The sequence below is a fragment of the Cucumis sativus genome, chromosome 3 (assembly GCF_000004075.3).
Source record: "Cucumis sativus cultivar 9930 chromosome 3, Cucumber_9930_V3, whole genome shotgun sequence".
NCBI classification, from domain to species: Eukaryota; Viridiplantae; Streptophyta; class Magnoliopsida; order Cucurbitales; family Cucurbitaceae; genus Cucumis; species Cucumis sativus.
In genome coordinates, this window is record NC_026657.2 from 1,781,600 (window position 1) to 1,912,087 (window position 130,488).

Here is a 130,488-nt window from a genome sequence, read left to right on the forward strand (position 1 = left end):
AAAAACTACATTATTTAAGATTTTATATGTTACTATTTTAACTCCACTCTCCATTTTGATATGTTTTGTTAAATTAGAAAAAGAAAAACCATTAAATTAAAAAATTCATTAAATATTGAAACTAACTAAATACTAATATATTATATTAATAAAACTAACAAGCAAGAAAAAATATATATACATATTCCTAATATAAGAACAAGTTTGTCTATCAAAAATATACCTTTCACCAAGAATTTAATTCTCTTAATTTTGTTTGAATATTTATTTATCATTACTATTATTATGAAGGGGAAAAAAAAAATCTATTTGAGTATGTCTCATTAATTGCTCAAAATATGATTTGCACTAACGTGGATAATTTAAAGAATTTCAAATTGAGGAAATGATAATTTAAAAAGGAAACAATATTAATTGTTAAATCACTATACTTTGTTAAAATATTATATCCAATAGATTTATTTATTTTTATTTTATATCTAATAAGTTTATAATATATTTGAATTCTTAAAATTTGATTTATCAAAACATAAAATGCATCAAAATATTTATAAAATATTACGGTTTATCTATGATGGATAGTCGTAGACTAAGATATAGATATCATGATAAACATAAAGTAGTCTGCTTGATCTAACTGACGAATGACAATAAGTAGTTGTGGGTTTATGATTGCTCACCTTTATATTTTCAGTATTTTGTTTAAAATTTCCAGAACTCGAGAGTATTCTTATGATGTTTTTTTTTTTTAATTTTAAATAGGGTGTGGACTAGTATTTTATTTATTGTTTTATCTCTAAATATTGTATTTATAATTTATAAATGAATATATGTAGTTTTTCTTTAAAATTTAGTATCTCTTTTATTTTAAATAAAAATGACTTTGTTTGTTTTAGTAATGATGACATCAGTTTAGTATAAAGAGTTTGATCATTACAGTTTGTATATATCAATTTTGTTGGTGAAAGTAATGGTGGAGTTTGGAATATTCTCCGACATTTCACATGTCATTGTGTTGCACATGTGTTTGGTTGGACCCTGGCCATCTTATATTTTTGTTTGTCACAAATTCATAACGATTATCAATGTGTGAGGGCCAAAAACATTATAAGTATGTGGAATTTATTTACTAATTATTGTCACTTCGTAATGATTTATAGCATAATGTCAATTTCATAGGGTATATATTCGTAGAATTGTTTATGTCCTTGACAAACCATTACCGTTAAAGTTATAAATTTACGATCTCTAAACTTTTAATTTTGTGTTTATTCAATCACTCGTTCAACTCTCAATTTTATGTTCTTTGAAATTTTAATTTTTTGTTTTGATAGATCACTTACCTATTCAACATTTTGTAGTGTTCACGTTTACTAGACACTCAATTCAAAGTTTAGAATTCTAATCGATGTAAAATTTTCCTATGTTTAACATATTAGGTAATTTTATAAATTTATGATTAGTCAACAACCCATTGGATAAAAGTTTTTTACATTTAGTAATCTAAAAGATGTTTTAAAGTTTGAATTTAATAACTTATTAGACAAATTTTAAAATTTAGTAACATTTTGAATACAAACTTAATAGTTTAAGAACCAAAATTTCAATTTAATTGTACTAAAGAAAAACTTCTAATTTAACAGATCACGACACATTTTAGGTCATGTTTGATAACAATATTTTTTCCTTGTATGTAAATGTTATGTTTGTTTACTCATGATTTTTGAATTTTCACCATCTTTTACCTACCGTTAGAATTCTAAATCAATTTTAAACAACAATAAAGCACTTTTGTAAAAAGATAATCACGGTTAAACTAATAAATGAGATTTAAAATTTTCAATTACAAATCGACATAAGTTGCAACAAAATTGGCTTTGTTTTAGTGCAATAACGAATGAAAGGTCTCGTATCACAAATTGTTTGATTATTAACTTACGTTAATATTGGTCGATTTATGTTTAATATGACTAAACAAAATTATGAGAAACAAAGTATGAAAAATAACAAAAGCAAACTTAGCTCAACGGCATTAAACCGTTACATCTCCATTGTGATAATTGATGTATGGAAAATTAAAGTTTGAAAGGGAAGAATCAAAATGAAGCATATGTTTGAAAGACATAAATACAAATATCATTTGCCATTAATTTTTGTCACATCAATGGATCAAATTGTCACAATCCAAAATCTTATCCTATTATTAATATTTCAAAAATATATTCATTTATCTAGTTGTCTTAATTTATTATTTCTTTTCTCAAAAAGTCCTCCTTTAAATGTATTATAAAAAAAAAAAATTAAAATATTGACTTTCAACATCCTTTCTTTCAAATAAAAATTAACTCAAATTCAATTTTCTATTGACTTTGAATAAATATATATAATTTAAATGGATGATTAACCTTTATGTTTCCTTTATTTTGATCAAAAACTATTTCACTATTTTCTTTTTGTTGCTTTTAGTTTATTTTATTAAATACTTACTAAAAATTAAATATAGATTTTTTTAAAAAAAACAAACCTATTATAGAATTTGCCATAATTTTTCTATTGTTTGATTAGTTTATTATTATGGTGGATAATTGAGTCGGTTAGATGTTTAATTTTGAATAATAAAATTGTTTGCTATAATTGCCTAAGAGAATTCCTACCCTATTTTAGTTATTAGTAGTTAAGAAAGCTATATATGTATTTTTTAAAGAATTTGTATGACCAAAGACGAAATCAATTAAATAAGTTAATAAACCAAATATAATATACATGTCACGAGAATTTATTGATACTATAAACGTATTAGTTCTTATGTTTCATAATGTTATGTTAAAACATAATTTACATCATACGACTAAATTCATATCAATTTCAAAACTTAAAAACTAAATGATTGTTTACAAATAATTTTGCTTTTAAAAATGGAGTCTATAAATATTATTTTCTTTCTTTTTACGGTATTTGGTAAACAATTTAACTATTGTACTTGAGGAGGATTCAAATGGAAATATGGATGTGTAGGTTTAATTTTAAATAAATGGTTATATAAAACATACCAAACTTTTGAATTAAAATATATTTTTAGAAATTATTTTTAAATGCATATTTATCTATTTTCTCTCTTAAAAAAACCAACAAATGAAGTGGATAAAACACTAATTAGTCATTGATGTTCCCATCTCCCAACTACATTTAAAAAGAATAAAACTTCAACATTGTTTATTTGAAATTAAAATCAATAATAAAAATAAAAAAAATGGAAAGCTTCCATATTAATAATATATAAGGAAGAAGAAATTAAAGAATTAAAAATGGCCATTCCATTTTCAAGGGGACAAGATTGATGAACACCACGAACAAAATGCCAACGTGTCACCATATCTCTATTATTGCTTTATATATATATATTTAAAAAAATCAAAAGTTGACCAATATTTATCCAAACATTAATTATTAATTACGACAATTCATCCATTGCTAAAGGCAATACCACCGAAAGCCATTCCTCATAACGTTTAATCAAAGTTTAACGTAATCAATCAAGATTTAACAATTTGTTTTTCCTTTCTATAGGTTACGAATTCAAATGGAAAAGATATGTGTTGTAGTAAGTGTATCGTTCGTGTACTTATTAAACGTACATTTATCAAAAATTATTTTTTTGATTTTTTTGGATAAACTTCTCTTACGTGTATAGGTTTTGAAAATAACACCGTTTCAAAAAATTTATCATTTTTTATAATATGGATATTATTGTTATATAGGAAGAGTTGAAAAGGTGTGGTCAAACTTTTGTGTAATATATATATAATATTCAATTAAGAAATTTATTTGAAGAAAATATAAAAGTCGAGATAAATATATACTAAGATGACTTACTTAAACAACAACAAAAGTTTAACTAAATCGATATTAATGTATATCGAGAATCAAGAGGTTCTAACTAGGTTCGATCTCCCACTTTTTTTTTTTTTTTTCTTGTTTCCTAACTAAAAGAAAGAAAAATGCTATTCCAAGTTCACTTACGTTTATTTTTGTGAAATTGGGAAGTTTGATAAGTTATTTTGGAATGTAGACTCTAAATTAGGATTATGATTTATGTATAGGTAGCCCATTTTTTAGGGTTGGCTCAAAAGAAGAGAATTTAATAATTGGGCCCTAGTTTTTATGAAAACAACAAGCCCAAAGGCCCATTTTATTTGTAAAAATTAGGAACTTTTTGTACCTAAACTTATAATCTAAATAATTAAAATAAACATTACTTTAAATCTTAGTTTAATCTATAACTTTTGGAATTTGTATTTTTATTGCTATGCTTTCTAAAGCTCCTTATTGCCTTTCAATTTTCTATTAGTTTGTTTAATTATGATGTTTCAAGCTTTTAAAATGTATATAATTAGTTTAAAGTAACGATCATCTTTGTCTTGAAAAAATTGTATTCGTATTCGTATTCGTGTTCATTTCTTATTAACATATCTAATACGTGCTCGATATCATATCATTATTACCTACTAAAATTCACATTTAGTTCGTAGACTTTTTAAAAAGTAACACTTTAGTCATTGAATTTTAATTGACAACAATTTCATCCTTTCGCTTTAATAAATAACGATTTAGCTCGTAACTTTGTACCGTTTACAATTTATAAGAATTCAGTCTCTATCATGAAAATTAAATTAAGTTTTATAGTTTATATAATAGACCCTGACATTTTGGTATGATTTGAGTAGTTTACCATGTGAAGCAGATTATCTTTTAAAAAATAATCGAGAAATGACCAAATCACTTTATTAATATGCATGTATAAATCATTTCATTAAATTGTAGTAATTATATTTCGCAATAAATTTAAAAGGATAACAACTAAATTTTATAGACAAAGTTATCACTTTCACCAGACCAAAAAAATACAAGTACTTTTTTAGTCTTATTTATTTTAAGCTCATTTTTGTCGTAGTTTTAAAAGCGAATTTCATATGATTGGTGTTGTTTACTTGTTTTCTATATTTATAAAAAAAAACTATGAATTTTAAAAATTTATAATCCAAAATCATAATCGATTGTGATTGCAATCTATTATAATTGATCTATAATAAAATTACATTTTCAAGTATTTAAGGTATAATTGGTTATGGTATAAAAAAAATATATATTATTTCGGCCGACAGCTATGCAAGTGGATCCCAATCAAACGGTGCGTTTTAAGACCCCATAAGTCACGCGTTTCTATTTGGTCATATCTCGCTATCCTCCAATGCAATGGACCTTCACCTTGTTTGCACGACGGTAGGATGACAGTCACCACGTGGCCAAATGTGATTGGACAGTCGCCTACTGTCATGGTCAATGATTTTGCTGTTAACGACTTCTTTTAGCTTACGTGTTCTTTAATTTTTGTTTCTTTAGATTTATAATGTAATAATATAATGTATTTGGTCCATTCTTTATCATTATTATTATTATCATTATCATTATTTCTTTTCATTTTTTCATTTTTTGTTATTATCCATATTTTCTTTCTTTAATTCAATTATTTAAGTTTATCATTTTCAAACCCATCCAAATCATTTCAACTCACAATAATTATTTCTTCCATATATATTTTTCTAAAAAAAGCTTAAATATGAATCTTTCAATAAACCAACTTTAATTTAAATTGATGTTATTATGCTAACATTTTAACTGTTAACTTGGAATTTATACCGATCTTTGACAAATAAAATGGTTGTATACATATTAAAAAATAAATGACGTTTCAAAAGTTTTCACTATAGTGAACTTACTTTGATGATATTTAACATCATTTTCGTTTTCCATAGATCAAATGTTCAATCTCTTACCTCATAGTTATTGTAATTTCTTGCATTTTCTTTAGTTTTGCTTCATTTGCACGAACATCCCTTCAAATTGTGAAAATATAATTACAAAGTATCTAAATATGTTTTTTTTTTTTGCCTAAGAATTATTATTACTCTGTGACTAATTTCAATAAAAAGATCCAGTTTACAATTTATTAAGAGTATGAGGACTAAAATATCACAATTATAAGTACACGAACTAAAATATAATATAATTCAAATAAGATCATGACATTAAGATCAAATTAAATTATCAATTTATTTGTATGATTATAAATATATCAATTGTGTATATTTACGTTGGTTGGTATATATCAAAACCCTCTTGAATTGTTAATTGGATTATAGTGGAAAAAAAACTAGGTTGTTTGGTATTAATTCACATTTGGTTTCATACAAATTTTCTAAATTGTTTCTAAAAACAACACTTTATAATGTAAAAATAATTGTTTCTTTTGTTTTGATGCATTAGTTTTACTTATAATCATTGCAAATCTAGAAGCACATATTCATTGACATACAAAGGAATGACTAATTATACCTTATTTTATTGAAGTTGAAGTAAAAAATTATCATAAAAACTTATAGTAAATTTTATGGGATAAACCTAAACAAAAAGCGACATTTAAACCAAAGTTTTAATAGGCTCGTGGGTTGTCAAAATCCATTCCGTTTTAGAAATTCAAACTATAATTATAACATACAAAATTATCAATGGTACTTGAAATTCTTATTTATTATAACATCTACTATTGTAAAAAGTAATAATTACTAATGATTTTTAAGTTATAAATCAAATGGAGTATTGTATTTTAAATTTATGTAATAAAGTGTTGTACGTATATTCTAAGTTACAATTTTAGTTCATAAACTTTTGGTTAACAAATCTCCAAACAATTTAAAATGTAAACTAAATACATAATTTTTAAAATTTTACCTCCACGTCCATTTATTTTCAATTTCACGTCTAATAATTTCTTGAACTATTAATTAATTTTTCAAAGAAAAAAAAAGTCTAACTTAATAGTTGAATAATTAAAAAAAAAAGGTACGTGATAACAAGATACAAAATTTAAATTTAAATAACTTATTCGAGTTTTTAAAGTTTAAAAATCTATTAATACATAAAATATAAAATTAAAAGAGTGTTTAGTAACCATTTAATTTTGATATTTGATTGAAAGGAAGGGATATGTTTTGTTTTCAAACAATTTCCTACACATAGTTTTCAACTATTTGAGCTAAACAATTGAATTCTTAATTGATTACTAGAAACAAAAATAAAAGTTCTTAAAACCTATTTTTTGAGTTTTAAAATTTTGGGTTTGATTTTGTAAACTTGTAAAAACTAATATTTATAAACTTAGTTTTGAAGAACATAAAACAAAACGCTCTATAATTGAAGTATAAATCCCTCGTTAATTGTTACTAATTGAAAGATTATGGGCTAAACTTGTATTTAGGCATGTATTGACCTTTTTCGTATTTATAAACATGGAACCAAAAAATTGGAACTTTACCCTTTGTGGAAAATCATTCATTCATCCACTAATTACAACACAGTTGTCTTTCTCCGTGTAAAAAGAATTTTTGGGTCGTTGAAAATTATTCCCATTTCGAGCAAGTTCATCATCAAAAGGAAAAGGCTGTGTTGCTTTGCGGCTGCCTATACCCGAGCAATTTATCTTTCATTCCACTGCTCCGCTATCTAAGCCATTAAAACCCTGCTTCACGTTTAACAATACCCATTTCTTATTCCTTCTTTTATCTTGACCAAACTCATCTCCTTTTATCCCAAGTTTCTCTGTGTTTTCATTTGGTTTTTCGTTTTTGTTGAAACTTTGCTGTGGGGGGTTTTTGTTTTTGTTTTTGTTTTCGTTTTTGTTTTGAATTGAGTTCTAATGGAGGATCGGTATGAGCCATTGAAGGACCTTGGCTCTGGAAATTTTGGAGTTGCTAGGCTTGTTAAAGACAAGAAGACAAACGAGCTTGTTGCAGTCAAGTACATTGAGAGAGGGAAGAAGGTAAATAACTTATTGATTGGATTTAATGCTGTTAAATTACTTAAACAATGGTGGGATTTTGAGTTTTGTGTCTGATTTCATTGTTAGGTGGTGGGATTTCTCCTGTTAATTGTTTCTGATTAGCTTTTGGCTTGATACTTTAGTGGCTTCTCTTTGGACTTGATGCTTAAGTTGCTTAAACAATGATTTGATTTGGAGATTTGGGTTTGATTATTCTTTTGCTAATGGGATTTCATTTGTGATTATTTCTGATTAGTTTCTGGCTTGGTGCTTTAATGGCTTCCCACTGTTTGTAACCTTTTTCTCTGTTGACTTGTGGAGAAAGTTATGGAAGTTTTTTTTTTTTTTCTTTTATTTTCAATGGATGGTGGTGTTGCTGCATTCTTTATGTAAAATCTCTGTGGGAGTTTGTTCGTTAGCTTCTTCAATTGCATTTTAAAATTTTCTCTGGATGATGGCTCACCCTGTTAGTGTGTTCAATGTGTTATAGAACAAAGCCGGATAATGATTCATATGCATATGTCTAAGCAAATTCAACAATGGTTGTGGCTCATTATAGATATTTAATGATTTTGTTAAGTTCTTTTCCATTTAGACTTGATGGTGGATTCTTCATTGACGTGTTTGTTAATGGTTGATTTGAAGGCAGAGATCATTCTCAAGTCTTTTAAAGTTCTTTCTCTGAATATTTTTTTATGGTTGAACATTTAAGATGATAGAATATATGCATTGTTTTCTTCAGATTGATGAGAAAGTTCAGAGGGAAATCATTAATCATCGATCATTGCGGCATCCAAACATTATCAGATTCAAGGAGGTAATGATAATTTATAATAAATGAGAAATGGGTTGGGATTTAAATGTATTTGAAATGTAATGGGAATAATAATCTTCTTATGAGGGGTTTTCTGACATCAAATTTGACTTCATTCTCAAAAAAATAATAATGAAGTCAACTCTCAGCCCCTAGGCTGCTTTTTTTTTCGTTGCCTCTTTTCTGTTCTTTATAATATCGTATCTCAGTTTCTTATTCAAAGAAAAAGACTTCATTAGCTTACTTATACCTTTGATACTTTTTCTTTTTTGGTAAAAATGCGCAATGCAAGATTGGTTTTTACCTAGGAGGCTGTATCACAATTCTTAATTTTCAGGAGAGTAACTAATCCCCTCAGCCAAGTAGATTACTTGCTTATGATTCATGTTTAACAATTTTATTTCTCGATATTCTTGTCTTGAGAACTTGTTTTTGGTTGTTGGCTATGGGCTAAAAGTTCAAATTGTTACTTTAAAAAGTAAATAGAAAACAAACTCGACTTTAAGAAACAGAACCGTTATCAAACAAAATCTCACTTTTCTACCTTGATCCATTGATCTCATTCTCTCAGTATAATACACTAATAAACAAACCAAAATCCACAAAGAGCAAATTGTATAGCAATTCATTAGTCAGTTTGTAATGTTCTTATCTTGGACTTTGTAAAGATTCCACATGGGTGGAACACCTCAATGAGTGATGTTTGCCTGCAGGTCTTCTTAACCCCAACTCATTTAGCCATTGTCATGGAATATGCAGCTGGTGGGGAACTTTTTGGAAGAATATGCAGTGCTGGTCGATTTAGTGAAGATGAGGTTGAAGTGTTACCCTTTTTTACTTTTGTATATTTGTTCATCTTTTCTATTTCATTTTCCTTCACAATCCATTTCTCAACTGACCTTTTGTCCGGTTTCTTGGAATCTCTTTGCACATCAGGCAAGATTTTTCTTCCAACAGCTAATATCTGGTGTCAGCTACTGCCATTCCATGGTATAACATTCAATTTTCTTTTTCATTGTCTAAAGCATATGTTACTCTCCTGTTGTTTGTCTTCATTGCATGGTTGCCTGGGTCTAATCATTTTCTATCCATCGTAGCAAATTTGTCATAGGGATCTGAAATTGGAAAACACACTCTTGGATGGAAGTCCTACTCCACAACTTAAGATATGTGACTTTGGTTACTCAAAGGTTGATAATCTACTATCTAATACAATCATAATCTATTATCTGTCTTACTCTGTCAACTATTATACTTCTGGATCATTATCTTCAGCTTTTTTTGTTTTTTTGATTCATTACAGTCCGCTTTATTACACTCACAACCAAAATCGACTGTTGGGACACCAGCATATATTGCACCGGAGGTTCTATCACGAAAGGAGTACGATGGCAAGGTATTTAAGTTCAAATTTTCTTTGTAAATATTCTTTTGGTATAGAAAACATTCCATTGTATGTGGCATGTTTCTGTCTAGTGGCATTGGTGGTGTACTCTTCTGCAGGATGCTGTTGTTAACAACATTCATAAGAATGATGATTTGGTGTTACTGATTGTAGATTGCAGATGTTTGGTCATGTGGTGTGACATTGTATGTGATGTTGGTTGGAGCATACCCGTTTGAGGATCCTGAAGATCCAAGAAATTTTCGAAAGACGATAGCAGTAAGTATCTCTCAAAAAATACATTATAGTTTGTTTCTTCGTAATAAACTTCAGGAATGTTCATTTGAGAAAGGGAAAACTCAATGTCTGTCTCCCTAATCATACAGAGAATATTGAGTGTTCAATACTCAATACCAGATTATGTACGCGTGTCCGTGGAATGTCGCAACCTTCTTTCTCGCATATTTGTCGCCAACCCTGCAAAGGTAACACACAGTTCTTTCCAGATTTTTGTATTGCAATTTGCATCTCAAATCTCATTTACTCATCATTCTCTGAACTTAAGAGTTTTGTTGCAATCAATACATATTGTTCAAGGCCCATGGAAGAGGATACCAATCATTTTAAAAACTAGTAGAGCAAAAAACTCGGAATACCATGTTGATTTAGGACTGTCTGAACTTGAAATGGGATCATATTAATCTAATTTATTGAACTTTTTTCGAATTCTGTTTAGTCTACTTATATATATGGTCATCAATCTTGTTCATTTCTTTGCTTGAAGAGGATCACCATCCAAGAGATAAAACAGCTGCCATGGTTTTTCAAGAACTTGCCAAAGGAGTTAATTGAGATTGAGAAAACCAACTTCAAACAACAAGAACACAACCAACTGTCACAGAGCGTTGAGGAAATCATGCAGATTGTTCAGGAAGCAATGACGCCAGGAGAAGCGTCTAAAGTCGGGGACCAAGCATTGGCCGGAGGATCGGGGCTCGACGATCTGGAAGGCGATATAGATTCCGAAGTTGATGTTAGTGGTGACTATGTAACTGCTGTTTGAGAATGGTTCGGTTTTTGGTTTAATTACACACAAGAGTTGTATGGACACAAAGCACATATGGTGTCAAAATCACATTGTACAGAGAAAATAGAAGCCATGGAACATTGTGGGGCACATGCATCGACTCCCCAAACAACCATGTTCATTGTATCAATAATAAGATGGTCCATTTTTTTGTTGATGAAAAGAAATACCATCTGATTTAAAATGCATAAACTTTTCTATCATTGGAAAATCAGAGTTTTTCTTTGCTGAGTTGGATGGAGATGATTGGTTGAGTTGAACTCAATTATTTGAGTTTCAAAACTTGCCCAACTTGAAGATCTCTAACTCCTTTGGCAATTGATTTGATCCAACCCTACCAAGAATTATGATGAGTTAATTTAAGTAGATTTAAAAATTTGACACTTCTAGCCATATTTTCTTGATAAAGACTGGTTAAAGCTAAAGTTTTATTAAATAACGTTTCCACGGTGTAGAACTTTATTAGATTATATACAAGGCTTTTACTAAGCTAATCTTGATGTTTCTATCACTATCAATAACATGTCAATTAACAAGAACTCTAACGAACTTGGAATTTGGTGACGGACTTAAAAAGTGATCTATAGATGCATTACACTTAATTAGATTTATAAGTAAATATTTTGTCTTGAAAATGGTGGATTGTATTTTGTGTATTTGGTGACTTTTTTTTTCTTTTCTTCTTTGTTGTTACTTTTTCTTTAAGTAGATTATCATGAAAATGTGGAAATCATTGAAATTAATAGAAAATATTATACATATAATTTACATTAAATTAAAACCTCAATATTTAATGTGGTATGAACGTGTTTGATTAGTAGTAATAACTAAAAGAAGATAAAATGTAGGTAGCAGCTACACTATGAAAAGAAGGCCTAAAAACCACCGTTTTTGAATCGCAATGAGAAATTTATTTGCTCTTGGAAACAAATATTAAACCTTATGAGCTTGAATAATCTACCAATAACATAATGCTAAAAAGTATCATCTATATTGTAACCACTCTTGCTGTTTTCACTAGGTTTAGGAGAACTTAACATTTTTCTAAAACATTTGATTTAAGCAGTGTTCACAACACAAAAGTAAAATTTATAAAATAAACTTGTAGTTAGTACATGCAATGGAGTGACAAGTAGAGTTCATACAGGTAATAAATTTCAACGTTTACATGGTAATTCAAATCTAAGAGAGAAGAAAACTCTTATGTAATTAATACAATAATTCCCAAACACTGTGTATTTAACTTTGAAATTTCATAAAGTCTATTTTGAATCCTTATTGATCAAAAGAAGAAGAATGGGTATATAAATTAACATGTCGACACATAAATAACGTCGGAGGCACCTTCAAGAGAGACTTTTCTACTTGGATCCAAATCAAAATTAGGTGGTTAAATATCTGAGTTTTTCTACTTGTTGAACTAAATAATAATATTGTTGTCGTAATTAGCTTTTAATTCTTTAGCAAATGAGTATACAAATTTGTTTTTGTGTGAACAAAAAATTGGGTTGAAGATCATTGAATTATTCCAAGTCTCTTGTTTTGAAAATTTCATGTCATTTTCCTTTTGCGTGAGAAAATAGAATTTGAAAAGTTTATCAATATCACTTTAAAATGAAAGAGATTCTTTATTAATTATAAGATAATGTAACAAAATTGGTTGTCATATTTGTAAACTTATCACCTAGATATGATAATGTTTAAATATTTAGATCCATTACTAATATACAATTGATAATAGTTTATTGGTATAGAGAGATACTAATTTGATAATCTATCACACTTAATAGACCTCTAAAACAATAACATTTTTTTTCTATCATTGATCTATATTTTCAAAATAAAGGTAGTCGGATGGAAGAGAAATTCTCCATTTCAATCTTTAACATTTTCATGACGAAGGTTGAACAAACTAAACTCCTAAATTAAAATACCATTGCTTGATTATTCCAACCATTGTGTATGAAAATAGATAATTAAATATCGTAAATTAAATAAAAGCATACATTCTTAACAAAAGCAATTCTGTCTATACATGCCAACTTTGCTTGAACATATGAGATACAACAATTCTAATATAGAATAGGAAAACAAACTCATAAGGTATAAAATTAAAGCAAACAAGATGAAGAATATAATTACTTTAGAATAACCAATAAAATTATCCTTTAGAAATTTCTAATGAAACTCAGCATATAAGGGTGACCAACATGTATATCTTCTTATCATCCCCCTCCCCCTCCCCCTCCACAGCCGCCACCTCCTCCACCACCACAACCTCCACCACCTCCTCCATCACCTCCTCCACCATCACCCCCGCAGCCTCCACCACCATCACCACCACCGTTGCCACGTCTTCTCTTTTTCGTATCATGAGAGTCGCTGCAAGCAAATATGATCATGGAAATGAGAGAGATTGAAAGAATGATGGTTGAAAGCAAAAATAAGCCACTAGAAGTGAACAAGGTGACATCTCCAAAGACACCACCATTGGACGTGACATGTATTGGCCTTCCCATTTTTCGTATCTTCTTTTGTAAAACTTTGATGAACATTTGCACCCTATTAACTTATATATATATAGGAAAATATAACAATTCTTTTTCTTAAATCTTTATACTTTTCTTCTTTGTATTGAATAGTAAAAGGAAAAAAATGTTTGAAGAAAGAGACGTTTTTATTTTTTTAATTAAAAAATAAATACTTGTAAAATTTTTAGTGGTGCTAATAAATATAAAGAGATTTTAGATTGAATTTTTAAATGTTTAAATATCTAAACTAGGAGATATAAAAGGTTCGAGTTTCTTTTGTTCACATTGTTGAACTAAAAAGATGGCATAACTTTTTTTACTATTTATTATAATTAAAAAAAAATGTCACAACTTTGAACTTCGTATCTATTTAAACTTTAAATTAATAGTTAAATCAATTTAAACTCTAAACTTTGGAAAGTAGTATCCATTTAAATTCTAAATTTTTTTGCTAGTGTATCAATCTAAATCCTAAATTTATATAAATATTTTTATTTAAATCATATATATTATGTTTTATTTGAACACACCTATGAAAGTTAAAAGTTTAAATTGATATAACTCCAAATATTCAAGATTTAAATTAATAACAATTGAAGTTTAAGACTAAATTGATATTTGTCCAATTATTACATTATATTCTGACTAAGTAGTTTTGAAATTTCAAAAAGTGATTCATGTTGCTTGAGAAAATAGAACATGAAAAAGTCTAAATGTACAAATTAAATCTTCCATTTACACTACATAATTTCTAATTCAAATAAAGAATAATAATTTTCAACATTTACTATATATATATATCCATACTTTGAATGTAATTGAGATTGAAAGGTCAACGTTGAATATTCAAAGAGCAAAGGGTATAAAATTCCACATGACATTGTAAAAATGGTAAAAAATTGAACCCGACGTGAATCGAACACGCAACCTTCTGATCTGGAGTCAGACGCGCTACCATTGCGCCACGGATCCCTTTGTTTATTTACATCATCAGATTTATTATATTTACTTTTTAAGAATTGTTCTTTTAAATAATACGGTTGATAAGTTTTAAATAATTGATTTTCTTTTAATATCAAATTCAGCCTAACTAATATATATATATATATATATATATATATATGAAATAGTTATACATTTGGAAAAAAAACTAGAGTAATTTTATTTCAACTTTTTTGGTATCATATCTTCAAATAGGTCTCTTTTTTATTTTGTTTTATTGTTATTATTTTTAAGACGACTTTTCATATTTTTTTAGGTTAAAGATATATTTATTTGTGTCTTATGTCTTACGTTTAAACTTTTTTAAGTTTTAAGTTCTATTAATTATGTATGAGATGGATTTCATTTTCTAATCCCAACTTTATCAATCAATTGACATATTATAAGTTCGATTTTTAAGGAATTTAATGATATTTTTTATTATAAATCTATTTTGTTACTTTCAATTTAAATGAATAAAGATTATAAACAAAGTTTGAATATCTTGTTATTTTTTTCCTCTTAGGTTGTATGTATTTTTCGTAGATTTTGATCTTGTTCGTGTTAAAGATCTAGAACAAGAAAGAAGGAATTGTTTTTTTTTTTTTTTGTTACTATTTTGATGTTTGGTTATAGATGATAAAACTCATTTTTAACTTAAAAGAAGAAAAATAGTAAATAAATATTATTAATTTTATGACATACATACTATCCTTTACAGTAACTAAATATAATGGTTAGATAAAAATCATTTTAGCTATTGGCGGACTAACTTCTTTTTTAATGGTTCAATATAATAATTATTATTGACCCACTGTTATTTTCAATATTATTGTTGACATCTAATTTAACTTATTCCATACATAAAAAGGAAATTGTTTCCTGAATTTCCCTAGTGGAAGAGATCATTATTATCTTTTATTTGGTTTCCAATATTTTGATTTTTCTGTTTATGATTTTTTTTATTTTTATTTTTACCATTTAAAAAAAGTTAATTTTTAAATATAATAATCGAACTATTTACTATTCATATACCAAGAAAAAATCTATAATTTGAATAATAATTCGTTTTTTTCCATTGAAAGAAATGGACAGTACGTATACATGGCCAGACTTTTAAAATGTTCTAATCTATAGAATAGCAAATATTTTACTAAATGGTCATATTTTCATTAAGAAAAACCTTTTTGAAATGTCTAAATAACAATTTAAACCTCTTAAATAGATCATAAACTTTTAAAAACTTTAAATTATTTTTTAATATTTAGTTTATTCTTCAATTTAAGAATGTATGATAAATCTTTAATTTTTGGATTTTTTTATAAAAAAGTATACAGATACAAATAATGTTATGCATATATCTGTAAAGTTCACAAAATATCAAATTAAAATTATAGGAAACTTTCAAAAATAAAAAAATTGACAAGATATTTAAATTTAAAAAAAGTGTAATGATTTTTTTTTCTTTTAGTGATTTTTTTCTAAGAAATAGTATAAATAGTTAGTTTGCTTTTTTCTAAATCCCCAATTAAAAACAGAAATAAAATTAGAGAAAGATGTTCATATGAAAGTTTATGTTAATTAGTTTTATAGGAAGGTGATGGAAAATTTGTTATAGGAGATTCTAGGAAATTAGGTTCTTGTGAGAATTATTTCCCATTTTTAGGAAGTAAATTTTTTATTAAGGTTTACTTCTCACCAAGGACAACAATGAAAAACATACTTCAATAAAAAAAAACGTCCAAGCATCTGTTATAAAGTATTTTGTTATAATTTAAAAGTTAAGATTTAGTTCATATAATTTTTTTTTGCAAATATAATGTATTTCTAAAATAAAAAATGAAATCTCGAAGATCAAAGGACAAACAAACGACAAAAACTCAATACAACAAACATAGCCAAAGAGAAACTAAACCACAACTTAAGAAAAAAGGTTCCACCGAGAAAAATCCTCTTGGTTTCACACGGTAGAAATCATTGACCACTTAGAGCAACACATATATCCCAATATGAGCATGTATTAAATATATCATTAATAAGGTTAGATACTTAATTGAACTTAAAAAAAATCCATAATCAAAAGAAGATTTGTGTGCCTTTGAATGAACTATATATAGTCTAGAAAGAAGAGTCCACTTCCCAAAATGTCATGGTCAATGAGTAGGAATGAGAATGGGCACCTCAAAATATGAAAATTTGACTACAAGGCCCTACAAAATTGAGGGGTCGGTGCCCTAAATGGGGACCCAATCATGGTAATGTATTGAAAAAATGGGAAAAAAATGTTCTTTCCGTACACCACTAGTTAGAATTTTAGCCAATAACAAGTGAAATTATGGTATTCAATTCCAAGTTGGTATCTCCCAAATCCTAACCCTTTTTCCATTCCTAATTTCAAGCCAATCAATTAAAGAGAAGAAGGAAGAACAGAAACAAAAACAAATTAGTGCACTTGTTTTCATGCAGTAAAACAAAGCATCTTCCACTTTATTTTGTTTATCATTGTATCATATAATTTAATATTCTTTGTCTCCTCTCATTTGATTAAAATAAACGAGTCACATCGTATATAGATTGAGGATAACGTTCATTTAGAATTGTATGAGATTGCTCACTTTGAGCATAAACCCTAATTACTTTGTTCGTAAGTGTTGAAGTCAACTTAGTCTTCCAACACATACATTGGCCAAAAAAAAATTTGTAGAAAACTTATTAATTTATTGTTCAAAACTTCATAACTTCCAATAGTTTACGAACATGAAAGGAACTTAAAATTAAATTAAAACTAAAATGTAAATATACCTTTGTTTTTTCTCAATTCGTTGACTACTTGAGAATGAGGTTGCACATCACAACTCCCAAGTCAATTCCTCCCCAATAAAGAAAAGAAATTGCAAGACCCTTCCGCACGCGCACGCAGCACTATAAATAAATCAACCACGCTAAGGAGGCCAAACGCCAAAGGGCATTTGTTTGAGTGAGGACTTTTATCAAACAGATGGTGGGCATTAGAGAGGGTCGTTGGGGATTAGTAATGGTAGTGGTGGCAGTAATGGCGATGGGAGTGGGGGAAGTGATGGCGCTGACGGCTGCGGAATGTAAGACGGAGAGAGATATGGCGGTGAGGGAGTGTTTAGCAGTGGTGTTTGGGAGGAATCCGTCACCGGCGTGTTGCGAGAGAGCGAGAGTGAGCCATACAGAGTGCATTTGCGCAGCAGTTACGCCTAAGCTTATGACTTATGTTGATCCTAGTCGCGCCATTCGGCTCATTCAAAGCTGCGGCCGTAGAGTCCCTCGCCATTTCAAATGTGGAAGTAATTAACTTCTCTAAACTCTCTCTCTCTCTCTCTCTAAATTAGAATTAGAATTTTCATAATTGATTTTGGGCTACAAAAGGGATGTTGTTCATGTGTTCTTCAATCTTTGAATCACTAAGTTGGTTTTGAAAAAATGATTAATAAATGATGAAATTGTAAATTTTTACTATTAAAAACGAAATTTATTTTGAAAAAAATCTAAAAAAAATATAAGAAACAATTATCTAAATCTATCATAATACATACATAAATCCTAATTTATTGTGGAAAACTTTTGAAATAGTAAAGGTCTCAATCCCAACTTAGACCAATACTAATTGACAGGAAATAAATATAACATTTTTTTATAATTTAATATTTTAAAAAATAAATTTTATATTGGATATAAAATAAAAGGGACATTTTTTTTGTAAATATTTAAAATAATCAACTTCTTTTTCCTATTTATTTAATTTTTAATGCATATGAAACTTAATTATCTAAATATGTGATTTTTTTTTAATGACAAACTAAATAAGTGAAATTAATGTTTGTAAACGCAGGTTTTACCACTCCATGAAATATAACATTGGGATCATCCAAGCAAACGTCAAGAGAAAAGGAAAAGAAAAAGATGAATAGAGATGAAGAATTGATTGATGTGTGATTTTTTTTTCTTTTCACTTGTTTGTTTGTAATTAATTAATATGAATTGCTTTTAATTATGACCTTAGTTAAAATAAATAGACGGTTAAAGTTTGTTAAGCTTAATGTATTCAAGTTTTTCTTTATATAAATATATGAGTGAAGATATGAGATTTGAATAATTATGTCTTGTGATTATTTATTTATTTATTATTACTACTATTTTATGTGGTTTATTTAAAATAAGTTTGAGGAAATAGATTAAATATCTCAAATCTTCTAATCTAACTTATATGTGAAGTTTATTTGAAATTTTCTTTAATTTAGTTTTCTAAAATTTTATAATGTAATATTATAAAATCATTTACTCATTGTACGTTGAAAAAGTGTAAAAATTTATTTTAAAATTATTGGAGGCTAAAACTTTTAATAAAACTTAAATTTAGTCTCTACTTTATATTATAATTGTTTTATTTTTATTTTTTTTAGTATTTTCACTATAAATTTTAAAAATATAATTACGTATTATATTTTTTATATGAAAATATTGTAATTGTTTAATCAATTTCATTAAAAGAAAACAACAAATTTATCAAAACTGCGACCACTAAAATTGGTACTAAAATTGAATAAATTTGAAAGTTTCTATTTAACCCTAAATTAAAATAGCCATAAAATTAATTTTTTATTCTCCGTCTCAATACGGCGTCGTTCTTTTCTCCTTCTGCGCTGACACCAACTCCTCCACTCGCCTTCATGGTAGTCGTTGACTATGATCTCTTTCATTTTGCTCTTTTGCCAATGCTCCGCCCTGATTTCAATGTCGTAACCCATCAACAACACTCGCAGAAAATTCGAAAATCGAAACTTCTACTATGAAATGTTCGAAATACGTGCAAAACCCACCTAAATTTTCACAGTCAACGCTTCTCTAGCTGGTCCCTATTCTCTAATTCGAGTCTCTGATTGCAATAAACTGGAATTACCATCTGGGTTCTGCAGTTCGTCGCCATTTCTCAAATGGGTCGTAAGCCAAATGACCAAGAATCATCTCGTTTGACTCTTCCGATCTTAATTTTTGTGAGTCTCGTCTCCTGTGCCGCCGTGTACACGTTTCTCCCTCTTTTGCTCAGACTCAATGGCGGGGATCCTTCGAAACTTGAATCGTTTGCAGTGATTAGAGATGGCGATGGTGGAAATTTGGATGAAGGGGGAGAGAAATGTTGCAGGGGAATTGAGAATTTGGAGCTTTGGGGACCCGCTGTGAAGTGGGGTTCTGAATTTAAATTCAATTCCTCTGAGCTGTGTTGTCAGGCTTGTAAGGCTATGTGTAGTGGGAATGATGGGCCTTGCTTGTGTGATACTTGGGTGTATTGTGGAGATCAAGAGAAATGTGGTCCTAAATACGGTGAAGTGAGTTCCATTAATGCTTAGTTTATGACTTTTTTTTCCTTCTAATCATTGCCTTAATCTGTTTCTGTTTTTTCAGTGTACTTTCTAATACTGTTTGCTTAGTTTAGTTAGATCGTTTTCAAAGGTTGTTTATCCTAGAGAAGAAAACACATATGTTTAACCACACGATCTTAATCTCTGAAGTGGTTTTGTTGAGTATGAAAGAAGGCAAATCGTCTGTTCTTCCTTCAACCAATGAGAGAGAGGGAGTTTCTTTTTCTGGTCATTATGGAGCAATTTCTGTAGCTTTTATTACCTTCTGATTGTGTATTATGGACCCGGAACCAAGTTTTATGCTCTATTTGTGTAGTTGAGCCATTTGATTTATAATGCGCGTTTAACCAAGTTTTATGCTCTATTTGTGTAGTTGAGCCATTTGATTTATAATGCGCGTTTACTTAGTTTAGTTAGATAATGTCAAATGGTTTTTATCCTAGGAAAAACCCATCTGTATAATCATAAAATCTTAACCTCTGAAGTAGTTCTGTTGAGTATGAAAGAAAGCAAATCTTCTGTTCTTCCTTCAGCTAATGAGAGAAAGAGAAGTTCAGGTTTGTCAATATGAGAGCAGTTCCTGTAGCTTTTCTTGTCTTATGATTGTGCAATATGGACTTCAATCAACATTTTGTGCTTTGTGTTGTGTAGTTGAGTCAGTTGAATTTATTTGTGATTTATCTTTATTGACAGTGCTGGCTGAAGAAGCAGAAGGATACACTGGTTCCTGATCGGCAGGAAGGAGGGACGACAAGTATTTGGACTTCTGGGATTATCTTTGGGAGAGGAGAGGTATAGAATGTTTGTAATTGTTTTATCAATGAAGTAGATAGTTTTGAATGTTCCATTCCAAATTTTATAGACACATCATGAAGAAATGGCCATTTTGTGTGCTCACCAACTCTTTAGATATAGCCTTGTTTGCGTTATCTTGAGCTGAAATAGTTTGTTGATGGGTCTCCAATGGTTTATTTCCTAGGGAATCGTTGCGCTGGAGACGTATTATGGCACCCTTCATATCAAGGTAACATCCGTTACTTGTAGGTGCTCTAAATTCGTAGTTCTTTGGATTCTAGAGTTGACTTCTCAATTCCATCAAAACTCTCCCACCTTTCCAAACTCATAAAACTTGTGTTTCATTATTTGTTCTAATGTTTCTTATACAGAACAGGGAATGTTTCCTCTGCTTATACTTTCGTCAACTACGTTTCAAGTTTTTGTTGTTGTTGTCTTGACCTAACGGTTGAATATCTGAAATTTCTTTCACTCAGATCTTATCTATAGAACTCTTTAAATTACATGGCAAGCATGAATTGAAAATGTATCTCACGAGGTTCAAAGAAATGGTCCAAGATCCAGAACGACGAGTGTTATGGCTTTGTCCATTCTAAAATTGACATTCGTATGGGTAGTTTTTCTATCTAAAAGTCTTGATAACAATGGTCCTAATTGATTAATGCATAAATTAGCACATAACAATTAACGAGTTTCAATTCTTCTTTTACTGATCTGGCATTGTATGTGTGTTTTAATTTTTCAACAGCGTCATGCCATGTAACTTTAAAATTTTAGTTTCAAGTTCTTAGAGGATTTGTTATGTAAAATAGTTGCATTCTAAATCAGTTGTTTTATACATAATTAGTGGGCAGGTTTTTTTTTTCGTGCATCTTCATATTGTGAAAATTTACATCTTGCACGGACTTACTGTTTGTGACGTTTTCGGAATTTATACAGCTCTTCCCTGATTGTGCTCCTCATTCAGTTGCTTATATTCTTGAGTTATTGGGATTACGACATTGTGCTGGTTGTCACTTTTACCGTGCAGAGGGTAGAGGGGAATCTTGGGATTCAAAAGGAAACCACATCGAAAACGTAAGAATTCATCTCCTTTAATTTCCTGTGCATACTTGATACTTCACACTCTTGACCAAAAATTGAAAGATAACTCGGTGCATTGGATGCATTCTATGGTTATAATCACATCTTCGTGTCTATCATATTTCATGACTTGGATATTACTCTTGGTCAGTTATAAGCTTCTGTGGTTACATTCATATAACAATTAGGCTAAGATTGCATGGTTATAATGCTCATGGGAGAGATGTAAAGGTATCAAACCACTCTTCGGATCAGTTATTAATCTATTGGGATTAAAATATTCATGAAATCTTAGTTTGATCTGGCTGTTTGGGCATACTTTTACAAGATATTTTAGAAGGTGCTTGCAGATTTTTTTCATAGCATCAATTGTTGATAATCTTGAGGAGGGCTCTGAAAACAAAACTAGGTCCTTTATGTTGTTTATGACACGGTATGTTTTGAGTGAAAACCCCAAATAGTGATGCAATAAATTTTAGTCCCATGGTTGTTAGTTCAAAGACAATCCATATAAGGCCATGACGTGTAACCATATCTTATTTAAATTTAACTGCAGGCTCCTTTAGGTCCTCCTTTTGCACTTGTTCAAGGAACACTGGAATCTCAAGGGATTCAGTTTAAGAAGATTCCCGTTGAAGTTTGCCCATACATAAAGCGTGGTTCGGTAGCATGGGTTGGTTCTGGACCAGAATTCTTCATAAGTCTTGCAAACCACCAAGAATGGAACAAAGTATATACTGTGTTTGGTTCAATTCTCCCAGAAGACATGGAAATTGCAGAGAAAATTGCACGACTCCCTACCAAGCCTGACGTTTGGAACAACATCAATGTCTCCCTGTTGCAAAAACCTGTGTCGTTACGAATTACTAGAATGAAGAAGAGTCATGGAGAACTCAACGTGAAATCAGATTGATACTCTTACTTTGCCAGTTCTTTTTACAAGTTTTCACTCCTTGTCTTTTTTTGCTGTTTCACTCTTATATTCTACTGTGAACAATTTTTGTTATACCTCATAAAACTATCATAGTTGTATACTCATAAGAAAAAAAGAAAGAAAGAGAATCATTTCTAGATTTGGCCGCTAAAGAGAAGAAACAAAGCTGAGTATAGAAGCATAGTAGATGAAAAGAAGGTTGCATATTAGGATTCCTATCTCTTCTTCAATGTCTTAAAATTCAACTCATAACATTGATTTTGCAGATTTGTGTTGGAATTTGCTGAAGATATCAGAGATGATTGCCCTGCAAGATGTAAATTCTGCTAGCTGAGATGAGTATGGTTGTAAAAGAAGAAAATTTCAACTTTCATGGATATTAGAGTTCATTTAGAAGCCTTTTTAAGTTAAATTTTTTTCATATTTGTTATATGAATGTGGCCATTAAAAAAATGGGACAGTGGGTTTATATATAATCAGAGGACTGCATAGAAAACAGTTCTCTGATGATCTTTTGTTTTTGTTTTCGAACTACATTCAGTTGATTCGCAACTGCAACCGAACTTGTGCATTTGAAATTGTTGTTCAACAGTTTATGATTTCAATAGAAAGGATATCTTGGAGATTACCAATTATATCAATTCTTCAGTTTATGGAGGATATTCTCATAGACTCAAGGATTGGAGTTTAATGAGTGATGTGAACAAGAAGAAGAAGCATTGGTATTTTTCTTGTTGAAAATTTTTCATTTGCTCCCTCGAGTCTAAAGTTCTAAAGCTCAGATGAGTGGAGAAAAGAATTACGTATTGCAATTGACAACTATTTTATTTCTTAAAATGGAAGAAAAAGTAGTTCATAATTACTACTTTTATTAACAAATTTGTTTTGATATCTACTTTTTAAATATATACTTAATTATTTTTCATTTAACAATATAGAAACTGTTTCATTTTAAAAAGAAAAATGAAATTAAATGGAATAAAACGAATTTATTCGATTTTGCTATATTTTGTAAATAGTTTAAATATTTTACTATATTTAAAAATTCATCTCTTTTTTTATATATATTTAAAGAAAGAATGAAAATTATTAAACTAACTTTGAACTATAGCAAAATGAATAAAAATGTTCATAAAATATAGAACTTATCACTGTACCATTATGAATTGCAATATTTTATTGTATTTGTTTTCATTTTACTTTATACTTTTAAGGATATAATTTGACTACAAAATTTTAATTTTCTATTAAAGCAAAAAAGAATGAAAAAGCATAGTAAAACTATTTTCAAAGCAAAACAAAGTAAAATGAAAGCAAAAATTGTTATTAAACATTATTCATATATTTCTCATAATGATAAGATAAGATGCTATTGCTATTGACATTAGGATTTATTAAATTTTGACATAATTCTATAATCCTTTTCGGGTAGCTCTTTTCTCTCGAGGTGTTATTAGAGCGACAAATAATGATATTCATTGTATTAAAAAATAAAAATAAATGGTACTTTATTAATAATAATACGTGAATATAAAATGGTTATTTATCCATTCATGATTTTTGAGCATGTCAGGTTCAGTTTTCAAATTGGCGCTTTCATTGGTGACAATGAAAGGCGTATAAAGTGTATTAACGTTTGGCGGTCGAACACGTGGTCTACAACCCAGTATCTTGATCGACGGTCATATTGAACACGTGGTCTACAACCCCAGTATCTTGATGAGTGGACATTTTGACATTTGGGTTGTAGATCGTCTCACATGTCATTAATGATGGATGCAACGAATCAACACAACGTCTTTTCTTTGCTTTTGTGTTTGGTCTTGGTGCCGTTATTCTTTTCTTATTAGGTTGTTGCAACTCACAGTGTATTTCTAATTTTCTTTTAGTCTTTTCGTTTCTTATTCGACATAAAACATTATTAGGATCGACATCTTGATACGCCAAATAAGCTCGATGTTAGCTATATGGTGGTGCATTATCCATTCACCGTAGTGTTCTTCAACTCATTCTCATACCTATACATTAGAGAATTATATCATTTATCACATACCAAATAAAACAACGTCATAACAATTTTCAACTTAAAACAAAAGCAACAATGACAATATAAATTGAAAATACCTAAAGCCCGTGCAATAACCAATTATTTGTTCATTTGCAAAAAGTGTGTTCGACAATTGTCCAGGATTCGTGCTCGAGCTCTTGAGTTTAGTAAAGAGATCTTTGCCATCTATGCCTTTGAAACTTTGTCAGATTTTCCATGGGTCGGTTCCACGGTAAAAAAGTTGTTGTTCCACACTAAAAAAGTTGTTGATCGGTTAGCCTAAACTTGATGCTAACTTATTGGTTCATTGATAACCGAAAATAACCACTAGATGAATCCATTGCTACCCAAAAAGGCATAGAACACCAAAAAAAAATTTGGTTATTTAAATAAATAAATAAATAAAAGATGTAAAAAGATAAGAGTGCTTCAACTACCCATTTTTATTTATTTTATATATTTCAAAAAAAATTGCAACAACTAACCTTAAAGTTTGAATTTGGTAATCCGTATTGATCGGGTTACCGAGTTTTCATAATATCTTAAGATTATGATGCTCAATATATCAAAATAATTTTTTTAACTGTGATGCTCAATATATCAAAACAATTTTCTTTATAGCTAGTAAATCAATTGAATATATATATATATAAAGAGATATATACAAAAGAATATTTATATCTATTAACAAATAACAGTCCATTACCAAAGATTAGATTATTATACGTACCACTGTTTCTATCGATCGGATAGAGCTTGCCGGTGAGACCTCAAGGGATAGAGCTTGCTGGTGAGACCTCAAGGGGCGGAGGTGGTGGTGGCAAGGGTGGTTGGTCGTCGGTGAGGAGAGGCCGGAGACGTAGATGGAGGGATTCGGCAGTGAGGTTCTGAGGAAAGGAAAGTTTGCTTTCTTCTTCTTTATGAAATTAATTAAGAAACTGAAGTTTAACTTATTTATAGGTTTCCAACTGTCAAGGGTATTTCTGTAAATTTAATCACCTTATTTTCATTGTTATTTATAGGGGCATTTCTGTAAAAGTGGTGCAACTGTCCATTTTCATTTTTTTTATTTTCCCGCTAAAAATCAAATTTATTATCAATTTTCTGCCAATTCCAATTCACTTTATTATTTATTATTATTATTATTTATTTGGCATTATGGTCCTTAAAACCCTAAAAAAAACTGGAAAATAGTACGGTTTTATGAAACCTATGGCTCGAATCCGTAGTCAATTCTATTTACGATAGGAGTTGTTGATAATTGAATACAATTTTATCCATTATTTTCATTTTTATATCCGTACGAAAATACTAATTGAAAGTATGATGAACCAATTTATCACTATCAAAAGACCTTTCATCTCGAAGTTGATAATAATTTAATCAATTGTTTAGTACTTTATATCTTCAATTCCTCCTTAAAAAAATTGAATGGATAGATATCTATTTATAGAGAATTTTCTATAAACAATTAACTTTATTTTTGCAAATATTTTCTATATTACTTTTGCTTATGTGAATATTTTTCAAAACAACTATATAATAAAACCTAATCTCATAAATATAAAATATTTAGCAAAATTTTAAATATACCAAAAAAAATTAAAACTATTTATCTAATATTCAAGTGAATTTAAGTTTTTTTATTATATTTTATAAATAATTTCAAATTTTTGAAGAATAAAAAATTTAACTGATTATCAATTAATATTCTTCCGTAAATAAATAACTCAATTATTACTCTTTAAATTAATTTCCAAAACATTTTCAAAAATAAAAAATATTAAAATTATTTAGAAAAATATACCAACATTCATTCAACTCTATAACTTATTTAATATTTTGTTATTTAAGACAATTTCTCTTGTTATTATTTTTTAAAATGATATTGATTTAAAGTTAAAAATCACCGTAGTCCTTCATTTGTTTTTGGGCAGTTGACTCTTTGCTAAACCCTACTTCACGTTCAGCTATTGCTGCCCAACCTCCCGTCCCAGTGGGTGCCGGAGGTCTTGTTAGGACGTCTATTCACCTCTCCCTTCCTTCCTCACCTGGAAAAGTGCTTCCGGCTGCTGCTCTCATTGCCGACGCCACACCTTTGCTGTTGTGACCAGGTTCATCCCACTTTCTCCGCTCCTCAGTCTCTCAATTTACCTCTTATTCTTCTAAATTTGATGGTTGAAGGACTTCTTTTTCTTCACAGCTAGAAGAAGGGAAAGATGCGGCATCCCAGCAAGGATCTTTTATATTTGGAGCGGAAAGATTTATCCTCTTCGTCTTTAGGTGTTTTTAATGGTCGAATTTTCTTCGTTTTTAACCTATATTGAATGTTAGGATTAGTACTTGTTTATTAGCTTTTTTTTTTTTTTTTTTTTTTTTTTGCCTTGTATCAGAATCCTCACTGCTAGTTTGTAAAAAAAACTCAACGTCCAAGGATCCTACTCGGAATGAAAAACCCATTACAGAACCAGCTTCAAAAAGCTTAGGTACCTACTTCCCTTTTGATTTTGATTTTTTTTTTCTAAAAAAATCTGCTTTTATTTTCTTTGCTGCTTATTATAGTTTGAAATCTGGACACGTGCTTAGAATTTTCACTGCATTCACATTTAGAAGTCTAATTGCAAACACGAGCACACCCGTTGAGTCATAATTTTGTGTTTAATGTTGCCTAGATTTTAAAGTTTAGGATTATGTTAGCTTAGTCAAGTAGTACAAATTATTTGACCAATGATTCTCTTCCCCAATTAGGTAATACTTTGTTGTATCCTCAGCTGTTGTGTATCTCATTCAATTTGTTCAATCATTGTTTACCTTGTGGTAAACGCTTCATACATAAGATCTGTGTTTGTTGCAAAATCTATGCATGGGCATGGATGCCTGATGGCTGGCTAGGAAATACTCACTGGCTGTTGTCCTTTTCTTGGTTTTCTCATTGTCTGGAAGTATATGGGTTTTTTTAGTTTCAGTTTTTATAGCTTTTGCAAGTTGTGTTCTGTTTTCGCTTATGCAAGTGATGATGGGAATTTCCAGTTGTTGGTTTAAAACTTTGAGTATTATGCAGTTTGAAGTGATATTTAGTGGTTGGAATAATACTGACTATATAACATGTAGTGTTGTTAAGTTACCAACTATTGCTAACTTCATAGCACTATTATGAGATGTAATGTAGAGGTTGTTTGTAGCAACTGTTTCCGACTATATAACATCTTGCACTTCAGCTGGAAACTTATCTCCCATGTTTATGTCGGTACTGCCTTTGGAACATAGAACATTCAGCATCAAATTTGAATATATTATAGTGCTTGCGGTGCTTGTTTCCTCTAAGGAGTTGCTTGCTCACTTCCTTTTCACTTATTGTAGTATTGGGAAGAGTCAAAGACTTCTTGGGAGTAATATCAGAAGCTAATAAAAAGCTGCAAATGGATTCAAAGGTTTGTATATTGACCAACTACTACTTAAAAAAACATTCATTGTTCCTGATAGATACATTCTTGTTAATTGTCATAGGAAAATGCTGAAAAATATGATATCGAAGCCTTGGATGGCAATGAATCAGAAGTGATTCAATTGGTAAGTCACTTTTCCTTGTAAGTTGTGTCGTAGACGTGGTAGCTTGGTTTCTCATTATTTTTAATGTCATAATTCGATCTAAATAGGACCTGATGTTGGGTATTGCTGATCTTCATACTCCTGAAGCTGTGACTGCTGCTGAATCTGCAATAATTGGCAATCACCCTGTAATTCCATTGACTTGTAGTAGTAGCGAGTCAGAGTCTGAAGAGAGTAGTGATGATAGTATTACCAGTGATCATGATAACGATGACAATGAAAAGAGCGATGATCAGAAGACTGACTGCAGTAACAGATTGTCAGTTAAACTCAAAAGATCAAATTCTAGAAAAACAAGCTGTAGAAGTAAAAGCAAAGGAAAAGGTAAATCAAAGAAGCGACCAAAGATTCAAGTGCTCTCTTAAGATCCATCTTTTTTATCGGACCTGTTGCGTCAATATGGATGCATTGTGGTTTGGAAGTTTTATTCACGGTGGAGGGTATATGAAGTTTCTGAAGCTTGTTCTGACAAAATCTCCAAGGTTGCGATTGCTAGCCTAAACCTTTGAAGCTTGGTCGGTGTGAACTGATCTTTGCTCGGCCTTGGGATTTTTAGATATTTCTCTCGTCAACTTTATCACAATTTCAAGTGCAGGAAAGGTGCCGTTTCTATGCCATTTCTATTAGGAAATGTAATAGATTTTAAGTTGTAACTAGTGTTGGTCAGTTTCACAATTTTGGTTTGTATTGATGATGTCGAATTTAGATGTTTTAAAAATGGCCCTTTTATATATATGTACGATGTAGCTTCAAATAAGTTAAATAGTTTAATTCTTAGTAAGAGAAGAAGGTTTTTTGGATGGTAAGAAGTGTTTATGTAGCTCATGTTTGGGATTCATTTTAAAATGGTGTAATCACTTTTCTGTATTCAACATCGTTCCCTTAGAATTACTCAAACTCAATTTAACATTTGGTTTTCTACTTTTAGATGGATAAAATTGATCTTGAATAATGAACAATATCTTTGGATTTATTTAACCAATTAATAATCACTCCCAAACATCTGTTAAAAGTTTTGATTTTGGATTTTGTTTCTTAAATCTTGGTTCTGAACTTTCTAAATGTCTATTCTATTGTGATATCCAGCTTATTAAGAAAATGTTGAGCCTCGCCTTTATTCATCTTATTTTTAATAAATTAAAGACACCTTTTAAGTATGTGTATTAACATGTTAAATTCAAATTGGTCATTGACAAATAGATGTTCCATGCCTTGATTTCTTTTCTAAAGTTTTAAAGAATGTATTATCGTTATTATAATGTTTGTATCAGATTGAGAGTAATGTTGTAACCTTGTTTAAACATTTTTCCTAATAAAAAAGAAAAAAGTTAGTGATATGATCAATGCTTTCATAGCTCAGTTGGTTAGAGCACCCGTTTAGTAAGCGGGAGGTCTTGAGTTCAACTCTCAATGAAAGCAATCTAAATCATATTCAGTTACTATTTTTTTTCATATATTAACATGAGTTAATGTTCAATAGCAACCCATCTATCAATCTTTCAGGTAACAACACTAATAAATTACATTACATAAAAATATTGATCAAGCAACAAATGGGGATGTAGCTCAGATGGTAGAGCGCTCGCTTAGCATGCGAGAGGTACGGGGATCGATACCCCGCATCTCCATGTAGTACTCCGATTTTTGTACGTATTTTTCTGCACGTCCGAATATAGTCATCAACCCCGCTTTTTATGACGGGCCCAAGCCTTCTTAGGGCCTGCTTAATTTTTCTTTCAAAATTGAAATTGTTTTTCCTTTTATTTTTTTCTTCTGAATTTTAAATCTCTTTTTGAATTATGGGATTATGTGAAATGTAGTTAGTTGACACATGAGTTGGAGTTGCGTATTTAACTTTTCAAAATTTGTTCTTTTATCATTATACTATCCTATTTGTTGGATTAAATCTCTTTTGATAATTGTTAGGTCACAGAGTATAATATCTCAGGCATTGTTTTGTGTATTTAGAAAATGAAGTTTGAGAGAAAAAAAATCTCATTTTTACTTTTAAGTGTTTCAAATGTTACTTACTTTTATCATTTTTGGGTCGTTTGAGAACTTTATAAAATGATATGCACTTCCATTGAGTGGAGGGATGGATGATTGATCTCATTAGTATTTTGGATTGCAATTGGTATCTTGTTGTATGATTTGTGAAACCACAATAATTAGCTGTAAAAAGTGTGCAATAAAATTAATGTGATATTTATGTGCTACCCATAATAAGTTTTGTATTATGTGAATAAGTTCAACGATATTATATTGCTTGTTAAAGTCACCTTGATGGTTAAGTTAGTTTTCAACTTAAATATAACACGAGTTTTTGAGGATATCAATAAGCTTATTGAGTTGTTACGAGTTATACGTAAATGTAACATTGTCACGTCTACGGGTGAAATTAAATTTTACTTTGTAGATATTATATACTTGATTTTGTATACTTGAAAATGTCAAAATTATTAGTAGAAGGAGAGAGAGAGAGAGAAAAAGAACTCTCAAATAAAAAATGTGGCGGGTAGTCCGGTAGATTTTTAGAGGGGAAAAAAGAGAGCATAAAATCTACAAATGCAAAAACCCTAGGGTTTATGATTCAGACCGTTTGAATTGAAAGCATTTCTATCCATCTTCCAGCTGTGGGGAAGATGTCTCACAACAAAATTTTTTCTATGGCCTCTGTTTTCAGTTCACTATCAGAAAGCTTCCGTAGAGTGCCTCCAATGGCAGTTCCAGCTATTTTGGATTGCCTTTTTGCTTCTACTGGGTTATCCTCATCTGAGCTTTTCGACTCGCTTCTTGAAACTTTCCCCAAAACCATTGATGTACTACTCTGAAAAATCCCACTTTGTCAATTATAATATAATTTTGGGTTGTAGTTAAAAAATGCAGGCAAATACATATTTACCCATGTGGGGAAAATAGCTTTTCATGTTTGTGTGCATGTATGAAACTCATCATAGAAACTATGTTATGTATCATTTATCTACGTATGTTGCATCTACGGATGTTGTTTGGCTGTCATTTCATAATTTCAGCTTAAAATCTGTTTGATAATGGTGGAATGGGGTGAAGGATAATTGAAGTTGTTGTTTAAGCTGGGATGTAATTGTTTTGGATAGGATGCTACCACGAAGGAGGGAAAGCTTGATGCTGATCAATGTAATTACATCACATCTTTGGTCTGCGCCCTGTGCCACATACTAAAAAAAGATGGTCAGTCATCATCTGCACCCATATTTTTCCAACTGATTATCCTTTTAATCTTCACAGAGGGTTGTGTAATATTTTTTTAGCAAGAAACAACATTTTTCATCAATGATAGTACCTTATACTCCACAACTGACAACACTTTACTGTCAAAATCAAGTTGATTTGTTTGTCTGATTAGTCGAAGTACTTGTAAAGTGGCCTAAACACTTACTGGAATATAAAAAAAAAAAAAAAAAGGGAAAGGAACAGACTTTTACATGTCTCTGTACTCTTTTAGAGTGAGGTTTTTCATTGTGTGCTATATTACTCCGGCTATTCTTATTAGGGGGAGGATAGAACGTTTTAGGCTGTAATGTGTTGTAAATCATATGGTCAATTGATTTAATCCTTAGGTGCCGATCCTACTGCTTTGAAGTCATTCATATGGAAAAGTTTCGTTCCTTTGATAAATAAGACAGCTACATTGAATCGGGAAATGCTAAACCAGGTACTATTTTTTAAAAGCTTGTTTGATTTGATGATAACTGGAACTTCAGTTTCCAAATATGTTGTTGCTTCATGATAACTATCTTGTTGACTTCATTTATTGGTATTAGGTTTCTGAATCATTCATTGATGTTGTAACTGAGACGAACTCATGGCCAATTGTTGAAGCAACCCTAATTCCATTTTGTATAAGTTCGGCTCTTTATTCCACGAGTGTGCTGCAACATGTTGAGTTGGACACCTTTGAGGTTGACAGACGTTCTTTCATTTTGGGCTCAAATGTCCCCGTGCACGAACCTAGAATGGATAATCAGACGATGAAAGACTATGGATTCCTTCAATTACCATTAGCATGCCATGTTTTAGCTATAATGTTAGATGCCGTCCTTTGTAATAGACAAGTACCACAAACATCCGACAAAGTGGTGTCAAATGGGTACCAAAAAGCTGAAGAGTTTACTGTTAAACTAATTTGGGATATTTGTAATTTATCTGAACAAATGCTCTTACAAAGCTCAGACCATCGATCCTGTGCCATTTGCCATCTTCTTCCAGTAATCTTTGAAGCACTTATTTCTCACCATTCTTTAGAGATCTCCATTCAAGGTCATGCATGTAATCTTTCCAGGTTAGGCTTACAAGTTCTTTGAACTTTATGGTTCAAACATGTAGCATGTCCTAGATTTAAGAATTTGGTTTCACCTCATTATTCTCTTAATGCATATGATTGTCTTACAGGAGCTGTTTCCTCATGAAAATATGGAAATGTTGCAAAAAACTATTTTCATTTGGAACTTTGGAGAGAAGAGATGCCTATAGGATTTTGTCTCTTTATTTTTGTTTTTTCCCTCACAATGAAGAGCTTGGAGGTGCTGGAATGTGTGATGATGGAGAAGAATTTGACATAAAGGCTGATAAAATTTTTTGGGATGAAATTAAAAGAGGCTTGGTATTCAAGTATTCCTTTGATTGAGATTCATTTACTTGTACAATCAATGATTAGCGAATGATTTAGAACTATTTTATTTCATGTTTCTTTCTAAAATATTTATTTCATATATGTGGTTGGGTTGATTATGTTTGTTTGGTGAGCCTGTTTAGGTGGATAAGGAGAGCTCGGTGAGGAAGCAATCCCTACATATATTGAAGAAAGCACTATCTAAAAATGGAAGAGGCAGCCCAACTACGGTTTCAAAAACTATTTCAAGTGGAAAAGATAGTAATGTTCAAGGAATTACCAAAAGGGAAAGATGGGCCAATAAGGAAGCAAAATCACTGGGTGTTGGGCAAATTTGCAGCCAAAATAAAATTGCTACAAATAGCCGGCAGCAAAAGTGGGAAGCATTCATACTTCTTTATGAAATGCTCGAAGAATATGGTTCACACTTGGTTGAAGCTGCTTGGAGTCACCAGGTTCATTAACATTTAATGTTTTTTCAATGTTCATTATCCGTTCTCTTTTATATAATTTAAAACTGGACCCCTCAGTCATTTTTGTTGACATTTAGTCTTAGATGGATGCCTAGTTGTTCAATTTTTACATGGTACATTGTACTTTGTGTTGTGTATATAATTGTTTCATGTATTTTATATGTATGGCAGTGAAGTTTCACTTTGACAAAAACACTGTTTAGATGAGCTAATGTGAAGGAAACAGATTTATTGTGTCAGTACAAAAGTTGGGCAACATTAGATTTAATTTTTTGGTCCAAGTTTGAATGACGGAAAAAACTTTCATAAGGTAAGTGTATGTAATTTCTTGACATGTGGATGATGAAGATTCATAACCTCCTCTTTTCGTGGAAGGCGAATACTTTAAGATAATGTTAGTAGCTTTAGGGCTTGAGGCAGCCTTTGTCAGATAATAAGATAAACAATTTATTTGGAGGTTCATTGAAATTAAAAGTATTGAAAGAAGAAAAAGAGAAGAAACAAACTATTTTACGTGGAAACCCTAGAACAGGGAGAAAAACCACAATGCTATTTTCTTATTATTTTCTATATCTCATAATGATACAGGAAACCTTTATTTATAGACTGTAGCCGCCAAAATAAAAATAATAAAAGATAATTAGGGCACTATAAAATCTTAGTAAACTTTCGGGCTTTCAACATACAACAAGGCTGCCAATTCTAACACTCCCCCTTAAGTTGAGCCATAAATGTCAAAAAGACCCAACTTGCTAACACAAGACTCGAAGCTTTGTCTGAGAAGCCCTTTTGTGAGAATATCAACAATTTGTTGGTTTGAAGGTATGTAAGAAATGCAGATGCTACCACTGTCCAATCTCTCTTTGGTAAGGAGTCTGTCAATCAATACATGTTTAGTTCTGTCATGTTGGACCGGGTTATTAGCAATGCTGATAGCCACCTTATTATCACAGAGAAGTTTCATAGGCACTTCATAGTCCTGGTGAAGATCAAATAACACCTTTTGAAGCCAAATTTCCTAACAGATTCCCAAACTCATGACCATGTATTCAGCTTCAGCACCACTTTTGGCAACAACCCCTTGCTTCTCCAAGTAACGAGATTGCCCCATCAAAAGTACAGTACCCAAAGGTAGATTTTCTATCAACAATAGACCCTGCCCAGTCAGAATATGTATTTGCCTCAATACACCTTTTGTCAGTTTTTTTGAATCTCAATCACTTACCAGGAGTTGTTTTTAAATATCTCACAATTCTGTTTACTGCCTCCATGTGTTCTTCGTAAGGAGTGTGCATGACTAACAGTACTCACAAGCATATGAGATGTTGGGCCTAGTGTGAGATAAATAAATCAGTTTGCCCACTAGGCGTTGATCTTTTTCCTTGTCAATTGGAACTTGTCACATGTATCTCTGAGTTTGGCATTGGGCTCAATAGGTGTATTAGCGGGATGACATCCTAGCATATCTGTCTCAGTTAACAAATCAAGGGTGTATTTCCTCTGGGATACAAAGATGCCCACCCTAGTTCTAGCAATTTTCATTCGTCCATGGCAGCATTGATCCGAGCATCGACGACTACAGCACTAAAACCGGCGGCTGTCTCCTCTGTTTGATTTCCATTGTTAATTATGTTGTTTAGGGTTTGTTCAATGTCCCGCTTTGATACCATAGTTAAAGTAGAGACAAAGAACACACAAATTTACGTGGAAACCCGAGTATTGGAAGAAAAACCACGATATTTTTCTTCTTATTATTTTCTGATTATAAAAAAGGTACAAAAGGGGAATATTTATAGGCAACATGAGCCTAATAAAAAGAATAAAGAATTAGGGTAAAGAAAATCTTAACTACCCATGGACTTTCGTCAAGGCCCAAGCCCACTATTTCTAACACTTGGGCTGGTTTTATCTCCACATGGTCATCTCTTCGGGTCATTGCTCAAAGCTTTCATTTCAGAATAATGAAATCACAGGATTTTTAAAGAGAAGTCTAAAGCTTGGATGGAAAGATTCAATATAATTGTCTGTTCTGATTACTTACATACATTTATATTCTGATTACCATAGCCACAAATGGAAGAAAATACAGTCCAAGTCTAAGATCAGCAATATTGCAATCAACAATGTTGCCTTCAATCAATAAACCATAAAAAATTACATTTAATCACTCAAGAAGGCTAAGAGCTTGTCCAAATGAGCTGTGAAAATGTGCAAGTAATGAGTGGAGTAGAAGGGAAAAAATCAATCAAAGACGAGCCAAATAAGGAATGTAGGAAGATTGAGGAAGAGGTTGCGTTGAAAGGGGAAAAAAATAAATGTGACACATAAATTACGCAACTTGAACCCGATAAGGTGGAACGATCAACTGATAAAATCAAAGAAAAAGACGTTGAAAGCAAAGGAGTGGCAGAAGAAGATACCCATGAGCGTCCCGGTTTGAAAAATTGCAAAAATCGATTGGTGTCGATTGCAAAGAATGTGGAAGATGATATATTTTGAATTGGGTACTCTAGTGAAGCCGTCGGCATTGCTGAAGAGTTCGAACCGAAAGATCCAAAGAAGGTAAAAGACACCCCATTTGTGGAGAAGGAAGACGAAGGAGACCGCTTGGCTACTGAAAGAAACCATAGGAAGCCCATTCGCAATCCATTTGCCGTTTTCATGATGGACACCACATTTGCAGTCCAATCAAATCTACTGAAATGCAAAAAACAGTTCTAGGGTGCATTGATGATAGTGTTAATGGAAACAATTTTCCCTTTCGAAAGCAAAAAATTTGATACACTGGCGTGGGTCATGAATCTGGTTGTTGTTGCCTTGTTAAACAAGAACAATTATTTTAAAGATAAATTAAACTCTTTAGAATTATTTTATGTGTATTAAAGCTTTTTTCCTGTTTCCTTTGGAGGAAAAATGACAAACTTTGTAAAGATATATTAAACTCTTTTATGTGATCGTGTATAGTTCTTGGCCACTACACAAGTTTCTTTAGTCTATATTCATTAAAAAAACTTGATTTATAACATCTACTTGGATTGGAGGGTTTTTCTTTACTCCTCATTTTGGAACTGGAACTTCTCATCCTTTGTTTTTTTTTTTTTTTTGGCATATTTTTAGTGGATTGCTCTTGTTTCTAATTAAAAAAGAATACAAAGTCAAGATCATTTAAAATTTTCAAACATGTGTTTCATATAAAGTTTAACTAGTTGTCTCAGAGTCATTACTAATTAACAATGTTTTCTTGCAGATATCCTTGTTACTACAACATCCGACCTCTACGGAATTTGACAGCTTCAGTAGTGGCGTTCATCAGAACCAAATTGAAATGTCTGGTGAAATCTATAGTTGGTTATCAATTTTGTGGGTTCGGGGATTCCACCATGATAATCCTCTAGGTACCAATAATTTGTTTGTTAGTTGATAGTATGAGTGGGCAAAATAGAACTCTTGATGTATGTCATGCATCTTTTTGGATTAAAATTTTATAAGTTTTGCTCCATTGAATTATGCCATCCCTTCTTGTTTATTGCAGTTAGATGCTTGATCATGCAGTTCTTCTTAACCATTGAGTGGAGGGATAAAGTTCCTTGTTTAAAGTCATTGCCAGAAACTTTTATTATTGGGCCTTTCATTGAAGCACTCAACGATCCTGTGCAGCACAAAGATTTTGGTTAGTTCATAATATACTTATGTCCTCTGGGCTATCTTCGTGTTTTAAGTGAGCTTGAACCTCCTATATTGAGACAAAGAATTCTTCTTCCATTATCAAATAATTTGCTTAAGACATTGTCGACAATTCGCACTTGGATGACCAATAATTTTGTGGTGGATGAAAATGAGTGATGTTCAAATTTCCTAGTCATTTTAATCGTACGTAGACTGGAGTATTATGGCTCCAAACATAAAAGATGATATGATGACATATATTTATTCAGGTTTAAAAGGAATTTACTCATCCAAGACAGTTGAAGGTGCAGCTCGTTTTGTATGCCAATATACAAATATTCTTGATGCAAGGTATGATATAATTTTCTTTTGGTTGATTAGAGTAATTTTGAGGGAACCAACTAAACATCACAAAACATTTACGGAAAGCTCACTACAAAAGGAACCAACTCAATGACTATCCATTGCAGTTGGGCTGTTTTCATTCTTCCTTTTCAGTTTTCATTTTAAGTTTCCTTACGTTTACTTTGCTGATTTTTCTTCTTCTTTCTATACTTCTATTTTCTGCTTTGTTTTCTCTGGCTCCTTTTGGAGTTTCTATCTCTGAAAATGGTCCATTTTCCTTCTCGTAATGAAAGTCTCGTTTCTCGTTCGGAAAAAGAAACCAACTTATTATCACAAAACTTTATGTCTGTTTATATCATCTTTCTTCCATGAGAAATCATACCGTGGCATCAGTCTTTCTTCTATTGTTGGATTCTGTTGTCTCCTTTCCATAAGAAAATGAATATCGTGACCCGTTTATCTTTGATTGGGGAGTATCATTTTATTTATTCAAGGGAGAAATGATGTTTTCCTTTGGAATCCAAATCCTCACGACAAATTTCTCGTAGTTCTCTTTCTCAGTGTCTGGTCAATCCCTCTCTCTAGTGGCTATGTATTTAGCTCATCGTAGAAGGTGACAATTCTTAAATAAGGTTAAATTATTTGTTATAACTACAAATATTATTGTGATGGAATATTCACATTGTTTTGAGTTGGTTTTGATTGGTGGCTACTTGATAAGATTTGTAATCAATATATCAACATTACTTAATCTTGCTTAATAGGGGTCTAGCTATACCTTCAATGTTCAGGACTGTTTTCGTTTTATTTGTTTTTTACCGTTATTATTTGACTCCCTTGTGGAGTTTGTACCACTTGAGCATCAGTCTCTTTTAGTTTTATCAATAATAAAAAGTTATGCGTGCCTCTTGTTCAAGAAAATTTGTTTCTTGTTAAGAAAAACATAATAAATGAGGGCCTTGACAGATATTCTCCAGCTGAGCTGATTTAGCGAGTTATTGTAATAATGATGGGTAGCAGTTTTCTTATCTAAAAATTTTGTATTTTAAGGTGGTTTTGCTAGTCCCTGGATCCAAATTAATGGTTTGCTGGGATATTGGGAAGTCTTGTAATTGTCTATGGCTGTAGGTGGAAACCCCTCTAGATTGCTTGCACGATCCCCTATTTGTTTTAGCCTTGGCCAGCCTATCTTGTAGCTTGGAAGTTCAGAACTCTTCCTCTAATGAAATCTGTAGTTATGCACACTATGGTCAAGGTTATTTAACCAATATTCTCTCAAGTTTTATTTACACAAATTAAATGCCAAATGGGGCTGGAGGCTTAAAATTTGATGTCCTTGTTACTTGTTTTATAATCTGTTGGATTTCCTTTATCAGTTGTAATATTAGATGTTTGTTATGCATATATTCATCATTTATATCTGTAAGCCGTTTTCCTTATTAGCATTTTTGTCTTTTTTTTTAATAGGAAGACTCTGTATTTGATTCATAATATAAAAGAAATATAACAATATTATCTTCCCAATTTCTACTTATTCAATATGAATGTAGGACAAGAGTGGTGTTTTTGCATCAACTGACATCTTTGGCCAGGAAGAAATCATTTGGTCGAGTTGGGTTGATCAGCCTATCTGAATGCATTGCTTCAGCTGCTTCAATAGTTGGGTTTGACTACAATATTGAAGGAGAGTGCTTTAATGGTTCTTCACTGTCATCCCAGGAGGATTTGATACCTTATTCTCTGGAGTGCAAACTGGAATTGCTGGATGATCTGAGATTTGTGGTCGAGAGCAGTAAACAACATTTCAATCCTAGTTATCGCCTTCAAGGTTTATGGTTATTTCATATGGTTAGGTTATCATTCTTGTTTTTCCTTTAGTGATTGAAAATTGAAAATCAAATCAGTAGATAGTCAGAGAGTGAATAACCATTACACGTTTATGGGTGTTAGTTTGTGCCAAAGCTCTGGAGGCTGCTGCTTCGGTCTTGTGTACATCAAACTTGGCTCTTGAGGTTGTTCTGCATTTTGTTTCAGCACTACCACGAGAGGCTACTGACTATGGAGGTGAGAGAAGATTTCTTCATTTTTTTATTTTTTCTGAATGCAAGCTTGGTTATTCATTTAAAAAATTGGAGTGTTGAAGTCATTATAATTCTCTCTTCATCTGCATTTTTTTTGTTTATTCTTATCTCTGCCACTTTCTGTTCTAGGTTGCTTAAGGAGGAAAATGCAAAATTGGCTCTTAGGGTGTGGTAAGAAGTGCTGCAGTACAGAGACAAAGTTTATGAAGAGCCTTATTGAGTTCCCTAAAAGATTTGTGACCCATAATCATTCATCCGATGCTTCTGTTACTTACGATGATGAAGAATTGGAAGCATGGGAATGTGAGGCAAAACGATGGGCAAGAGTGGTTTTTCTTGCAGTCAAGAAGGAACATCATTTAAAATCTATACTAACGGTTTGTTTCTCCTATTTTGTTTATAATGAATGAATTTACTTTAAGATAGATTTCTAAGGAATATAGGCATACAATACCTTCAAGGGAGAAGAGAAAACCATTTGTTAATTGCAATGAAATATTGGAAAAATTAAAGTAAAAGTATACATGGTATAATTTGATTTTACAGTGAATGAAGAAAATTGAAACTTATGTTGGTAATGATGGCATATAGGTGTTTTGGGGTTGATTTCTGTGTGTTTTTTGTGTTTGTATTTTAGTTTTGTACTATGAGCAATAGTCTCTTTTCATTATATCAATGAAGAGGTTTGTTTCCATTCTAAAAAAAACAATGATGGCATTACATTCAACTTTTTTTGTTTTTTTTTTTTAATAAGAAACCTGAGAATACATATGATGTAGCCTAGAGGACCCAAAGTGAGACTCATTCTCCAAGAAGTCTAACTTAAAATTTTATTTTATGAATCAATTTATGATTTAATACATGAGAGAACCCCCTCTGTTTGCAGGGATTGTTACACATTAGGGTAGATGGGAATTAACCTAGTAGTTCTCGCAAGTTAACCCTAATCCTTCCCACATCTATCCATCCATCCATCTATCCATCTTTCTCTCTATCTGTCTCTGTCTGTCTGTATGTATGTATATAACTGACAAGAAAAGGGCTGGAGGAAGGTAGTTTCCTCTCCCATAAACAACTTTTTGAAACAAGATACAACGTTTTTAATGGAAAGACTAACTACAAAAGAATCTTTGCTGTCTAAAACACGACTAGGAAGAGCCAAGAGGTGAACCGTATATTTCTACAACAAGAAAAACATCAAAAGGACATGAAGTATCCTCAAATGTTCTTTGATTTCCTTTCTACATACAAGTTTAGTAACAAAATTCATTCTAAATTCTTTGCTAGTCTAGTTCGATGTAAATCTTAACTTTGTAACTATGGATAAACTTTATGTTGTTTTTTAAGATAATGTGATAAACTTCACACCACTTCAAAGATTATAGTCTTTCTACTTTATTAAACAATAGGAATTTTTTATTGTAACCCACCTTTTATAGGCATTTCATTTATCAATGGAATAGTTATGTTTTCCTTATAAAAGTTTGATTACTCTATTTCTTTCTTTAAAGCTGAAATTAATAATGTGACGAACGGTTACCAAACTGAGTTACATTAATAAATGTTGGGTTTATCTTAAAGATGAAGAGAGAGAAAGGAAGGATTAAGGAATCTGGTCTTTTGATGGAGCCTTATTTATCTTCCTTTTTTGATATTATATTTGCAGCATAGTTTCTGCCTTGTACACGTACACTAGGGTTACCTTTCACTTTTCTGGCTACAGGCTTTTGTTTGTGTGCAGGTGCTCTTCGTTTTGTGCTTTTGGTTTCCTTTGTTGGATGAAAGTTTTGATATCATCTGTATTATCTTGTGTAGTTTATCCACAACTATGGCTTAAATATCTGCAAACAAAAGGGTGATTTAGAAGGTATACGTGTGAAGTTCCTAATACTTATCATGACTTTGGTTCAAGAACTTCAATTAGTTCAACAGCAAATTGGTCACTGCGACTACAAAAGTGAATTCGATGACCTTACTATGTCTCAGCCAAGTGACAATTTGAGCTATGCAGAACCAACTATTTTTAGCCAAAAAATAGTCAACCTTCTTCCATCACTACAGGTATTGGAAGTCAATTTCACTTACTCTGGTCTGGGAGTTTGTATCTTTGAATACTTTTTCCTTTTCATTAATCAATACATTTTTATCTTGTTAAAAAATATCTTAAACGGTTTTCCTATAATGCAGCAAAATCTACTAAGTTTTTGATGGATGTACTTGTTGACTTTCAGGTAGAATTGGTTTCTTTTGCTACCATGTCTTGTTCCATATTCTGGTCCAACGTCAAGTCAGATGAGACAACATTACCAGGTTCTGTGAAAGGGAAACTTGGGGGTCCCAGTCAACGCCGGTTGCCATCCTCCGTTGCTACTTTGGTTTTGCTAGCTGTATGATCTTCAACACTCTTTGGCTCTTTTAAGTTGCCGTTTGATCCTTTGTATAGGTGTGGAAACCAGAATCTATTACTTAAGAATACAGGTTGATCGAGTCATGTGATGCAGTGGCTTGACCATTGAGTCTACAACATTTTCATTTTTGTGGAATTCCTTTCATTTTTAAAAAAAATGGAAACAAAATGTTCCATTGATATAGTGAAAAGAGGCTAATGGTGAATACAATAAGACATAATAATTCAAGTAAACTAGAAGACGAGGTAATCAATAGGTGCACCTGAATATCTCAACCAAGTTGTTCCTATATAGGAAAAAAGGTTGTACACGTGTTCTTGAGTTCTAAAAGAATAACCTCCCTAATACTTATCTATAAAGACTCTAATTGAGGTTGATAGTGTTAATTGCTAAAGCAAAATTTATGTTTGCTTTCTCTTGGTGTTTCGTCCCCATGAATTTGGGCTTTCTGTTGGATTTTTTTTGTCTGCTTTGTTATTACTTTTCTCTTGCATTCTCGGGGTTTAGAAGGTTTTGATCAGCTAGTTTGTACATTTGTTTATGTTTGTTCTTTTTGCTCTTCGTACAATTCTTTTGTACTTTGAGCATTAATCTCCTTTTTTATTATCTTTAATTGTCTCCGTTTCAAAAAAAAAAAAAATTGAAGTGTACCACTGGCCATCCTGTCACTCTATTTTCACTCTTTAATTCACCATTTCTATGGATTGTGCTCTAAATCTGGCTTACCTCAGCCAATTCTGTCTATCTCTTAGGATTCTTTAGTAATTCATCTTTCAGTTTAGTCTGGTTCCATGACAAAAGATGTTGCGTGTATTTTGCTTTTCTCCCCATCCCTTTACTTTTATTAAACAATAAAGGAACCTTCTGTCGTGCCATGAAAAGTTGGTCTGTGGCTATTAGTATTTATTTAATACTCTTGAAATGTTGTACAATACGAATGGTTTGTTATCATTGTTGCTTCACTCCCTACCTTTCTGTTTGGAAGAGATAAATATTTTTTTTAATGATTTCAAATTTGTTAGATTTTATTGGTAAATAGTTTCATCCTTCCTTTGTATAAATGGATAGGTAACATCAACGAAGGCTGTAGCATCTATCATGTCATGCTGCAGACAGTTTCAAATCCTTTGTTCAAGTAATTCTGGTGTTGAATTTTTACTGACGTTTTTGTTGAAGACCGTTTCATCTCCAGTTTATCACTCAGAGGTATAATGATAATTTGCCAGTTTTACTTTTTCTGCAAGGCACTGATTTGTTATTAATTTAAGATAAAAGCTTACGTCTGTGGTTTGTTTTTTGAAAATCTTATATCTCGTTACAAAAGTTTTCATGTTCTTCTTGTATTTTGCACATTTTCAATAAGAAATATCTGTCTTGTATTAGAAAGGAAAACAAAACATAAACCTTACGCTGAATACATTTACTCAAATGTAGAGTGGAGCAGAAATATGTCTTGCAACATATGAAGCGCTAGCCTCTGTTCTCCAAGTGCTCGTGTCAGAGTTTTCTTCTGAAGCCCTAAGATTTGTGCAGGATGAGAGTACAATCCATCATCCAAGAGTAGAAGGAAGGCCACTGTTGGACTCTCTTATTCTAACTTTTCATCAACATGTAAATGGTATACTTGATGCAGGAGTTTTAGTTCGAACAAGAAGGGCAGTTCTACTAAAGTGGAAGGTGGTTGTTTAAGCTATATTTGTCTATGACTATACTTTCTATGTTTTTATTAATTTTACTTTTATTTTTAAACTTAATCTTTTTACAAACCTAAAATTTTTAGTAATAGCCTTTGTAGATTTTCTATTTACAAAGTGGTTTAATATGACACATCACCAAAATAGTTGTGTGTGCGCATCTGTATGTGTTTTCTTTTCTTCTCATTTTCCTCCTTTTTGGAACAAAGATAGCTTCTCATTGAAATAGTGAAAGAAGCTAATGCTAAACAACACAAAAATCATAAAATGTTGATAACTATTACTCAAAAGTAAAAAAGAGAAACTGTTGCCCACTTACCCCACTACAGGAGAGTTGTGCAAGTAGATTTGGAGTTTCCTCCCAGACCAATCATTTCTTCAACTATCAACTGTAGCAATTTTGAAAATTGAGGATATTAAGCTGATTGGCCTGAATTCTTTCACTGATTTAAAAGAATCCTTCTTTTGAACGAAGCAGATAAAATTTTCCTTCAAAAGGTGTTTTAGTATGTCCATTGTCATGTGGAATTCATCAATAAACTGAAGGAAAATTTTCTTTCAGAAAGTGCTAGAATTTCAATAAAACCTCCCTGTGAAACCATTAGTGCCCTTGGTTCCTTACCAAATAAATAAATAAATGATTTGCACTCAGTCCTTTGGTCTCATAGATTTGCACCGTATTTGATCTGTACTTCTCACTTGCATGTGTTAATGTAATGAAGATTGCATCATCATCGAACTTAAAAGTGATCTGCATGTCTTATGTAGTGGCATTGCCTAGAGTCTCTTTTATCAATTCCCTATTGCGCTCTTCAAAATGGAATCAGTTTAGAGGATAATAATGCTTTTTTATCAGAGGCAACTCTTCTACAGATATTCAATGATCTTGTTGAGAGGTATGATCTGAGATTAACTTTCTGTCATTAATAGTATTTAATGCATGGGTTCGTTAGATAGCCATAGTTGCTCCTGTGTGTAATATCTTTGCTGAGGAAGGGAGTTGTAATTATCAAGTTCGTCCATTTACCAAATGTTCCTAATGTTTGGAAGTTATTTTTCCCCAGTTGTAGTTTTACGATTTGTGTGCATTATAGTTGCATTTATTTTTCATTTATCTTTTAATTGTATTTATATGTTCTTTCCTCTTCCAATTAGTTTCCTTGGTTAGAATTTCTCCATCCAAGTCCTTTGAGGGTTTTTCAATTCAATACATCTACTGTAGCTAGAATGCTTTTTAAAATCCTTTTTAGGGCTTGTTTGGATTGACTAGAGAAAAAGTTGTTTTTAAAAAATGTTTTTTTTATTTAAATTCTTAATTTTAATGTTTAAAAAAACCTTACGCTTCAAAAGCCATTTGGTTTGAGAAGATTCAAAGAGTTTTCCTTGTTAATTCACTCCAGCAGTTTGTTTGTTTTGAAGCTGCAAGGATCTTTGATTCTTGGTGCTCTCTTTCTAAATTCTATGTAATTTTTTCTTTTTTTTGTTATCTGTTTGTTTTGGGGCCAATGTTTTCTCTTATTAATCATTGGTCTAGTTAAGTGTACTGATGAGACTGTACTGTTTAAGTTTACTGTTCTTTTTGTTTCCTTGTATTTTGAGCGTCTGTCATCTTTCCATTTTATCAATGAAAAGTTGTGTTCCTTTTAAAAAAAGTCATTTTGAGTGGTTGCCAAATGCTACAGTTTTTTCCAATAAAATTTGTTTGTCATTAGAGAAAATGTTCCATTCGAACTGATTCTGCTAAGTTTGCAGCCTCGAGAATGCTGGAGAAAGCTCTGTTTTACCCATGCTGAGACTGGTTAGACTGATCTTGTGTCTATTTTACAAGGGAAACTCTGGTCTGCTTGTTACATCGTGTAATGGTGTGAATTCAGAGGTTAACACCACATTCTCTATTTTGTTCTAATGCCGTTTATTATATTTTTCTATTTTCTGTAATGTGATACAAGTGTGCATAATGTTGTGTTACCTAATGGGTTGTTCAAAAAGATAAGAGTAGCTATGATAATTTAAAAGAGCCAAATGTTTACAAGATATATAGCTAAGTAGACTTTTGTTGTAAAAGAAAAAGGGAAAAAAAAATAAAAACTCAAAATATGTTTTTTGTCAACGAAAACCCATTGGTTTTATGTTTCATCCCAGTAATTCAAAAGAAACACGATCAGATTCATCCAAAGAAAAAATTGAGACTACCTTGTGTTGGGTACTTCCCCTTTTGTAATTTTATACCATCATTAAAATTGTTTCTTAGAAAAAATGTTATAGATTTAACCCATAAAAAATTGAGAGCATGTGAAGTTTTTTTCAGGACTTAATATTATGTCGAAAGTTTTCTTTACATTCGTTTGTTCTCTTTTGGCTATGTTTACGCATTTCACATTTTATAATTTCAGATGATGTGGCGGTTGGTGCATTCCTCTTGGATATTGCATGTCAGCTGCAACAAGCGAAGGGTTGCCCATATTGCTGTGCTTCTGTCTTCTGTTCTTCATTCTTCTGCGTTTTCTGAAATCAATATGCATTTAAGTGATGGTGGACCGGGACCCCTGAAATGGGTGTGTACTCACTTTGGTCACACATGTTTTCTCACAGTTGGGTTTTCTTTGTGCGTACTGTTTCTTAACCATATTTTTGCAGTTTATAGAAAAAATTCTTGAAGAAGGCACCAAAAGTCCTCGAACATTTCGTCTGGCTGCATTACATTTGACTGGCATGTGGCTCAGTCATCCATGGACCATAAAGTATTATCTTAAAGAACTGAAACTGCTATCACTATATGGTTCCAGTACGTCTTCATTGCGTATCTTAGTTGTGATCCATATCAAACAGTTTAACGTTCTCTGAAATTACTGTCATGAAAAACTTCTTCTTCAGTTGCTTTTGATGAAGATTTCGAAGCGGAATTAACTGATCATGATACACAGACTGAAGTATCATTATTGGCAGAAAGTCCAGACCCTGAGCTCACTGAAGTAAGTCTTACATCTGATACTGTAGTTTTTGTTAGAATCAGTAATTTCCCCATCTGATACTGAAGGAATGATTTACCCTAATTTCCTTTACTTTTTTTATCATAAGCTTGTTGTCTATTTATTTCCCCCCTTTGTATCTTTTGCTACTACGAGAAATTAATAAGAAAGTAAAATCGTGGTTTTCCTCCTGGTACTCGGGTTTCCATGTAACTCGGTGTCTATTTTCTATACCACTTTTAACATGGTATCAGAGCGAGGTAAAGACTAAACTATAGACATGATTATAGATGAAACCTGAACAGAGACAGACGAGACAGCTGCCACCGTGTAAGCTGCTCCACCAGCTTCAGAAGTCGCTGGTGATCACAATGAGACCACCCTCGGAGTCAGCCGTGCAACCTAGTGGAGAAAACCAGCCACACTCGCCTCAGCTGTCCGCACATGCGCCGCCGCTGCCAAGCGCGTATCTCCACGTTGCCATCCAACTCCTCTGATGTTCAGCCAGCCTACTCCCACCCGTTTTCCTAAGTTCAGCCGCAGTACCCTTTTCGTCAGCCGCACATCCACGCCAAAATAATATTTTTCTTATATTTCAAAAAGAGTGAAGGGTTTTCTTAAATAGAAGAACACCACATTACAAATAAGGAAAAAATAATTTTGGCAAATATAATACAACCAATACAATAAAATATAATACAAAAAAGGAAATAATCAATTATTTCTACATTGTCCCTTCACAAGAAAAGCTTGGTACACTCTGTCTGGTATTTTCGATTTGGAGCTTTGCCTTCCTAGCAAGATTGATAGATGGATGATTGAAGGTCTTAACTTTAGAGGTTACAGCCCTAAAGGAAACATCTTATGGAAATGCGCGACGCGTTCCCTTTTGTGGAGCATTTGGAAAGAAAGGAATAGCAGAATCTTTGACGATAGATTTAATTCTTTTGATTCTTTTTGGACTGTGGTTCAACACACAGCCTCTTGGTGGAGTACGAATTACACCAAACACTTTTGTAATTATAGCCTTTCTATGATTTTCAACAATTGGAAGGCCATTATGTCTTAGTTCCTTAGCTTCTTCCGGGGAGGGCCCTCTCATCCCTCGCCCTTAGGTTGTTCTGTTTTGTTATATGAATATACTTGTCTCTTATCAAAAAAAAAAAAAGGAAATAATCAAGAATTATATTACCCTCAATTTTTATTTCTAATTATATGAAATACAAGATGCTCATTAAATAATACAAAACTAATCTTCACTTAGACAACTTGTTCAAAAGAAAGTTACTGGAAATACTACTTAGTAGGACGTGAATTCTGAAAATATCTATCCATATTTCTTCTTGACCGGCTTTATAAAATATGTAGGTTGTGATTTGGAATATCTTCCTTCTGACTTCGACTCCCTTGTATTTTCATCTGGTTGATTAGGTGTTTATCAACACAGAACTGTATGCACGTGTGTCAGTTGCTACTCTGTTTCATAAACTTGCTGACTTGGCTATGGTGGAATTGTCTAATGAATATGGGAGTTGCTATGATGCTGTGGAATCTGGAAGATTGTTTCTGCTTGAGCTCCTTGATTCTGTGGTATGGATTTTTGTAACCCTAGGGTATGCATTGTGCGTATATGTTAATCTATTTCGATTACTACTTAAGAGCTAGCTCATGAGTTATTTTCTTTTTTTGATTTAGAAGCATCATTTTATGACTATCCCTTTTACATTTATTCCTTTCCATTGTATCAGCTGGTTCAGAGGTCCTACATATGATATTAGATATTTATGCTCTTAATATTCTTTAACAAAAGTTAATTATGTTTGTTGATTTTGGTGTTGGGTTGAATATTGATTGCATCATGTATTGGTGCAGGTAAACAGCAACGACCTTGCAAAGGAATTGTATAAGAAGCACAGTGCTGTGAGTATTGAATTTAATTAAGGAGTTCTCTATGTGGGATGCATTTTTCAAGGATGTATGTCTTATTGATGAAAATATTTACAAAATTTTAGGAGTAAAAGGGTTTATTATAATAGTATGTGAAGCCCATTGTAACTTGTCAGGATTACTGGTAGTGGAATTTTTATCACTGAATTTCAAATTTTCGTTACATCTATCCATTTATTATGACATAATTTGTTTAAGCACCTACTTTGTGAATATTTCATCAATTTTTTTTCTTCACTGAAAGAAAGATTATGAATATTATAGTACCTGTCTTTGCTCATGGACTTTTATCTGGGCTTTATTACAAAAAGAAAATTTAATTTTATACCTCTTGTTTATCAGATTCATAGACGCAAAATACGTGCTTGGCAAATGATGTGTATTCTATCCAGGTTTGTCTGCGAAGATATAATTCAGCAAGTTACTAATAGCTTGCACGTCTGCCTCTCTGTAAGTAAATATTGGAACTAATGCACACTCTACTTTTTGACTGTTTTTTTGCTATTGATTTATTTCATTTTGAACTGATGCCTAGTTCTAGGTTTTAATAAAATAGACCATGAGTAAATGTTGAGTTTTTAATTTACTCATTTCCATCATAATTTCTTTTTAACTTCATGGCATTCCCATCGAACTTTATTTGAGCCACTATATAATCATTTCTTCATTTGATTCACTTGCTTCTTCGCAGTACCATTGATTCTGTAGCAATTCCTCCTTCTTATACCTTCTCATTTAGCTAATAAAAGGGAAAATAAGAAAAAGAGTATTTACTACTTGGTAATCTTGTTTTAATTTGGATGGTATTCCATTTTTGGTCCTTTTTTTCCATTTTCTTTTTTTCTTTACTTTGTTCTTTTTCACTCTCTCCTTCGGAGTTTGTATCTTCTGAATATTTTTGTTTCTTTTTATTAATCAATGAGAGCTGAGAATGTAAAGAAAAAGAGAAATCTATTCAGAATACCTATACGTCTTTCTTTCACCACTCGATTCTTTTATTATTTTTGATGGTGAATTAACACATATATATATTTTTACCTATATGTCTTTCTTTCATTTTTCTTTTCAAAAGAAAAAAAAAACACAATGGATCATTTGTGAGATCCAAAACTGTTTCATCTTCACAGCCAAAGATAGTGATTTACATGACTTATGTATTATAGGAGTTGAGTTTTATTATAGAAGTTAAGTAAACAAGATTCAGTTTGGTGCCTTTTCTTGAAACCACTTGCTTTGAATGTGAAAAAGATTGTTTTACCGCCTGGTTTCTTTCTCGATTTCTTCTTTTCTTTCCATTATTTTTTCGCTATTCAGTTCTATTACAATTGTCACTAGATTTATGGCATTGCCTGTTGTTTTTTTAGCACAATTTTCTAAACATATTTTGTTGTTATTTTACCATAAAAAATTATGGAAAATAAAACGTTTCTTCACAAATTAACTTGGCTAAATTCTGTAGATCACTTTCGGTACTGATACTTATCATTTCCTTCATCTCCTTGTTTACAGAAAAATAACCTACCTTCAGTCCGCCAATACTTGGAAACATTTGCAATCAGCATTTACTTGAAGTTTCCAACACTGGTAACATAATTTCTTTTTCATTTTGTTTGGGGGATATACCATATAGCATATATTTTGTATCGGGGAGAGAGGGATGGAGAATGATTCATCCCTATAATAACCCTTTATCACATATTCGCATAAACATTGGTGTGGTTTAATTCATGCATTAGTGGAGATCGTTACTCCAGTCGTGATGTGCTAATGGAAACTAGGATGGAGGTGATGTGGAAACTAGGACTGGAGTTGATGGGATAATCAATAGAGATGATAGCTAATGGAAACTAGGGATGGAGGTGATGTGGATGAGTAATGGATTAGGACAGGAAAAATAGTTCTAGGACATTTATTTATTTATTTTTGAAACGGAAACATATCTCTTTATTAATTAATGATAATAATGAAGAGCCAAAACTCAAAGTATATGAAAGATATACACGAGCAAAACCTAAGAATTAGTTGGTGTATCAGGACATCTCAACTAGGTTGACACCTCCTAAGCACATCATGTTCAAATGCTAATTATAAAGAATATTTGTTTCTTTAAGAATAAATTCAGTTGGATTAGATTTTGAGTAAGGTGCTACTAATTTTCACTCCGACAACTAAGATCTATTTGGACTAATTTTCATACCCGTATTCTTTTGTCCTGACGTACACCAGTAACCATCTGACATTTTTATTTGATCACTTAAACCACAGGTTAAGGAGCAATTGGTTCCTATACTACAAGATTACAATATGAAACCTCAGGTAACAATTTCAGCAATTACTGGGCTCTGCACCTTTCTGATTGTGCAGATAGCGATAATGGATAATCTAGATCTCTGGGAATTTGGATGTATAGCAGTATCAAATCAAATTTCAACTGACTTTGGTCTTTCTACATCGTGCCAGTAGGTGAAAATTTCTTTGTCAAATATGTAACTTTATGTCATGATTGAAACGCAGGTACTCTCTTCTTATGTATTTATTGCAACAAATGTAATCCTCCATGCAAATGAAGACGTACAGTCCAGCCATTTGGATGAGTTGCTTCCTTCTCTTGTTCCACAATTAACCTCTCATCACCACAGTTTACGAGGTTTTACTCAGGTTGGTGTCTCAGGAGCATAAAATCTTACTTCATTCTAGTAACCTGTATTTCATACAATGTCTTTGGTTCTCTTGCAGTTGTTGGTGTACCATGTTCTTTGTAAATTTTTTCCAGCAATGAAATTCAGACCCACTGGGTACATGCCTTTAGAGAAAAGATGTTTTGAAGATTTGAAATCATACCTTGAGAAAAATCCTGATTGTGTCAGGTATGAGTACCTTTGCACCTATGGGGCGTTTCTTTATTCTCATTTCTCTGCAGTATATGGTGATAACATATGGTTTTTGCTTGTATAATTAATGTTTCTGGAAATTTAATTTTAGGTGTTAAGTTTTAAGTTCATAAATTTTTCAATCCTATGAAAGTAAAAGTTTACACATCAAATGTTATTTTTCAATCTGACCCTTGACACATTTATCTTTCAGATTACGGGCATCAATGGAAGGATATCTTCATGCCTACAATCCTGTATCATCTGTGACACCATCTGGAATTTTCTCTAGCAGAGTTAAGGTTAGCTGCATGTTGAAAGTTTTACCAATTTTACTATCACTATGCACTTTAAGCATATCATGTAAATATACAGTAGGGTAAGGAAAGAAAAAATTAGAAGAATTATACTTTTCTCTTATTTCCTTCTTTAAAAGAGAATTTGTATCTGATGATGAGAGGTTGAATTTTTGTACGACTTGGGAGCTTCAGATGTTATAGATTTGTAATGGACGCTGCTTATTGCTGTTTGATGTGACAAATAAATATTTTCGTTGTCTTTCTTTCATTGTGATATTTGTGTTCTTAATTTGTTATGAATCCACCATTGTGAACAGTCAATTTGCATGAATGTGAAACTAAAAATCTCTCAGAAAAGAATAGATCTCCTTATCCAAAAAGCAATTGGAATCTAAGTCCCTTGTCACATTTTAGAGTTTCAATGGTGTGACATGAGTCAAATGACTAACTTGCTAAAATAAATTGGTTGTAACTGACCTAGATGTTTCATCAAATGAACCACCCTTTCCATGTTTGTTCATTATTTTCTTTAGAATAAACGAATTTTAAAAGCATATTTTTCATGTGTATTGAATTGCATTAGCCACCATTTAAAAAATAATTAATTTTTTTCGTTTCTTTTATGAAAGGACCTTTTCGAGTGTGTCCCAACATCTCTCATGGAGCAAGTTCTTAATTTTCTGAATGTAAGTAATCCTCATTTTTGTTCGTCGATGTCTCTTTATATGTTACATATGTAACATTCTTAGGATCTTTCAGGATGTCAGAGAAGATCTTCGATGTTCAATGGCAAATGATTTGACAGCTATTAAAAATGAGAGCTTTAAAACCAATGAAGGTCACAACCTTATCGGCATATCATCTGACATAAATGAAGAAAATTCTACTTCCAAACTGCCTGTGGCAACTTCTTTGGATTTTCAGAAAAAGGTTACTCTCTCAAAACATGAGAAGAAAGACACCGAGACTAGTTCCTACTTGGGCAGCAAAGAAGCTTACAAGTTCCTTCATGGTACGATTTATTGTTTTTTTATGTTTGTACTTGTTTACTAACAAGTCTCCTAGAAAAATTATATGACCAGAAATTAAACAAAGCAAGTACATGATACTGATTTGAATAATTCTCTGTATCCATTTTAAGTAGATTATTGATGCTATATTTTATATAGTTTTTACCTCATTCTTTTGCAATTTGAAATGACTGGCCCTCAATAAAAAACTAACAGTTCATTGTCAGTAGAAAACATAAATTAGTCACACGATTTGTGAAGAGCAAGAAGAGTATTAAGCTTATAATTATAGTGTGGATCCGATGAAATAATAGTTATGACTTATGTGGGGGTTGAGTAAGGAAGGATGAGAGATCTAGAGAATTTCTCAAGAATTTAAGCCGTCCAACAGTTTTGATCAAACTAGACTTGATCCTAAACTATGAAACATGGTCATTATTTAGTAGTGTTGTCGTAGGATACAGTGAAGTTTACATGCTTTGGAACGGAGGATTTGGAGTGTCCGATTGTATATTATTTCTTTATTTATTATAATTAAGTCTGTTGAATTTATGTTCCAGCCTTTCAGAATTATGTCTTCTTATCCATGATGTCTTGAGAATGTTCACGTCCACACCTTTCATGACTTTTTTGGTTGGTCTTTATTGTTAGCTTCTGGATTTTATGGGTTGTTTTCTTGTCAAGCTTCTGGTTGTTTTGTTTTCTTATATTGCAAGTTTTGGTAATTTCTTCTCAACTTTTTGGTTTGAAGGCAAAAGGAGTAGGGCTCTTCTTCTTTCTTTCTTTCTTTTTTTTTTCCACTTCGTGTTCTAATTTTCTCAGTTATTATTTTTTTCTTGAAGTTTTTTTCCTCTAAATGACGAGAGTATTGAATCCCTTATGAGAAGTTTTTTGAGTGACCTTTGGGCATCCTATTTCTTTTCCTATATGTTTAATTAATTTTATCTTCTTAGAAAAATCTTTCTTCTACAGTTTTTTTACCCTTTCCTATCAGCCTCAATGTGATCCATCAAACTTGATAGTATGTCACTTAGTTTGTTTTACTTTTTAAATGCAGAATTGGAGGGAGAGGATCAGCTTCTTAACCAACTACTGCATTCCAGAAGTTTGTCGATGGAAAATTTAAGAACAAATCGACAAGACATTATCCTTGTAGCATCTCTGCTTGATCGCATACCGAATTTGGCTGGTTTGGCTAGGACTTGTGAGGTGGGTTGTAGATCCCCACAAAATTTTCAAGCCTTGAGATGAAGTGTTTTACGTCTTATGTTTTAGTCAGATCAATATTCTTTTTATACTAAACTTTGTTCTCAACAGGTTTTTAAGGCTTCAGGATTGGCTATTGCAGACTTGAATGTTCTAAATGACAAACAGTTTCAACTCATCAGGTTCAGTAGTAAATTGTCTGATTGAGATACCGTTAAAGTAGATATTTGCTATCTGCTTCTACATAAAAATTATGTGCTAAATCAAGAATTTACATAATCTACCGACTAATCTCTCATTACTTCTATTGACATAATGTTAATGAGATCTCTGATAGAGGATACACTACCCGCACACCTGCTTTCATATTCCTTATTTTGAGTGTAGTATTTTTTCTGGTAAACTAAAACAAGTATTTAGTATTTAGAAAAGAAGTTCCTCTATTGTTTCTTTTGCAGCATGCTCCATGCTAGGTGTGAAGTATTTGAAAATGCTCGAACTATTAAAATGAAGAGAAAATGTAGATTTTTTAAGAAAACATTTCTCTTAAATTGTCCGTATTGTTCTTCTATTGTTGAATTTTTTCCTACTAATTCATGGTAGTGTATTATTTTAACTAAAAATAGGGGATTTCCCTTTTCCCATTTTGTACTGTTGTACATGTATTTTGTATAGACCAATGAAGTTAACGAGATTGAACATAAAAAAGATTATATCGGAGACTAGAATGCCAAGGGAAATTCAATTGTACTTGGCTTGTATTGATGCTAGATGTCAGTTATTTTAGATTAACAATTTGAATTCAAAGACTGTACAGTCTGATGTTGGCTAAAATGATTGATAAATTTACTACATAAAAACCGTGACCAACTTCTTACTTGGTTTTATTTAAATATATACTCCGGTTCTAACTAGAGAATTACCATTAAAGGAGCAAGTCAAAAGCTAACATCTCTTCCCAAAGTTTTTGTCAAAATCATGTGCTGAAGGCGAATCTTAAGTAAAATCATGCTGTAGGAAGTTCTTGAAGTTACATATGTTTTTCTCGTAATTGTATCGCATGGAATGAATTCCAGTGTCTCCATTGACTTCTTTGACCATTGTTGGCCTTTTTTCAGTGTTACAGCAGAGAAGTGGGTCCCAATTGTTGAGGTCCCGGTGAACAGTATGAAGCTTTTCCTAGAGAAAAAGAAACGAGAAGGCTTCTCTATTTTGGGTTTGGAACAAACTGCTAACAGTGTACCTCTTGATCAGTATGCATTTCCTAAGAAGACAGTAAGATATTCTTGAAAGTCTTCCTTCTTAATATCTTCTTCTTAGTATTTTTCCTGGTTCTTCAGTTGAAAAGTGATTGGGTCAAGAAAAAAGAAAAAAAAAAATGAATCAAGAAAGTGAGAAACCATCATGTTGGTTTTCTGGAATGGCTTGTTAGATTAATTGAGCCTGTGTTTTGAGATGGATTAAGGTTGAATAGGAATATTAGTTATACCGATAGTACATTTTCTTTTTCTTAGAATAATCTTTATCAATTCTCAAATCTCAGTTAAGTATGAACGTTCCTGATGTATGTCATCCTTTAAAAAGTTCAAACATTGGACACAGCATGTGTGTAGATATTCAATTATATAGGATTTAATTAAATTTGATGGTTTTGCATGGATTTGAATATTCTTTCAGTAGAAAGCACACATGCTAAAGAGGATAGGGATACGCCATATGGATCATTTTTCTGAAGATGAAATAACTTCTTTTCTTTTCTGTGAAGTTGATGACATATATATTTCTAATGCTGCAATGGACTAGAACAAATAATAGTTACACTAGTTAGCTATTCATGAGAATTGCAAGATTGAGGGTTAATCATTATTTATTCTTTACTTTAAATTTCACTTATAATTCTTCAATCACCCTGGTAGGTATTGGTCCTTGGACGTGAAAAGGAGGGTATACCCGTTGATATAATCCATATACTTGATGCATGTGTTGAGATTCCTCAGTTGGGAGTTGTCAGATCTCTTAATGTTCATGTTAGTGGTGCTATTGCACTCTGGGAGTATACTCGACAACAGAGACACTAGTAAGCCGCCATCATTTTCATGATTTTACCCATTACTTTTGGTGGGAAGTTTCAAACATCAAGGTATACTTGCTAAATTTTCAGGTTGAGTAACTTATCATCTTGGACAACTGTCAAATCGTGGTTATGTAAAGAAATTAGAAATGGATTTCATATGCGAAGGACGGTGGAACTGTAAACAAGTGAATCATAATTTGTATGAAAGAGTCGATGTATTGTTGTCAAATTACATGTTCACTTGTAGAAATTTTGTAAGCATCAGTTCCATTATTTTTCTTACGGCAATTCATTTATCTTAATCTCATTCTCAGTTGTAGCCTGAGCTGCTGCCACATCTTCATTATTGAGTTTGAAAGTTGTACTTCTTGCCATGGGAACATGCAACGCCAATCTTTTTATGTCCCGTCTCTTTTGAGAGAAGATCTAAAATGATATTAGCTGAATTGTTTAGGATTGAACACAGAACTCTGATAAATGGATCTTTTTTGAAACATGAATGTTCAGGTCATGGCAAATTTACCTACCCATTTTTTTTGTGAAGTTATTGGATTAATACGAAGAATGGAGGAATCAAATCTCTGACCTCAAGGTTGATGGTAAAGTACTGTGGTAACAGAACTATGCTCGTTTTGGCGTTACATACCCTTTTGAAGATCCTAGATTGCCACAATCTAATTTTGGCTTAATCCTACCGATATTCAAATTGAAAGATTAGTTATAGATACTAATCTACAAATTATATTTTACAAGTTTGTTGGATTTTCTTGAGAAGTAAAATACCTGTAGTTTCTCAGAACTATGATAGATTAGTTTTTAAAACCCCATTTTTTTGTGTGTGTTTAAAATAGCAATTAGTGGATCATTTAAATATTGAACGAGAAGAGGGGGTGACCTCACTTCTATTGCCTTTGAAAGAAAGTCAAGTGAGGAATTTGGGGCATACATCCAGATAAATTTAATGGAGATCTATAAAATCAGGTACATGTAAATGTCAGTAGTCTTATCCTACTGCCCTTTACTTTATCCATGGTATTCTTGCTCTTTGATTCACTGTTTTTTACTTCATTAACCTTCTTGGTAGATCCACTGCTTTGGTTCTGCTTTTGCCTATCTTTCTTTGGTTGAAAACTTGTCAAAGCTTTGTAAGACCTTTGAATCAGGTTGCCGAAACAACTTGTAAATCTGGGACCCTTGGGCTTTCCACAAAGATTGACGAGCTATCAAAAAGGCAAATTCTAATTCTTCATCAAGCTAGAAGCTACATCCTTCCAGAACAGTATATTATATGCAAAATAAGAGATGAATGGGTTTGAGATTATCTCCAATATTCTAACACTAATGACTACATCAAGTTGTCATGAACTTTTCTGGCTTAAAATTATGGAACAAGGACCATGGAGGGCTTCCATTTACACCTCCTAAACTTGGCTACTTTACTTTACCAAATTTTACTGCTATATTCATTCAAATTGAGTTTAGATGAATTTGATGTGTGCAAATTGTGTGGGTTAGAATTTAGATATCATACTATCTTGCTAGGACAAGAACATAAATGTTATTGCTTTGTGAATCAATATGCAAACTTACAGAAAAGGAAGTGCATACAAGATTAATTGCTATGCTTCTTGCAATTGGTTGTTTGTTCTTCAAAGGAATTGGCTCTGGTGTTCGGATATATGGAGATGCGGGTGACCGTGCAGACTTACGAAGGCGTTGAGAGTACTTGAGGAGTTCAGTTCTCCTATTGTATCCTTTATTAGCCGTGTCTTGCTTCCATTGATTTCTAACTACTTTATTCACGTTATCGCGTTGATAGCGATTGACTGGTAGTCTTGGTTCTTGCTTCTCCGAATACACAGTCACCAACACTTTATTCTCTTTTGATACTGTTGCCTAAAATTCACAAATATCATCACACCATGTCAGAACACAAACGTTGAGTTTCAGAGTAATAGAGGGAGAGAGTTCACCATTTAAGTTGACAAGATGGGATTATGATCTGTAAGTCTTCTTTCCCTGGATATATTTACGAGATATTGAAATTATATAACTTGTATAAATGGATGTAGATAGCTACGGATGGATGGATATATTACTATATATGTATCTTCCTATATCACCTTGTATGTGTCACCTTGCGTGTGTATATTTTATGTGTATAAAGATTTGTGGTGATACCTACAAAGTGATAATATACAATATTTTACGGTGGTGATGCATACAATGAGATATATACACAATATGGTAAATTCATCTTCCATTCTTCAACTTTTAATTTGCAGTTTTTTTCATTTCTCCACCAAACAGAGAAAGGATGGAACAAGGGATTAGGCACAAAATTGATGTTTGGATATGTGATTGCGTAAACACGTGTTTGAAAGAAATTTTCAAAATTAGTGCTTTAAAAAGCAAACTATAAGTACTTTGTTAAAAGGATTTGAGCATATTTGGAAGTAATGATTGTAGTGATTCTAGAAAAAGAGACGTGTTCAATTAATTTTGTAGAATTGACTTTGATATAGTCATATTATTGTTTGGATTCAAGCTTCTTAGAGTGATTTTAAATTGTCTAACCAACTTAATTGATATACAAATATGTTATTTTTACCAGGTATGTGATTTAAATATCCTTACCCTCAATATTAATAATAATAAAGTACTTTTTAATTATTATGTTTTGATTTAAAAGTGACTTTAGAATGATCAAGTGATAAGAATAAAAAGAAAATATTTTATTTCAGAAAAGTTATAAACTAAATATGGCCATAAGAAAAATTATTCTTAAATGCTTAGGCAAATTTAGTATTTCAATAATGAATAAAATGTGGGTAACTTTTTTTTAGGTGATTCTAATCACCTTACCAAGAAACACCTCAATGTTAGAATCCACCTCTTGTTAGACATCTATCAAAATTAATTTGAAAACATCCCAGTATATTATTTACAAAATATCATAGTTGGAAATGAAAGAGAAATTGACCAGTAGCAAAAGTGATCTCTCAAAAAAAAATTGTTTGTATATCACTCCCCCTTATAAGTTCAATAAATGCTCAAATCTTGGGTGGATGACTCATCTTCAAGACTCTTTAGGCATATGTATGTATAAATGCATCTGTTAATAAAGGGCCCCTATAAACAAAACCAAAATTTCCCCACATGACTTCTTGCGCAACAAAAATGGAATTTTGGGAAACTGATTGAGCTAAATCTGATAATAAATCCATCAAAATAGCTTAACCCTCAAACCCATATTTCCAGATAAACCAAGGCTGTTTTGGAGAGATCTTCATTGGAACCCTCAAGAAGCGTCAACTTCAAGAAGCATTAAACTGAGGCCTAAAGATTTAGCATCTTTCAGAGCTCACATTATCTTTTCTCTACTTAGCTCAAATCTTTAAAGATACAAACATAGTCAATTCAAAACGAGAAACAGGCAACTTTTCTGATATTACATTTTGCCTGAGCCTGAGGTTTCATCCTGCCAAGTTGCTTGCCATTGCTTGTCGTAAAATGTTGTTTCATCAATCAACTTCTTTAGAGTCTCTATATCTTCATTCTTTCTTATCAAAAGAACTCCCACCACAGCAACAAATAGCAATGTTTTGCAGAAGAAGTTGCCCATTTGACCTACTAGTCCTACCCCTGTCAAGCTATCGACGAAGTAAGCCATGAAGAACCCCACCATGGCTGCACGCCCTGCATCAAAAACCATTGTACAGCTCAAATTTACTTCAATATGTTAGATATGATATGATACTTTGTTCATCACTATATTACTTGTGACTAGTGCGTTCAAAGCTCAGTGAATTTTTCAACACTAAATTATGTGCAAATAGAAATTCAAAAATATGATATAAAAACCATGGACTTGTCTTGAAAGGCAAAAGCTCTATCCAAATCACTTTACTTGTTTCAAAATTGTTTAAAAGAATTGTGATAAAAATGAAGAGAAACCAATGTTATGACTGACCTATCATGACAAACATGAATGAGAGAGAATTTTGAAATATTTGTTCAAAATCACTCTAAAACATGGCCTTAATCGTACACTTTTAAGCACAATTTTCATACAATCAGATTGGTTTTGAATCATTAAAAGCATGCTTTTGGAGTGATTTAATCATTTCAAAATCACTCTCAAGCAGACCGTTTTTTTAGTACAGGTGGAGGGAGGGGATTTCAACCTCCAATCTCAATATCAAACTACTTAGCTAAGATCGTTTTGAAAAAGATGCATACACAAGGTCTTGGCCTTATTTCACTCACACGAGCTTTAAGAAAGCATGACAAAAGAATCATGCAAACATGTTAATATTATACCATTGAGTAGCTCAGCCTCTGGCAGATGGTAGCGCTTGATCCAAGCCCACCAAGGAACTATGGATGTGTCAAACACCACAGGGTCCTCATTACTTGATGATTCTGGATTGTTTTCCAACCACTTCCTCCTCCTAGCCTCTGATGAAAAGATCAAGTAAATTCTCAAGCATGACCAAGAAATAACATTACAATTTGAAGATCATCAAAACTTGGATACTCCAGATTTTTCCAGAAAAAGCATTTCAGGCATTGCATGTATTTATTTGTCAATTTCCAATGTACCCCGTTTATACACCTAGATTTAGCTATGCAATTAGAAGCAAAATAAACAGATAATTTAGGGTTCCCCCCCCTAAAAGAACAAAATAGTTTAATGTTTCATTTCTCATAACGAAGGTTACCAGCATCAATAACAGCATCCCAATCAGTGCTTCCATTTTTCTGGAACTGATTCAAATCCCAAGTCCCATTAACCCATTTAGGGTCTTCAAATTTGCTAACCACCTCGACAACTTCTTCAGCAGCCGCCACCGACCCATTGGTTCCGGCGAGGCTCTCCTGCTCTTCGGGTGCAAGCTTGGCCGGCTCCGGATCCTTCTGCTCGACGGGGGTTTCTACAGAAACAGTGGCTGAACCACCTGAAATTCCGGCACCATTGTCAGCTGTGGCCCTGATAGTGAAGAGAGAGGAAGAAGAAGAAGAAGGGTTTCTGGTTCTGAGAGAAGAAAAGGGTCTGAAGGAGAAATGGGTTGTGTGGTGTGAAGGAGAGAAAGTAGAAAGATGGGATGAAGGAGAAAACAAAGCCATGGACGACATTGTTGTTATGGAGAAGGGAGGGAGAGAGCTTCTGCTCTAAGCTCTATCCTCAGCCTTGTAATTATGATGGATGGGGAAGCTTTGCACTTTCTACATTTACTTGTCATTTTATTGCACTTTCTACATTTACTCGTCATTTTTCTACTATAATATAATGATAATATAGACCTCTTAAAATACCATTTTGTCCCTAACCATATATCTTTTTTTTATTATTATACCTCAAAAACAACCTTTACTTTGTCAACTTTTGAGTGAAATAAGAAAGTTACTAAGTTTAAAGAACCGTTAACTATTCGTGAGAAAGTTAATAAAATATAAATTTGATGTTTTTTAATAGTGAAATCTACAAACTTCTGAAGTTAAATAAGGAGTGAAGTTCACGATTTTCATTTCCATATTTCTACTTCTCAATGTCTTGAACTAAATATATCTTTAATAATATCTAAATTTGATTATGGAATCAAAATAAACATAGATTAATATTAGGTGTCATGTGACACTAAAACAAGCACAACTTAAAGTTTAATAACTTGAAGAAGAAAAAATCGTCTCTAACTTTTATAAAAACAGAACTTTAGTTGTCAATGATTTAATTCAATTACTTTACAAAAGAAAACAAAGAGTTCTAATGTTAGGGGTGTGGATTAACCTTTTTTATTTGGTTTTAATTAGAAATCAAACTTCATAAAAATATGAACTAATCTACAAAAAGCAAACATTTATATCTCTCTTTACCCAATAGTTCTTTTAATAAACTTTAATTAGGTTTTATTAATATTTAATTTTAATTAAATTGTTTATTGAATCTCATGCAAATGCAAAATTCTATCTTCTAAGCCCAAAATTTGATTCATATTCCACTAAATTGATCCAATATTATATAATTTAATTTGAAACATATTGAAAAATAACTATATAAATATTGAAATCCAACCACTAGAAATAAAGAAATAAAAAATCAAATAATTATAACATTTAACAATCTAATCATCAAATATACAAAACTCATATCTAAAACTAAAGTAGGAGTCAGACTCGAAATTTGAAATCACAAAATTGCTCCGATAGAGTACAAATATCATTTAAAAAGACATTCTCGTATCCAAAATCTAACGATAAAAGTTTATTACCGATAAATTTGTTATATTTATATATATATATATTTTAAGGAATGTTGATTGATTATATACTTAAAATTGATATTCTTTATATAATTTAAAATTCAAAATTTATTTACGAAAAAAATTATTACATTTCATTTTTCATAAATATTTTGTCAAAAATGTTTTTGATAATTTCCCTTTAAAAGTATATACACAAAATCTCCATTTGGAAAACAAATGATTTGGGCTGGGCCTAACCCAATACCTTTAAAAGCCCACAAATCTTCAACTTTCGCTCTTCTCTATCTTCGGCTTTTCTTCTGTTGTTCGTTTCGGATTATCACTCTTCAAGGTTTCCCGAGCCATGGAGGTCGCCACTACTGCCTCCAGCTTCGCCCTTACCAAGCGAATATCCCCATTGATTACTTCTTCCCATAATGGAAAATCGAACAGGACCTTGTCCATGTCGTCATCCTCTGTCAGAATGGCTCCGCTTTCGACTAATTTTCTCATCCCATTCGCCGGGGGCAGCGTCTCCGGGGAATTTTCCGGCGTGAAGCTCCGGCCTTCTTCGCTTAATCCGAATTATTCCCCTGGATCCAAGGGCAAACGGGGTGTTGTTACTATGGTGAATGCCTGAACTTTTTTGCTCTTCCAGTGTTATTTGGATATTGGTTTGAAGTTTTGTTGCTTATTTGTTCTTTCAACTACTCGGGGGTTAACTAAATTGTAGTTTATGAGTTCGTTCAGGTGAAATTTTTCGATATTGGTTTGAAATTTTGTTGCCTATTTCTTGAAATGGAACTAAATTAAACTCTGAAGACTGAAGAGTTCTTCCCTTGTGATGTACAACTCTTGATATTTCTTTGTGTTAATCGATTCTTTTGTAACTTCTTTAGTTTGGGCATATGCCCTTCTTTTGTAACTTTCATACATCAATTGAATTTGTTTGAAAAAAAATGTTGCCTATTTGTTCTCCTATTACTTCGGTTTACTATATTGTGGTTTACTGGTCCTCTTTTGGAGGATTTGTGCTATGCTTTGTGAAAATTAGACAGCTGTTTACTTAGTGGTATGCTCAAATACCTGCAAATGAAAGACTCTCAATCTCAAATAGGTCGGGAGATTATAGTGGAGACTAAAAAGTACTCTGTTGGCAAAGTTACTTGTGACTTTAACTACCTATTGATGTATATGGGGGATTGATTGAACTTACTCTTTTTTAAATATAAACGATAATTTTTACTGTTAACGGCCTTCCTTCAATTGTAAATGTTCTTTTCAGAACCACTATCTATTCTTGCTGGCCTCTTGTATCATATCTACCTGATTTCATTGAACAGGTTATTCCATTTGCAAGGGGAAGTGCATGGGAGCAACCTCCTCCAGATTTGGCATCTTATTTATACAAGAATCGAATTGTATACTTGGGCATGTCTCTTGTCCCTTCTGTCACAGAGTTGATACTTGCTGAATTTCTTTACCTTCAGTATGAGGATGAAACAAAGCCTATTTATCTTTACGTTAACTCCACGGGGACAACAAAGGTTAACTATGTTCTAAAGTTTTATGTCGTTTTGATCACTTTTATCTAGCTTAAACTTTGTGGGAATACCTTTAACCTTGGTTTTTAAATGATTGTGATGCAAGCAACTGGTAGAGGTTTTTGTTGTGTTAATTACGTACAATTTTCATGGCCTTTAAAAGTAACATCTAAAAGTTTGATGAAGCCTACTATTTTTATAAGAAAATGTTTGTCAACTTCAAGTCCTGCAGAGAAAGGATTGTTAACCTTGTGACCTTTTCCATGTGATAGTGGATCATAATGAAGTGCTTGTATTTTCTAGGGTGGCGAGAAGTTGGGCTATGAGACCGAAGCATTTGCAGTATATGATGTTATGAGGTTGTGATGTGAATTTTTATTTATAGTCTATTTGGTATTCTGTTTTTTTCAATCTTTCTTTTATTGGCATTTAAGACATGTTTAGGACCCGACGAAAATTGTTTAATGTTCATGACTTAGTATTCCTTTTCACTGCAGTTATGTTAAGCCTCCTATATTCACGTTATGCGTTGGTAATGCGTGGGGAGAAGCAGCACTTCTTTTGGCAGCTGGTGCTCCGGGAAATCGTTCTGCATTGCCCTCATCAACAATAATGATTAAGGAGGTATTCTATCATCAACGGATATCTTTTCATTCTTATTCTTATTCTTCTGCTCATTTTTGAACTTCAGAAAGGTGTTTGTATCTTGAGTAAGCTTGTGTCACTACCAGCTAGGTGGTCTTTTGGTATACTTTTGTAGAGTTTTAGAATTTTTTTTGTTTTTCTCCTGCAATCTGCAGCCAATTGCAAGGTTTCAAGGTCAAGCGACAGACGTTGAGATCGCTAGAAAAGAAGTACGGAATGTGAAGGCAGAACTGGTAAGATCATGGTTGAAGTTTGTGCTCTGGGTTTGCTTTCTCTTCATTCCCATACTCGTCCTTGTTTTTTTCCTTCCTGAAATGAGAGGTAGGGATGTGCATGTGCTATATAGTACACTTGAGTTCGATTGACTGGGATTTATCTTTGGATAAGAAACCAAAAGTAAGATAGAGGTGGTAACCACTTGAGTTCAATTGGCTGGGTTCAACTTCAAGATATGGTGGCAGTCTATCCATGAGTTACCTTAGCAACCAAATGTAGTAGAGTTAGTGGCTTGTGAGAATTATCGAAGCTGGCTCAGACACAACACATAGTTTTTTAAAAAGAAATAAAGCCTGGTTATAGAAAGGGAAAGGACAGGGAAGCATGCCCCTAGCTCAAATTAGGCCTGGAAATTCCCTATTTAGATTACCAAGAAGGGTTAGTTACAGAAATGCTGTTAAGATAGGTACAAGAAGTGGCTAAAAAAGTGGACAATCCAAAAAATCCTCTCAACTTCTAAAATAGTGTTGAAAATTTCTACTATTTCTAGCCATAAACTCCACGACACTAACATTCAACCTAAGAACAGCAGCTTGGTTCAGTAGGATACCATCAATGCCTTCGAAATTTAAACAGAAGTCACTATTTGTGTATAGGATTACTTTTAGAAAGTTTAAATTTTACATTGTTCCCTCGAAACAAGCACAGGTGAGTGAAATCACAGTTCTTTCCTTTTTACAATCGATATTGAAGGTTAAGCTTTATGCCAAGCATATTGGAAAGTCAACTGAGGAGATTGAAGCTGATATCAGGCGGCCAAAATATTTTAGTCCCAGCGAAGCAGTTGAATATGGTATCATAGATAAGGTACCTGAATTGCAAAGTAAACTAATTATCATATTTTATTGTGAATGTGCATTAAATTGAATATCATCTACTTTCATCAGGTTCTATACAACGAAAGAGCAACTGAGGACCGGGGAGTTGTATCTGACCTGAAAAAGGCACAACTTATTTAGTATAGAAAAATGTGGATTGGTAAAACAGTACCAAGGTAAAGTTCAACTACAAATCATTTCACAGATATACTGGAAGTACTACATTATGATTATGATTATGATTATGCACCTTGTATCGTGTTAGATGATATAATATCAAATTTACCTTCACTTATCGGTTTGAACTTTTTTGTCACTCAGTAATTTAAGATGATATCAAAACAGATGGTCTATGGAGCCCTATGTTCAAATCTTTGCAGCGTTATTTCGTCTTAATTAATATTTATTTACGTTTGTTGAGTTACTACATATTTCAAGCCTACACATGAGGAGAAATTTTAGATGATATAATATTAAATATCTTTACTTATCCATGCTTTTGAATATTCGGTGATTTAAGACATTGCTTGTTCTTGTTCATGGGCTGGTCGTTAATTGAGGACATGAACGGTGGTCTTATAAACCAAATCATATGGAAAAACGTTGGCGACTGTCTACTGTTCTAGCCTTTCAATTGTAAAATTGTCAAAATCTTTCATTTGGGTGTTTCACGGCCCTCTAATACACTGTTCCTACTTTCAGATTGAAGTTTGCACAAATACTGGGTAGCATCTGAGAACTGAAATTTGTAATCCTCAAGCAGTATTGATCGGACACAGGAAACGATCTGTGAGTTTGTTGCAAGCTTATCGACTTCCAGTATCCATGGAACTTTCTGAATTATATTACAATTCTAGAACAATGTTACAAAAAGGAAAACTGGTTGATTGATGTTCAACGTTAACCAAGAAAATTGAAGCATTCTGTTTTGCTCATCTTCAACCAAAAAATTCTTGCCTTTATGTGATCAAACTTTCCCGATGTGCAGTGAAAATTCTTCCTTCCCGTGTAGAGGAACAATCTTTTCAAATCTAATAACTTAGACCACATGGTTTCTACAATGAATATATATCCATCATTGTTACAGGCAAGGTTTGATAGGGAGATGGTGACGAACATGTTGAATCTCAGTTGAACTAAAATATCGATAAATTGACTATGGATACGTGTGGAAAATTTTAAAAACATAAATGAGAAAAAAGTACTGAGTAATTTTTTGTTTAGTGTTTATGTACTGTGATATATACAATTTTGATTTGTTTAGGGTTTATGAACATATGAAATTTATACATTAAGTCAATATAGGATCTATGTATGGCGGTATATTTCATATATTACATTATAAGTGATTTAGTGGTATATTTCATATATTAATTAGACTACTTTATATATATTTAAAATAAAAACGAATCTAAAAAACAATAAGCAAAACCAACAGAGAAAATAAAATTTAATTAAATGGTTCCAGTACCCAATTTCAATGTTTAAACCAAATGTATCTAAGTATCAATGTACTTCACATTATTCTTTTTCACATTACGAAAAACTTATAGAAGGTGAAATGCAAAAGAATATTGATAGAAGAGTAAATAAAAAAAATGAAAATTTTGTAAAGTACTAGATTTTACCAAAAAAATATTAAATATTTACAATTATAGTAAAGTTATAGCTAAAATATTAAATATTTACAATTTATAGTAAAGTTATAGCTGGTAAATATTTTAATTTATTTTATTATTTTTAAAAATATCTCTAAAAAAATCTTTAAAATAAATTATTGAAAATGTATTCAATATCTAACTATTGCTTCATTATATTTTAGCATTAAAATACTCATTGATAATTCTTGGAATAAAATCATGGTTTTAAATTCATTAAAAATAGTTAAATTAACATTAAACATCTGTTTTTCTTTTATTTAATAGTATTACGTTAATCAATTGAATGATAGCTACTGGCCTTTTGTGCATTTCCTCTAATATTGATATTAAAAAGAGACAGATAAACTTTTTTTTTTTTCATACATGCCAAGTGTCTACTTGGATAACCTTTCTCCTCCAAACAAAACATAGTTAGATATATTGAATTGGCACAAAACTTACACAAAAGGCCCAAAGTATCTCCATTTAAAACAAAAAATTTCAAACTCATGTTTTGCAACCTGAAAATTGTAAAATTCATGAAAGAGTTAAGTTAGATACATCCTCAATGAGACCGGAGTGCCACCCTGACCCTGTCATCACAGCCACGCCTGTTGTGTCAAGTAAAGCCATTTCTTTCATCACATTGCCATCTGAATGTAACTTCAACTCGAAATAGCACAAGCTAGCAACTTCTGCCTCAAAGACATCTCTATTCTGATCAAAAGTAGGCTGCACAACAGCTACTCAAAAAAAAAAAAATGGAGAGTTTTCACGCCATTCTTCTGCCTGCGAAGAGAATATTCTTTTTAAGTACGTGAAGAAAAGAATACTACATCTGAGTCATCACATGCACAATAACATCCGTAGGTGAACAAGAACAAAGTCACTAATATGTGCATATTTTGACTTGTGACGAGCATTCAATGCTTTTACCGTAAATTTCTGCCCTAAAAATCAAAAGGTCATTCAAAACAAATCATTAAAAAATAAGAGATAAAAGATGACAAACCAAGAAACAATCAGCATACAAAATTAAGAGGCTGTAGAAGACAGATTTCCCCTTCCTGTTCTGGCGGAAGCTAAGAAATCATGATATTGAAGCTGGATGGATTTTGCTGAAAAATTCAAACGCTTGAAGGGGCCAAATAGGGTTTAGGGTTTAGATGTTCAAAGACTGATTTGTAGCTTTTAAATAGAAATGCCTACATTGTAATTAACAAAACATTGAATAAAGATTCTTTTAAGTCTCCAAAACTTGGCTACAACAGTTTTGGTATATTACATATCAGAGCTCCCGCAGAGGCAATTTGAAATGGCTAGGCAAAAAAACCTGCATGCTCCAATAATACACAAGCTCAAATGATCGATGGGGTTGGCATTCTGAGGCAGTCTCTCAACACTTCCTTAGTGTGGATGAATCCTTGGAAGAGTTATGAAGTAACCAATTAAAATTCACCAAGAGGTGAAGGTTTTAACTAAAAGTGTAGACACAATAAGCATAAGCGAATAGCACCTTTCCTAACCATATGAGGCCCGGTGGCTAGCCATATTGATGCACTGCCTCAAACCTTCTTCATGATAGAGTTACTTTTAAAGATAAGAATGGAGCCCACACTTCCTTTGGTATGACCGGTGGCTGAGAAGGACTTCTCTAGCTTAACAATTCCCTTGCCTTTGCATGGGGTATTAACATAAATTCGTACATAGAGTTTCTGGGATGACTAACAGGGTTGGTTTCTCCGCTTTAGAAGAGATTTTAAGGATGATGAGGTCGAAGAATAGATTAATCTCATGAACGGTATTGATGAGGTTCATTTAACATGTAATAAAGACAGTTGAGTTTGGAAACCAGATCCAAAGGGTATTTTTCCACCAAGATTCTTCCACTTGTTATGAGCCCAACCATCGTCATTAATATTACCCCTCTACACAATGAGGTTTGGACTTGTTTTTATCTCAGAGAAGTCAAAATTTTCCTCTGGGAAATTAGTGACAGCACCATTAATATTTGTGATAAAATTCAGTGTTTCTTCCCACACATGATTCTGATTCTTTCCCATCATTGTTCCACTTCATGTACGCTCATGAAAGACAAAGCCATTTGTTCATCGAATGCCATTTTGATAGATAGATCCATGAAAGACAAAGCCATTCATTCATGAGATGCATTTTGGTAGATAGATTCTGGAAAGAAATTACTCTCCTTCCGAACAGATTATCAACCTCCTCACATACACCTTCACAAGCCACCTGCTCACCAATGTTAAAAGATCAACGTGGATGCACCTTATTAAGGCCTTCTTATGCATATGGAACAAATGGAACAATCGCCTCTTCAACAATAAGGGAAGCCATTAGTTGGAGTTATGCTTGTAAGTCCTTGTTTAGCCTGTTGTTGGATCCCCTAAGGAGTCGGTTCTTTTATGTGGTCTGAAGGACTAAGGTTCTTAAGAAAGTTAGGTTCCTTATCTGGCAAGTCTTACTTGGTTAGGTTAATACCGTTGACAGGCTTGTTAGGAGGAGATCTTCACTTGTTGGGCCTTTCGGTTACATGCTTTGTTGGAAGGCGAAGGAAGATCTTGATCATATCTTTGTTGAGATTGCCAATATGCCCATGCAGCGTGGAGCTCTTTCCTCCAAAAGTTTGGTGCTAACTTAGTTGGATTGCAGAGTGTTAAAGCGACGATCAAAATGTTCCTCCTCCATCTACCCTTTAAAGATAAAAGGGGGTTTTTATGGCTTGTCAAGGTGTGTGCGGTTATTTAGGACATTTAGGGTGAGAGGAACAATGGGGTGTTTCGGGGTAGGGAGAGGGTGCATTTTGTCATCGGTTAGATTTCATGTCTCTTTGGGCTTCGATTTCGAAGAGCTTATACAATCATTCTATAGGAAACATTTTACTTAGTTGGACCCCCTTCTTTTAATGGGGTGTTTTGTTGGGCTGTTTTTTGTTAATGCCCTTGTATGCTTTCATTTTTCCTCGATGAAAGATGCTTTCATCCAAAAAAAAAAAAACCAATAAGGGAAGCCGTCTGATAGGTTATTTTTTATCATATTAGATTTCTTGCTATGACTTGGTTCAAATGTAAATCTTTCCATAGCTCATACAGTCCAACATCCCTTTTGACCAATTGGAGAAATCCATTGTCACTCCTTTGATTTGGGCTATCCATTCACAAATCGCAGCAAGGAAAAGACTCGATGGAACCCTTCCATGCAATAAACTTCCGTCCACCTGCTAACAACCAAAGTCTAGAATACTCGAGTTTCATTCAAAACCACTTCAAAAATTGGCAAGAGGACCTGAAGCTCCCAGAAAATGCATTCCCACCTATTGAATTTCCAGACCTTGATTTGACAATCCAAGAAGGTATCACTCAAAGCTGTCCAATAACCACCTTTTCCACTGTAAGTGGCAAACAGTTTGTTAAAGAGAAGGGAACTGATATTTTAGGTCTTGTTATAGCAGGTCATCCCTCAATTGAATCCTCCAAACACATGCCTTCAAAAATCCAAGATTTGTTGGATCAATATCCAAGCATCAAGGAAGAACCATCCAAACTCCTTCTTTTACATAATATTCAGCACAATGAAGGCCTTTTTGAATGGCTTGTATTGCAGTTTTCAATATGGTTGACTTAAAGAAATTTCATGCCCCAGATGATCCCCAACTTGCTGACCCAACTCGAGGACAAGTTTAAGGCTAGGGGGTGGTTTATGATGTAACAAAAACTACTTAGTTGATTGGCTGTTAGTTTGTTAGAATGATTAGTTAGTTACATAATAACTAACTTTGTATTAAGTTTTCCTCTATAAATAAACTCCGCCTTCACATTGGGGTATGGAATTCATTCAAACAAAAAGGAGACATGGTATTACACCAATTATACAAAGAGAAAAAAGCGAATAAGCCCAAGGCGCACCAACGCATCTCAACTAGGTTGACATCCTCTTAGCGCCCTCATCATTTTCGAGCAAACTAACTCAATGTAAAAGACCAAGACTAGAACTCAGCCCATACAAAGGACAAAAAACAGACAATACTAACTACAACTATACATCAACCTTACAAAATGCTATTTTTAAAGATCATAGTTGCATGTTTTAGGTTTTATCATTGGTAGTAACATGGTTTATGTGGATCTTAACAAAGGACTTTAGCACCATTCTCGCCCCTTTAACAGAATGTTTCGAGCATAGTAAGTTTTGTCAGACAACTTAGACTAATAAACAAGATGATAGTTTTGCAACCTTAAAGAACAAATTGTGTACAGCCTTGGTTTGGCTTTACCCACTTCTCATAAAGTTTTGGGAGGGAGGTAGAATTGTAGATACTTCTCATGTAGATATCATTGATCTATCGTCACAAGGAAATCACTCCATTAAGTTTTTTTTTTTAACCAGAGACAAGCCTCTTTATTTATTATTAATAAATGAGACTTAAGCTCAAAGTACAAGAGTATTATACTAAGAGCAAGTGAAATAGACAAGAAATTCAATCAACGGCTACAACAAAAGCTAAACTTAGGCAACAAAGGAAATGGCAATCTAAAAAACGAATTCCAGCAGAAAATAATCTAGCTAAGCAAAATTCAAAACCACAGCTGTAGAAAGCTAAAATACAAAGCAATGTAAAATCTCTCTTATAAGGAACCCATTCGAATCTAAAAACTTGCAAGAAGATGCAACCGACTACCTCGAAGTTGTCTCGCCAAAATAATCCGAAATCCAAAGGAAGCTCGAAGAATGTCTTGCAAACCATTAGCATCAGCAGAGAGGCTTTACTTGCCACCCTCATGAAGAGAAATCCAAGAAAGACTGAAGTTGGTCCAACATCGGGAGGAATACATTTAACGGTTGAAGAATCAAATTAGAATAAGTCCACAATCAACAACTATTGACTTAGGATGATCTGGTACTCTGCAAGACCGGGGACAAGTGCAAGTTGCAGAATTTGGTTCTTCCTCACATTGAAACAAGGCATTAAGATTTGTTTCCAGAGGCTCAAAGCATTTTTTTGCTCTCATGCTCAGTTGACCTATCCAAATGCTCCACTTCCTAATTGCTAACGATGAAAGGAGAGTTGAAGCCTCGCCCTTCTTGCTAGAGTGATTAAGTGGGGTTTTGCTCGAAGAGCCTCCTCAAAAAATTTACCTTCAAGTTGGACATAGAGAACTTAGAGTACTTAAACTAGATAGGGTGAGAATGATGAGAAACCGAATTAGAAGAATGGGTTAGGGCTTGAATTTGGGTGCAACTAACCTCCCATACATCTGGATTGGCCTCTAAAAACAACTTGGATTTGCTAGAATGAACTAATGATTGAGGATGGACATATTTTTCCTCAAACAAATCAGGTACTTGATCTTCAAATATCTAGGCTTTTAAGGATCGTTTAGCCAAAATCTTCTTGCCCATGTTCGAAGAAGAATTCCAACATGCTAATTTTGCCCATGTTTGACTTTCTCAAAGAACCTATCATTGTCCACATTGAAAATTTGATTCTAGTGGCTCCAATGACGCTCTAAGGCAGTTTGGGACGGTGAGAGAAGGCAGCAATATTGAAAAAGGGCCCAATGATCTAATCAAACCCATTTTTCAAGAAATCAATGTAAAGATTGCAAATTAGATTCTTACAACCCAAAAAGAACATTCAAAACTCAAAATTACTCTTTTGGTTCTAAAAAATGATCAAGAAAGGTTGATTTAAGAAAATGAGAAGTCCTATACTCGCTATTGGATTGAAACATATTCAAGAATCCAACAAAATGACAATTTTGGCCCAGTAGCATGGGAGGAAATCAAGAAAACAACAAAAGAAATCCAACATTCATCGGTGAAAAAATGACTATCATATTGAAAGGTTCAAAAAAGAATCGGCTTTGTATACTGAAGAAGAAACAAAGGAAACTCAATTAGAAACTTTTCAATTAGAAAATCTTAGAAGATAAATTTAGAAAAAATCTAGTGTAGACCCATGTAGTTTTTTTTGAACAAGAAAGAAGCCTTTTCATTAGAATTGGGACCGATGTAGTTGACAGGGGTGATTGGGGCAAAATTCACTCCAACGAAGTAATCAAAAAGAAGAATTTGAAAATGTTGATTCGAAAGTAGTCTCGAGTGGAGAAGAAAAATCCAAAGAAGAAAATGGAAAAGAAGTATTAAACATCGAGGTGGAAATCAAAAATCGACCAAGAATGACACACTAGTTGTGTTGGAACTCAATTACCCCAACGTCAAGAACTTGAAGCAAATGATGAAGAAAGTGTGATTTTTGAAGGATTTTCTTCAAAAGCTAATTCTTTTGCCATTGATCCTTTGAATACTGTTTTGAATGAGCTTGAAGGAAACATCTTTTTCAGGTTTACGGCTGATGGAGAAGTTCATATTTTGATGGCAATATTGGACATTTTGTCTTGAATTTATCCCTTTGATCATTATATTTTTGTCCAAAATGTAGGAGGTTGGTTTCGCCATACTCCATTGATTCGTTTAACAAATTTAGTTCATTCCGTGTTTGCTTCATAACTTTTTTCTTTTTAAAACTGAAGAATATGTTTTCTTTTTGGAGTAGTAGAACAATGTAAGAAGAATAGGGGTTAATTAGGTAGAACAATATAAAGATGCTAAAATTGAGTAAAGAAAGGTTATCCAAGTAGGAAAAATAGAGTTGCCCTAAGGGAAGGCCAATGAAATGAAGTGCAAAAGGACCCCATGACACATCGCGAGATAAGATATTTCACCTCAGTGTCTTTAGATTCAAGATTCAAACAGTAGAATCTCCTACTTAGGGTACTAAATACCTCATAAAATCTTCAAAGTCAAATCTTATACAACCATATGATTCTTCTTGAAAGTCCAGATGCATAGTAAAAGTGATCAACTTCCCTTCCTTAACATACATTCCCAGAATTTCTAGTCATTCCCAAAGCCTAAAGTATTTCGAAAACAATTGGGAATAATTGCTTTCCCTCTTTATGGAGGCATGAACCAGAACATATCAAAATTCTTTCCATTTGTTCACTATGCTCCACCCATTTGCATTAATAACTAGGATGTTTTGGTCTTCTATAAAAAAATATGTAATCTTGTGAGTTGTGAGAAACAGATTGATTTGAAACAAAGAAGACCAAATTAGGGCAACTAACCAAGGGAGATGATGCGGGACCTCAAGAAAAATTCCCACAGATGACAGAACATATATAAAATCTAAATTTAATATCAATGGAATCATGTCGATAGCTTGAGACAACTCTCAATTGAGCTAATGAGCCATGTATGCATATATACCAAGACCATAGAAATAAAACATAGTTATGAAGAAAAGATGGATTATAGAACAAAGGGATTTATCGAAATCGAAACTTACCAAAGAAGAAACATGCAGTCCTGTTGATAGATTGAAACATCTTGGTTAAAACTCAATACATCCAACCAGTACATTCTGCCGAACCACAATGACATCTCTTCTTTTTAATATTTCCTTCGGAATCGCGAACTTGATCCATCATATAGTTGTAATGGTAAGACAATTCTTGTAAAGGAGGAATATTCTCAGCGGCAAAGAACATAATATGCGGAATTCTCTTATCCTCATGATCATAAAGCACATTTTGGGCATAAAGATTGGGTGTACAACTATGGTTGATAAATCTCCCAATATTCCCATAGCTTGCCGCGTCAATGGTAAAACTCCCATCCTCCACGATATCACAAGCATTCGCTTGTGCATCGGGCAAGAGGGTTGAAAGTCCATCCCAAAGAGAATTGTCACTATAGTTATTCCCAATATCGAACAAGTACTCATCATTACCGGTTCTCTGGTCTGCTTCCTTATCCTCGAGAAGCTCCCCTATATACTCGCAAATAAAGCTTCCTGAGGGGATTGAATTTAGGGATCTCACACCCCATCCCCTTGATTTGGTTTTAAAAATTTCCAGTTGAAATTTGATACCATGTTGACTAACTCGATTATGACAAGAAGGAGGACACTTGCATGAAGGACCACACTCATAGACAAGAGCCTTTGCCTCAACAATTGCCCCATTATGATTAAATGGGATCTCTCCTCCATTTAGGACCACACAATAACATCTCTCTGAATCTGAGCATCCGTTTGTACAATTACAGCCCTTAAAAGGAAGTGGACGACACCAATCAGGATATATCATATTAGTGATGTAATTAAATGGTGGTGGCTTCTCATTATCTATGATGTTCACTGCACAAATAGGAGTTGATTCTTTCCCTTGAGAAATATCGTCAACACAAAGACCTTCTCTTACTTTGAACTTTTTAGACCTCTTTATTTCTTTCCAAGCAAGTTCAGGTTGACCGGGAATTCGACACAACTGAAACTTGAAAATAAGCTTACCATGAGGACCCATATCTTGCCACCATTTCTCCACCAAATATAGCCCATCATAGACATACGTTCTTCCATCAGATGACTCAGAACCACGAATCACTCTAACCGGACTCTTTTCATCAAAACTATTCTTCAATGCAAGATTTCCTCGTTCAAGCTTTTGGTCTTCAGGTTTTTTGTCTGAATGCATCAAATTTCCTCCTTGTCCGGTGTAAATCAAGACATCTGAGTTATCGAGGTTATTAGCATAGCCCCCCGAAGCAACAATACTAGTAGCAAGGATCTTTTGACCGCACTTCACATAATCTATCCCACCTTGAGTTTGGCGATGAAGTCCTATAATATTAAGTTCTATCCTATATCGGAACTCGTCACCAACTTCAACTCCTGGGACTTGTCCTAAAATTTGTTTGCACACATTAACATATTTCCCTTTATCCTTAAGAATTTTTGCTGCTATAAAATCAATCCTCCTAGGTGCATTTCCTTGGGCCTTTTTTCCAGCTTCTTCTTCTTGCAAGAGCTTCCTACATACAGCATGGAAAATTCGCAATGTCTCCCTTACTCTAGTCCTAGTACCTTTAGAATCAGTCCCTTGCTCACTTCCACTTTCATTAATTTGAGAAAACGGAATAAGGCTCACATTAGCATTATTGGATCTATGATTCACATGAGAATCGATACTTTCATCATCATTGATACTTGTGTCCATGCTACCCGCAACAACTAGCTGATGCATATCCCCATTAACATCTTTCTCAACAACAGATGTCTTCTTTGAAGAATTTTTTTGATACTCTTTTCTATCCTCCTTTTTCAAAATTGATTTTGTTTTCTCTAGTTGCCTCAAGTCATGCTTCTTCACTTTTTTCCCATTTGAGCCACCTCCTGGGGAGGGCTTGAGGTTCAATTTGCCTTGCCTCCAAGGACAAGTCGATGAAGCCATAAGACCTAACACAACAGGTCTCTCAACTGCAAGAGTTTGCTCGCAAGGTACAAGTTTCAATTGCTTCCGATGGGAGGGAATATTTGAAATATTTTCTTCCGAAGGCGCCTCTCCTGTGTCAACCTCCTTCTCCATAGTTTCCTTCACTTCATTTACAGTACTCTTACGCTTCTTACCAAACTTGAATTTATCACTACAAGAAGTTTGCATTCGTTTTGATGTACATTTGATTTTTGAACCACATTTATCGTCCATCTTTGTTGCTTTAATAGGTTCCACCATCGAATCACTACAAATTTTATCCATGGCTAACTTGGTCACATCCTCTACCAATTCAATATTGCGTTCTTCTTTGCGAGCATTATCTCCTAGACATTCACCATTCTTATCTAATTTCGATAGCTTATTCTGATGCACGAAATTATTTTGAGAGACAATCATGGGGGAACCCTCCTCTTTGGATAAAGGAGGGGCATTTTGGCCACAAAAGGGAGGGAAATCTCTAATAGCCGAGATTTTTCTTCTAGGAGGGTATTCCCTTACCACTTTTTTCACGTCCTTACCATTAGAAACAAAGGTGGTGTCATCAAGTGGTGAGCATGGTCTCAACTTACTAGGCTCAAGTACCTCTTTCCCTATGCCAGAAACAACCACTCCATGCAAATCTTTCAAAGAAGGTTCATCCCCAATAGAGTTTTTTATATTTATAAACGATTCATCTTTGCCTTCCAAATCCTCAATCAACAATGATGATTCAACATTCATTGTATTGTGCCCATCTTCTAGACACGAGATATTAGTTTTTTTTGTAGTAGCTTCTAAAGTGGTATTTGCATTTGACATCTCCACACTTCCCAACACTTCATGATGCACTGAGAGAGGACTCTCAATTACATCACCTATCACACCTTTTGTTGCGGTGGAACTGTTTAGCAAAAGACTTCGACCACAACCAGGAGGGAAATCTCGAACAACAGAGACTTTACGTCTTTTATATTTAAGTAGCTTTGGATGTGAAAAAGAATCACCATTTTCAATATTCAACTTTTGAATCCTCTCCGTGGAATCATTACATGTGAGTGACATAGTTGCTCTTGGAGATGTGAAATTAGTTGGATTTGGAACTAATGTCCGGTGTTATGAACGTCTATAACAACTGAAGGCACATGAAGGGCTTTGTCTTGAAGAGGAAATCCAGAAGTCCGAAGCTAAAGCACGGCATGAGCCTTGATCATGATAGAAAAAATAATCAATAAAGAATGTTAAAGAGGAAAAAATAAAAGATATGACTAAAAACATGATGATAGTATAAAAAAGAAGCAATTGTGACTTAAACATTAAAATCATATCAGGAGTAAGTGGATTGATTCATACTTGCTACAAAAAAATGTTAAACCACCTTTAATGCTTCATTATCTTTTAAATCATCACCCCTCTAAAAGACGTAGGTAAGGTGAGCTCTCTCACCTTTGTTGTGGTAGTTTGCTTGAGTAGGCTTATGGCATAAAAAGCTTACAAAAGTTTGATAAAGGGCATTGAGATGGGAAGAATATCATAAATATTCATCATTTTCAATTCACAAATGACATTATCCTTTTCACCACTTGTGAAGAATAGACTATGGAAAATATCCGCAAACGACACCATCCTTTCACCTGTTTTGAGGTAAATGACCTCTCACCCAAGATCCAATTTACAAAAGCATGAACTATGAATTTGGTTGATATCACTGCAAAAACATATTGCGGTAAATTGGATCTTGGACATGGTGGAAAAATGGATATTAGCCTACTTACTACTACCTTGACCTCCCTTTGAATGGTAAGCTTCGATCTAATCTTTAAGGATCCAACCATAAAGATGAATAAGAGGAAGATGCATACACAAAAGGCTTGTTCTTATTGAGGCCACTTCAACTACCCTTCTTACTACTTCTCTCTTTCATATACCTAGCAAAGTGGTTAAAGCTTTGAAATATTTTAAAAAGAAATAAATAAAAAATAAAAAAGAGGAAAAATGTGGTGTTGTCAAAGAGAGAAGTCACGTTATGGAGGAGGCCATTGTTGATGCAATGAACGGAACCTCTCCGCTTAAAAGATGAAATAAAAATGGAACTTTGACCCTAAATGTAGCCCATTAACCATGGAAGAACATCGGGAAAAACTTAGCTCGTGAACATATGACATCCCAAGTCAACAATGGGGCATCTACATGAATGACCATTGGCTTTCATGATCTTATCACCACATTGGTCCGTTCTTAGTTAAAAATAAGAGGTAAAGTAAAAAAAAAAAAAAAATCACAAGAAAAAGAAAAAAAATCTCTATTTGTTCTTTTTCATCAACATTTTTCTAGAGATTTTTGTATGAATGGTGTTTTCACAAGCACCTCTATGATTAATGACACACCCCACAAACGTATGAAACCTTATCTTTAGCTTACATCAGAACGCACTAACGCAATAAGCATGCATATTGTAATTTGTAACCCTAATCCTAATGCGATGGTCATCTCATCTCTATCGCAATCTTCAGTTTTTCACCGAAACTAACACATTGTGTTAGGAATGGATGACCATCAGGCTACAATAGACATGGTGATCCCAACGTGATCGTACTCTTTGAGGTAAGTAGAATGTTGGATTTGATACACTTTTGGGTAGGGTCATAGTGCCTGTGAACGAGTCATCCGTACCCAAAAAAAAATCATTTTTTGAATGTGCTCCAACCTTTCAAAAGCTGGCAAAGGCTTCTATGAATGCATGTGGTTCGACTTTTATATTAGTCTACAAGGAGAATGTCGCCGTTGCTACGAGAAGAATTAATTCATAAATTCAAACACTACTTTCATCGCAGAAATGCAACATTCAGTCAGAACAAAAGAACTTCAAGAATACGGCCAAGAGGTTAAGAATTAGAACAACCCAGAACAAAAAGAAAAAAAAAAAACAGAGATTATTACCATAATTACACACCACGAGGCACGAACGAAGAAACCCAGCAAGCAAAAGAACACTGCCGCAATACCCAACTCCTCTACTTGTGGGTTTTGCGAAAATTAATTCCAAGTTCCTCTCCTATGGGGGGGTATCAGAAGATCTCGCTCTCTGTTTCCCTGTGACTCGAAAACCCAATTCAATCAAAAAGAAAACAAATTGAAGCCTGAAAGGTGCTGGGATTTCATCATTCTACTACTTTTATCTCTCCGAGGGGAGGGTTGCGAACTTCCAGTTACCAACACAAATCGAGTCGGGTCGACCATTTCCCGGTTGCTGGCGGGTTTTTTTTTTTTTTTTCATTTTTCGAAAAATTACGAGAACGACGGTTCAACTTACGAGCTTAGTTGTCACGTTCATAAATTTATGGATATGGTTTTTTAATAATTACAATCAACGATTTTTATTAAATTAACATTTGTTTACTAATAACTTACTAACAAATAAAAAGAGTAAAGTTGACGTATAAAAAAGAGGGGATGCTTTTTAAATGCTATCACCTAAGGATAACACAATTGCCTTAAATCCATCAAATTTAGATGAAAACAATGTCGTAGGTTCGTTATTATTCAATTGGTTTTTGCATTAGAAATTAATTGAAATCTCAACACTCAAATAGACATAGTGTACTCGAAAATATCACATATAAAGTTTTAAAGAAAAATTTTATTGTTTTTCTCGTACCCACAAATTGAAGAATGAAATTTGTTCTAAAGGGTGAGGAGACTTTGAGACATTGATAATTAATTGAGAAAATTAATTATGGAAACTTTTGTATTTAAGATAAGATAACGTTGGAAGTATAAACGTAATTAAAACGTTTGATTCTTGTATTAAAGATACAAATATGTTTCACTATTACATCATATCCATAGACTGGTGACATGTGCATGAAGATTACACCAAATCTCGCCTAGAATGGCATATTGCATGTGGAGATTAGTGAATATAATCGCCTAGCCATCTCTGGCTATGATGGCATCACACGACTTATTTGTTTATCTTCTCTCATCTGTAAAATTATATTTGGTTGAATATTTTAAATAACATGTCTTCAAAAAATTTCATCAACAACCAAAAGAACTTGTCACCCCTACAGTTTACGCCGACTAATTAACACAATAGTTAGAGAAATATTTTTCTAAACTTACAATAAGAAGAGTGAATAAACACTCGAGGAAGAATAATTCTCATTCTCAAGCGCAATCGATTTTGCCAAAAGTTTTCCCTCACCTCTCTCCACCTTGTAAGTTGCATGGATTTCAAGTAATGCTGTTAGCTAACTACATTTCAAAAACTTTGCTCCTCTATGTTTTATATGAAACTTTACTCTCTTTTTTTATTTATTTTTGTAAGTTGTTTTCTAAGGAATGAAATTTCTATAGCAGAAACATGTGAACGTCGTGCAAAATATATTCAACTTGAAACACATATAAAATTTGAAGAAAACAATGAATTAAGCATGTTTTTATGGAAGAAAAGAAGAAAATAAAACTGACCTTTTGTAGAATCCTCAATAATTCTTGAACCTTCAAATAACACCACAAAGTATTCCTTATTATCCTCAAGATAAAAATCAATGGAGAGATTTTTATTTGGAACCAATAGATAGTAAACGCATACCAATAAGAGATTGCTCACACGTTATATATCTTAACCAAGACGTATGAATAGAGATAAGTTATCAAAATAACGTTTTCCCTCTCCATCACGTAGAATAACTTATGCGAGTTATCCTTTTATATTTTAAAAATATCTTATATTATATTTTATATAATATTATCTTATAATATATCACATATATAATATAACTAAATGATCTATAGTTATAATATGAATTGAATCCATATTAATTTTAACTTATAGTTCTAATATGAATTGAATCGATATTACTTTTAATTTATAGTTTATTTATGAATCTGGTTCATATTATTATTATTTGAATCATATTCAAATATCAACTTATCTTGTAAAAGTTTTATTTTATAATGTATCAAATTCATTATATTAATTGTATCATGTACAACTTATTCCCTTTAATCAATATGAACAATTTAAATTAAACCAAAATAAATTTGATTCTCATTTATCGTAAGCTAACAAAGGGACCTTATGGACTTATAGATTAAACTCCAATGATGTGAGATTAATTAATTAAACTCTTTAATTGTATTAATTTAATCACTATTCATTTACAATCAGTTATTCCACTAAAAACCAATAGTTGCACTTTTCTTATTGTAGATATATTTTTGTGTCTATTATATATAACCAATCAACGGTTCAATGACCATTCATAAATTGCTCATAAGTACAGCTAGGCCAAAAAATATTGTTTGCCCCCAGTAATTACATCTAACTCCTTAAGTACCATTAATTCATCTAATGAACAATAATTATAGTCTCATTATAACTTAACTCCTCTCGGGTCAAGAGAGGGTGTGGCGCCACGGTGTTCAAGCCCTGAAATAAGCCCTTAGAATGAGTAAATTCCTCTAAATGGTAGGCCTATTGAGTCGACGACACATGTCACTCTCACCCATGCGAATCAAAGGGCTGTCTTCATAGGCAAGAGTTCACAACTCACTCATGATTCAGGTCAAGTCGTCTATGATCATCTTGGTGAAATATAGTCTCAACTAGTAACAATGTTAATAAGAGAGTCTATTCATTTCACAGTCCGATCTTATACAAACTATTTGTATAAAATACCTCTACTCTAATGTCTCGACATGAATGATTAGCATCAAATCATTTGTAGCACTTTAAAATAATTGTAACAACTACAAAGTATGTTATATCGTAGGGTCACCAGGATAAGTTATCCAGCCTTATCCATCTACTAGAGACCATTTAGGTTATCCTCTCCATACATGTTATTTTAAGAAGATAACTTTGGATGTTAATTTATTGATTTTGTGGGTTAATGCAACTAAATATCAAATAAAACAAAACACTTTATTTTATTAGATAAATAAAATGTTTATATAATATATACAATTACATATAATAAAAATGGTTGATTGCAACCAATGTCTCATAGTAAGGGTGGCTTTTGCAGTTTTCTCTATTTTTTTTTTTCATGGTACAACAATTGTATAATCAAATAACTAATCTTTTTTATCACTCTAATTACAACAATTTGCCCCACAAAGATTTTATATTAATCATCATCTACATAGTATTGGATTTAAGCGAATAGAACAATTTAGATCATGTTAGCCCATTATTCTAATTTAGATCACATTGGATAAATGTAACCTTTTAATGTTTGTGCACTTTTTCTTTTATCAATTTATTTATATGCTACCTACCGTGAGGTTAATGGACTAGATTGCAACAAAAATGAAAATATAAAAAACGCCCACCGTGGGGCTCGAACCCACGACCACAAGGTTAAGAGCCTTGCGCTCTACCAACTGAGCTAGACGGGCTTATTGTTAGAAAGATACAACTTTATATATTCAAAGATTTAAAATCGAAACCCTTAATTTTCTAAATTTCTCAAGGGGGATTTTCTGTTTCTGTTGATCGTCATCTTTCACCTCACAATGAATGCACATGATGACGGCGATCACATTGTTACAGGCTCGCCGGTAAATGTCCTCCGTCGCTGCCCCTTCACCGGTAACGTCTATTCTGACTCTGATTCTTCCGATTCCGAAGCGTTCCCCGTGGAGTCCACCGGCATTTTCATGCTATCCCTCCCTGATAGCATGGAAGAGAAAGATGATAGTCTCCCTCATTCGTTCCAAACCGCACCGGAAGAGTTGGCGCCGAACGGTTCCGATGAACGGAGGTCTTTAGCGGCGGACTCCACGGGTGTGGAGGTGAGCTTTGAATATGTTGACGATGGGAAGGCTGTTGATTTGGGGAGGGATACGGATGTAGGGTTGTACTCGGAAGTTCAATCAACGACGGAAACAGTCGAGAAGGGTAAATCAATCGGAGTTATTGGTGTTTGTGGAAGCCATAGTTCTGAACCGAAGAAATCAGGAATTCTGTTTGAAGAATCGGTGGTCTCCTTGGGTGAATCTTCATCGAAAAAGTTGAGGTTATCTGTGGAAGCTTTGGGTTTGAGCTCTGGTGGAAGTCATAACGACGATGACTGTAGTGGAAAATATAAGTTAAAAGGAACGGATGATGGGAAGATTTCCAATGACGAGAATGACGAAAATCAATGCAATTACAAAGAGAAATCTGCAGAGAATGAAGTGAAGGAGAGTGTGAAAAACATTGAATCTCATCAGCAGAACAAGTTTCAAGAAGAAATTGCCAATGCCCATCAATCCTGTTGTAGAGTGCTTCCACCTTCAATCAGTGGAGTGAAGAACAATGCAGCTGAGGAGAGGTCCAACACCTCTGAAGATCAACCTATAGAGGTCACACTTTTGAAAATCTTAATGATTCTCAAAGGAGGACAAGACAACACGATCGAATTCGACGACGAGACTTTGTCGAAGCTCAGCATTTTAGAAATCGCCCAGCTTCGTGGAATGACATTTCCTCGGCCGGAGTGGTGGCCACCGGAGTACTGAGCAGCAGAGAGAGGAGAATGTGTAGAATAATGAAACAATGGAGATAGATGAGCAGCATTGAACTGCTGAAGGGAAGATGTCTTCTTCCTGCACACCATTGGTAATTAAGTTATTAAACCTAATATGAACGATGAAGAGATAAGTGATTAGGGGAATTGGTAAAAGCTTCTGGAAGATCTAACCATGGTGTATTGATTTTTTGTTAGATGATCATCCTCCATTACTGTTGTTATAGAAACAGAAAAAGGAGTAACCTTTTGCCTTTCTCACTTTTTGTATGGATTTTGCCTTTGCCATTAATAATGGCTTGTGAAGGTATGAAGTGTGCTCTTTTTCTGGTAATTTATTTGTTTGAAGTTGTTTGCAGGCTTGTCATATTGTAGCAAATTTGGAATACTATAGAAGTTATGTACAAAGTGGGAAATTTTTTATTGGATGAATGACATTATTTTATTTCATGGCCTCACAACATTCTTCCAAATAGTATGGAAATTCTTTCTACAATTTTGGTCCTATAGTTGTTTAGGTTAAGAAAGTGCGCATCAACACTACTAGGGAGTGATGCACAATAGATCATTGCAAAAAATAGAAGGTGATAGATGTTTTATTGGTCGTGTATTTTCTTTTCTTTCTTTCTTGTGATTGCAAAGTTAGTCGCAAATAACTTATCATAGTTAGTTAAGACAAGTGCCCGATCCTCATACATTAGTTTATGAGCGTAACTTCTAGTATATTAAGTCTTAGGTAAGTAGTCCTTTCTACTATCATTATTTACATGATTCTTTTATCTTTTTTTACCTCTCCATCTTGTCGTATTACTTACATCCAACAATATTTCAAATCTTTAACTATGATTGACTAATACTTGTATGACATGTTAGGTCATATGCCCTCTTCAAGTTCCTTAAAATTGTTCAATATTTTTTTAGAAGTCAAACTATATGCAGAAGTGAAGATTTTAGTTGATGATAGAAAGCCCTATACTTTAACGAGCAAATTGCTTAATAAGTTAGACAATTTTGAAAACTTGCATGGGCTGCCTTGCAACTCAATTGGGCTTGGTATCATCTTCTTTGCTTCTGATCGAAGCATCTACAAAATGGATCCCTTCTCTCTTAATGCTTTTCCTTTTGAAAGTTCTTTCCTATTATCAGCATATTCCTTCTAACATTAGATGTTGGAAATGATAAATAAAGTATATTCATATATAGCAGGATTTGTCTATCCTCTGTGGATTCTTATTTTTCAGAATTTCGAACATTATATAAATTTCTCTTAATCTCTAGACTCTTATCTATCCTAATCTTTCCAATCTACATATTCCTTTACCATTCTACTTTATGGCACAACTTTTTAACTAACAAAATGAGATATGTATGTAGTAGAAAGCAAAAACAAAAGAAAATCCATGCTTTTGTTCATAGTAGACTTCGTGATATCGGTTATTTCTAAAATCATGTAATAAGTAAGTTGGTCTAAACACACAAATATATATAAAAAAAATTGTAATAGGTATAGGTTTAGTTCCCTCCAACTAAGGGATTTTTCAGAGTACTTGAGAAAGTTAGAATATTGCTACTTAAGTAATTCCACTCACATGTAGGTCTATCAATTTTGACTTTAATGATATCAAATAAATAAGAAATTCAACTTAGCATCTTCAGCTCTTTTTATTAGGATACATCCAAAGGCTCAAAGGATTGAGCTCATATATATATAAACTCCAACTTTTTCCACTTTTTAACAAAGACATGTTTGATTAATGATATCATTGTTACCTCTGAGAAAAAGTGTTGTGCAATTTCATGCCAGAAGAAAAACAAAACATTATTATGCAAGTAAAAAATGTACTAGCCATGTACAAAAATCTAAACCTTATAACTTCTGAGATGGGAGCTATCTATTACAGTCAGCTGTAGCATTTACAAAAAAAAAGCCTACCCAAATCCCCCCTTATAGCTGCAAGTTTATAAGAGTGATTGAAAGGGTAAGGAAGAGAAATCAACCATAACCCATATTGAGACTTTTCATTTTCAGTTTCATCAAGCAAGAGAGAAAAATACTTCTTTTTTAAGTTATGAAACTGTGATGGTTATACGAAATTGTCAGCGATGCATAAGTCGAAGATTTACCGAGCTACTACTATTGCTTGCCGGTTGAGCAACAAAACTCAGGGCTGGATGAAGAAGCTCTGCCTGTGGAAAGGAACTGTTTGACCTCACATCCAGTAGGAGATCTTGGTCAGAACTATCCTCATCAAAATGCAGAGCCTCCAGTGTGAAGGAACCTCCATCAGAAGGCAAAGCAAATAAACTTCTTGGACTGAAGCAAGAACCGTCACTGTCAACAAGTTCCTTGCTTTCCGTGCTTGTCTTCGTCATCACCCTTTTGGGACTCTTCATTGTGGTCCTGGTTTCTGAAGACAAATATGTTTCTAACTAGTTTCAAAAACAAATAATGAAAGCTTGTGCAAACATTCAAAAGATTATGGAGTAAAAGTTAATCAAGGTTGTTGACTTCTTGATCAAAATGGTTTTTAAAAGATTCAGTTGGAAACTATCGCAAGAAGAGTGTGTGTAATGCTTATTTTGTTCGCTTGGGTTCTTCGTACTGCCTTTTGTTTTCCCTCAACTTTTAACATTGAGTGTTATACCAAAAATGAAAATTGTTACTCTTGTTCAAAAGAAACACGAGCGCCATTGTTAAAAAAGCAATTTAGGTAGATTGTAGATTTTAGTGAGTCCTAAAGTGGTTGGATCGAAATGCTCTGTTCCTGAAGCTTTAGCAAAGAAGGTCGTGTGCTAGCAATTGATTTAAGCAAAAAAAATACATTAAATTTATATAGATTATTGACAAAAAGCCAATGATGGATGAAGAGAGATCTCTTTCGACCTAAATTGGTTCTTGCAGACATTAAGATAATTGCTGGAAGGTTCCATTAGAGTTAATTACACAGAGAGTCACTAAATAATGTGTAATTTTTCAGACACCTCGTTTCTGTCGTAATTTGATGAACAATGTGATTCTTCTTGCAAAGGTTTGTTGGCTTTATCCTGAACTCTTAGTCTTAGGTCACCGTAATAGACCAACTATAAAGATGATTTCATACTTCTACAGAATATCTTAATCGAGATTGTTTCAGAGCAGTTGAAAAGCGATTCTTTATCTGGAAAGAATTCAATTTAGATGAATTTCTCAAGAATTCTTCTTTAACTCAACGATGTAAGATAGAATCACCCAAGTTCTGACCTTTTCAAACTCTAACTATAGCTCACTATTGGCTCCAGAGATGTACACAATAAGGATTTTTTTTTTTTCTCCAAGAGAGTGCATCAAAATTTTTAACTTATGGCGTAGAAGATCAGAGACTAACTAGCTAGACAAATACCTAAAGAGCTGATCATTTACCGCAGAGGGGTCATTACGTTAGTTAATTTAGACAAAATAGGGAGAAAAGTAAACTGAGGTTAGAGTTGAAAAGTCATCACAATTCACTTCTTTAAGGGAAGAACTAAAGGTGTTTGTAAGGGAACCATGGATTGTCCAAGATGGACAGAACAAGAGGATTGGATAGTTGAGGATACAGAAGAAATTTGGGACTTATGTTGATTAGATCAAGCCGTAGATGTTGATGAAACGGGAATAAATTATAAGCCTCACAATAGTGACTCAATAGTAACACAAGGAAGCCTCTAGGGATCTAGAAACATACAAGACTCTATTCTCGTATTGGAAGCATGTGCTTGATACTAATGAACAGACCACATGGAAAGTATTCACCAACCTGAAAGCTTTTTGTTCTGGCCATCAAGCACTCTCTTGCCATTCGTAAGGCTACTTGATGCAGCAGCAAAACCTTGGACAGACTCTCCACTACTGCATTTCTGCAGCCCATAGAAAAGTTTAGTCACTATATAGTATCACTCTTCACAATAAGTTCATCAGGAGATAGCCATGATTCCCCTAAGATCTTTTACCTTGAGTAAATTATATCGTTCCACCCATTTTGATTTTGACAAATCCAACAACACCAGCCTACTCAAAATCTTGCAGTCTTCTCTTTTTGCACCCGGAAAGGAGAAATCAAAGACTCCTTCAGTGAGCAGCTGCTTAAAAGAATTCAAATTCTCCTTGAACTGAGGACTTTCAAACATGCTATTCAAGCTGCAATACCAAAGAATATAAATGGTAAGCTTTGGATGAATCTGTCTCCTGAATCACCCCATTCACAGCAGACAAAAACACAGGATTAAGGAAATCCAATATTTCCTGATCAGAGAAGATTAACCTGTCTGGAAGCTCTTCAGAATCAACAGAAGGCAGATACTTCATCAATTCTTGCTGATTTTCACTCGTCAATTGTTTCGTAAACTCTCTGAAGTTTAGAATGTCCTACACCAAACATGGGCCACAATTATGACATGAATAAAAGAAATTTAAAAAATGGAGATGGTCTATAGTTCAACAAATGCATGTACCAAATAGTAAAGCAAGCACGTCATACATGCATATATTTCTTCATGATCACAGATTAATAAGATGGTCATTTTGACCATATTTCAAGAATTTTCAATTTTGCATTAAATAGATATACAATAAGGTAGCCTTTTGAGCTAATGCCAAGTTCAGAACATAAGCATGCAACTTACAGTTAGATCTATATTACAGAGAGGGGAATTGCGATTTCCAAGTGCTTGCATTCTTTCTGATTGAGGCCTGTCCCTGGGATTACAAGCAGGAAAAATATTAGTTCTATAGTGGAGATGTAAATTTTTTTCTAACAAGTACTCTAATTTATAACTATAATCCAATATCCTCGAGCTAAATTCATATCATATATTGATGAGCAATTTAACAGTGATTGAATTTGCTGCCACAACCAGCCGACCGTGGCAGAGATAAACAAGTAATCTTGTTCTCTGAAAAAATCACACATATACAAATCAGAAGCTTCACTTTATCCTTGATCAACTTGCGTTTAAAATCCAAGCTACACAATCAATTTGAACTATCTTTCATGTGATAAACCAGCCAATGCTGAATGAAAATACTTGAACTTAGTTTGGTCCAAAGTTTACCTTTTAATTTGATCATTCAAGAACCCTTGTCCAGTAGAGTGCTTCCTCCCAATTCCAAGAGTAGAAAAATTTACAAACTTGTTCTGAGTTTCGTAATGTACAGGAAGGATGGACGACTCTGAATGAACCTCATTTAAAGAGAATTGCTTATTATCAACTGAAATTGAGCTTGCTTCTGATTCCTCTTCTCGAGCAATTGAACTTGGATGCCTCATGAGAACGCTTCCATGTCCTATCTCTACGGAGACCATCGGAGTTTCATTCTCGAAAAGCAAATCCTCCTCGGAAGATCCAGAAAAGTAAGACTGTTGTTCGCGTAAAATGGTGTATAGATCTTTAGTGAGTTTCTCAACTGCAGTAGACTTTGGACGACCGACACAGGTCCTCTTTCTAGAAGGCACCATTGCCTCCCACGCCGTTGATTGTGAGGGACCTGGAGAAAAAATAGAAATAAGCAAATGGAAAAAAAAAAAAAAAGCAGACCTAAATGTTTTGTTCAGATAAAATTTCTGCAATGAAGATTTTATACGGGACAAAAGAAGTTATTGCACAAAGAAAAAATATGAAATGTTCTAGCAACAAGTGTCTGAATAAAACTATTAAATTTCTATTCCTTTCTGACTGTTCTACCCTAATTTCAGCCAACACACAAACTAGTTGTTCAAGAACGATAATTAAAACATTTCTCATCTCATTTTCAATCAGAATCTTCCATCAAATTTAGTTTCTAACAGAAGCATTGCTTATGATTTGACCAATGCAAGTATTTTAAATTCTCGATATTCTATCTTTTATTATTTCTCAATTGTATAATTGACCAACCTGTCAGATCACTAGCATCTGCGCCACCAAATTGTGCACAGCTCTCAGAGTTCGATATGGCTGATCCAGAACTTGATCTATTACTTGTATCTTCATCCACTACCTTGTGAAAGCTCTGAGCATGATCGGGAAGAACCCCAACCACAAGTCCATTATCTTGATACTGTTTTCTTTTAAGCAGTTTCACTTCTTTGTTCTTACACATTGACAAGTTCTTCCACCGAGAGATCCTTTTATCCTCAAACTCATCAGGATCCGCCCGTGCATGAAGAGGGGTATAGTTTGCTAAAGTTCCCTTTGTCCTCCATCGAGATCCACAGGCATTGCACAATACTGGCTTGTCAGGAGGCCCATTACGCCAGAGTGGTGTGCCTGTTCAATTCTTGCCTTTAGGATCTAATATTAAAGAAATAACTAATGCAACAAAGGAAACATGGAAATTTTGAAACAAATCATGCCAACTACACTCAAGGCAACACAGTTGGGTTTGGAGAAAATCTGTAAAATCAATGAAGAATCAATGACTATGCATGGCACAGAAGTTTTATCACCATAAAATTTAATGGATATAAAGTGCTTTTAGTAGCTTGCCAATTCAACTTAGAAGGAAAATGTGCATTTCAACTGCATTTGGATTTTGTCCAGAAAACATTACAGCCAAATCGAATTGAACTTTGAGGACCAGTGTTACAGTTACACCAATCACTGTTCTATATCAGAAAGAACGGCCTAGGAGGAGCTCCAAAATATGCAAATGGCTTGTGGCCATTAGAATGGCATAATTCAAACCTCTCAAATAAACCACGGTTCAATTGAGTTACTGAAACTAAATTTTGATGCATGCTTAGGCTAGGTTTGTAGTCTCAAAATAAGGGATGAAGGATCCAAAAGATAATGACTCTGATGAAGATGATCCTATTTCTGTTGTCATTCATGTCCTTTTGTGAAACTTGTCTGTTTCCAAGCCAATGAAAATGTCCTCGTGTTCATACTTTGATAGTCCAGAAAACCTTGATGAAAGAAACAATTCCGCTGATCAGTCCTCTGTCTTCTTCATTGCCGATTTACTCTTCAAAAAGTTAGGCAAGCTTGACATGAACTATCAACTATAAAATCAAAACAAGCTCTTGCTGGAACTAAACTTCAATTAAAGAAAATAACCATCAATGTGCTCAAACTTTGGCAAGAACGGTCATCCTCAACTCTTATAGGCCGAGTTTCATCTTTCTATACAAGCAACCTCAATGCTTTTGGGCATCTGAAACTTATTGGAAAAATCCTTGCTTGCTGCTATTAGCAATATAATGACGATCTCCACACGTTGAGGATTGTGCTTGTGCAAATGAATTATAAATTCTAAAACATGCTGCAATCCAGGAGGGTAGGGGTGCATATTAACAGCTTGACAGCCTATCAGTGATACAAAAGCATAGAAGTTAATTCGTGTCTTGCATTGAGTATTTAAAATGTTTAAGCTAAGGTAAGCTTTCATCTGTGCATTCAAATTGACACTCCAATTAATCATGGCATCAAAATGGATAGCTTAAAAGTATCCAGTGTAAAAATTGCATCACTGACAGATATTCCCATGGGAGACGCCGAGTGGAGACAACTGACAAAAATTCGAGTACAAAACTTCTCATGGAGACAGTAATTCAGAACCAAAACATGCCAGCATTACAAGGGAATACAATGTGGGCTTCACTAAAAGATAGTTTTCTTTGATGTCATTGGGGAATTAATACAAACATAACATAGTCTCAAACTTCATATTTGGGTTCATTAAAACCTCAACAGAAATGGAACGATGATGGAAATAAAAATTAAACTCCATATGTTGTCCATTATAGTTTGAAAAATTTGCAGCTGTAACAGACGTTAGAACATGAAAAGGTGTCATCAAAGGAAGAAAAAGGACAACAATCATCATATGAGCTGTTTGGAGAGGAAGAAATCATCAAATATCACGGGTACCTAATATTTGAACTGTTTTCGATATCAAAATGAGAAACGATTATATTGAAAAACTTTCACATATGTATAGAAAAATTAGAAGGTAAGCACAAATTTGAATTTCATTGCTGATTAAAGGAGTTTGTTATTCAGTGGTTCAAGGTTGTGTTCCTTCCATTACCAAATTACATATAAAACAACACGTAAAACAATTTTACAAAACGTCTATGAAATAAACAGTATCATTAGAATCCAGTTTCAATCCTCCCTTGTAAATAGAACAGGGCAAAAAGGAAAACCAAAACTGGAGAAACAAGAACTCACTTGTAACTCCACAGTGATAACAAGGCCCTTGCTTGCCCATATCCTTGTCTTCCTTTTAAAAATTTCTCCTCAAGTAGATAAAGCAAATTACAAAAAAAAAAAACTGGGTAAAAAACTAATTTATTCACAAAAATTATACAAAAATGGGAATATATATATATGATTGGTTTTTTTTTTCTTCAAGCTATTGGGCATAAAACCCTTTTCTGAAAAAACCCAGAAAAGGGAAATTGCAGAAACAAGCAATAGCTCAAAGACCCAGAAGAGTTTTGCCTCAAAAAGTCTCAAAAAACCCAAAAAAAGAGAAATGAAAACATAAGAACAAGAAGAAAAAGGGAAAATCAAAATCCCAAAATCAATCAGAATTCAGAAGTGAAGGGATTAAGATGGGTTATTAATTGGGAATCTGTACAATCCAGTGGAAGAGAAAAGACCACTGCAAGAATCTCACAAATGGGTGTGGAAAGAAATAAAGAAAAAAAAAAGAAGAAAAAAAAAAAGGCAAAGGAAGGTGAAATGGTGGGAGAGTTGTGGGTGTCTGTGTGTGACCTCTTCCTTGTTGTATTGTATATGAAGTAAATGTTCAACTTTCCTTTCCTTTATTTAATTTTGGTGGGTTATTAAAAACATCTTCTTCTTTTTTAATTTCTTTTTTTTCACCTAAATTTAATTTTTTTTTTAATATATATATATATACATAATCTCAATCAAGAAAAAGAAAATTTTATTTTATTTTTTTAAGCTTATAATGGCAACTGAGGTGTGGAGGAATATTATTATTATCAATTATTAATATTGAGTATGTACTTGTTGACTATATATTTTCTCTATTTCACGTCTTTTTCTCTATTTTCCTAACACACCACAAAATTTTCAAACCCAATTTAAGAATTATATATATATACAAAAATTGAGAAGATTAATTAGGATATTACATAAGATTTTGGATGCTAGTTTTCTCAGCATTTGAAATTGCAATTAGTTCATATAATGTATATTATCCTATTGGATTTAGATTTGTCTTGTTCAACATTTTTCCATCACATCTTACTTTGTTTTTTGTTTTTGTATATATAGGAGGAATCCAACCTCTAATAGTTTTTTAGAAAATTATTGTAAATAGTAAAACTGTCAAAATGATTGATTTTATGGATGATATATCTTAAATTCAGTTCGTTTAGTGGTAACATAATTGTAGATACTAGGTTAACATTTTAATTACATGTTGATTATGTAATTTTGAAATGTGTTACCAATGTATCAACTAAAGATCGCTAAGTAGTCTAATCTTACGTTAATAAGTCAATAAGTCAATAGATAAGATATTAATTATCATCCAAAAGATTGATGACTCGATCTACCCTTATAAAATTGTTGAACTAAAAGAAAAGTTTGATTGGCTAAACATTAAATAATTGACCTAACACTTTTAAGTTGTCATGGTTCTACTTTATAATATCTAATTATTATAATCAAACAATAAAACTACCTAAACCAATAATCAAAGGAACATATTAAACACGAAATTAGAAATTCATGAATGTAAAGTTTATAATTTAAGGACTTACAAGCTGAAATTAGTCACGTAGTCGAAAGATGAACCAAACTTCTATTTTTGTGTGTAATTAAGCACTCATTTGGTATTATATAAAAAGATAAATAAAAATGTTTGATTTTTTAAAATTAAATTTATTTTCACTTAGTTTAAGAAAATGATTAATTAATTTGATTAAAAAAACAAAAACAAAAATTTAAAACTATGGTTAAATTTTCAATCATTGGATGGTTTTCTAAAACATCCCATGCAACCAATTTAGAGGTATATGAAATATGTATTTAGCAATTTTCAATATATGTATAAAATAAACTTTAGTGTGCAAAAGATATTTAATTGGGTTATTTTAAGAAAGGTACCACTATCAATTTTATTTTATTTTGAGTTTATCTTAGTTTCTAAGTTTTTTCATTTCAAACAAAAAGGTATTAACACAAATATATACTATTGATTTTAATATTTGATACATACTTCCAACTCAAAATACAATTCTTTTTATAAAATTAAATATAACTAAAAAATATATGATTAGATGGATATCAATTAAATATAATCAAATTTTAAAATAGCAAAATATTGAAACTATTTATAAAATATATCATAATTTAGATTTTCTATTTTTGGTAGATAATTTTATTTTTTTATCCATCATGATTTTTCCAGATTAGAATTATCTGTGCAATGAGAATATAGTGAATTTTATTTTTAAAATTAATTTATTTTTGATGGAAATGGAATGATATGGCTAAGAAACAAGAAAGAGAAAGTAAAAAGAGAGAGAAAAAAAGAAGAAAAGGAATAGAGTGATTGGCTTCTTCCTTCTAACTTCTTTCCCACTTTTAATTTTCACTTTCATTGCTTTGTCATACTTAGTGTTTTTTTATTTTTCTATTTTCTCCTTTCTATAAGAATTTGATTAATTGGTTTTTTTATATATATTAAAAAAAGTGGGATCAAATTAATGTCACCCGGCGTTCACCGGATCCAAGTCACACAGCCTCATTTATCACCGTTGATTAAGGAAGATTTTAAATCATAAATTGCTTTTAAGTAATTTATTTCTTTCTTAAATGTCTTCACAAATTAAAAAAAGAAAAATGTCAATATGAGGTGCTACTTTTCTTTATATATATACACATATATAGTTCTTAAATGACAACATAGACATAAGGATTGTATTAAATTTTTCATTATCATATTTATATTTTTACGAGTTTAAATAGACGTGTGGGATGTGAAGTGTATTTGGATTAACTTTTAAAGTGTTTAAATTCAAAAAAAGTTATTTTTAAATATTTAAAGTGTTTGGTAACTTTTTAAAATGCATTTTTAAAAAATAAGATTAACAAATAATCAATTTTAAAGAAAATACTCAAAATCAATTTAAAAAGAAAAACAGGATTTTAAACAAAATTACGTACATAAACACTTATAAAAATAACAAACCAAACTAGTAAATGTTTAAATATTAAATTTAGCTTAAAAAATATATTTAAACAAAAATGTATTATTAAAAAACATTTATTTTATAGATAACTTAGATGTGCTTGAATTATATAACTACTTGTGAAATATAAAATGTAATATAAATACTAGGCTGTTTGAAACTTATAAAATGTTCAATAATTTAAAATTTCTTTTTGAATTTCTTGCTTTTATGATTTTTTTCTCAAAATATTTGTGGAAATTGTATTAGTTCGAAATTAAAATGTTTATTCAATAATTTAAAATTTCTTTTGGAATTTCTTGCTTTTATGAATTTTTCTCAAAATATTAGTGGAAATTGTATTAATTCGAAATTTCAATAAAATTAGGCCTCAAAATATTGGGTGCACATTTAATTTTTTTTCTTATACAAATTTGATTTTTTAATACATGTGTTGGTGAAACAAATTTATTACCTAAAAGATATCAGAGTTAAAAAAATATGATGGTTTTAATTAAATTTGTTATTTCATAACAAATATTTTAAAAGATCTCAATTTTACCCTTTATTTAATGCAATTTTCAATTTCTGTTTGAATATATGAAAATGAACTTAGGTTTTTGAGACATGAAATTCAACCGATTTACTAGTAAAATATATTTTTACGTGTTTGAATGCCAAAAACATGTTAACAAAAGAAAATCCATTAACAAATTATTATTTTAGAAATAACTTAAATATAAATTGTAAAAAATCAAATAAATTAAGACGATAACAATATAGAATAATAGTTATTGTCTAATTTCTAACAAATTAAATTAAAAATATTTGAATTAAACTTATTTTTGGTACAACAGTAGAGATGAAGATGAAACCTTCAAACTACATTTATTTCACCTTATAGTTAGAATTGAGCTTATGAGATAAAAGTAAATGATGGTTAAATATGCTAAATTGGTGACCATCAATAATTTCAACATCTCAATTAACAAAATCAACTAATAAATGACAAACTTCATTATACTTTATTTTTCTATTAGTAAATAACATTAATTTTTATAAATCAATTAAATTAAAAACCAATTCTTATGAAAAAAAATTTAAATACACCACCCTGAATTCGATATATTTTACTATATTTCAAATTTTTTCAATATTTTAAATATTTTTACCTGATGAGTTTTCATTGGAAAAACATGACAGACACTTTTTTTTTATTAATATTTATATGAAATTGCAAAACAAGTAATAAATACCTTCCAAAATCCCATTAAACCTCCCTCTTAAACAAAAATAAAATTTTTCTTAAAAATGGAAAATAATTTGTAATAAGAAGACCAATCTATTTTTGTCTAATATACAAAGTGGGAATCCCATGAGTTTGACTCTTTTGGTTTTTATTTATTTATCATTATCATTATTATCATTATTATTATTATTTTCCCAGATCTGCCTACCACATAGATAAAAAGAGCTTGATCGTAAGGTCAAACAACACTAGTGCCATTTTTAGCCGTTGGATTTGTTAGTTCATCACAACAATGAAATCTAACCCATTCTCCACGTTCACATGATGTTCAAATCAAACGGCTGGAAATTAACCCTTCATTTATTTGTTAAATTATTTTTTTATTTTTGGCAATTAAGTATTAAATTTGGGCCCTACGAATAGTCATCATACATTGCCAAGCAAAGCAATATTATTTTTTCTCCTACTTCTAGATGTCATGTTATCCTCTTTGGATATTTATTTTTATACTTTCTTTTAGCTCTCATTCTCTTCTAATCTCAACCCTCCATTTTTGTTTCATTACGTGATCATCTCCGCTTCTAATTCTTCGTATAATTAAAGATTTAAATACTACTTTTAGTTGGCCTATTTATACATTTCAGTTCATATATTTTTAAAATATTATTTTAGTAATTTTAAAATAAAAATAAAACTTGAATAAAGAATAAATCGAAAAACTTGAAAATATGTGAATCAAAATGAATTGAACTTCAAATTACATAGATTGAACAAAAATAAAGATTACAAGAATCAAACTAATATTTAAACTTAAATCAAACTTTATATTAATTATGATTTAAATATTTAAAATACATAATAAATTCATACTTTTTAAATCTTTTTATCCCATAATTGGTTTTAATTACCAATTATAATTTAAATTTTGTGTTGGAATGATTTTTTTAGAATGCAGGCATGTGAAAATAAGTTAAAAGGCTGGGGAGATGTTAGATAGTTTCATTAAGGTATTTAAATACAAAATTAAGAGTTTATATACTATAAGTCATATAAAAAAAGTTTATGGATTTGTTAAACTTTATCTCAAAAGTTGAAGGAATAGATTTGTCACTTAACTTATATATTGATATATTATATAGGATTTAGTAGATGAGCTTTCAATTTTGTATATATATATCTTGAATTTGGATAAAATGTTTATAAGGGCAAAAATTCGATGCAACTTTGACCAACGACACTCATTTTCATGCATTATCTTCGATCACAATTGAAAACTATATTTTAAAAGTTAACTTAATAAAATTGTTTACATGACCGTCCGTGATTGATCACTAAAAATGGTAGGGGAGACACGAACACCATAGTATATATATTTTTTATTCAACAAATGTTCGATTGTTTCATATGTATTCATACTTTCAATTTTCTTTAACTTTCAATTTTGTATTTTAATAAATCTGTAATTTATTAAATATTTTAAAGATTTATACATCTATCGTACAAATATAAGGCTTATGACTTTATTCGATACCAAATTCAATTTATGTTTAATACATTCCATGGTGTTTATGTGTTTGATATATCATTATAATAAATTGATAAAAGCTTAAAAAAAAAAAAGGAAGAAAATAACAATGAAAAAACAAAAGCAAAGAATTTCTGCTATTAAGTTTTTGTAAAACTTCCAAAGAAACTATCTCAAAAAGAGGAAGGGAAAAAAAAAAAGAGAATAAAAGAGATTGGTATAAAGAATGCTTATACATCAATTTTCATTCCCAAAATTTACTTATTTGAATTTTATTTTTCAATATTGAAAAGAGATATTTTCAAAAACAGCAACAAATTGAAACTATTTTTCTTTTTCAAGTTTTTTCTCTCTATATTTTTGTAAATATTTATTTTGTTGCTATTAAAAAAAACTCTTTTGAAAATGTTAAAAAGTTTTAAAATTAATTTTACAATCGATTTTTATTTCTTAAATTGAGTGTTCACATCTTTAATTAAACATGATGGTATAAAGGAGTGAAATTCTTTCTCTTTTTTTTCCAATAGAGAAATTGGATGGCATGTTCTTTTGTTTAAAAATATAAAAGAATATAATTTGTATTTATATCGGGTGCCCTACTAAAAAAGCTTTAGAAGGTGAGATTTTTTTTTTAATTATTCAACTTAAATAGAAATCAATTTTCTCGACGTACATAATACTTCTTAACCTTTTTTTTTCTTTTTTCTAAGAAAATATGTCATTCATGCTATTAATGATTCGTAAACTGACGTACTTAAAACAAATAATGTGGTTGAGACTGTATTGAATCTTGCATGTTGAACGAACGTTGCTATATTTTAAAAAATTACAAATAAACTGACGTATTATTTATTCCTAAAATAAGGTATATTTGATTACACTTATTTTTTTAAAATAAAATTTAACCTAATTACAACAATAACAAAGTAAATAAATAGAAAAAGAAAATAAAAGAAAAAAGAGAGAAAATAATTGAAAGCGTGGAGCCCACAAATTTCATAGGAAAAGTCGAGAAGGGAAAGTGCAGTTGACGAGGGAAATGATCACCTGCGTTCGCTCAGATCGTACTACTTACTTACTGGACCACTTATACTTGGACACTTCATCATTGTAATTATTCAACCCTTTAACCCACTTTGTAAAGCAAAGATGATTTTGATTGTTGGTTGTGCCCAAAACAAAAAGTATCATCAAATTATATTGCCACGTGTAATTTTATTTTGAAAATATCACCATTTTTCGTTAGTGAAATGTATCGAAATGTCAACCACAGTTTATATTTCCCTAAATTATAAAAAATACTCTTAAAGTATCATTCAATATTAGGATATTAACATAAACGATTAATAATTTATTTAAAAATTATAGTATTTAAAAAAAGTGTTAAAAAATACTTCTGATATTTTTTCAATTATTACAATCATTTAAATATATATATATATATATATTTTTTTTTTTTTACACTAAATTTCTTAAAAACAAACATTTAAACAAAAACAAACATTTAAACAAAAAGAATTGAATGGTGTGTTTGAATTATATTTTCAAATATTTAATTTAGAAAATAGATAAAGCGTTTCGAAACCACTTAAAATAGACTATTAAGTATACTTTCAACAATTTTTAGAAAAAATGTTTAAACAAAAATGAGTTTTTTTAAAAAACATTTTTTCTTTATTCAATCCAAACAAATCTTAAGTTCTAAATCTACCTAAAAAATATATCAAAACAATGATAGTCAAATAAAAGATGGTGTTTGGCTACAATCCCTCGGTGCTTCGTTATTATCTTTAATTTTATTATTTGTCATTACACATTAAACAATATATACAATTCAAAATCATAAGAATTGATAAATTACTTACCTTAAAAATTAAAAATTAAGTGTAATAAAATTTATTTTTAATAATTTTTTTCTACTCAGAGTAAATAGTTTGCTTTTTTCTATTTTTTAAAAATCCTCTTTTTATTTTTTATTTAGGAGACAAAAAAAAAATGTAAACCAACTAAAAAAGAGTAGGAGAGTATTGAAGAATAAAATGTTGGAAAAGAAGAGAGAATATAAAAGTAAGACAATATTTTTAATTTTTGAAGTTGTTTTTAGAGTATTTTTAACGTGGTTTTCATTTAAAACTAAATAGTCGGTAAAGGTATTTTTATGAATAGTAAAAAAGAAATTAAACTATTTACAAAACTTAAAAATAGTATTGAGACAAATGAATTTTGCTATATATTATAAATAGTTTTAATATTTTATTATATTTTAAAATATTTCTATTTTTTAATTTAAGTTTAAAGACATTTTTTAAACTTTTGAAAATTTAAAGATATTTTTTTTATACAAAATACAAAGTTTAAAAGGGTAATTTATTCACCATCAACAGTTAATTTTACGAATTAAATAAAAACAATAATATTCTTTACAACAAAAGTTCGTGTAGATATGCGTAAAAGAAAATCGAAGAACAAAACAAGTTTCCACCAAAACACAAATATTGAAAATTTATAACATTTAAATAAATAAAATATATAAAAACAATAAAATTGAAAATATGAAATATAGGAATTTTAGAGTGATATTATAACTCTCACTATATTTTAATGTCAAGCGAAAATGGCATCTTCTCAAAATCCATAACATGTCACTATTTGTCGACAATTTAAAAACTAATATGTGACACTAATTATATACTAAGAATATATAGTTATAAGACTCGTGAATAATATGCACCATAATGGAGTAATGAAATACGAAACACTTGTTTTTAGATATATTTGTTTAGCCTCTTGCAATGACACTCGTTTAACTTATTTATGATCAACTTTAAAAGTTAATAAAGACAATAGATACACTTTTTTTAAAAATAATAATAACAAAGATAATGGACATTTTATTTAATTTCATGAAGTGTAAATATTTTATCAATTTTGTTTTTTTTTTTTTTTTGACAAATTTACTTTTATTTACTCTAAGCAATTTTTAAATTCTAGATTACATCTCAATTGGTATAACAAATTTTTACCAAAGACTTCAAGCTGTTACTTAACCCAAAATTCTTTAAAAAAGTGCCACCACTTGAAATTTATTTTATTCTACATTTAGATTTTATCCCACAGCTTTGGTTTTGTCTTCAACTTTTTTGTCTTTTAGCCTCTCATTTCTACTTATATATATATATATATGTTTAAGATCGTAGTTTGAGTACAAGTTTCATTTTAGAGTAACTGTCATAGATGATCATTTTAGGGACAATAATCAATAGTGTATATTAACTTTCTAAAATTTTTTAAATATAACAAAATTTATCGATCATAAATTTTTTATCGTTGACAGATTTTTACGGCCTATCAATGGTAATATTGGTCTAGCAGTAATTGACTTTTGTTTCAATTGATTCTCAACATATTAAAATGTTTAATAAATGTTTGAGTATAGAGTTTAATTAGAGTAAATTTTAATTTTATGTTCGATAGATTATCCAATGATTTTTAAATCTTTTAAAAATATTAATAATATGTGCGACACAAACTTTAGAGTCAATTGAGGTTTTATTTAATAACTATTTCATTTTTGTTTTTGTTTTTAAAAATTAATCCTATAAAAAAAATTAAAATTTACATAAATAGAAAAAAGTATATAGTATTTAATTAAACATAAAAAAACAATAGATACTTTGGTCTTCAGTTAAAAGTTTGGTTATCAATTCTTTTATTTAAAAAAATTTCCCTTCAAAAACCAAATTAAGTAGCTTTTAAAAATGAAATTATTATAAATAACAAAATAAAAAATTGAAACTATATATATAGTAAATAGTTTCAATTTATTTGCTATATTTAAAAATATTTCTCAAATCCACTAAAAATTCAATCATCATATTTAAGAAAGATGTAGATGATCGTAAAAAACAAAAGAAAAACAGACCAAAGTTTAAAAAAAAGAAAAAGAAAACGAAACTATTATCAAACGATTTTTATTAAATAAAGATAGACGTGTCATTAACAAACTTAAAGAATAACATAAATATAAGAAGATGGCGTATTTAATCGAACCTACACTTTTTTTAGAGTACAAACTTTGGACTTTTCATTAACTTTAATTTCACAATATTCTTGACCCATTCTCCGGCTCTTTCTATTGAATAAAAGAAAAGGAAAGGAAGAAAAATGGTTGAGTAAATTTTGGTTTAACTCATTTTGTTTTGCCTATTTATTTTGAATTTATCATCGTTTCGTCTTTGAAAATTGTAAAAAAAGTACAAAATATTTACGATTTATAAAAAATGAAATGTAATGTAATTTAAAACTATTTCCTCTCTATATTTTAAATATTTACATAATTTAGAACACCTATTTTTATTTATTATTATCATTTAAAATCCACCCAATGTCTTAAATAAAATTATTTTTCTCGCAAAATTCAATTAATAGTTGAAAAAATAACACAAATTTTCTTAAATAATTTACACTATGCATATAAAAGGGGTATGATAATCATTTTGGTTCCTATTTAATTTGCGAGTGTAATTTTGGTAATTATTCCTATTTTGTTTTTTTTTTGTTAGATTACAACTGCTAACATCAAGGTGATTAATGGGAAATTATGTGTTTTCTTTGTATGTAATTGGTATAATTTAACCAAACTATGAACATGGAATCTCACGAAAATATGTTTAAACCGAAAATCAAATCCTTTACTTTTAAGAATTTTTTACATTTCTGTTTTGTTGTTCTCATCAAATAGTTACAACAATTCGAGTCAAACAATATACAACATAATGTACTAAAATAAAATAAATTCCACATGCATCACACACGTTAAGAGCTATATTAGAGAAAGATATAGAATGAAAAAAAGATTAAAAAAAAAATCATGTATACTATGAAAACTGGGTGGAGGATACTTCAAACCCTAGAAACAAATATCATTTCAATATACAACCGTGTCGACTTTACTTGACCTCTAATATTTGGTTAATCCAAGTCTTATACACACGTGCGTGACAATTATGCACATTAAGACTGTTAAAAAAAAAAAAATCTAACAAGAGTTCTAAATTGATTATTGACTCAGGTAAGTTTGGAGTGTTCTAATTAATATAATCATTATTTTAGATTTTGATTAATGTAACTGAAAGTGTAGTGATATAAATAATAAATTATAACCATCTTAGTTTAGTGGTAATAATTGGTAGAGGTAGAATATAATATTCGAATCTTCCAATCCCATACTAAAAAAATTTATAATAAATAATTTTTCCCTTAAATGTTTTTATTCATTAACATTGTTTGCATAATTAATTTAGGGGTATTTGCAAAAATGACAAAAACAAGTTATAATAATTAAGTCTATAGCACACCTACTTTATTATTTGCAAAAATGATAAAAAAATAAAACTCAACCTGCACGTAAAAGTATTAATTTGATTATTTTTGTAAAATAATTAAATTAATTTAGATACAATTTTGTATATATATTTTTTATTTTAAAAGACAAAAACGATTCTTGCTAAAATGGTTAAAAATAGAAAAAATGACGTAATTAATTTTGTCAATTTTTTTCTACAAAACGTAAATAGTTTTTTTTTTTCTATTTTTGAAAAGTTAGTTATATATATATATATATATAATCATTATCAATTCAAATTTTAAAATATATTATAGAAGGATTAAAAGGTAAAAAGATAAAATAAATAAATAAATAATGAGAAAAGTCAGCTTAAACAATATATTGAATGAAGTAGATTTAGTTTTAGTCAATGAATTAAAATCTATATAATAGCAAATACTTTTGATGGGTATTCTTTTTCTATAATTGATTTATCTTTTATTGTGTTCCAATTTCATTTTTTTTAAGGACAAATACTATCATTATTGATATAGCCAAGAAAGTCTTCTTGAGAAAAATCTATACACATGTTCTTGTTAAAATGTTAAAAAATATAAGGTAACATTACATCATTTATTAGTCAAACATATTTAAAGTAAAACAATAAAGAATAATTCAAATAAGTTTTTTATTCTTTTTTAAAAAATATATAGTCGAACATTAAAAAAATTAGATAAAGATTAAATATATAACCAGATTTGAGATTCTATCGACTAGACAATGTAACACTAATCTCTAACATCAATAGAAATTAATAGAAATTTTTATCAAGTTATTACATATATTATAAATATTTTTAAATTTTATGTTAAAATTTTTGAATTTATTTGGGTTTTATTTTATTCACACTTATGAAGTTGAAGAAGCATCCCAATGTCCCACAAGAGCATAAGTTCCCAATCTAATTATGATTTTATCTTATTGGGTTGTTATAGGTAGATGGGAAAGAGATCAAACTTTGTGATAATGTTACCATTTTCCAATTGGTGCAAATTATTAAATCTTTAACCTTACTTTTGATAACAATGAAACAAAGCTTTGAATTCAATTTTGATGAAATAAAAATTATAATATATAAACTAAATTAATTTTAAAAGTGATAGAAACTAAAACTTTGCTATTTTGATAAATATTTTCTGCACAGATGTCACTTATAACTATTTCTTTAATTTTAATAGTCATACGGAAGAAAACAGTTAAACTTAATTCATTACAATTCTTTATCAATCTTTTAAATTAATTAATAAATATTAACACTAAAGCAAGTATATTTAGTGCAAAATGAAAGTTAAAAGTGTTATCTTCAAACCTAGGTACCAAAATCGAAACAAATTTTCAACCTCAAGAGAATTATTATAACATTTTGAAACATAGAGACCAAATTGATATCAATCTTAAAACTTACGATCTAAAAGTGTAACATTTTGAAATCTAAAGACCAAATAGAAACTAAATCTGGTAATTTTATTTTCAAAAAAAGAAAGGAAAAGGCCAAGACATTATGGACCATATTTCCCTACAAGTAAAACCCTATACTAGCAAGTGACAAATTAAAAAATAAATCACTAATCAACCACAAAACTTTCATTTGCCAAAACTTATAATTATATATATATATTAGACCATTTCCCTTTACTCAATTAAAATAGCAAACCACATTTAATAATTAATCACATGTGTGGTCGTAGCACATTAAACGTCCTAACAAATTTAACCTCCATAATTTTAGTTTTAATGAAAGAAAAAAAGGTAAAGAGAAAAAGATGACAAAGAAAGGGATAATCAAATATCTCCACAAGTCAAATGGTGAGTGGAAATGTTAACTTAAGCCATTATAGGAGCCACCACTCTAAAAGTGATTTTATCAAAAGATAGAAAGAAAAAAAAGTAGCACAAAGAAAACTCTTTTAACATCTAATCTGCCAAATTTTCATTAGATTACATGAGAGCACATATGGCAGAGGAATAATAGATAGTTTATAAAAAAATATGCTCATATATCATTGTAATTCTCAGTAAAAATGATATGACCTGAGAATAGTATATTTAAACGATATTCAAAATGAGTAATTTTTAAAGTTTAAGTTGATACGTATGTATTTTAAACATTTACTTGTATCGAAATACTTTTTCTTTGCTTGTAGCATTTAGTTATTTGTTATTATTTTTTATTGAAAAAGAAGCAAAAGAAACTAGATACATCAAACATAAAAGACAACCATTGAAAATAAAGAGTAAAGAAAAGAGAAGCCATTCAACGTATCTCTTCTAAAACCTTTCTCATGGGAGAATACAACATCAAGTTGTAAGCGAGGAAAGGCATGTACAAAAGCAACAACCTCGACATAATGACTCTTTAACTTACTTGCTCAATACGAAAAGACACATTTGATAGATCACTAGTTCATATCATTGAAAAGGCTAATCATTCCTAAGTAGTCAATAAATTTCACAAAAACATTCTAATGAAAAATCTGTTGAGACATATGCAAGCCCCTTAACAATATGATCATGACTTATAAGAACTTAATCTTAGAACACCGAAGAATAAACTTAAGTTCAATCAAATGAGCACGACCAAAATGGTCAAGGAGCAATAACACCCATCGTTGACCAACGCTCAAAGCGTCATCGGTATTAAGCTTTTAAGCATTGTAAGGAAGAGGATGTCAACCAACAGAAATTAGAAGGCGTTAGTTTATTGTTAAAAACTTGGGATTATTAAACGACCAATGAATTGAAAAAACATAACCTAATAAGTAATGATATACTTGTTGATCAAAACCTAAAATATCGATAGTTCGATCTTTCCAACCAGACAAAAATATACATTTTACTTTTTTTTTTTTTTAAAAAAAAGCTAAGATATCATATAAAAGTAGCACTCTTATCACTTAATACAATGGAAAGGTTTAACATGAGGAAGTTTTGTAGGCATGAAGAATGAGGTGGGTTGATGACTCACAATCTTTATTATTTTAGGTCCAAAGAGCATAAGCATAAGCATAAGCAAAAGGAGTGGTTGGTTGGACACAAAACCCTAAATTAAAAACCTAATAACTCATTGCCATGTGATTGTCTCTTCTTTCAAAATATTTGCTTTTTGGCCATTTCTACTCTATGTGCATGCATCCCACCTCACCCACTAACCTTCCAATTTCTATTAATTAAAATAGCAATTTCCCATTTTTGGAATATTATTAAAAGGACCTTTTTTTCCCATATATATTTTTTAAAATATGATTACTATTAAGATGTTATCCCCTTCACAATTTTCTGTTTTAAAAGAAAAAAAAAATAATGTTATATATATATATAGAAACTTGTTTAATTAATTGATATCATAATTTTTAATCATAATTTTCAAACAAAAAACTATATTAAAAATAGTGTTGTTGTATACATGTTTGTAAATGAATAAATAATTGGGTTTTTTTAGAATAACTTAATTGAAAAGAAATAAATGAAAAATATATATATAAATAGACCAAGAAATCTCATAATTGTTTAATGGTAGGAGAAAGATCTTAATTATTCTAGACTAGACGGTGTATAAAATAACATATTATTAGTTGTTTGTTCAATAATAAATAATTTAGTTTATTTATTAATTTTTTTTCAATAATAAATTTCCATAATTTGAGAAATAATAACAAAAAATTAACATTGTTCACCAGAACATAAGTTAACTAATTGAATAATTTACCCTGAGGACTTTAGGATCAAACCTCCATCTTCATCAATGTATATTCAAATTCATATTACATACAGAAATTACATTTTAAAAAAAAAACATCATAGTTATATAAAAGATATGAACTAAAACTTAACTTCTCTGAACCTCAGTTTTGAAGGAGGATTCAAAAAGAGATTGATCGCCAGCAACATTCACAGTCAATTGACACAAAAATCAACATTTTGGAAAAATTAAGGTTATCATCAAGACCACAAATTTGCAGCGTTTCTTAATGTACAAAAATTGGGAAGTAGAAATTATACAATGAAATTCACTAGAAAATTGTCTTCTCAGGATCTGAAACATGATCCAAGTCATTCTGTAGATGGTGAAGATAATGTGAGATTCAAGAGGAAACCTGCCATGATCCCGACGAACCCCACGAAGATTGCGAAAGTAAATGAGAAGCCAGGATCTCCTTTCCGAAATTTTCGTCTCTTCATCATGTCCTATTGAGAGTAATAATTGGTATAATACATAATGTTCTACATTGTTTTGTGTACAGATGACAATGAAAATGTTTTTTCTTTTTTTCTTTTTTTGGTAACAATCAGCTTCTAACAGGTTAATGCTATAAACATAACTTTTATAAACCTCTCTGAACATAGTGCGGTGCGAGTGAGGATACTCCCATCATAAGTTATAACAATTGTGCTCTCAAGGAAATATGGAATTTGTGTTCTAAGTTTATAGGAGATTCTTTGTAGAGGAAGGTCTAGACCTTATTTTTTGGAGTTGCAATTTTGCGCGCTCTATTTGGAATTTCTTATTTTTTGGAGTGTTTGGCATTTAGTTAGCTGCTTGTAGAGATTTCAGCATGATGATTAAGAAGTTCAATCTCTATCCACCCATTTAGAGAAAAGGGGAGGCTTTTGTGGTAAGTTCGAGTGTGTTTTGTAGTGAGATCTTTGGATGGAGAGGATTAACAGTCTTTAAAGGAATGGAGAGAGAGATTCTAGTGAAGTTTGGTCTTCTTGTTAGGCTCTATTATCTCTCTAGGTTTCTCCAATTATTCATTATGTCTTATTTGCCTTAATTGAAGCTCTTTCCTTTTGTAGGCATTTTTTCCCTCCCTCTCCCTCTCCCTGTACTCCATTTTTCTCAATAAAAGATTGGTTTGTCATTGAAAAAAAGAAAAGTTTGTGGGCAACTCCCAAACTCTCCCCTCCAAAAGAAAAGTTCTTGTGTTGTAAGTGGATTTAACAAGCTACCATTTCTTAAAACGGAACAGACTACATGTTTGTAATTATGATTTTGGTTTGATTTTTTTTTAAATTGAAGCCCATTCTTGTAAAGTTGTGCTTTGGGTCTCCCTTTTATTGGGCTTGTTGTTGGTTTTTTGTATGCCTATAGTATATATCCTCTCATTTTGCTCCATGAAAGTTTTGTTCTTACCAAAAAAAAAAGAAAAAAAAGAAAGAAAGAGAGAGAGATCATATCAGACCCTATCTTGTTCAAATTCCTATATAGAGTCTCTCAGAATCCAATGCTATTAATTGAGTCACAAAATTTTAGATTCAAACACATTTTGAACTTATTTTAGGTCCTTCATTCTGATTCAACTTATTATTATATGAACTATGCATTCAACAAGTTTAAAGACTTTCCGTTATTACAATTCCTATAGCAGTAAAAAAGCATAATAGAGCAGAGATGAGTGACTCACCAGTTCCTGTTGTAATTGATGGGTTTGCCTTATCGCCATGTCTCTTTCTTCCCTCAGACGGTGTACAGCCTGCAGGTGTTAGCACCAATGGTATATGAGATAAGGAAGAACAATCTATGTGTTTAAAAATTACGAACAATAGAGGCATAACTTAATGTGCAGACAGCTACTGGACAACAAATGTCAAAAATATATATATAATATGAGGATGAGAGCAAAGAATAGAAGTGATATTTCTAATCCTACACCATAACATGGTTTAACAGGGAAGGTTCAAAATATATATATTCAAGGGACTAAATGGAGAATTTCAGCACTTACCGAGGAGCTTTGAGATGAATTCTTTTCATCTTCTGAGTTTCCCAAGGCTGATGTAGGAGAAATATATATAACCTTAAGCTTGCATTCCTCTATTGTTTTTCCACTGTCCTTATTGAACTGGAAATAAGAAAGTAATATTTCGAATGCAACTTATTAGAATGAAGCGGTGTGTCCATTCGTATTAAGGTGCAAGTAAAAATTCTTACAGCATCAGAAGGAAGCTCATCTACATCAGTATTTGGTGGGACTATCGTGCTTTGCAAGAGAAACTTATCTTTGCATTGCATATCTGCAGGATACTCTCGCATGGCTTGGAGAGTCACTGTGAAACCAGCAACAACTTCAATTTTAGTTTAAATTTAAAAATAAACCAACACAAAGTAAGAGACAAGTTAAACAACTGCTAGTGCAAAGAGAATCTTGTTTGTCAAGGCCACTTAATAGTTTTAGATGATGTGGTATCAAGAAAACCACTTCAAGATTTTCCAATTACAAATGAACCAACATTGTTTTTCTTTCAAGCTTGAAAGAATTGCAATTGTATCCTCAATCTTTTCAAAGATATTATGTGTTAATGATCAGTGCAAAGCATAAACATAGAATGCTTATATAAAAAGTAAAAACCTCTTATGATGCAAGAATCCCAAGGCTGTACAACACCAGTGTTGGGACGCACAAAGTACTTCTTAGGCGAGGTCGTTTTGACCTAGCATGAGTGATAAAGAAATAAATATCAAGTCAACCAATTAATTAAAATGCTCTCCAAAATGGATTCTCAATGTTAGTTATGTATGCATTTTTAAAATAATCAAACTATTACCTTAAAGGCAACATGATGTTCTGTGTTGTTTGCAACTTTAAGATCACAAAAGCTCTGCTTGTCCAACTCAACTGATGATATAGGCCCCACATTCGTAAGTTAAAAAAGAGTCCACCCAGAAAACAGATGTAACGAAGTCCACATACAAGACTACAACAAAACTTTACTCGAAAACGAACGAATAAAAGCACTGAATGAACATCCTTTATCTTTCTTTGATACAATACATGCAAGGATATGTAACCGTTCTTTTCTTCTCTTTCCTAAGATTCCATGGATCAAGGGAAGTCATGGATAATAGTGGTGGTATAAAAATTCCACATACACAAAGAAAAGGACTAAGCTTCAACCAGTAAATAGCTTTAAATTCCTAGGGTTCAACCATAATGTATGAAACACAACAGAGAATCATTTGAGTTCAATAACAAAACACCAAAAGCTGAGCCATGATAACTGTGTCCAATCTTATTATAGACCCAGTCAACCAGCTCCAAAATTTTCATCACAAAAATATGATAATGCAAATCGAACAATCATCCACTCTCTTCACAAAAACATGATAAATGCCACCGAACAATCATCGACACTCGCCTCAAGTCTACATACAAATGTTATCATCAGGGCTCAGTCTTTTTCCTTAACAAGAGGCTTATGCCTCTAATAGAAAAGGCTTCCACCTCCATGAAAAAACCTAGCAGCTTGGAGTCCTTGTTAAAAAAAAAAAAAAAGGAGAGAGACTGAATGTGGACGAGATGAACAGTAAGTACAGGGGAAGGGGTAGGATATAATTGAATTATAGTAGGTAAAAGGTACAAATACTATAATCCTCAACACTCAATGCGAGGAAATTGAAAGTTTGACTGAATTATTGAGTATTTAGGGTAGGTTCCAAAAAGCAATTTCCTCCTACGAAATCATCAACTCTTATATAAAATAACAAGGAAAGGAACTGCAAATTGCTCAGACTAAAACATTCAGAGTTTTTCTCAATTCCTGCGAAATCATCAACATCAACTATAATCCTCAACAACTATCACAAAACTTCACCTAATCATTCCATTTTTCTCCTCCCAAAATAAATACAAGAATTAAACGAAAAACAACTGCAAATAAATACAAGAAGATACAAAAAAGAACATACTCTGAAACTTGAGTTCATCCGGTTGAACGGAGATTAAGCGATTTCCACCTCCAGCACTCATGACGGCAGAAACCCAGATTAAAATATAAAGGAAGAAAAAGAAAAAAAAAGTCGACCCAGTTATCGATTCCCACTGCAGAAGGCAAGCATTAAAAAACAAAAACGACCCAGAAACAGAACAAAAGAGAAGACAGAAAAAATCCAAAAACAGCGGAATGCCAGTGCCACAAAACAGAGAGAATGAAATAGAAAAAAGAGGATTGGGATATGAATTAAGAAATTGAGAGAAGAATTAGTGGTGAAGCGAAGGGAAAGGGGGGGAAAGAAGAATACGGATTGCTCGGTCCAACTTGAAATTCAATCGAAAGAAAAAACAAAAGGGGGTACGAAAATTTAGGCAAAGAAGAAGGAAAGAGTGAAGAGAGAGAAAGAGAGAGCTTGTTTTGGGACACCTCTCTCCGATGATGGCTACTGCAGAGCTTCACTGAAAACTAGAGAGAGAAAGAGAGGAGTGAGAGAGTGGGACACGTGGCGATACAGAATTTGAAAATGACGTATTGGGTTCAAAAGGAAAAGGGTTTTCGTTGTCCAGACTGTACAGGGGTCCCACTGACGTGGCACCTGATTCAATATGAATGTTGACGTGTCATCTCTTCTTGCTAATTATTGTGTTTTATTTATTTTTTTATATATATAATGGATAGATTTTCAAATTTATAATTTTTTTTTTGTTATAATGTCATTTTCGCTCAGTTTATATTTGTTTCGTTTTAGAATGTATTTTCATTATTCTCTGATTTTAGTTAATGTTTAATATGAACTCTTGACATCTTAATTAAAATGAATTATAAAATTAAATCAAAATTCATCCATTAAAAATTGACACATTTTTAAATATAAAAAAATAAACTAAAACATATTAATATCTATTATTATAGAATTTAAATTTTTTATGTCAAAACCAATTCTCCTTTAAAACAAGTCATTCAAATATTCATTAAATCAATTTGAGTCAATAAATGCCAAAAACAAACAAAAACTTAGATTGAATACCTAAACTTACGTAATAAATAACAAACAACAACTTTTTAAGAAAAGGTGATATGATAAAATGGAGATTGATTTATGAAAAAAAAAAGTTGTAAAGTTAAACAACTCATACATTTACTTTAATGATATTATTGAAACTTTTAATTTCATAAAACTATATATACTTTCTTTTTAATGCAAGCTTAGATGTGAATAGAGTAAAGTTTTACATATACTTATAATAAAGAAAAACAATAAAGTTGAAGCAATAAATTAAATTAAATTTCTATGTGATATGAATTTTTAATAATATAAAGTTGTAACCATACACTATAATGATTGATGTAGTTATTGAAGGGAGCAAACTTTGCTGGTTTCTCTCCTCGAAAGGGACCTTTCTTTAATGCCTTTTCTTTTGTATTCATTTTTCATTCTCATTTAATGTTTTCAAACCTAAAGTTTTACTATAATTACAAATTAATTAGAAGAATGATGATGAGTAAGTCTTAAGAACGTTCTTTAAAGGAAAATTACGTACATATTTGACATATGAATTCAGTTTCAGTCTAGTTGTTACAATTTTATTTTTAGAATTTGGATTTTGTTTGAATTTGATCCATAAGTTTTCATATTTCATTTAATACTTAGTTATTTGTGTTCCAAGATGTAACTAATTTAATTTTATCAGTGATGAAAAATAGTAAAACTTATTTAATTACATTTATTTTAAATTAATTAATAAAGATTAACACTAAAGATGGAAAGTGGATAATTAGTGGAAAATCAAAGTTAAATTTTGAAAATTTGAAATCTAGAGATCCAATTAAAACTAAACACAAAACTTAACATTAAAATTCTAACAATTTAAAATCTATAGACTAAATTAAAATTAAACACAAAACTTAATTACTTAATGCGTAATATTTTGAATTTTAAAGAACAAATAAAACCTAAAACCAAAATCTAAGAAGTAAAAATGATATTTTTCTATCCTTTATAAAATGTGAATATAAGTAATAATATCTCTAATGGTCAATTTTTTTATGATATTATTAATAACAAGCTTTGGAAAAGAAAATATATTTCTAAACAATTCTTTTTTTGTTTTGCAAAGCAGCTAAAAAAGTTACTAATTTAAAGTGCTAATCGTTCTTTTTTAAGTGATTTTAGATAGTAAAAGTATAATTAAAAAGATATCAATAAATAAAAAGCATTTTAAAAAGTTTAATTGATTAGAGAAAGGTTAAGACATAGATTATTCTTTTTTTTTTTTAAAAAAAAAACTTTCAATTAATTGAATTAAAAAAGGCAATGTCCAAGTAAGGATATATATGATTAGCATAATTACTTTTAAAGGGAGTGAACAACCAATTTTTTTTTTGTTCAAAACACTTATTTTATAAAAAAATCTTAAAACAATATTTTACATTTATTTTCCAAATAGCAAAACAAATGAAAATGATACTAAACTAAGATAGACTATCTATCTTATGATAAGATAATAGTCTATATTTACTATATTTGTTAATTCAGTGGATACATTCTAAAATAAATAACCTTTATAATATGTATTACATCAACCATCTTATCAATAAAATTCAAAGTTTTGTAACAACGAGGAGCTGGTTTTCATTAAATTTACAAATTGTATGTATCTTTGTCCATTTGGTCATCACCATGAGCTTTAAAATGAGTTAAAGTATAATGGAATGATAAATGATAATAAAGGTAATTTTTTTGAACCTTGTTACGTCTATTCATGGAAAAAAGTGTATATGATCTCAATAATATTGTCGATATACTTTCTATAGTTATAGATGAAGAATGTACATGAATTTGCTTTGTTCATCTCTATAAAAACAATGTTTCAGATAAAAAATTGAGATTATTAATGATATGGATTGATATTCCATATTATAAAAGTTTTTTAATCAAATTAGTTAGATTTCTCAATAATCTTTGGTGCCCAATGATTGTTATACAAACACTAAATCGAGTGTTGATAGACTCGACAAAACTTTGGTATTGAACATAAACACGAAAATTTCATCGAATGTTGGACAAACCATGTAATATCAACTTGAGATGTCTCCTGCCTTTTAGTGTGATTGATGGTATTCCAATACCAATTATCTTATTGATTACATTCAACTATTTAATTATAATCTAATAGCTAGAACTATGGTTAAAATAATACTTATTCCATGAATAGATATCACTAACACCTCATTTGATAATTATTTAAGAGATAGGTTGATTTTCTTCAAATTTTTTACTCTAGTTTCTGAACTTCCTAAGTTTATATCTGAATTATTAACCAATTTTCAAACTCAAAAACAAGTTTTATAAAACAACTTTTGTTACTTTTCAAAATTTGACTTTCATTTTAAAAACACATCTAAATGGTTACCAAATTGAATAATAGTTACAACTAATTTGGTGCCTAACACTAATTTGGTGCCTAACACGTGCATAATTTTAACTTTTAACTCATTATGACACTATAAGCCAATAAATTCACCGTGACAGTAAAAAAATCAATAACTAACTAAGAGATTATGAGTTTGATCCATTAGCCATTTACCTAAAAATTAATTTCCTATGTATATTTTGCTATATTTGTAAATATTTTTAAGAAATTTTGTGAAAAAAAAAGTTCAATTCTTATTTCTTCTATTTTTCCTACCAATGAACTTCATTCACAAAAATTACCAACAAATATGCTCTTAATTGTTTCCCATCAATTGTAACACAAGATAGTTGGAAGACCACCCTACAAAAGTCATCCCTCTAAGAATATATTCAGGTTAAGTAAGGAATCAAGTCCTGAAATTTTGTAAATGCTTGTTCCAAATAAAGACCAAAGAAGGTGGCATCATAGCAGTTAGTGATTGTTGCCTCTCTAAGAACTCCACCACTAAGAACAAAGGTAAATAGAAACTGATCTTTAATCGTGTCAGTAGCGTGGCCGCCAATTCTTCTTGAAGCGAATGAAGTAAAAGCTCTGACTTGCCATCATTCCGTAAAGGATGCAAGTAATCTACCAAGTACATAAAAACCAGTCTATAAAAAGAAAAGCTAGAAGTGAAGATGCCTGGAGGATATAAATACAAATACCCAACCTTCCCACGCTATTTGGTTCAAAGCTGAAAGATCTCGAGACACCCAACTTCATAAAATTAAAGTTAAAAGTGAGGGAAAACAAATGAGCATTGGTAAAAAAACGCTTGGGAACATGGTGCAAGGTTGCGTCATTTTGAATGCAAGACCGCAACCTTCATCAAACCCCTGTTGCTCAGATATGTAAATAAACTAGCAAGTGTTAATTTGGGAGGATAATATAAATACAGAAGAATAATGTCCGCATCTATGAAAAAGAAACAGGAAATTTTCAATCATAGCAAGATACAACCCATTGACGGTCGATGAAAAAAAGGAAAGGCATTGGTGGGGGTTTCACTTGAAAGTAGAGAGTTTTGGAAGTTTGTCTCTTAAATAATACAATCTTGCCCTCCTCACCTTCCTGTGGCTCACCACTCTTATCTCTCTGATGTTTGGTGAGTATCTGCAATAAAAATACATCTTGAGATTAGTAACCGAGCAGGTAATAGAATATTCATCATCTAACCTTTCATATTATTTCATTCATAACGACAAACAAGAACTTCAGCCCCAAGTATACATTTGTTTAGGGTATAGCAATAGATGTTAATCATTTCATCGTGAGGGATTTCATCTAATTTTGATGAATGTGGTGGGAGGTTTACTACTATGGAAAGAGGAATTTAAGACCAAAATATGTAACAAGGTTCAAGATTCCTCAAGTCATCCAAACCCCAACTACTATTGCTTTTTTACCAAATCATCAAGTGAGATTGTTCTGGAGACACTCAATCTTATGTTTAAATACAGAACAGATTCTGAAGATAAGTTCAGTTTTAGAAATTTGAACCAAAAATAGGAAGGTTTAATTGTTCTCAAGTCATCCAAATCCAGATAGTTTCTTCACAACTCTTTTCAAAAAATTGGGAAAAGAGAAATAAGCTAAATCTTATGCATGCTTAATGAGTTCATCAGCAAGTGAGACTGAAATGAAGCACACTCATATTCTACTGACAGTATATATTAGATACTAGAAAGAAATAAATGAACTCAATACTTACAGCGGAAAAACAATTTCCACACCAACACCAGCAATAATTCGGCGAATTCTAATCGTAGTGTGGATGCCAGCATTTTGTTTTGATATGACAATTCCTCTATAAACAGAAAGCCTACGCCTATTTTCTTGAACTTCCTGTAGTAGTAATAACATTTTTATTAATATGAGTTTAAGAAACACTCACACTTTTATAAGCGTTTAGACTATAGAGTTTAAGAATAAAATTTACCAGTTTAAGTTCTACAATGTCACCAGTTCTAATGTCTGGAATCGGCCTCTCCTTCTCTGATGCTTCAATCGCCCGCTTATTAAGTATCTATTCAAAAGAGAAAAGAATGAAAAAACTAAAATTAAAATGAAATTATCACATCACATGTTTAACTGTCACATTCTCACGGACTGATAGATAAGAAATTTTCTACATTCTACAATTTCTAAATTGAAATTATCAAAGAGTTTCTATGGAGAGAGATCAATTGCGACTCCTGAGCAGTTATTTGGCCTCCGTTTGATAAGCATTTGATATTCCTTACGAACACTACTTACACCTATTGATTTCTCTACAGTTTAGGAGCATTTTCAAAATTTAAGCTTAGTTTTGAAAGCCATGGTTAGAGAATTGAAGCAAACAAATACAATTTTGAAAAACTAAAAGACCAAATGGCTATTGAACAGAGCCTACACAATTCTTTGGAATAATTGAAAATAATTAAAAAGAATCAGTTCAAAACTGCACTTCCGGTTGCAGAAATGCTTCGAAACTGAAAAATATATGTATAGGTGCTCCTTAGTGAGAAGAATGGATAGAACAATTACCCCCATTACATCTCCGAGCTTAACACGAGGCTTTCTTGACGGCTTCTCCTCCTCGGGCTGAGCATCAGACTCCACTGCTGCTTCTACTTCAGCTTCAGGAGCTTCTTCAGCTGCCGAATCCGCTTCGGGATTCGCCTCAGCTCTCACAACAAACGCCCGTCTCAACGGCGCCGCAACAGTATGATGAAAATGGGAGCCGATTGAACTAGAGGAAAGAGTAGAAAACGAAACACGAGTACCAGAAACTGCGGAACAAAACCCTAATCTTCTTGGGGCACATTGATTGGGGTTTCTTGGAATAGAAATAACGGCCTTGAAACGAGAAGTGTGATGAAGATGAGAATGGAGAATTCAGTGAGAATGTTAAAAATAAGAGAGAAGGAAGGTACCTGAGGAAGAATCTTGGAGGCCATTGATGAAGGAATTGGAGCTTCGAAATGGAAGAGAATTAGAGATAAAGAGAGAGAATCATGGCAGTGAACTTCTCTGTATTTCCTCTTCTTTCTCTCTTTGGAGAAGATGGAGATGAACTCTTATCCACTATCAATTTTCGGGTTGAAAGTTTTGAAGATCGTTTTCCGGTCGGGTCGGGTTTGTTCGACTCGAATAGCTAAAAGTCTTCTTTTAGGTTGTGGGCTGGGCTGGATCCATAAACGAAATGAATTTCAACGATCAAAATGGGCCATTAGGCCTGGGCTTCCATTTCTTAAACCTAGGGCCCATACGAAATTCCAAACATATATTATTTTTTTACATTAACTAACATTTTCAAGGAGTTGCAAATATAGCCAATTCTATAAACGATAGATTTTTGCTGGTGACAGACCATTATAGTCTATGAGTGATAGATCAATATTTGCAACATAGTCTATAAGTTCTATTACTGATAAATTTTGTTATGTTTTGTTATATTTGTAAATTTTAAAAAATGTTGACTTAATTGTTTTAAATCTAATTATTAGATTTACAGTTTTTTCAATGGCAAATATAGCAATCTACAAAATTTATAAATATATCAAAACTTAGATCTAATTCTCGAGTATATTATTAGTAGAAGTCTGTATCAATGATATATGTCTAGCACCGATAGATTTTGTTATATTTGAAATTCTTTATAAATGTTGTTCTATACTTAATTATTAAGGTTAGTTTTCAAATATAACAAAATGAATCAAAATATTACAAAATATAAAAAAAAAAAACTAGTAATAAACAATGAAAATGTCATCATACTTCTATCGGTATCTATCATTAATAGACTTTAAATTTTGGTTATATTTTGCAAATAATTTGACTTTATCAAATGATCATACAACGATAATGTAACAACATGTATATCAAACTTCAATTACACATCTTTTTGCATATACAATACAAAAGGTGCTACATAATACTCAACTCATTTCAACAATTCCCCCTTTAATGTTATAATTTTTTTAAGAAAAAAAAAACTATGAACCAATGTCTATAAGCTTTTTAAAAAAAAAAAAAAAAAAATCTTAGTTTGAAAGGCAACAAGATAGCAAGGCTGTAAGAAGGTATGAGAAGTGTTGTTTTGTTATTGGGATATTGTTAGAGCACATGTGATCATTAAATCCATCCAAAAACATGTCTATTCTTTTTGTATTTGAGTGTCCCCTTCTTCAATCTTTACATATTTCCATTTTCAGCCATAACCATCACTCACTTCTAAATTTTTATTTTCCACTTATTCATCTAACCTTATTACACCATCATTCATAAGTCATTCTTTAACTTTTGATGTGATTGATCTTATTATTATTTTGTTAAATAATATAATCACAAGTATTGAATTGTTGTGTTAATTATATTGATACTCATGTCTATATTTTAATTCTTAATTTTGCGTTATCATTGATATTCATCTCAAACCCATTAAATTAACGTATATTAAAACTACGCAAACAGTTGATGACAACAAGTTTTGTAGTTTGAGAATCATAAAAGTAGAAGGTTGTAAATTAAGATTAGTTTGTGAATTTTTTCATCCAATATTTACATTAAAATATTAAAGTTAACATTTAATTTAAATAATATTTTTATAAAAATCTAAATAACATATTTATATTAAGATTAACAATTAACCGAATTAAAATGATATTTTAATTCTAAATAGTAAATACATCTCTTTCTTTAAAAAAAATACTGATTTTATTGACCACAAGATTTCTTTTTTCTTGAAGAGAATGATATTTCTATACAAATTGCTATAATCAATATACCTCCTAAATTGGATCTCCAATTTTAGTCATGTTTATAAGATGGTTCAACCCTTTTATTTTCTTTGATCGAAACCGACTAATTTTTTTTTTGTTTGTACTCGTCTTAAATTTAAAAGATACGAGAAAGTGTCAATTAATAAAATATTTACACTTTATATAAAATTTAAAGAATTTTTTTTTAAAATTAGTAAATTTTACAAACTATTTATAATATATAGTAAAAATTTTAAATTACATCATTAACTGTACTAATAACTATCATTGATAAATACTAAAATTTTGGTTGAAACTATTTTAACTTATTTTTCTATTTTTATAAATACTCTAAAATTAAAAATAATAAATTTTATCTTTTATCCCTTTAAATATTTTACATTTCTATTATATATTTATTTCTACTTCTAAAAAGTTGTGTAATAATTATTATTTTTAAAATTGAGTAAAATCTCATAATATCTAATTTATAAGTGGGCATTTATTGGCATGACAAATTGATTTAACTAATTTGTTTGTTGGCACCTCAATTCATAAATGCATATTTATATCAAACTATTTATTTATTGTTAATTTCATAAATGACAAAAATTATATATACAACATTTTAAAGATAGCAATTAATTTCCAAATTCATAAGAGTAGCAAAACTTTATGCATATGTAATTTTCTTTTTATAATTATTCCATTATTATTACATAAGATATTAATAATTTGTGTATAAATTCTTATATTTGTTACACATCACATCACAACAACTTTTCTTTCTTGATAGTTATTTGACAATATTTACAAGGGAGACTAATACTTTATATTCTGTTTTAATTGTTCTAATTTAATATTTTGTTATAAATTTTAAACAATTATTCAATAAATTTCTATTACACCTAATTTTAGAAAATTGGAAGAATTAACGTCTAAAATTTTAATCTAAGTCCAAAATAGATAACTAAAATTTTAATCAAAGTCTAAAGTTTTTGTTTATTGTGCCATAGAATGTAAATACTTTTCATTTTCTTCTATTTAGATAAAATTTTCTTATTATTAACTATATTTATATTTTAAGTTTGAGTTTTTTTAAAAAAAAATTAACAAACTATTTACACTCCATAAAAAAACACTCAGAAACAAAATCTGTTTAGTGTAAATATTTTTTTATCATTTTTCTTTAATATCTAAATTTGTTTGGTGTAAATATTTTTTATCATTCTTCTTTAATATTTTTCGTTGGAGATCTGTCATATATTATCTTTTAGAAAAAAAATATTCTTAATTTTAATCTCTTTTAAAATGTATTTTGCAAAACCAAAATTTGAAAAGGGATATATAAAGAAAAAAATTATTAAAACTATTTACAAAGTATATAGTAAAAAAAACTATTATAGATGGTAAAAAAAGAAGAAATTATTTACAAAATATATAAAAGAAAATTAATTGAAGCGTAAAAAGTTAGATGAATTTTGTTATAGTTTGTATATAATTTTAATATTTTACTATTTTTAAAATATTTTGGTAAAAATATTAATTTGTGTTAAATTTAATCTTAATAATGAATTGTAGAATTAATCTTTAATAATAATTTGTTTATTTTTTTTTTAAAAAAAAGCTCACTAGTTTTCTTTCTGTAATTTTGAAAACATATTTACATTATTTTGTTTATAGAAATTTTAAGAGTAATGTTAAGATCTAAAAAAAATGAATGGATTAAAATTGCAAATTTTAAAATTTTAAAATTATTATTGAATTAAACTTAAAATATGTCAATAAAATGATATGTATTAAATACTCTCTCACTTTTTAAAGTAAAAAAGCACATATTTATTTCTTTTATTATATACTCATTTTAGTCTAAACACATTTGATTACACCTTTCCATAAAGTCCAAATTTAAAGTACTCTTTATTTTCTTTTCTTTTTAAAAATCTAAAGTTTTCTATCATTACATTTCTTTTAACCCAAACCCAAACTTTACTGCTCCATATTTATTAAAATGTGATGTTTACAAATGCTATTTCTTTATCTAATTATATTAAATTGACTCGATTATAGAACAATTAAGAAAATATATTTTTATTTATGATTATATGAAATAGACTCGATAGAAATCATGGTCTACCATATGTAAAAAGTAAAATTATGTTATATTTGTGAAGAAAGTAAGCTCAATTTTGTATATTTAAAGTATAATCTCGACTTCTTAATTTGATAAGTGTGTAACTTAACCCGACTTGTCACGTCGATGAAAATTGGATGCTAGGCTGGAATTGTACTTGCTTTCGTGTGACATGGCCCTCTTTGTCTTTGGGCACATGAATTGTTTAGAGGGAGAGAGAAAGAGAGATTATATTCTCTATCTAAATGCTCTCTTTCAGCATTTTGAATGTTAGCCACACACATGGCTACACCAACAACCATAGAACATGAACTAACTTACAATTTATATATATATATATTTATTTGTATTCAAAGATTTCAATGCAAAAATCAAGCTTCTTAAATGAACTTTTTTTTTCTAATTAGAAAGAAATTATATTTTCAGCCACCAAGTTTGAATAAATACGTGTGTTTAATTCTCGAGTTTTAAAAATATATATTTTATAATAATAGACATATGATTTGTTATCAAAAGGTACTTTTTTTTTAATCCTCAGTTTCTAAAAAGTAATTTTAGAGTATATAATTTAAAACGTCATATAATTACTTAAATTAGAAATATAAAGTTATTTGAGTGATATTTTAAAACTATTTTTTAAAATTTAGAAGCTACAAAAAAATATACATTTTTATTAGTTTATTTTTATTTTATATAAATATAAAGACTAAAAAGATACATTTTTTAATTCGAAGACCAAAACAAATAATAATGTAATTTTTTCTATTTTTTATTATAATTATTGGTTTATACGCTGTTCCATAAAAAAATAGGATAATTTTAGTCACTTTTTTAATTTTTTGGATATTCTTCAACTGCTTTCTTAGGATTGTTATTTGTGTAAAGATGATATTAATTCATTAATTATGTAATATTGATATCTTGACCAATTAAGTACGTTTTAGTTCAAATGTCGTAGTACGAATTAGTTTAAACGTCTAATTTGCTTGATGATATATGTCTCAAATCAATTAAACTATATTTGGATTTGTTTTATAAATTAGTAGTTGATAAAAGAAGATTTTCGAATAGATATGGAGAATGAGATAAATATGCCACAAATACAATTTCTTTTTAAATCAATATTTTATTTTTTCTATTTGTAGGTTTATGAGTTATATATCTAAAAATATTAAAGCTAAATTATAAAATTTTACTCTAAATATTTAATTTATATCTAAAATATTTTATTGGATATTGAACATTTAACTATGAGATTAATCAATTCATAAACTTCAAAAAAAGAAAAAAGTCTTAATAACCTCTTCATATTTTAATTTTATATCTAATAAATCCATGTCATATGTTCACTGTTACATACATTAAAAATAATTAAATCTATTAATTATTATAAGATTGAATGTTATATCAATTGAAAAACTAATACTCGAAATTCTGTATATGAGATAGATTCGAACAATCTTAAAAATGTCAAATAGATCTTAAACCTAACAAACACAGTACATTTTTTTAAAAATAGTAACTTGTCGAAAATGATTGAAAATTAATAGACATATTAGACACTATTTAAGTTATTAGGCATTACTATAAATTTTCATGGATTAAACTTGCAAGTCTGAGTGAGTTTTTTTGAACAAATCACTATCGAACCGACTATGGTCGGTTTAGTAAATATTTACACCAACCTCAACCATCGAGAAGTAAAAATCAGTATGTCAATCAATTTCATTATTTTAAGTAAATATATTTTAGAATTGTAGGTTTGGATTTTTCCAAACCAACGCCAACATACCTCTCTTTTTCTCCACCTGACTGTCTTTGACGCAGTCAACTGACTTGATTTTTTGATTCATCATGTTGATCGTTAACGTGACAAATAAAAAGAAGTGTAGAATATAGGTGGGTGTACATGCACATAGAGGAATAATTAAAGTATGGGGGGTTTTCTAGATTATTCCATGTGGTTGTGCATTTTATCAAAATTTATATGGTCCTTTATATATATTATAAAGTGTGTATGGTCCACTAATGACTCTATAAAGTCAATGGCTAAATGGCAAATGAATACAATCACCACAAATTTTAAGTTTTTACTTTTCAATACTTTGGCTAAACTTTCACCACTAATGAAAAGCACTTTTATATTTTTATATATAAAGAATAAGAGTTATAGTTCTACTTTTACATTTTAAAAAAAAAACTTTTTATTCTTTTTATTATTTTATAAAAAAAGTAGAGCATAGAACAAAAACAATAGGCCAAGCAATCAATTTTAAGAAGTTTTAAAAGCAAAATTAAAATTGACTTAAAAGGATGAAACCTTACGGAACCTATTACATACTATCAAATAAACTATAATTGTTTAAAGAAAAAAAATCGACATAAAACTTGCAATATTGACTTTGAGATCAGAAGTTCGATTTTTTCACTTCACGTCAAGTCAAGAAAAATACCGAAGCATAAAACGAAACCATCAACAATACAAAAAAATTGGACTAACAATAAATGAATGATTAGTGCTCAAACTTGCATTTTCTTTTTCTTTGAAAATTTTTTATATGCAACTTTTTTCAACTGAATTTAATACAATTTATTAAGAAGTTATGAATGTATTAAAATATATTGAGAGAAAGTTGAAGGTGCCATAAGAAAAAAAAAAGAATGATCTAAATAATTACACACTATGAAAGTTTGTGGTATTATGTCTAAATAAAATCATGAACGAGGATGAAGAAAGAGGAATTTTAGTTTCGTATGTGATGACTTTTAAGGTTGAAGTCACTATTTTTAGTGGTCAATATAGACCATTATATAATATTAATACATTACGTTTTGTTGAGTGGTTTTCATTCTTATTATTGCAAACCCCACTATTCCTTTTCAACATTTATAAATAAACTTTAGCTTTTACGTGGGAATGTCCTATTTCTCACACCAATAATTTAATATTTTAAAATTATTAGTTTCAGTTTTCATCGTTTAGTATTTGTTGTTATTTTTTTTTTTTGTTACAGTTGGAGGGTGGGGGAATTTGAATTCAAGGCTTATTGGTCTTTGGTATATACTGATTTTCTTAGTTGAGTTAAAGTTATTGTTAACTTTTTAAAGTATGTTCATAGGTTATTATTTAATCAATTTCAATTAAAAGAAATAAGTTTGAGGAGCTAAACTTAAGATTTTTAAAAGCATAGAAGTAAATTGAAAAGTATATAACAAATTTGAAAGTACGAACACTAAAATGATATATATTTTTTTATTTGTATATATGTTTTAAATGAAAAAATTGTTATAAATATTTTCAAATATGTCTACAACTATAATAGACATTGAAATAACATAATGTCATTTATCAATATCTATCAATAATAAGCCATAATAATTTATTAGTATTTATCTCTAAATATATTTATAAATATTTTGATTCACTTTAATATATATATATATATATATAAACAATACTTTTTATTTTTCATTATTCATTTGCATTTGTCCCCAATGGTCCTTTTTTTTTCTCTCTTTTTTAATTTACGAAGAAAATGATATTACAAGTGGAGGGCACTAAGTTTTAGAATTTTTTTTTTCCTATATAGAATTATACTTTAAAGTATTCCTTTTAGAAAGTAGTCTAGGCCATTTGTGGGCTATATGCATGCATTTTTCATATATATATATATATATATGTATGTATTCTTACATTTTTACAAATTAATTTGATTGCTTCATTGTAGAGAAACATGACCAATTGATTTTATTATTATTATTATTATTTGTGTGAAACAAAGGCATTGGATTTAATAATTGGATAACAAGAAAGTGTATGAGAAAGGAATAATTTATGTGAAATAGGCCAATAGGGGATGAGGGCAATTTGGGTAAAGAAATTAATTTAATGAATTCAAAATTGTAATAGGACCAACAAATAATAATAAAAAAATACCAAAAAGAAAAAAAAAACACTTTTCTTTCACTTTTTTTTCTTCTTTTGTGTGTTTAAAGATAACTATTTTATGGTTAAAAACTATTTTTCTTTCCTTTTATTTGTATTTTTAATATCTAATTGTATTAATTGAAAAATGTAAATTGATATCTAAATGAAGTTAAAAACTACTTCGTATATTTCAAAACGTATAATTTTTGTTTCTATATTTTAATAAATTTTAAATTTAAGTTTTAATTCAAATTGAGCAAATTATTATATTTTTTTTCCATACAATAAAATATTATATGAATACATTTTAAAATGTTAGGGTGAAAATACTAATAAACAATAAAAAATTCAAAATTAAATTTGAGATTTTTTTCCGATGTCCCAATCTCTAAGGTGTTAATGCCAAATAATTGAACTTTTAAAAAAAAATAAAAATTAACATTTTGTTGATGTTAAAACTCAACTACAACGTAAATCGATGTCCCTTCGTCACAAAATAATCGAAGCTCGAATATAATATGATTTTTTTCTAAAATCAACGGTCATCTTTTTAAAATCAACAACTAGACTTGTGATTAAAAACGAAAATCACACTAGAATTCCGACCATTTTAGGATAAGTAAAATATCCCTAATGTACTTGGAGTGTTCTAGGACGTAAGTAGAAAGTTAACTTTCATTGATGTTTTAGAATTAAGTCACTCGACATTAACGTTAGTGTAATGTAATTGAGTCATCTCTACAAAAAAAACTCTGAAAGTAAAATGACGTGTCAAAATTTGGAAAGGGTACGAGTAGGTAGCATGGAAAAATGAATACACTTATAGGTAAGATTAAAATTGGCTCTATGAACTTTCCTTCTTCCTTTTCATTTTTCTTCTTCCTCCTTATATATTAATGATTTTCCCCCATCTTCTCCCTCGCTTCAATCTTTCTCCTTCTTCTGCTTCACTTTCTTCCCAGCTATGGCTTCCGCACGTGCCATGCTCGTGCTCCTCCTCTCTCTTCTTTCGCTCTCTTCCTCCTCCATTGCTCAATCTCCCTCCCCTTCTCCAGGTCCCGCCTCCCCGCCGCACCTCCCCCGTCAACTCCACCCCCGGTAGCACCTCCCCCGACCACACCTCCCCCTGCAGCCTCACCGCCATCTAGCATCTCAACTCCACCGGCAGCGGCTCCTACCGCCACCCCACCGATGATGGCATCTCCCCCTCCAATGGAACCAAGCACAGCCCCAGCCCCAGGCCCAGCAATGCCCGAAGGTCCACCGTCGCCTCCAAGCCAAAGCCCAATGTCTCCACCGGGTCCGGCTCCAGCTCCAGCTCCAACCCCGCCGTCGGCTCGGCCGCGGAGCGCGGGATTTTCCATCCATCAAGGTGGGTACATGGCGGGTGTTGCGGCGGTGTTGGGTGGACTGGCCGTCGTATTGGTTTAATTAACACAGCATAGTACTTGAATTTGCTGTAGATTATTATGAGCTCCATACTCATTTGTGTATTCTTTTTTTATTTGAATTTCTTCACCATCTCCATCTCTTGAGAGCATCCTTGAGTGAGTGATATTTGTGGGATTTGTTAGCATTTTCATTTTTTCTTTTTGCTAGTTGAATAAGAGAGACTTGTTTCTTGTTCATGGTTTCATAATAATTTAACTCAATTATACATTTTATGCTGATAGATAAAACAAAACAAAAAAATCAATTTTGGGTAAGACAAATTATTACGTCCTAAAGTTTAATGGATAGGATAGGAAGACTTAAACCATAGACATTCTAGTTGTTAATATATCATAAATGTCAATTGAATTGTTCTAGTTATGGTTGTCCTATGGTTCAATTCTAATTATTTCGGTTATTCAATTATGTTAGAGATATCTAATTAGAATTATGGAGGTAGTGATATTAATTAGTTGGTCCATATAAGAGAAGGAGGGGTTGCAATAATTTGACAACAATAGGGAAATAATGCAAACCGTCCTTCACAATTCACAACTATTTAATTGTGGAGTTAGAGTAAGCAAGCAATTATTAAGGAGAATGCAATTGAGTTCAACCATAATCGATATCACCTTATTCTCCTTCTCTACAAGTTGATATGTTCTATCTTCAAAATTAGTTATGAAAGAAAGCCTGTTAATGTTTAAAGTGAGTCAAGTTAAAACGTAATTGGTATGGCCTTCTTCTTTGAAGGTTCGATGCTCATCTACGAGTAAAGAAAAAGAGGGGTTAGTTGGTAGGGGTAGATGGAGGAGTTGTATGGAAGGAGAAAGGAGTAATGAGGTAATGGATGGGTGCTTTGTGGTGGGGAAGGGAATGAGGGGGTGAAGAAAAAGTTAAAGAGACAGCTGTTGAAATAAGCATTGTGTGGAAGCCAAATTCCCCTTTGGTTTTGGGAATTTTGTCCACTTGGATCTCTTTTTAGCTACAAGGGATAGGAAAAAAAAAAAGCATCCAATTACAACGTACCTATTTTCACATTATTTTTAAATACGTCAATTTAAACATACACAGTTCATAGTTCACTACATAACATACCAATTGTCATTTATGAAGACAATCAATTTATTTCAACAAAATCTAAACTCTCTTAAGTCCATCAATACAAAATCATCAGTCATTCTTTATTTTTTTTTTCTCACTTAGGCTTTAACTATTGGAGGATGAGATTAAGTTATCATCTCGTGAAATCGAAATGAACGTCTCTTATAAACAATGGCTCAAATGGGTGTAAATTATATAATTTTTGAGAGAGAGAGAAAGAGAGACTAAGGTAATAGTGGTGGTGGGGCTAGGATTTATAAGAAAATTGGTGAGTGGGAAAAGGATGTTCACATGGGGGGCTTTTAACAAAACAAACATCAAAATCCAATATCAAGAGGTGAATATGGAAATATATAAGAGAAAGGAATGGGAGGGAAGATGGGTAGTGTTTTTTTTTTTTTTTTTTTAATCTTTACTTGGTGATTCTTTATTTTGTATGAATAAATTCAAGAAGACATTATTTCATTTGTTTAATCATAGTTGGTGGTAGTTAAACCTGATTCATTAATATGTTTACTAATTAATATCTTTTTTCTTGTTTTGTGTTCTTCAATAATACTTTTCCAATGCATGTCAAATTTAAAAAACAACATTGATTTTGTAAAAACTACTTTACATGTGTGTGCATAAAATAGCCTAGCCTTTTAAATGATATCTAGGAAAGACAAATTTGTAAATAAACTAGGTAGTTTTTTTTTTATAACTGGCTAGATTCAATTCTACAAGTTGACTATGAAATAAAAGAAATGGAAGTAAATAAACTTTTCTTAAAAACAATTAATAATCAATAACGGTACAAAAACGATAAAAAAATAATTTTAGATTCTATTGATGACATTGATAAAAATTTACTGTGTCAAGTATGAAATTTTGCTATATTTATAAATAATATTAATATTTTTTTTTTTTGTCGTTTATCATATTTTTTCATTTACCATATTATGAAAAAAAAATTTGGAATTCAAAAACAAATCCATCTGACACTGACGTTGGTAAAAAAAGAGAAGTTAAATTAACAAATTAAAAATAATAAAGAAACATTTCAAACTAATAAAATTATCTAAGTCTATTGATTTTTCAAACAACTTTTCCATGTAGTGGTGATTTAAAAGAGGATATAGGTTGGTAGTTATTGTCACACAATATAATGTATTTCTAACACACGAATATGCCCATTTAATTGTAAGGTAAAAGAATTAGTTTAAACTAGCCATGTAACTCTTTAATTTCAAGTTTAAGTCTACTAGTTCTTAAAAATTTTGAATATGTTAATGATTTATATTGGACAGAAATTCAAATCAACCACGAGTATATAGGTAACCACCTACATAGGATAATAAATGTACAAAACATTCCAAATGTTGTAAGGTCAAGTTAGTCAATCGTAAGATTAATTGATATGTCATGATCTGATTTAACAATTACGAATATTGAAAAAAATTAAATATTATAGTCACCAACTTAAAAGTTTTAAGATTAAAACTTGAAATTTGACAAAAAAAAAAAAAAAAAAAACAAGAAAAAAAAAAAACAAAAAACAAAAAACAAACATGAATATAGATAATAACATTAATCACAATATACATATAAACAAATGGTAAAGGACCAATCCATGGTGAAAGAGAAGAGGGATTAGATACTGAGGAACCAATAGACCAAAGTGTCCAACTCAATATTTGATTTTAAAAGATGGAAGAATAAAGGCATTGGATTCCATTCCACACCTTCAAAAGAAGCTCTCTCTAACAAATTAAGAATCACTTCATCCTTTTATCCTCACCTTCCCCTTCCCCTCCCCCCTACCTTTTAGAATAGCATATGATAATGGCATAAAGCTACAAAAATAAAGAATGAATGTTGTTTTTAAAATCAAATAAACTATACTTAAAACTCACTAAGTAATCATTACAATCTTTCTGTCACAACAAACTTCAAACAATCATCACATGATGCACTTTACTATTTTACTATTTAAATCTCCACTATTTTCACGTAACAACCTCCTATAGAGTAACTCAAGTAGAAATGTGATAAATTTATTAGGACTTATAAGAAATTTGAACTAAGTTGCTTTAAAGTTTATAATTGAATCGACCAGCCAACCGTTCGTTCAGTCTTGGTAATTCACCACACACGTCTTAAAACTCAAGACATAAGAAATCGTTGTTTTCATCTCGAAACCAACTATATCGATAGCACCTTTCGTTATACTAACTAAACTCGATATATGTTTTGATCAGGTTAATCTACTTACTTTATTGTCAAACTCAAACTCAAGAACAAAACTTTTTGTTTTCTTCTTTGATTTTTAAGTTACACCAATAATCTAACCAAAACTTGACGAACAATTTTGATTAGTTTAAGTAATTTTTTTTGTACTTTTTCATGCATCGTATCGTAGGATATTAAATTCTATATAGGTGGCTT

General features: G+C 31.2%; 13 protein-coding genes and 4 non-coding genes across 22 annotated transcripts; 8 read left to right on the forward strand and 9 right to left on the reverse strand.

The window, feature by feature from the left end:
* Window positions 1-7,414: 7,414 nt before the first annotated feature.
* LOC101207431 (serine/threonine-protein kinase SRK2A) lies at window positions 7,415-11,372 on the forward strand. The gene is made up of 9 exons (XM_004147193.3): window positions 7,415-7,876; window positions 8,619-8,693; window positions 9,404-9,505; window positions 9,627-9,680; window positions 9,788-9,880; window positions 9,994-10,086; window positions 10,249-10,353; window positions 10,461-10,559; window positions 10,859-11,372. Exons 1-9 carry the CDS (start codon window positions 7,754-7,756, stop codon window positions 11,135-11,137), a joined length of 1,023 nt encoding a protein of 340 aa, XP_004147241.1. The 5' UTR covers window positions 7,415-7,753; the 3' UTR covers window positions 11,138-11,372.
* A 3,220-nt stretch (window positions 11,373-14,592) lies between these two features.
* TRNAW-CCA lies at window positions 14,593-14,664 on the reverse strand. The gene has a single exon. It is a non-coding gene; the product is annotated as a tRNA-Trp (tRNA).
* A 2,789-nt stretch (window positions 14,665-17,453) lies between these two features.
* Window positions 17,454-18,796, forward strand: LOC101207186. Its single transcript, XM_004147192.3, has 2 exons — window positions 17,454-17,987; window positions 18,533-18,796. The coding sequence occupies exons 1-2, from the start codon at window positions 17,672-17,674 to the stop codon at window positions 18,547-18,549; spliced, it is 333 nt and encodes a 110-aa protein (XP_004147240.1). The 5' UTR covers window positions 17,454-17,671; the 3' UTR covers window positions 18,550-18,796.
* Window positions 18,797-19,363: 567 nt separating this feature from the next.
* On the forward strand, window positions 19,364-23,507 carry LOC101206948. Its single transcript, XM_004147191.3, has 5 exons — window positions 19,364-20,027; window positions 20,754-20,852; window positions 21,040-21,084; window positions 21,795-21,932; window positions 22,495-23,507. Exons 1-5 carry the CDS (start codon window positions 19,635-19,637, stop codon window positions 22,849-22,851), a joined length of 1,032 nt encoding a protein of 343 aa, XP_004147239.1. The 5' UTR covers window positions 19,364-19,634; the 3' UTR covers window positions 22,852-23,507.
* A 3,323-nt stretch (window positions 23,508-26,830) lies between these two features.
* LOC101206707 lies at window positions 26,831-29,400 on the forward strand. 2 transcript variants are annotated; one of them, XM_004147190.3, is made up of 6 exons: window positions 26,831-27,033; window positions 27,123-27,202; window positions 27,313-27,405; window positions 28,280-28,350; window positions 28,427-28,489; window positions 28,576-29,400. In XM_004147190.3, exons 2-6 carry the CDS (start codon window positions 27,139-27,141, stop codon window positions 28,891-28,893), a joined length of 609 nt encoding a protein of 202 aa, XP_004147238.2. In that variant the 5' UTR covers window positions 26,831-27,033; window positions 27,123-27,138; the 3' UTR covers window positions 28,894-29,400. The 2 variants fall into 2 exon arrangements, with proteins under 2 accessions (XP_004147238.2, XP_011650372.1); XM_011652070.2 differs by having other exon boundaries at window positions 26,833-27,033; window positions 27,123-27,214.
* Window positions 29,401-29,873: 473 nt separating this feature from the next.
* Window positions 29,874-29,947, forward strand: TRNAT-AGU. Its single transcript has one exon. It is a non-coding gene; the product is annotated as a tRNA-Thr (tRNA).
* Window positions 29,948-30,083: 136 nt separating this feature from the next.
* Window positions 30,084-30,156, forward strand: TRNAA-AGC. Its single transcript has one exon. It is a non-coding gene; the product is annotated as a tRNA-Ala (tRNA).
* Window positions 30,157-31,023: 867 nt separating this feature from the next.
* On the forward strand, window positions 31,024-56,721 carry LOC101213211. 3 transcript variants are annotated; one of them, XM_031882598.1, is made up of 36 exons: window positions 31,024-31,347; window positions 31,645-31,738; window positions 32,128-32,222; window positions 32,332-32,849; window positions 32,960-33,170; window positions 33,323-33,634; window positions 36,900-37,047; window positions 37,185-37,322; window positions 37,588-37,669; window positions 39,214-39,491; window positions 39,614-39,727; window positions 39,874-40,121; window positions 41,560-41,805; window positions 41,976-42,131; window positions 43,221-43,358; window positions 43,587-43,829; window positions 44,615-44,742; window positions 45,599-45,722; window positions 46,240-46,401; window positions 46,484-46,631; window positions 46,721-46,818; window positions 48,247-48,405; window positions 48,688-48,735; window positions 49,105-49,212; window positions 50,272-50,346; window positions 51,028-51,078; window positions 51,277-51,420; window positions 51,499-51,629; window positions 51,847-51,934; window positions 52,561-52,617; window positions 52,691-52,943; window positions 53,999-54,150; window positions 54,259-54,329; window positions 55,266-55,422; window positions 56,064-56,228; window positions 56,311-56,721. In XM_031882598.1, the coding sequence occupies exons 1-35, from the start codon at window positions 31,171-31,173 to the stop codon at window positions 56,223-56,225; spliced, it is 5,514 nt and encodes a 1,837-aa protein (XP_031738458.1). In that variant the 5' UTR covers window positions 31,024-31,170; the 3' UTR covers window positions 56,226-56,228; window positions 56,311-56,721. The 3 variants fall into 3 exon arrangements, with proteins under 3 accessions (XP_031738458.1, XP_011650373.1, XP_031738459.1); XM_011652071.2 differs by having other exon boundaries at window positions 56,064-56,224; window positions 56,309-56,721; XM_031882599.1 differs by lacking the exon at window positions 52,561-52,617 and having other exon boundaries at window positions 56,064-56,721.
* Window positions 56,722-57,092: 371 nt separating this feature from the next.
* Window positions 57,093-58,543, reverse strand: LOC105434777. Of its 2 annotated transcripts, none has more exons than XM_011652073.2 (3): window positions 58,195-58,543; window positions 57,830-58,117; window positions 57,093-57,441 (listed from the first exon to the last, which is right to left on the reverse strand). In XM_011652073.2, the coding sequence occupies exons 1-3, from the start codon at window positions 58,195-58,197 to the stop codon at window positions 57,199-57,201; spliced, it is 534 nt and encodes a 177-aa protein (XP_011650375.1). In that variant the 5' UTR covers window positions 58,198-58,543; the 3' UTR covers window positions 57,093-57,198. The 2 variants fall into 2 exon arrangements, with proteins under 2 accessions (XP_011650375.1, XP_011650374.1); XM_011652072.2 differs by having other exon boundaries at window positions 57,812-58,117; window positions 58,195-58,541.
* Window positions 58,544-59,421: 878 nt separating this feature from the next.
* On the reverse strand, window positions 59,422-61,462 carry LOC101206464 (light-harvesting complex-like protein 3 isotype 1, chloroplastic). The gene is made up of 3 exons (XM_004147189.3): window positions 60,946-61,462; window positions 60,545-60,682; window positions 59,422-59,920 (listed from the first exon to the last, which is right to left on the reverse strand). Exons 1-3 carry the CDS (start codon window positions 61,358-61,360, stop codon window positions 59,673-59,675), a joined length of 801 nt encoding a protein of 266 aa, XP_004147237.1. The 5' UTR covers window positions 61,361-61,462; the 3' UTR covers window positions 59,422-59,672.
* Window positions 61,463-62,748: 1,286 nt separating this feature from the next.
* On the forward strand, window positions 62,749-66,833 carry LOC101206230 (ATP-dependent Clp protease proteolytic subunit-related protein 4, chloroplastic). The gene is made up of 8 exons (XM_004147188.3): window positions 62,749-63,094; window positions 63,810-64,013; window positions 64,314-64,369; window positions 64,508-64,634; window positions 64,811-64,888; window positions 65,625-65,738; window positions 65,819-65,925; window positions 66,452-66,833. The coding sequence occupies exons 1-7, from the start codon at window positions 62,831-62,833 to the stop codon at window positions 65,888-65,890; spliced, it is 915 nt and encodes a 304-aa protein (XP_004147236.1). The 5' UTR covers window positions 62,749-62,830; the 3' UTR covers window positions 65,891-65,925; window positions 66,452-66,833.
* Window positions 66,834-67,743: 910 nt separating this feature from the next.
* Window positions 67,744-80,017, reverse strand: LOC101212973 (histone-lysine N-methyltransferase, H3 lysine-9 specific SUVH6). Its single transcript, XM_011652074.2, has 3 exons — window positions 79,668-80,017; window positions 74,762-77,932; window positions 67,744-68,178 (listed from the first exon to the last, which is right to left on the reverse strand). The coding sequence occupies exon 2, from the start codon at window positions 77,790-77,792 to the stop codon at window positions 74,814-74,816; it is 2,979 nt and encodes a 992-aa protein (XP_011650376.1). The 5' UTR covers window positions 77,793-77,932; window positions 79,668-80,017; the 3' UTR covers window positions 67,744-68,178; window positions 74,762-74,813.
* A 3,045-nt stretch (window positions 80,018-83,062) lies between these two features.
* On the reverse strand, window positions 83,063-83,135 carry TRNAK-CUU. The gene has a single exon. It is a non-coding gene; the product is annotated as a tRNA-Lys (tRNA).
* Window positions 83,136-86,045: 2,910 nt separating this feature from the next.
* LOC101205985 (GATA transcription factor 26) lies at window positions 86,046-92,978 on the reverse strand. 2 transcript variants are annotated; one of them, XM_004147187.3, is made up of 8 exons: window positions 92,417-92,978; window positions 90,140-90,511; window positions 89,318-89,750; window positions 88,889-88,961; window positions 88,528-88,631; window positions 88,217-88,403; window positions 88,024-88,123; window positions 86,046-86,655 (listed from the first exon to the last, which is right to left on the reverse strand). In XM_004147187.3, exons 1-8 carry the CDS (start codon window positions 92,454-92,456, stop codon window positions 86,345-86,347), a joined length of 1,620 nt encoding a protein of 539 aa, XP_004147235.1. In that variant the 5' UTR covers window positions 92,457-92,978; the 3' UTR covers window positions 86,046-86,344. The 2 variants fall into 2 exon arrangements, with proteins under 2 accessions (XP_004147235.1, XP_031738118.1); XM_031882258.1 differs by having other exon boundaries at window positions 90,140-91,549; window positions 92,417-92,977.
* A 14,294-nt stretch (window positions 92,979-107,272) lies between these two features.
* Window positions 107,273-111,755, reverse strand: LOC101205601 (vesicle-associated protein 2-1). Its single transcript, XM_004147186.3, has 7 exons — window positions 111,242-111,755; window positions 110,101-110,171; window positions 109,905-109,986; window positions 109,487-109,602; window positions 109,281-109,397; window positions 108,960-109,028; window positions 107,273-107,742 (listed from the first exon to the last, which is right to left on the reverse strand). The coding sequence occupies exons 1-7, from the start codon at window positions 111,300-111,302 to the stop codon at window positions 107,608-107,610; spliced, it is 651 nt and encodes a 216-aa protein (XP_004147234.1). The 5' UTR covers window positions 111,303-111,755; the 3' UTR covers window positions 107,273-107,607.
* Window positions 111,756-115,429: 3,674 nt separating this feature from the next.
* LOC101204872 (50S ribosomal protein L19-1, chloroplastic) lies at window positions 115,430-117,806 on the reverse strand. Its single transcript, XM_004147183.3, has 5 exons — window positions 117,638-117,806; window positions 117,249-117,560; window positions 116,662-116,748; window positions 116,434-116,567; window positions 115,430-115,835 (listed from the first exon to the last, which is right to left on the reverse strand). The coding sequence occupies exons 1-5, from the start codon at window positions 117,659-117,661 to the stop codon at window positions 115,727-115,729; spliced, it is 666 nt and encodes a 221-aa protein (XP_004147231.1). The 5' UTR covers window positions 117,662-117,806; the 3' UTR covers window positions 115,430-115,726.
* An 8,682-nt stretch (window positions 117,807-126,488) lies between these two features.
* On the reverse strand, window positions 126,489-126,890 carry LOC116402752 (glycine-rich cell wall structural protein 1-like). The gene has a single exon (XM_031882811.1). The coding sequence runs from the start codon at window positions 126,888-126,890 to the stop codon at window positions 126,489-126,491; it is 402 nt and encodes a 133-aa protein (XP_031738671.1).
* Window positions 126,891-130,488: the final 3,598 nt, after the last annotated feature.

Bases quoted from the DNA above. Each gene is read 5' to 3' on its own strand.
- LOC101207431 (XM_004147193.3), top strand. From the start codon at position 7,754: ATGGAGGATCGGTATGAGCCATTGAAGGACCTTGGCTCTGGAAATTTT. The intron at 7,877-8,618 runs GTAAATAACTTA...TGTTTTCTTCAG, and splicing joins ACATTGAGAGAGGGAAGAAG to ATTGATGAGAAAGTTCAGAG. The intron at 9,506-9,626 runs GTTGAAGTGTTA...TTTGCACATCAG, and splicing joins GTCGATTTAGTGAAGATGAG to GCAAGATTTTTCTTCCAACA.
- LOC101207186 (XM_004147192.3), top strand. From the start codon at position 17,672: ATGGTGGGCATTAGAGAGGGTCGTTGGGGATTAGTAATGGTAGTGGTG.
- LOC101206948 (XM_004147191.3), top strand. From the start codon at position 19,635: ATGGGTCGTAAGCCAAATGACCAAGAATCATCTCGTTTGACTCTTCCG. The intron at 20,028-20,753 runs GTGAGTTCCATT...CTTTATTGACAG, and splicing joins GTGGTCCTAAATACGGTGAA to TGCTGGCTGAAGAAGCAGAA. The intron at 21,085-21,794 runs GTAACATCCGTT...GAATTTATACAG, and splicing joins ATGGCACCCTTCATATCAAG to CTCTTCCCTGATTGTGCTCC.
- LOC101206707 (XM_011652070.2), top strand. From the start codon at position 27,139: ATGCGGCATCCCAGCAAGGATCTTTTATATTTGGAGCGGAAAGATTTA. The intron at 28,351-28,426 runs GTTTGTATATTG...TAATTGTCATAG, and splicing joins AGCTGCAAATGGATTCAAAG to GAAAATGCTGAAAAATATGA. The intron at 28,490-28,575 runs GTAAGTCACTTT...CGATCTAAATAG, and splicing joins AATCAGAAGTGATTCAATTG to GACCTGATGTTGGGTATTGC.
- LOC101213211 (XM_031882598.1), top strand. From the start codon at position 31,171: ATGTCTCACAACAAAATTTTTTCTATGGCCTCTGTTTTCAGTTCACTA. The intron at 37,048-37,184 runs GTACCAATAATT...TGTTTATTGCAG, and splicing joins CCACCATGATAATCCTCTAG to TTAGATGCTTGATCATGCAG. The intron at 43,830-44,614 runs GTGGTTGTTTAA...TGTCTTATGTAG, and splicing joins CAGTTCTACTAAAGTGGAAG to TGGCATTGCCTAGAGTCTCT.
- LOC105434777 (XM_011652072.2), bottom strand. The intron at 57,442-57,811 runs GTAAGTTTGCAT...CCTTTTTGATAG, and splicing joins TTGTATGCACTTCCTTTTCT to CTCGTCAATCTTTGTGGAAA.
- LOC101206464 (XM_004147189.3), bottom strand. From the start codon at position 61,360: ATGTCGTCCATGGCTTTGTTTTCTCCTTCATCCCATCTTTCTACTTTC. The intron at 60,683-60,945 runs GTAACCTTCGTT...TCTTTTCATCAG, and splicing joins GGATGCTGTTATTGATGCTG to AGGCTAGGAGGAGGAAGTGG. The intron at 59,921-60,544 runs GTATAATATTAA...TTTTTGATGCAG, and splicing joins AGAGGCTGAGCTACTCAATG to GGCGTGCAGCCATGGTGGGG.
- LOC101206230 (XM_004147188.3), top strand. From the start codon at position 62,831: ATGGAGGTCGCCACTACTGCCTCCAGCTTCGCCCTTACCAAGCGAATA. The intron at 64,370-64,507 runs GTTGTGATGTGA...TTTTCACTGCAG, and splicing joins GCAGTATATGATGTTATGAG to TTATGTTAAGCCTCCTATAT. The intron at 64,635-64,810 runs GTATTCTATCAT...TGCAATCTGCAG, and splicing joins CAACAATAATGATTAAGGAG to CCAATTGCAAGGTTTCAAGG.
- LOC101212973 (XM_011652074.2), bottom strand. From the start codon at position 77,792: ATGTCACTCACATGTAATGATTCCACGGAGAGGATTCAAAAGTTGAAT.
- LOC101205985 (XM_004147187.3), bottom strand. From the start codon at position 92,456: ATGGGCAAGCAAGGGCCTTGTTATCACTGTGGAGTTACAA. The intron at 89,751-90,139 runs GTTGGTCAATTA...TTTTTTCTCCAG, and splicing joins AGATGCTAGTGATCTGACAG to GTCCCTCACAATCAACGGCG. The intron at 88,632-88,888 runs GTAAGTTGCATG...TGTTTGGTGTAG, and splicing joins TCTGTAATATAGATCTAACT to GACATTCTAAACTTCAGAGA.
- LOC101205601 (XM_004147186.3), bottom strand. From the start codon at position 111,302: ATGAGTGCTGGAGGTGGAAATCGCTTAATCTCCGTTCAACCGGATGAA. The intron at 109,603-109,904 runs GTTTTTACTTTT...CTGGTTTCACAG, and splicing joins GGATTCTTGCATCATAAGAG to TGACTCTCCAAGCCATGCGA. The intron at 107,743-108,959 runs GTGAGTCACTCA...TACTCTCAATAG, and splicing joins ATCAATTACAACAGGAACTG to GACATGATGAAGAGACGAAA.
- LOC101204872 (XM_004147183.3), bottom strand. From the start codon at position 117,661: ATGGCCTCCAAGATTCTTCCTCAG. The intron at 117,561-117,637 runs GTACCTTCCTTC...TCTCGTTTCAAG, and splicing joins CCTCCAAGATTCTTCCTCAG to GCCGTTATTTCTATTCCAAG. The intron at 116,749-117,248 runs GTAATTGTTCTA...TCTTTTGAATAG, and splicing joins AGCTCGGAGATGTAATGGGG to ATACTTAATAAGCGGGCGAT.
- LOC116402752 (XM_031882811.1), bottom strand. From the start codon at position 126,890: ATGGAAAATCCCGCGCTCCGCGGCCGAGCCGACGGCGGGGTTGGAGCT.